Source organism: Condylostylus longicornis, unplaced genomic scaffold (assembly GCF_029603195.1).
Source record: "Condylostylus longicornis isolate FDR11 unplaced genomic scaffold, ASM2960319v2 ptg000038l, whole genome shotgun sequence".
Taxonomy (NCBI): domain Eukaryota; kingdom Metazoa; phylum Arthropoda; class Insecta; order Diptera; family Dolichopodidae; genus Condylostylus; species Condylostylus longicornis.
This window is the reverse complement of record NW_026578007.1, coordinates 304,499-448,677: the sequence shown is the minus strand read 5'-3', so window position 1 is coordinate 448,677 and position 144,179 is coordinate 304,499. Positions and strand designations below refer to the sequence as shown.

The following is a 144,179-nucleotide window of genomic DNA, read 5'->3' as shown; positions in this document are numbered from 1 at the left end:
AAAAAATGGAGAAAATTGGAATTTTTCTAAAGTTCCAACCCTTATATTCCTATAAGACCTTGAATAACTCTTTCACAAACTGTTTGTTTGAAGCTCCAACTCCACAACAAAAGTTTTACCAATTTGCTCCTGTTATTGGTCTGTTAATGGTCATGTTGCATCGACTACAATTTTGCTGAATGTGCAAGTATAGAACAATCGTGAAATATAATTGTATTATGGAAAGAAATTACCATTAGTAATTAGTTTGCCAAAATTTGCAATTTGAAATTTGTTATTTTATTAAACGCATAATAAAAATTGAATCATTTTTAAAATTTTTCATAGGATGAGTATTTAGGTGGACGCCATGTTAAATTAGATTTCATGAAGATAAAATTAACACCGAAATTAGTTTAGGCGAAGTTCATGTAAGAGTGCACAAATAGACACCTTTGTAATACTAGTTTATTTAGATTTTCCTAAACTAAACTCATTTTAATATACAGAGTTTTTATGAGAAAAATTAGACATGCGAATGTTACACGCAATCCGGTCTCTAAAAATTATTTTTTTTTTTTTATATCAGGAAAATATTTAAATTTACTAAATTATATTAGTAAGCAGTACTATAAATTTAGTTTTACTAAATTTACAGTACTGCTCACATTCAATAAGAGAACTAATTCTTATCTGGAATTATGAAGTTTCCAAAAAAAACATTTAATACCTAAAAACAAATCACGGCAGAGATATTTATATTGCAGAAAATTTTGTCGAATAAAATTAGGATAAGTAAACTATATTAAGAACAACATATTCACTTCAGTAAGTAACAATAAGTAATAATAATCCTAACACTTCATTAAGTAATAACAAGCAATCATATGCCGATCATAATAAAATTTTCCTCTTAATTTTTACGCTTTTTTTTAAACTCAGGTATAAAAAATGTAGAAATAAGATGAATGGCGAATTTGCCAATTTGTCGGCAATTTTCTTAAGCTGGGGATTTCCCTATTTTTTGGTATTAACATATCGTCGGCTGAGTGCTATTTTGATCCGAGAAAATCACGTTTGAAGTTTAACAACACTTTATTTCAAAACTAAACCATGGGATTTCTTGAATTTTTGTTTGTAGTTTTATTATAGTTTTAAGAGTTTGACTATAAAATTTCGTTCAATTTCGATAAAAGGATCGAGAGTTATAGCAAATTAATTAGAGAAGGTAGAGCGCGATTTTGATCCATATCCACTTTTTCGATCAAAAATGCGTTGTGGATCAAAAATTTATGGATAAATAGATCAAAATAGCACAAACTTAAAAAAGAAATTTGCTCTGTATGTCCCATTTATTTCATACACTTGTATTATAAAAATGATTATATCGCGAAAATAAGAAGTTTAAATTTAAAACATACGTAAAATATGAACATTTAACTTAATTAGATTGAAAGAATTTGAACAATGGTTTTTACTAGACTAATAATTCGGTATGAAGTTCGTAATCACTTGAAAGAGTTTTCTGCTGTATAGACATTTAAACATAAATTCCCGCTAAGCGTAATATTCTGTGTTGATTTTGATAAGTACCTTTGTTGCTTTGCACAATTATCAAAGGAAAGAGAAAATATCACGAAACTTTCAAAAATTGTTTTCTTATTTCTGCCAGGGACTGTTGCTAATTTTAGGAAAAAAATTGAACTATGGATTCCGTTAGCTGCTATGCCACTCAAGAAGATTATTTTAAATATTTCAAAAACTAATGAAAGCAATGATGGTCATGTGTTCAATCACAGCTTAGGTATGTCTCGGAAGTTTCTAAGAAATAAATTGGCAATCTTGGATAACAGCCATACAACCCTAAGTACTAATTTTAAATATTTGAAATAAAGAAGCTCTTTAAAGTGCATGAAGTCATACAAAAAAATTTTTTTTCGACATGGGTCACTAAAGCACCCTAAAAATTTTTTGAAAAATTTATATGAAAATTTGATCCATACGCCAACGATTATGGATCAAAATGCATCCCAGATCAAATTTTAAGTGGAAGTAAATCAAAATTACATCGGCGTATCTACGAAACTAAATGAGATAGCGAAAATCTGATTACATATACTGAAAGATCATCGTCGAAAACCTATGGAAGAGGTCTTAAATCAGAAATTTCGAAAGCGGCGTACGGATCAAAATAGCACTCAGCCACGATATGTAATTTTTATATTACATTTTTAAAGTAAACTATCAAAAAAACCATATTATACATTTAAAGAGATCGTGTACTTGGCATGTAATATTTTCATACGCTAGATTTTTTTTAATTTGCAAAGATATCTTAGAATTCGCCGTACATAATAAGCCTATTAATGTCCCAATAACATAATGTCACTAACAGTTCTTGAAAGTTTTGTTATTTATATTTGTTATAACATGTATTGTTATAACATTTATGCAATGATTTATTTGTAATTACGTTACATAATATTATAATTACAAAACATTAAACGTGAACTTTTAATTTTTAACCACAGTAGATTCAATTTTTAACGATAATTCAACAGGTTGTAGCACAGCTGGTGAATTCCAACATTTTTCAATTGGTATTTTCGTTTTTGCACTGTTTGAGAATTTGAAATTTTGAAGAAGAAGGACAATACCGATTTTACTTTCCATTTTACCAAATCGCATTCCAATACAACTTCTTGGTCCATCGCCAAATGGTAAATATGCCATAGAATGCCGTTTCTTTGAATTATCTGCATTAAAACGTTCTGGATCAAAAATCTTCGGTTCTGGAAAATATTCTGGATCAGCATGAAATTCGCCGTATGGTATGAGAATTTTCGTTCCTTTTTCTATTACAAAATTTGTATTAGGAACTTTGTAGTCTTGGTTTGCCACTCGGAAAACTGCTGGTGCAGGAGTATGCAAACGTAAAGATTCTAAAAATATAATTTTATGTAAAAGTTTAAGTTTTGGAAAACAAGTTCTTGATTTTCTACGGCTTATTTCTTAAGTCTTACCGTTCATGACCTGATCCAAATATATCATTTCAGATAATGCTTCGTATGATATTTCGCCATTATATTTAGCTAATATAGAATTAATTTCATTTCGAACTTTTGTTTGTATGGATAAATTTTGTGCTAGTTCATATAATGTAAATGTCATAGTAGAAGATGACGTTTCATATCCAGCAGCGAAAAAAACAAAACATTGTGCTAAAACGTCATTAAAAGTTAATCCATTTGGTGAGTTTTTCAAATCGATTAGCAAATCCATAAAATCTTTTCGCGTTACATTATTTTCTTCACGGTACTTAATAGTTTGTTCAACTAGATTTTTAAAGAAATCTATTATATACTTTTCATTAATACGTAAATTAAGGATTTTAGATAAATTAAATAAATTTAAACGTATAAAAAACAAAGATATTTTTCCCCTTCCATTTGCAAATATATCATTTCCAATTTTATTGAATTCTGAATTGGGATCTTTCAGAGTATTACAATCAATACCAAAAGCTGTTGTTCCAATTACATCAATAGTAAACCGTGACATTAAACTTTTAATTTCAATTTCCAACGTTTGATTACCATTTTCCCTAATTGAATCATTAAGAACTTCAACTAAACGATCGCCAATAGTCCTAACCGAAGAAAACATATATTTCATTTTGCCTGATGAAAACACAGGAGTTAATTTTGATCGCAAATTTCTCCAATATTCATCTTCCAAGTTTATTAAATGACCTGTTAGGGGATCTGCTTTTGGATTACTAAAACTTCCACGATTTTGAAAATATTGAAAATCTTTAATAAGAATATTTTTTACTAAGTCTAAGTCTGTTATCATTAACATTGGTTTTATATAAAAAAAAAATCCAAAAAATGGTTTTTTGTGCTTAAAAGTTTCATATAAAATTTTTATGTCCCAGAAATGGCCCTTTCCACTAGTATTTCCATAAAATAAACTTGGACGAGGAGAGAAAATTTTTTTTCGTTCCCAGTGCTTATAATGGAATTTCAAGATCCAATATAAAAGAATTACAGCAACAATTAACGCAATGCTAAAACTTAACCACATTTCTGTACAAAAATATTTCTGTTGTCTTGTATGTATTTGATGGTTGTTAATTAAAATCTTAAACTAAATTGAAAGCATAGCTTTTGCCTTTATATTTTATACTTATGATTTTTATCTAATCTTTTCAAAAAATTTTGATATAAGTTTGGAAAGCTTACTGTTATTACAGATTATTATGTATGTAGACAGATTATTAAAGATAAATTATTATTGTTTTCACCCTAAAATAATTATATGATATGTTCAAGTATTTAATTATTCGAAATCTACATTCAATTTTTTTTCCTTAACAATCATATAAAATATCCAAGTTGATTGTGTCTATAATATGTGTTTTGAAAGTTGATATGAGTTCAATATATCAGTTCAGGAATATTGCCGTTAGGAATATCCTGTATTAAAACAAATTTTAACTAATGAGTTTCAATTGCAATAAAAAGTAATTGAAATCTGACATTTTCTTCTTGTTTTAATTCACTAATAGTGTTACAGTTTTTGTTCAATTTTTTATCTGAAGCTTTAAATTTATTAAATCTAAGAATCAACTTAACTATATTTTCCAGGTTTAAACTACAAAATGGTGTATTTGTGTAGCGATTCAAAAAATTTTAAAAAAGGAATTAATTGGATTTCATATAATAGTTGTTTTATGCTCAATTCTGATAAGAAAAATATTTTATATTGTACTGAAAACTAAACTAATGAACATTATTTTAAATCTTACGTTATATAAAATGAACATATACACATATATCAATTTTTTAAAGTTTAGACAGCGATTTCCCAAAACGGTATAATAGCAGTTATAATATTATTAGTCAATTCATTATCTTCTTTATAAAAAAATACATTTTTTACAAAAATATGTACAAAAACAATTTTTTTCATACAAGTATATATACATAAATACATAATAATTGCATAAGTTTAAATTGGTTATCATTATACCAGAATATCTAAATATACTTACATATTATATCAACAAAATAATTTGAATTGTCATCAAAATAAAAGTTTTTGTAGTAAAGTTTCACCAATGATAAACAAAAACCTATCTTCTATAATCTATATTATATTATACAAGCCAAATTCGATGGCGGAACCATCGTGTATTTTCGCTTAGATTTTTCATTTTAGGAAGAACAACAGAAAAAGATAAATTGTACACAGATTTGTTGCAGAAATTTCTTATTTTTCGTGTTACGTTTATTTCCTCAAAAGTTTAATTTATTCTTAATATTATTCTTTTATTATAATTCGTGCATGAATCATAATAACGCATATGAAATAAAGTAATACTCAAAAAAGAGCTTTTTATACCCTGTACTAAATGGCTGCACTGGTTCGGGTAGCTGCCATACAAATCCGAAAGTTAATTTTAAATATTTGGAAAAATATTAAAGTTAGATTCGTGAAGTTTCATATTCGTGAAGTTTCTATCGAGTGGTTTGACAGGTTCAAGTAATTGCCATCAGTCGAAGTTATTTTTTAATATTTCAAAAAAAATTTTTTAAACTCAGATCATCAAAGTGCAGTTTTTACTTATTTTATGCTTGGTTTTACTCATATACTTAAATTTTACTCATTCCTAGCCAAAAAATTTTTACGTTAATTAAATGCATTTGTATTATGTTATAATAAAAAAATAATAGTTGTATACATGTGAACGTGTATATATGCATATAATAATTAAGGCTCAAATCGTTTACAGCCGAGGTGACTGAAACATCCAATATAATGTAAATATAAAATAAATATAACGAAAAATACGAGACAAGTTTACATTTTGGCGCATATAAAAGAAACATTCACCTGACTTGTTTACATTCTATGCTAACACCATGAACTTATCAACTTTTTTGTATATCAGGGTTGAAATTTGATTTGTTATCATATCTATGAAACTAATTGATGAAAATTCTTGAATAGATGGAATTTGAGTTCTATTTGCTACCAAAACTAACTGAGGACCTTTTAAAGGAATTTGGTTAGCATAAAGTGAGTATTTTATTATATATTAAAACTTGTGAGGAGTATTTAAAAGGCATTTTCGCAGTCTTATGCTCAACTAGACAATACCTTGTGGTCGGTTACGTGTTGATCATATCAGGTTTTTTTTTTTATCAACATAATGTTTACAAAGAATATTATAACATAATATTATGGTAGTTGAAATGTTAAGTTTATATAGAACCTAATGTGTATGTGACATCTAAATGTTTAGCTTCATTTCAATATAAATTTGTCCTTGCAGAGCATTGCTATATTCATACTAAACATATAAAGTACCGTGACTTCAATAATGCGCTGACGAAAACGTTACAAAGTATCACATTCCAAAAAGCTTAGTAAAAGCTGTTGACATTGCACACTTTTCCAAAATGCTTTCTATACGTAGTGAATAAGTAAAATGGGTATCGAAAAAATCGAGCACGCTTTTCTTATAAAAACGTTGCCAGAAATAACCAATTAAATAAACCAGCATATATTTTCAGCAATGGAGTGCGAGTTATTAAGTTTTTTTTCTTAAATGCAGCATAGAAGTGCCATGTTTTGTACCATAATGATGTGGTAACGTTTGTTAAAATTTAACATTTGCACAGAACTTAAAATTCAAATTTTCAAACAAACGTCAAAGTATGTATTAATATTGTAAAAATTGTATTCCAAAATGTCTCAAAAGCTTTAGCAGTTTTTTTTACAATGTAAAGGTATTGAAAGCTCTGAGACGGTACTACAACCGTATTAATATCGTACTTAAACTTTTTATAAAGTATTATTGAAGTCACGGTACGCACATTGTACAGAACTAGACCTACCGAGAATGCATAGAGGTGAATTTTGTATTTTTTGTTTTCAAACCTAAATTCATGTTCATTTCAAATTATTGCTTATTGACTATAAAGAGCACTGCGCGTATAAATATTTTATATTTTGCGAGCCAACGGCTTACCTTATTTAAGTTTTAATTTTCCTTCCTTCATTAAATGAATTTTATATATGTAGCTGTAGCTCTTTTCCTTATACATATACTCAGTTTCTCTACGGTGTAGGATTACACCTGTGATAAGTCGCTCATAAGTGAGTACGGATTCCACGAAGCCTTTCAGATTTGCTCATGGGTTGCACGATAGAATTCAAAGTAACTATTTTTTATAGTCATGAAGCTCAACGTGTTAATTTTGTTTTATTGTTTTCAAAAATATTTGAAATTTGTGCGATTCGCACTAGGGGCTTCTAGTATTATAATATTATACAAGCCAAATCTGATGTATTTTCGCTTGTATTCTTCATATTCGGAAGAAAAATATAGAAAAAGGAAAACAAAAAAAATTTATTCTGAATTTTTTTAACGTTTTAGGTATGTATAAGTATCGTACTCGTGAATAGTACACAGATTTGTTGCAGATCTTTAATAATTAAGTTTAATAAGGCTTAAAACTTCGCAAATATATCTGATCTATAATTGGACACACAACTGCCAAGTTTCATGAATCTGACTTTATTATTTTTCCAAATATTTAAAATTAGTCTTTGGAGTTGTATGGCAGGCACCCGAACCTGTCAAGCAGTTGAACTAAAACTTCGCAAATATTTCTGATCTATAATTGGATACACAACTGCCAAGTTTCATGAATCTGACTTTATTATTTTTCCAAATATTTAAAATTAGCCTTTGGAGTTGTATGGCAGATACACGAAAATGTCAAGCAATTCCACTAAAACTTCAGAAATATATCTGACCTATAATTGGACACACGTCTGCCACAAGTTTCATGAATTTGACTTTATTATTTTGCCGAGAATAAAAAATTTGCTTTTGGAGTTGTATGACAGCCACCCAAACCGGTACAGCTATCCCATTATAATTTTTAGGGCATGTGTAGAATATAATTGGACACATTTATACAAAATTTTATATTTATAGCTTTATTAGTTTTTGAAATATTTAAAATAAACTCTTTGAGTTGTATGGCAGCTACCCGAACCCATTGTCCGAATTAGTCCAATTACAATAGGGTTCGTCCTTGGCGCAAAAGAAACCACTTGTGAAAGTTTGGTGTCGATTGCACTATTCCTTTTTGAGTTATAGTGCGATCGGAAGGACGGACGGACATGTCTAAATCAACGCAGAATTTTACGCTGAGCAAGAATATATGTATATATATATCAATACCGCAGATGACTCCTTCAAGTAGTTACAAACTCCATACCAAAGTTAATATACCCTTCACGAAGTGCAGGTATATTAACTAAAGGTTAACTTTATAAAAACAAAATGGCCGCTCAAATTTACCGTTATCTAAAGTCCGTTTTTTCCAAATTTTTGATGTCGTTTATTTTCTAGACCCCAACCTGTAGAAGCTTGAAATTATGGACTTTTAGACATTAACAAATAGTTCATTTCGTTGGAAGAAAACTTTTTTCCATCTCCAATATCATTACCATAGAATTTTGTACAAATTTGGAAGAAACCTTTTAGAATAATAATTTTCCAAAAATTTATCTTAATATAAAACTAAATTAATTTTATTGTTAATTAATTTGCTAATGGAACAAGGCGACCATAATTATTACATCTTTTCTTTTGTATAAATTCGATAATCTTATTATGTTAAGGAAATACCTGATAGAAAATTCACGATTTGTATAATTTTAAGTTTAACGACTTCACTTACTGTAATATACTCACCTTTTTTTACAATTACTCGAATGATAATGTTTAATATAAAGAAGGACGAACAAAACAACTACTTGGAATAAGTTACCGAATAAAAATGGAAGTTATGGAAGCATAAACTGCTTTATAGATAATAAAGATAAATCCAAATAATTTTTTTAAGCTTACATTTTATTTTAACTAAATAAATTACAATTTTTTTTTAGTTTTTCTTATTCTACTAAATTACATTTAATTTTATTAACTTTAGTTATAAAAATAAATTTAGAAAAATCAGCTCAACAGTTTTTAATCTGGTTTAACTAAAATAAATGAATTAATAGTTTAAACAGTACAAACAGGAGTTGAAAAAAATTAAATTTAATTACTTTCAAAATTATGGGTAGGTTTTACCTTGTAAGGAATAATATAAAAAATTGCTTTAAAAATTTTAAGGCTTTTCGCTATGAACAAACGACACTACTATCACTTCAACAAATTAAAATCGTTTTATACACCAAAGCGAGAAAAGTCATCACTATTTTACTATTTTGCCAGAGTTGGCAATGGTTAGAGACTTATACATAAAAATTGTTGCTTTGTTTAATTTTAAATTTGTTTTGTTTTTTTATTCAATTTTTATAGAAACAATAAATAGAGATTTTTCAGAGTCAATTTTTAAGTGTTGTGAAAACCCAATCTTAATGTATATATGGTTATTCAATTGTTATGCTAATGGATTTGAAAAATTTTAAATATTCATATTTTCTTTGAAAATGAAATTGATAACATTGTAGATTCATCGAGTTAAAAATTAGATTTCTTTTGACTCCTATTAGTGTTCCTAATATCAAGAGCTGCATTTTTTCTATGTTTTTTTTTGGTTTTTGTTTTAACCATTATATGACATTTAATTTTTTAAAATTTTGTACGTCATAAAGTGCTAGAGATCAACTTCTTAGAATTAGCCCCATTACACACTATATTTTAACATATTAATTATATATTATACATATTATTATAAATGATAATATTTTTCATATAAGTATTATACAGTCGTACTAGATCGTATAATCGCACTACACGTAATTAAAAATTGAACTTATAATTTCTTTTTTGAAAACATTTAGAAATACTTGAATTATTAGCTCCTTTCAACATATTTTATTTTTTTAAATATAAAAAATTAAATTATTTAGTTAAAAACTTTTTGATATATTTTTTACCACGAATTATGGTACTCGTAGAATTAATAAATTAAAGTGATTTAAATTTTTGTGTACACTTAATAATTATTAACCTTAAGTTCGTTTTAGCAACAAATACATATTTGATACATTTCACATTTTTTAATGCTTTCTAGCAACATTTTATATAGTATAAAGGTCTTAAAATGTATTTTCAACGTTTAGATTGAGCAGTAAATATTTTTGTATCGTATTCAAAAAATATTAGGTGTTTTCGTAAAAACATTTATATAAATAAAAATTTCTGTAAGTACCTTTCATTTTGAAACAAAAAAATTAATTACGAGTATTTGGAAAATGACAGGAGTAAAACAGTATAAAAAGCCTTGGAAAAGGAGTTACTCACTTAAAAAGTGGAAAAGCATAAAAAACGTAAAATTTAGTGAAGAGATATGTAAGTTTCTAAATGTAGAGAATTACCTTGTTTTCACGCGTACAATGAACCGTAGAGTTTTTGAAATGTTTACATACAATGTATTTGAAATATGTATGTATGTATCATATAAACCTTGTTTGCTTAAAAAACAAACTCAACCTAATTTTAAAAATGAAATTTTATCAATTCATTTTATTTTAATAATAATAATAATAACAATAATAATAATAATAATAATAATAATAATAATAATAATAATAATAATAATAATAATAATAATAATAATAATAATGTATTTTAATAATAATAATAACGTATCTTATATTACTAATTACCAATACAATGTGTAATTGTTTATTTTTTGTATAATTTATTATTAATTCTCATAAGAATAACAAATGGCAATTTCTTCACACAACTGCTGGACATATGTATCATGTAATAAAAGGAACGAGTAAAGGCAGAAAAATTAGAAAATTTTTCTCCTCCAGCGACCTATTACTTTCTAGGGGGACGCTCTTCAATTGTCGGCAATTTTTTCATACCTTTTTAGCTTAATTTGGTCTAGGTCACTGGTTTGAGTCCAGTTTGAAGATAAAAATTTTTTAATTTTTCTGCCTTTACTCGTGTCTTTGATTACATCATCCATCTGTTCTGGAGTTATATGAAGAAAGTTTCCATTATTTAAACGTATCTTATGTTTAAATTATAATACTTAAACATATTATGTAATAAAGTATTTTACTCATTTTTGAGTTTCTGTTCATTTAGATTCGAATAATTAAAATAGTTGGAATAATAAAATAAATTTAAATAGCAAATCAATTACTATCACAAAAGTGTACTTTATAGATAAAGCCTCCGTGACACATTTTCTGTAATGACATTTTAATTATTTTCTTGGGCATTAAGTCTTATTCGAGTTTACAATGGTAACTATTTTAGTTTTTACAAAATTGTACAAGATTTTTTCTTTATACTTGTTTAAAAAATACTGCTTTTTATTTTTAAATTTGGAACGCTTATATATTATGTCTCATTTTTTTTAATTTATGTGTAGATATATTAATGTATACATTCAAAATTATAAGTAGATATATTTATCAAAATTAGCGTGACATTTTTGTTAAAAAAATTTTTTAATTTCATTTAAGATAAAAAAAAAATTATAACAAATTAAACTAACTAAAATTACCATAACATGACAATACATTCATAATCTTTATTTTATCAAATAAATTGAAATTTTTATTTTAAAGTTGTATAAGTAAAAATAATAACATTTTAAGTAATTTTTTCGATATATTGCTATAGAAATTTCGTACTAAGGATGTATTCTAATGAAACGGTACTTTATTATTTCGAACGTAATTTAAAAAGTTTTTAATTTCCATTAAGATTTTCAATTAAAACTTATTTCGATATTTGCGCAACCGAACTCTTAAAAGGCTTTTAACCGATGTGACTTTTAGTGACACTGTTTGAGTTCGTGTTTTAATAGAGTTTGTAAACATAACAGTTTTCAATTTTTACGATAAATGTCACGACAGTTAATGACACACCTTGATAATTTTAGGCGATCTTTACAATTTATTTAAAAAAGAGAAATATTTAATTATTTAAATATTTCGATTAAATTTGTATGTTTTTAGTTTTGAAATGTTGTTAATAAATTTTTTTAAGTTAAACTTATTACAATGGTTTCATTTCTTTTACAAATTTGTTATATAACATCTTTCCCGCTTTAATTACACATAACTGTCAATCAATGAACCGACCTTGAAAAAACTTAAATTTTATTAATATACAAAAGATACGTCTTCTTATATATGATATTACTTAGAATTAAACTATTGATTATGTTAAATTATAGGCATAGTTCTCAATCTGGCTTGAGTACTTGGATTTATTTAAAAAAATTTATATTATATAATAAGAGTACTTAGGACTGGAAAGTGATTAGCGATCAGATATCACGTGCGATTACGTGTTATTTTAATTAAATTTATCATAAAAATTTTAAAACTTTATAATAGAAGTCTCTCATCACTGTTTTTATCATTCACTTTTATGTAAACCTATCATTAATTTTTGGTGTCATAATTAAAAAGTAATCTGTCAAAAATAATTGCAATTGTGCATTGCAAATTTATGTTGGAAAAAATTCGGTATTATCATTAAAAAAAAATAATGATACCTACAAGTGTTTATTATTCACTCATTTTTTCTTTGTTAAAAAATAGTTTTTGTCATTCACTCATTTTTCCTTTCATTGATTTTTTTGTGACACGGATGACACAAATCAATGTATTTGATATAAAAATTGCTGCGTGTTTACAATAATAATACCTACATAAGATCTTACGATATATCACTACGACTAAAAACTTTAATACAATTTTTTTTTTTAAGATATTTAAAACAAAAAAAAACAAAAAGTCTTTCGGTTTCCATTATCGTTACTCGATTATTTGGCAGCGATTGACAGTTATTATAAAAAGGAATGTTAGATTAAAATTAAAAATTTAATTGACTTATTCGTATAATTTTAACGAGCGGTTTTTAATGTATCAAAAACTAATCTAATTATTTTTTATGAGGCACGGTGTACATTTTGTTATATGGAATAAAATATCATTAAGGTACTATCATTATAGCCGTTCTAAATATTTTATGTGCCATTTTTTGTTTCATCCTTGAGTACTTCTTCTTTCTTTTTGAACATGCAATCTAATTCTTGTCCTTTTACTTTTTTTTTTGTCTTTTTTTAATGCTTTCTATAACGACGAATTTGATTTAAAAATACTTTTGATTAAAAATTTATTATTACAATAATATTTTTAGTTAATGGTTTGCTTTGTTATGTTTTAAGAATATGCTCAGCATTATAGGTAACATAATTCCATCACTTAAAAATTTACAGGATCTAAAATAAAAAAAAATATTATTATTATTTAAAATCAAAGAAAAACGAAATTATAATTTGACAATTTGAGAAAAACAAAAAAAAATTGTTTGTTGGACGAAAAAATGCAAAAATTAAAATATGTCAATAGAAATATTTAGCCTACACTCTTTACTTGAAGCTTTTGACAAAAAATACTACTGCGATTTAATAAAATTTTTTCTTGAGTTAAACCGCTTTTTGAAACTAATCACAAAACCGGTGATAGACAACAGACAAATCGATATCCCTCCGCAAAGAAACTTCTCATCTGCATCAGAGCGTGGCGCTAGCAGAGCTTAATGCTAGCAGACATCTCGCTCACACCTCGCTCCTATTCGGTCACAGAGACTTTGACGTTGCAAGTTGCCCAACTTTTAGTTTCCTTTACAAATCATCCAAGAGCGGAAGCACCGAACTATTTAACAAACCACGTACGTCTTTGATCGTGTACATTTCTTTTGAGCTAGACGTTTTTCAAAAAACCCAATATAAATAACTGTTTGAACGCCACCTACACTTTTTAACAAAAACTTAAACTTTTTTTTTTTAAATTTAAATTTAAAAAAAATTTTAAAATCACAAATAATACTGAGGTTTGTTGTTTGTCACAATAATGCGTGATGCATTTTTGAAGTTGAAACCATATTTAATAGCAATTAAATATTGTAATAATGATTAAAATAAACAAGTGTTTTCAACTGTAGACCAAAGAAGAGATATAGTTCGTTAGACGAGGGATTGAAGATAAAAGACATAACTTCAAGTAATATAAAATGAAAAATGCTTCTAGCATAAGGTACGATATTTGATATAATGGAAAATTTAAAATGTCCTTAAATTTGATCTTTTTTCATATTCTTTGGATAGTACATCTTTATCGTTTCGATAAATATTAAAACCTATTGCACACACGAGTCATATATGAGAGTTTTGGTTTATGTTTCTTATTTTTGATGATAAATTTAGGAAGGATAATTTTTGGCTAATGCAAATGGCTAAACTACTCAAAAATATTTTTTAACATTTTTATACTTACAGTTGCAATCTACGTACTAATTTACTGAGTTTTTTTAACTCTTACTGATACAATAACATTATGTCTTTTATAGCGCTTAGTGAACCAAATATTAGTGCTAAAACCCCAAATATAGTAATTACAATATTTTTCCATATGATCCAATTGTATTTACCAAACCCATCGTCCCAGTACACAACCATTTCTATGAAAACCTATAAAAAAAATACCATGATTTATTATAATATAATACACATATATATGACATTATTATTCAAATAGAAAAACAAGATTTTTACCCGACACTTACCGGCAAGAGTAAACCTAAAATCGAAAAACAAAAGGCACCAATTAATCCCATAAATGGTGCTATTGAAGGTACTGCAACAGCTAAAACAACGGCTGCAGTTACAAGCACAGTTCTTATAACATAGTTAACCATTAATGGACGTTTAGTGCATTTGTCTTTAACACCATCCCAAACAATTTGCAAGCATACATAGAATTGTAAACCGAATGTACAATATACAGCTAGTCCTATAAATACTTTAACTATTTGTGCAGGTCTAAAATAGAAAATGAATTTTAATCAGTAAATGTAGATAGTATTTTTTATGTAGGGCCATTAACTTACACTTCATTTACAGGTAAATTAAGTGTTATGCTTTCTCGTGTATCGTCACCATAACGCAAATAACCCAAAAACCCTAAGAACATATAAATTAAGGTCACCCCCGACATTCCTTGACTTAACACACCGCATATTCCAACAAAATGTTGAGGAGTTTTCATATTATTTTCAAGCGGCATAACTACACCTATTGCTTCCATAGCAAATATAGTAATTGCGAAAAAGGCTGGCAGTGTTGAGAAATTACTGTATGTTCTTGTTGTAATAGGTGGTATCTCCATCACTAAATAATAGAATGTTATTCCTAAACCAGTAGCCATGAATATATTAGCAACCATTGACACTGGAGCTAAATATTTTAGGTTTGGAATCCATGATAGTAAAATTAACGGTACAAGTAATGTAGATATTAGGAAACGTATTGATATATCAAGATCGAAAAAATATTCCAAAACCTGTAAATTAGCAAATATAAATTAGTATCGTATATTTTTGATTGTAATAGTATGTTACGCGTGTTATTTCAACATGCAAAAGCTTAAGTATTTACAGTGACTATAGTACTTACTTGTTCAAAATTTCTTGCCACAATTACTGTGTATACAGAGCATGTACCGAAATATGATAAAAATAAGCAAAGTAATATCAAAAATTTCGCGAACCATGCAAATTTTCTAGCCCATTTTGGACCTGTTTTAAATGCCACTTCAGCAGTTTCAGCAAAACTCATTTGAGTTCTTCTCGTTTTATAATACAATTTATGGGCACATTTTACTAAAATATAACTACAATGTGTGCAAATTAGTGAGGTAAAAATTGTTGCTCCTAATCCCAAAATAATGCCAGAGTACATAAAAGCTATCGGCATTGAAAGAATTCCAGTTCCCAATGATGCTTTTAGCAGATGAGTTAGAGTTTCATTATCTCTATAAATAAATTTTTTTATAAATTAATTCATGATTTTGAATTATTGTTAACTATTACGCATTTACTTACGTAGTCGGGTGAGGGTTGTCACGAAGAGCAAATGGATCGAATTCTTTAACATTTCCATTTTCAACATCCTTTCTAGGAGTCACTTTGTATCTGCGACGAAAGTAAATAATTATTAAATATTTAAATTAGCAATGCTTATAATAAATTTATCAAGTTTATTAGCAATATCAAGTATGAATCAGTATGGGACTTAAAACAGCACTGTCACCTGCGCGCGGTGGGTCCTGGTAATGGCAGAGAATAGAAAGGTAACTGAAATGTAAACAAAGTTACACTAGTGTCGTGGCCATGTCTCGCGACGAATTCCTTTCTTTGCATGTTTCAACCTGATATCTATACGTCAGCTAACGACAGGCATCCCAAGTTAAGGTGGAAGAGCGTATTCCGATGACCGCGTGGTTGAGAGGGAGCTTAATCATTAATTTTTGTCAACGACAAAAAGGAATACCGGTTTGTGTCAACGACAACAAGGAATACTAGTAGTGGAATGCGGTGCTTCTCACACCGGTGAGGCGACTCCGATGGAAACGGATGAGCAGAATCCAATGCCCACTTCTTATCCAAGAAATTGAAGAGCAACTGAAGAAGTTCGCAGAAGAAGCCCGCCACTATGAGAAGAAAAGGCTGGAAAATCTGAGAGACTGCGAAACGGTTGTTAGAGCCAACTATCACCAGAAGAGAGAAAGGTCAGAGAGCAACACTTCGAAGCAGGACCCTCAAAGAAAAGGTCAGTGGAGAGTAATGCTGAGAAAAACGTCTCTGGGAACGTTTCTCAGCAATGGCTGAAAAAGACCTCTTACCATGAGCAATAGCTCAAAGTAGCTATAACCGTAAGGCTCAGCAGGCGGGTGTGCAAACCAAACTGCAAAAACTTCAGAGGTTGACTTGCCTGGGAGTGACCGGGCAATGTGGACGGTCCCATCGCTGCGTTAGAGGTAATGATTGGGTTGCCACCATTGCACCTCTACATAATGAAGGAACCTCGGCTAATGACTTACAGAATTACCTCGGGCGAAGACGAGGCAGTATGAAAGTTGACCCACAGAACTCACAGAGAGTTTATTGAGGACAATCCGGCTACGGTAGAATTTCGACACAAGACTTCGTCTTAGAACCTTCCGCGTACCACATGCTTGAACTCGACTCAAATACCAGGCCACCTCGGTCCCACGATTACGGATTTATGGGAATCGAGTGGATAGTTTGTATGCAATTTAATAATTTAATATATTGTTACGTAGAAATACGTGTATGTGTCTATAAAACAACTTAAATTTTAAATTACGACTAGACTTGCGAATGAAGAAAATTGCATTTCCGGGGCGAACACATCTGAGAAAATATACCGTGCTTCAATAATGCTTTATAAAAAGCTTAAGTACGATATTAGTACGATTGTAGTACCGCCTCAGAGCTTTCAATACCTTTACATTGTCATAAAAACTGCTAAAGCTTTTGATACATTTTGGAATATAATTTTTTACAATATTAATACATACTTTGAAAATTTGAATTTAAAGTTCTGTACAAATGTTAATTTTCAACAAACTTTACCATATAGCATTTTTATGCTGCATTTTGGGAAACTTTATTGGTAAATATATATACTAGTTTATTTAATTGGTTATTTCTGGCAACATTTATATGACTTATGATAAAAAAAGCGTGCTCGATTTTTTCAATACCCAATTTACTTTTATTTTACGTATCCACTACGTATACTCGTAGAACGCAATTTGGAAAAGTGCATAATGTCAAAAGCTTTTACTAAACTTTTTAGAATGTGATATTTTGTAAAGTTTACGTCGTAAGCGCATTATTGATGTCACGGATACACCGTGAAGTGCTGACAATAGATCCTGAATTCCCTTTTAATAGAGAACAAATTAGAAATTAGAAAATTCACTAATCCGTCTTATAAAAAGAATAAAAAATGAAGGCAATTAATGGCGATTTTTTGAAAACTTTAAAAACGTGTATGGTGCGAAGCATTTTAGAGCGCCACTATAAGAAAACGTCCATGACACTATATTTGACAAGGATGAGATATCTGAGATTTAGTTTTAAGTTTTTGTGAATTTAATAATCAAAGTGGAATGTTATATTTGTTAATTTTAGATAAATTTTAATCAGTATATTTTATTAATCTCCATTTAGACATAAATGTATTGCAAATGTGAATTAATTAGAAGAAAAAGGTATTTTTTTTATATCTTATGTTTTGACAATTTCGTAAAGAACTATTTCTTGAAATTAAACGTCGCATCTTTAACATTGTTTATTCCATTTTTTGACTCAAAGTAGAGAATTATGTTTTTTATGTTGTGTTATGAAAGTTAAATAAAGTAGGTATGAGAGAAAATTTTGCTTTGTATATAATTTATTTGAAATAAAACAATTTGTATCTGCAAAGTAAATAAAAGTGCATGAGTTTTTTTTCCAAAAAACAAGTACAAATATAAATTCATAATATTGCTCTTTGTTTTAAAATACTAGCGATATGACACAAAACCAACCGTTTTTGTGCAGCTTTCGATTTGTTTGAATGTTTGTGATCATTATTAATGCCCTCATGTTCTATAAATTCTTCACTAAGATTTTGTTCCAAGATAGTAAAACTGTATAGAATTACACAAGCTATAGCAATAGTTTTTATATTTTTTAAACTTCTAAAATTGAGACTATCAATTATTCAGAATTTCAATTTCAACAACCGAAAAGATTGCTCAATCAGAACCCTTGTTGAGTTTGATTGTTCGTTGTAAATTTTTTGATGATGTGTTAAGCTTCCATTATCTTTAAAACGCGTCATAAGAAAGTTAGATATAAAAGGCGGCATAAGTTATGTGAAGTCACATGTACGTCAAAAGGCAATATTATTTTATTTTGGATCAAACTTGTCCCTATAAGACACTATTTTCGAATACGTATGCTTCATTGGGTCATATTGGCCAACCAATGAAAACGTTTGAAGAACTAAAATCGCTTTTCCAAATACTCTATAAAATTAAAAAATAAAACAATTTTATGTACATATCACGTTATGTGAAAAATTTGATATTATATATTGTCTATCAATATATTATTATATATCAATACCTTTAATATTATTGAATGAAACTCCTTTCTACTATAATAACTAGAAGGGTCAGAAATTGAGGCTTTTATTCTGATGTGTATGCCGTCAATACAACCTATTACGTTGGGAAAACCAATGTTCTCATTTTGTTAACCAATTTCACGAAATGAATTTCGGTTCGCCTGTAACCATATAGTCATGTATAAGGGTTCTTCTAAACAAATTTTAGGATAACCGTGTCGGGCATGATTGTAATATGGGTCCAAAGAGCGCAAGAGTTTCTAAAATCCAAATATTTATGAAAATACATAATACATAAAAAAAGTTGTTAACGGTTTGAAGAATTTCTGCTCATTCTGAAGTGAAATTTAAATGTCTCATCATAAAAACTTTAAATTAATAATAATATAATAATATTTATTAACCCTTGGTATTTGATTTGTGATGTTGGTCAATTTTTTCAATAATATTATTTTTAACATTTTTTTTTTTTGGTTCTTTCTTAATAAAGTTCGCTTCATTTTAAAATTACTTTTACCTAAATGGCATTCATTTTGTTCAGTAACATCATAAATAAGATTACAAGTTATGACACGGATGTTCATATGAATGAACAGTTTTAATATGAAGGGAATCACGGGGAAAATCTGTTATAATAATATTATATTATAATATTACATTACATACAACACGTAAAGGAAGATAATAAAATTTCATTGACCGAATTTGTTAATTAATAAAGGTATTAAATGTACAAAAAAAAACAAATGAAAATTATTACGCATATTTACACTAACTATGACTTATTGCCACTAGATATTGTTAGATAATAATTATAAATATTATCTTTCTATTCTTTGAATTGCACCGCGATCATTGTCTTTCATGATTTTTCACCCAATTTATCTTTTTTTATGACGATACTATTTAATTAAAGATAATATGTGATATTTAATTAGATTGTCAACATCAATTCAAGTCTATTTAATACTTTTTACAATATTTCTAATAAATCATTAATATGTATGTGCATAGATATGTAATGTGTACTTGAAAATAATGGTCAATTATATAAATTTACTATATTTCTCATAAAGAAAAACGTCGAAAATAAACAGAAGTTTTAGCATTAGTGCTTAATTCCATAACACAATTTTTAAATATAAGCTTACCTTAGCCCGTTAGACCCATCAGTTGGTAAAAATGTTTCCAATTCTTGCGGTGTGTTGCTACCTCCGCTATCCTAAAAAAAAATTGATATTAGTTTTAAAACTGGAATTTCGAATAGTTGCATTAATGCAATTTTTTAGCTATGTGTATTTCTATAAAGATGTTCCAAACTATTAAAACTGTTTCTAACATATGTTTATAAAACATTTTTGGAGTATACGTTTATAAAGTATTTCTGAAAGAATTTCAGAAACTTTTTATTTACCAATATTCTATTAGTCACGTCATGTTACCTAAAATATGCCTTCCTGGTTGTCGCGTAGAAGAAATAAAAATTTTTTCAAGTTGGGTAGCATTAGCAACTTGCGCGATGTTACAAAAAAATTTAAAATAGAATGCGTTGAAAAATATTTTGGTTATGTGCAATAAATAAAAATCGAAAGTTTTAAAGTCAGAAATTTTTTCGAAAGTAGTTTTTTAAAGTTTTTATGGTACCGTTATACCAGAAATATTAAATCCACTTGAACTTCCTTTTTAAATATGTAAAAAGAAACTTAAAAGCCACTTCTTAACACTTTTTTCATTATCCCAAAAAACCTTCTGAAATCTCGGAAATCCATTAATTCTATTAAAAGCTCAAATTCCTTAGTTTGTATTATTCTGTTTTGTCTTATAAAATAGAGTAAAATATAACAAACAAGAATAAAAATTTAGGATAAAATTAATAAAATAAATTTATACATTTAATCTAAAAGAATGCTCCGTGATGGCCAACCTCCATCGTTTGTTCACAAATTATATATGTTACATTGCGCATAAAATGCCTTTGAAATGTTTTATTAGGTGATCTAAGTGGTATTAAAAATAGAAACAAAAATTCGGTGGTAAATTTGATTTTCTTTTGTAGAAGGATTTCAGCAAATTTTAAATATCACCCTCAACAGTTTGCACTGTAAATTAATTGAAAATCACGTTGTTTTCACGTTGTTAAAATTTATTTCTACAAATTCCAACATTTTAGTTTACAACGAATGTTGTTGAATTTGAATGAATTAGGTAGAGATCAGCTTGAACTTCCTTAAAATTTCAATTTTGAACCGACCAATATAATTCAAGATGTTTTTGGTAATATTTAATCGAATATTGTAAATGATAATATTTTAGATTCTATTATACGTTATTAGTTTCGAAAATTGAAGATTACTTATTAATTAATTGAGATATTTTTAACTTATTGTCAGGTGAAGTTAAAGTCTATTACAGCTGTAATAAAATTATTTATTATATGATGCTATTCAAAACAACGATTTCCTTATTGAGATTTTAAATTAATAGAGTGGCATTACATAAATTGAAATAAAAGATGTCTTACTATAACATTATAATGACCCTTAATGAATATACTACGCGTTAATAAAACATTATCAAATAATAAGAGAATGAGAATCAAACAGGTACATGGAAATTCATTGGGCTGCTTTTAGACAGGAGTTACACGTAGAAGAAGAATTTTGATTTCTTGCTTTCATTTGTCGCACTTCTGTACGCTTTAGTCTTATAATTTGAAAAAGTTTTTATCCCCAGTCATTCCTGCATTTTGTTTTAAACACTAGCAAATTACGACACAAATATTTCAAAAGGTCGACATATAGTTGTGGAATTTAGTTTTTTCATATGGTCAGTTGTATCTAGTATGTTGTCACCAGTTGAGGTTATTCTTGTGATGATTTAAATTTTGTATTTTAAAATTCAGATCTCCTCAACGTGATCATTTGTCTGTTGAAAATAGATTATTCATTAATAATAATATTGTTTTTTATTGAGTTTTTAATATTGTTTTTAAATTTTTAATTTAGTTTTTCCTTTTAAATTTTTTCTGGATGGTTACAACATTTTAGAAAAAAAAACAAAAATAAAAAAAAATTAACATATTCGTCTGTTACGTAAGACATTATTACGAATGAAGTTTGTAATAAACAATAAAATTAGATATGTACATATCTTATAATTTCACAATTAAAAAATGTAGGAAAATAGATACAATTTGTTTCATTACGAAAAATCTAGTTTAGGAATCTAGATGAGCTTAATTGCACAATACATACTACAATTTCAATTAAAAAATTCAATTTACTGTTGAAATTATTTTTTAATTTCAAATGGTAATTAGTTTTCTATTTTGCTACTTACCACTATGTTCACCATGGTTGTATTTTACAAAAATCTGAAAAAAAAAAAAACAATTATTAAAATGTGCTTTGTTTTAAAAAAAAAATAATAATTTCCGCAGGTATAAAATTCTGAAAATTTATTTGTGATTGCATATGCAACTAATTTGATATTGATTATTTTATGGATTTTATTAGGTTATTCTATCCCTCAATTTTTAAAAAAATTTTCAGCTCAAGTTACATTGCAGTTTGTCAGTTGACAAATGGTAATAAGTTTATCTATACTAAACTTAACTTTATTTTTAATAACCTTTTCTTCCAGATTGTAAATAAGACAGTTTTTAAATCGCCCTCAATCTTTGTAATTTTTGCTTTGCTGCTGCGTAAAAACTTTACTGAGTATTGTGCTTAAATTATGAAACATATTTGAAATCTATAAATATTCGATGAAGTTTCGACTTTTCGAACAAGTAACAACTAAAAAAATATAGAAAATTGTATAAAATTGAAAATTTTAAATATAAAAAAGAGTTTGTGCTAGTTTTGATTTAGACCTTAGGAACGTTCATCAAATGTGCATTAAAACACATATAGGGCTTAAAGTATTTTATTCAAATCTAGTTTTAATATAAATGTACCCCTATATGTATATAGTATATATAAAACGTTTATTAGTTATGAAAACATTTACTATAGTTATTATGCAATTGTAATGAAATAACTACTTTATCAATTTTTTCTAATAATTTTTTGCTTGATAATGATTGTTTACTTGAACTTTTATCAGTTAAAAAAAATAAAATTGATTATGAACTACAAATGATGACATCTTTGATCTTCCATAGGTAGTAAGAAGAATATTGACATGAAGAATATTTCTGCACAGTGAATTTTGTTTAGTTCAAAAAATGGGAAGTTTATTTTCAACAATTCTTGTGGAATTATTATAATATATCTAAGTAAGGTTTCATAATCGTGTTACATTCTGCAATGAAGCGCCATGTTATAAAATGGTTTTGTCCATCTAATATTACTATCACTTTCAAAAATAAAATTACAATATAAATTGTAAAAAGTTTAAAGAATCTTATAATCAAAAAAACTCATTCCGGTTTAGTTTTCTTTAGTTTTTATCATAACAATTTTAATTTTTTACCTCATTATGTTTCGAAATAATTAGTGATGCTTGTGAAATTTATGAAATTGTTAACATTTAAAATGGGGTTTTAAAATAAATTTTTATTTCGCTAAGTGATGGTTACGGTACCAAACTTAACGAAGCAAATTTACAATTTTCATTTAAAAAACAAAACAAAAATAAAATTGTTGTACACATCAATACAAAGCGTTAGAAGTGTTTCGTTCATTTTCCATATTCATTTTAATTAAGCTTATTACGTACATAATGTACATTAAATGTGAGTTATATGTAAGTAAAATATCAAAAATAAAAAACCTATTAGAAAAACTTTATTAAAATATAATTTTCAAAATTCATAGAATTCAGCTGATCAAATGTTTATAAAAAATTTTGATTTTCTGAATAGAGTATGACGTTGATTGAATATACAGTTTGTAACAATATATAATTGTGTAAATTAAATATTCGAAAAGCCTCAGTTGTGCAAATAAAAAATATTTTATTATTTTACATAAGCGTATACATATCTGAATTAAATTATATTGTTGCAAATCGTTCTTCAAGAACATGAAAAGAAATACGTAATGTACTTACGTTTGTATAAGTAACTATATAAAATTAATTAATATTAAATTCTCAAACTAAAATAACCCAACAGCATATCTCAAAAAATATGAATTAAATTTTCAGGATTCACTAAAAATATTTCTTAATTTTAACTATGTTTAATAATTTTACTAAACACAACTGTTTGTTTTATACAAAAATAAACAACATTTAAAGAACTTCATAATTGTGAAATGTCATTGAAGCATAGTAGAAATTAAGTTTTTACCTTTTAATATTTTTAAAAGCATCAATTTTTTGGGTTGAAGTTATTCGTTCCCACTTTTAAAATAACGTATTTTGCAAATATAATTAAAATAAAACGCAATTAACCTTCAATGAATTCAGTGAATATTAAAATGCGCTTAATTTACTTATGGTAGAGCAGTTAGCAATTTAATCAATTATTAAAATCTATAAAATTAATCAATAGAAATGAACGCAAATTATAAGTCAAATTTCATTTGTTGACTATATATGTATCTGATGTCAAAAATATGGATGTAATCGATAATGTAAAATGTGCGGCGAATTCTTTTGCATCTTAATCGATATTGCAAAAGCATTGCAACTTTTATTGTCGTCAATAAATGTTTACATTTGTGATGTAACTGGTTTTGCAAAAAACAATAATGTCTCTTAATTAATAATGTCAATTGCCTGCCATATTGTTAAAATTTTTTCGCATTTTTAGCACTTTTCCAAAAAATTTTTTGAAAAAAGTGCTTATTAGTTTCACTCTGTCCGTCCGTCCGTCCGTCCGTCCGTCCGTCCGTCCGTCCGTCCGTCCGTCCGTCCGTCCGTCCGTCCGTCCGTCCGTCCGTCCGTCCGTCCGTCCGTCCGTCCGTCTGTCCGTGTGTCTGTTTACAAAACTTCTACACCCTTGAAGATAGAAAGCTGAAATTTTATATATACATAGATCTTTACTACAAACTTATTTTCGTAGAACAAAATTTTTACCTATCTCCCCCCCTCTAGAAGTTATACCCCCCCAAAACCCTAAAAATGGCCTTTTTTAAATATTTGTTGCAATGAAACCATAAGCATTTTTGAAATTTTGCAAACGCACAAAGGCAGCGGCTTGCTTCCCCTAGCGCGGTATACTATAGTTAAACTTTAGAAAAACAAAATGGCCGTTGAAATTTACCGTTATCTAAAGTCCTTTTTTTCCAAATTTTTGATGTCGTTTTTCTTCTAGATCCTATATTCTAGAACTTTGAAATTTTAGGGGCTTTTAGACATTAACAAATAGTTCATTTCGTTAGAAGAAATTTTTTTTCCATCTCCACCCCCTCTCAAGTTATCACCTCTTGAAAATCGTAAAATTTGAATTTTTGACACCTTATATTTCCGAAACTGAAGCTTTTTCAAATTTCTATAAACACAAAAAGCTAACGGTAAATTCCATGACATTAAAAAATATAATTATTTTTCTTAACTCATACAATTAACCTTTAAAATCGAGCATTATGTTAACCTCACTTTATATTAATTTTTGCTTTATTTCAAAGACTGCATGTATGCATCATCCTAAATATATACAATCCTAGAAATAGTTTTGTATATGAATGAAAATAATTTTTATAGTGTGATAGGTATACATAGACTGTATTTAAAAGCAGAATTTTCACTTGTTGAAGGGAAAAGTGCTACAATACAAACCATTGGTTTGACCCAACTTTATTATAAAAGAATTTTAACTACTGATTTTATTTTTTGTGCAAAATGGGAAAGTGTGAAGAAGAAAATAATGAAATTTAACAAAAATAGGTATGCAAAAGTTCTATACGAAAGCTAATACACAAAAGTCTTTTTACATAAATTATGGATTGTCGGTTGGTTACCGCGATTGTTGTCGACCGGCATTAAACATTATCTATTACACCAGACACCTTATCATTTCAAAACATCTTTTCATACATCAAAACTAGTAAACATCTTCGTATGTAGGTGCATAATTTAATTTCTTAAAATTTAACCATGTTATGGTCGTGTTATGATTTTTTATCAAATTTTTTTTCACTCAATGATGTATGTACGTACTTTACTTACGTATTTCATTTAACATTCACATAACAGTGTAAAAGTTTATAAAACAAGAAATTCGATTTTATTGTTATAAGTTTATATTACATGTATCTGATAAAATGAATATGTAAAACAACAAAAACATTGCAGTCAAAACCTCAGAATAGAGTTATACCTACAACTCATTTTATATTTACAAAATTTATAAATTGTACATATGTATGTATATATTTTTTTCTATGAAGAAATCGAAATTGTAAATAATTTTTGAAAAGCATTCATACAGCGAAATTTTCACAGTTGCCTTATCTAAGTTCAACTGTATGTGAACAGTAAGCTACATAATAAACATGTTAATATATATTATGTAGTTTGAAAAAAATAGTCAATATCAAACGAAATTCACCACAAATTCTCAAAAGCTTCAATTTCAATTATGTTTCTCTTCAAACTTTGTCAATTTCAATTGTTTCTCTTTAATTTTTTAAAAATATTTTACCGAAAACATTCTATACATACAAATGTAGTACATGTATTGTCAATAAAATAAAATCACGTGTAGTGAAACTGTTATAATCATTAAAATTATTTATATCACAAAAAATTATATAGTACAACATAATATAATATTTGGAATCTTCTGCGCATCGATGTTGTTTTTATACAAACAAATTTATTTTTATGAATTTTAAATAGTAAATTAGAGAGCAAAAATAAGAAAAAAACAAGGTGAACAAACTTTTTCTTAAGAAATAAATTAACGCATGTGCAAAAATATTATAAGTGCAAACATTTGTAAATGTAATCTATACCAATTATTTACATTCCAATACATTATATACAAAAAATAGTCTCTTTCAAATCTAATATATAGTATGTATTTCAAATACTTTAAAATTCTTAAGTGAGGTAGGTTTTCTTTCGGTATACGTATGTATTTGGTCTAAAAGTCACATAGAATTGAAATATAACGAATTTATTTCATCAGATTTTTTTGAATTCGCTATACCGCTCTTTGCTTAAGGAAACTACTTCTTATTATTTTGACATGACATAATATAAAGCTGTTTAAAGAGTAAAAGTGTATACGTTACACGTTCCCTTATGTACCTATGCAAGTACATACATATATATGTATGTGCTTACTCATTGTAATATTTGTATAAATGTACGTATGTATGTATGTACATCATATTGATTTACAAGTTCATTGTATGCATGCCTTTTTGCAAAGGTGTTATTTCTTTTTTTTATGTGTTTATGCTGTGTATATATGCAGTATTTATAGTTTGTTTTACATTTTTCAAAATTCTAAAGAACATTATTATGTCAGAGAAAGTTGAATTTTTTTATGATTCGTTGTTGGATTATAAATTATTATATTGTCATTGCTTGGCAAAATTACGTCATATTTTTAACAATAAGTAAATACATAATAGCAAACTTTAGAAGAGTGAACCTATTTAGTATACGAGTACAAGGTAAAAAAGAATTTCTTAAACATTTTGTTCAATCAATTTAAACATTTTTTAGCTAAAATCAAAAATGGAAAACTAGGTATGTACGTATATATTTTCCAGTTAAATAAATTTAGTCCTAAATAAATTTATACTTAACTTGTTTATACATACATATGTTAATATGTACATACATATAAGTATGTACATATGTAATAAAACGCAGTCGATTATAGTCGTGGTTTGTAAAATGATAATTTCCCTTTTACAATAAGTTCTGAGCTTGAAATTGTAGATTAAGAAATTGCAGATAATTCATATCCACTACTTTTTAAATTAAGTAAAATCATAATTTGTTTTTATCAAGAGAATTTCTAATAAGTACATAAGTATGTACACATGTATGTTTTAGTATGAACATAATATGTAGATTATCTACTTGACAAATATATTTAATTAAGAAAAAATTAATAATAATTATATATTTCATTAATATGTGTCTCATGATCTTTTGAAACTTGCCGTTCTCCTTTCATTGTCAAAAAGTTGGTCAGTCTCGTAATATTTAAGATATAGGTTAATATATACATATTATGTATAGACTTACATACGTAGAACAACGTATTTGCCCCATTTTTTTATTTATAGCTAAACATTTTCTCGTGTGCTATTAAAATGAATGAGTAACAGTAGGCAAAAATAAACCAAAAAAAAAGAGAATTATAAAAATTTGTTCAACATTTTTCGTTATAATCTGTCATATTCAAGCTATTAACTACATAGATACTTCAACGACGATATGCGAATTTCTTAACACTGAGAAAAATTTTTTTAATTTGAGAAAATTAAAAAATTTTCCATATCTCAGAAATAAGTTTTTACTAAAGATCTATGTATGTACATATAAAATTTCAGCTTTCTATCTTCAAGGGTGTAGAAGTTTTGAACAGACTCACGGACAGACGGACGGACGCACAGGTTCAAACTAATAAACACTTTTTTTCAAAAATTTTTTGGAAAAGTGCTAAAAAGGGAATTCCGTTTAGCTTTGTTTTCCGTTTAGCTATGTTTTTTGAAACATGCCCGAGTATGAAGTGTAATTGAATTACAAAGTTTTGAATGTAATACGCAATATTAGTTGGAAGTTTTGAATGTAAAACGCATTACGCAAATCGATGTGTAGTCGTTTTTGACATTTACAAATTTTTGATTATCGCATTATGACATGAAAATGTGTAAGATATGAATTGTTTTACCATTTTGTTAGTAAGAAAAAAAAATCTGATGTGATCAGCACAAAACTGACCGCAATGTATATTGTCTAGTTTAGTGAGTGTTACCGAAGATTATGAAAATGCATTTTGAGCACTTCCTTTTAATTTTAATTCCCATTCCTGATCATTCCAAAAAATGTATAGATTCATTGGTTTAACACCCCAAATTTAAATATTAAATTTCAAAGAAATTGGTTCAGTATATCTCCTTATATACGCAAAAAGGTCCAATTCCTCAAGGATGATATACCCTAAAAATTAATCAATCCGTCCCATAGTCACAATAAACTCACATATAAAAATTCATCAAAATCGGTTTAGCCGGACTTGAGATAGGACATACATATCGATAGATCAACATCTATCTAAAAGTAGTTTATTAACGCTTCCCTACTATGGATGTGTGCTCCGAACGAAAATTCGACATTCGAAACTTGATGCTATCATATAATCTACCTTATTGTATACAATACGGTCAGTAAAAATATCACATGACTGCTCAAAATTTGAAAAATATTTTAATTCTGCAAAAATGTACGAAATTTAAGAAATATATTTTTTTTTATTTTTCAATAACCATATTCAACAATTATAAATTGAAAGTAAAAAGAAATTTGAATCCAGTAAGCAGTTAACACTCATATTACTGACGACAAAGAACTTTTTTTCAAATAAAGAAACAATTTTCAAAAAGCAGTAAAAGCATTTTATTTTAAAGTCGTTTTGATTTTATAAAATCAAACAAGATTTTTTATCGGACGCCATTTATATTATTTTTTTTTATTTAATTAAAAATTCTTGGCATATTTACTAGTTAGTGCTAAAATAATTGTAATTTCACGAATTTTCAAAAACGAAATTAATTGTAAATATTTTCATGCAATAAATGTTAATGCAAACAGTTTAAATCAATATCCAATAAAATATTTATATGTACAAATAAAACTTCCAAAAAATTTGGATATACTTTACTTAAAGCTCTCTAATAGCTCTTTTTAAAAACTACTTAGTTGAAGCTTGTCTTTTTTGGAAATTACAATTCGAAACAAAAATTTTAATTATTTTCGACCGTCTGCTCGATGGTATTTTTTTTTTCCTTTTCCAGTCCTAGGTAGGTAACTTGTTGTAGTTCTTTATATTATATTATATATATTATTGCCGTAGTTCCTTATATATATTATATTTGAAGGTTATTAATATTTATTATTTATTTTTCTTTTTTTTTTGAAGTTATGAATATATGAAAATTCCTTGTATACTTAACTTACTATATTTATAAGTATTGTATATTGAGTTATAATAATATTGAGTATAACTTTTATAGTGACCTGACCGGGTTTTGAGCCCGAGACCCTTCGGTTAAAAGGTCGGTGCAAAACACCTGCACTAATGGTCAGGTCGGTGGCAGTCAGGCGCAATGGTATATAGCACTTAATTTGTTACTGAATCACCCTGTATGCGTACTGTAATAAAACAGTTAAGACTAAAGCTGTTTGACCCTCATGACAATTCTAAAATTTTTAATTTACGCATATCATACAAATCCTAATGTTCCTTTACTTCGTTTAAAAACCCTACATTGAAATATTCCTCATCTTAAACCTAAAATCAATCCCCACCTTAAAACTAAAAAATGTTAGGAAATATTAAAATAAAATGTACATGCCACAATTTACTTTAATATTTGGAAAAGTTTTGAAAACATTTTTAATTGGTTGATTCAGCAAAATTTTTAAATTCATAACTGCGCTATATTTATTTTGTTATATGTATTTGCAAATAATATAAAAAGAATGCCATTTTTTATGTATTCTTTTATTAAAAACTGACTTTAATTTGAAATAGAATTATTTAGCAATCGTTTATTAAGATTTTTGTTATTAATTTAGTTTCTCAGGTTTTTAAATTTATCTTTTCTACATACCTATTAATCTACTTTTACATACCTCTAATATACGATTTATATTCCACACGCGGTAGTTAATCTTGTAATAAAAAAATTTTTTAATTTAGTACTCCATATTTGCAATAGCCACTTGTACAATAAATGTAACTAAAATAATCACTTTTTTTAAACATTAATAATCATTATTTTATTTTAGAATACATATACAATTATAATAACATTAAACTAGCAGAGAAGATTATGTGCGCTCTTAAAATTTTAATTATTTTAGTCATTTGTCTTTATAATAATCATAATAATAAAAGTATTGTTTATGACACTTAATATAACAATTATTATAAAATATTCAGTATTCAATCATATTCTTATATTCGCAATACTGACGTAAACAAAACAATCTATAATGTCACGTCACCTCAAATATGCCTTTCTGGTAGATGCAAATGTGTATAGGCAAAATAACTTCTTCAATTATTCCAGTTTATTTACAAGTGAATTTAAACTAAAAGAAATTGGGCGTATCAAATCTAAATTTTGAGGTGATCAGAAATTGGTACCGAAAAATTGATATGAAAAGTCTTTGCAGAAACAGAACACGCAATTTTTAACTCAAGTTAAAAGTAAGTTCGCTCTGTTCTTACGTATACGCTTAAGCGAATTGCCATCAAATCAAAGTTAGTACGATTACGTTTAATACTGGTGTCCTATACGACTGTTAGAATATATTTTTTAAATTCAATCACTAAAAGTTTTTTATATGTATTTAGTTTTCTATCATTTTGCGGAAAATAGGTGGTTCAGGATAATGATTCATACTTTGTGACTTTATAGCCTTTGGACATGACAGAAAACTTTTACTTATACCACAAATAAAATTTTTAAAGCTTATATTTCTTAAAATAAAGAAGATATCGAACAATAGTCGAGTTAAAGACTGGAAAGTCATTTTTCACGTTTCAAGACCTCATATAAGTAATCTATTATATCTTTTCTTTATATATTTCAAGGATATTTTGATTAAAAGTGGTAGAACAAAACGACAAGAACACTTGTTCTATTATATATAGGCCGTGACATCTTAAAGTACATAACTATCATCTGAAACCACCTTTTCGCTACAATTCCCGTCTATAAAAAAAATACAAAGACAAAAATATAACTAAAATATTTTATAGCATAGTATAGAGTAATATATACGACATGCATAGTACATTGAATAAAAATAATGTGTACCTCAAATATTCCGTTCTATTATTAGAAATATAAAAGGAACACGCTATGTTCATATATTTACATATGCATATGTGTACAGTGTACGTATCTATGTGTATATAATAAAAAAAATAAATCTGTACAAGCAGTAAAATGCGATTTTTGTACTTTAGTGCGCTTATATTTTAGCATGTTGTAGTGGAATTCGTTATAAGAATTGTAAGTGCGGGTGTTATTGCTTGCGATCCTTTTTTATTTCACGTTAATACGAATGTTATATTATTAAATAGTTTTTTTAGCAATATTATACATTTCAATTTCTTAGATTGCAATTTAATATAATTTATTCTATTTGCATTCTTATCTTAAATGATGTACAAATCCATTATACAAACATTGTTGACCTCTACTGAAAAATGACTGCTGAAATATTTGGACTTCTTTAAGTTGCAAGAGAAAGACATCTTTAATTTAGAAAAAAAAACGAAATTTTTGTGATTCAAACTATTTTAACAGAAAATTTAAAGATTTAATCAGTGAAATAACATGTAATGATATTCTGATTAAAAATTTTGGAACATATTTTGACTCATTTATTAATAAAAAATTATTAAAAAAAAGATCACTCTGAGAAATGGTTGCCAAAAATCTTCAAATACCACACATTTAAGTTGTATGAATTATATTTTATACCACATTCTTAAAACAACATAGATACTACAAACTTTTGTACAAATTATTATACATAATAGTAAATTTGATTCGCTAGTAACCCAAAAAAGATTTTCTATGTACAAGATCTCTTCTATAAGTAAATTTATACATAATGTACATAAAATAATTTAAGTATACCTTAAAACTATATACACATAACAAAAAAAATTAATTCATGTGGCATATGGTCTATATGTGCAATTTCAAGTATGTACTTATAAACAAACAAACCTTTTTGGCATTTTTTCAAAAATGAAAATAAATTGCCAATTTACCAGTCCGTTTATCCGTCCGTTTGCTTGTTCGTTTGTGTACAAAAGTTTTACATCTTTCAAGATAAAGAGATGAGATTTCTTTTCTGATAATTGCTGCACCAATAACTTGTTAAAAGTATTACTTAAATAAAGTTGGGTCAAACCAATGGTTTGTATTGTAGCACTTTTCCCTTCAACAAGTTAAAATCCTGCTTTTAAAAACACTCTATGTATATCTACCACACTATTAAAATTATTTTCATTCATAAACGATACTATTTCTAGGATTGCATATATTTAGGATGAACGATTTATGCAGTCTTTGAAATAAAGCAAAAATTAATATAAAAAGGGGTTAACATAATGCTCGATTTTAAGGGTTAATTGTGTGAGTTAAGAAAAATAATTATATTTTTTAATTTCATGGAATTTACCAGTAGCTTTCTGCGTTTATAAAAATTTGGAAAAGCTTGCGGTTTCGGAAATATAAGGTGTCAAAAATTCAAATTTTACGAATTTCAAGAGGCCATAACTTGAGAGGGGGTGGAGATGGAAAAAAATTTTCTTCTAACGAAATGAATTCTTTGTTAATGTCTAAAAGCTCCTAAAATTTCAAAGTTCTTCAGGCTGGGGTCTTGAAAAAAAATGACATCAAAAATTTGGAAAAAAAACGACTTAAGATAACGGTAAATTTGAACGGCCATTTTGTTTTTCTAAAGTTTAACTATAGTATATCGCGCTAGGGGAAGCAAGCCACTGTCTTTCTGCGTTTGCAAAATTTCAAAAATGCTTATGGTTATATTGCAACAAATAGTTAAAATAGGCCATTTTTAGTGTTTTGGGGGGGTATAACTTCTAAAGGGAGGGAGATAGGTAAAAATTTTGTTCTACAGAAATAAGTTTCTAGTAAAGATCTATATACGTATTAAATTTCGGCTTTCTATCTTTAAGAATGTAGAAGTTTTGTAAACAGACACACGGACAGACGGACGGACGGACGGACGGACCGACGGACGGAGTGAAACTAATAAGCACTTTTTTTCAAAATTTTTTTGGAAAAGTGCTAAAAAGAAATAAAACCACCATTCTGACATCAAGAATGTCCTCTCCTAACATAGAAGTGTATGATAAATTTAATGTCGAGTCGTGGAATTGACACTTCAAATTCACCGCCTTCAATATTAGGTTTTTTACTAATTTTAGTTAGCAGTTTTTCTTCTACATAGCAACTCAGCAAATTGGATGGAAATTGATGCGATTTTTTATGAAAAAATGTAAAAGTAACCGTCATATTATCCCAAAGTATACCTTTATGTGTTAATTAAATCTATTATCTAAAATACAAAGTTTTACATATAATGATGGACAGAAAAACTAATAAACGCTTCAAAATATAAAATAATACAATATGAAACAAAAATAAATTTTTAAAGCCTACAAATTTATTATTTCTTAAAATCAACATTAAGTAAATTAATCGATAAAATACCCATTGAATTTTTAGTTATTCTGATTCAATTTTGTAACACAATAGAAAATTGAAACTGTCCTTGTTACAGAAATAGAAAAAATCGATTTTAATTTAAAATAAAATGCAATCTTATTCTCGTATACTTTTATTCATTCTGCTTGTATACTAAATAGGCAAAGACCTATTGTACTCGAAAAGTCAAAAGCAATACGATTCAAAAATGTACACATTAAAAGGTTGGCGTAAGTGTAAATAAATAAAATTTACTTATATCAAGTGACATAAGAACCAACTAAACGGAGCATAGAACAAAAATGGATTGATTTATTTGTAACTATGATTTGAATAAGCAACAATTCAATGTTGAATAAAGAAATCCTAAAGTAATATTAATTTTATTTTTGAAAATTTTTATGCCAAAAGTTTCGCTAACACTAGAACTACAGCAAGGATTGGACACATACATATGCATCCTTAACTGTTTGATATTTTGGCGTCAATAATGGCTAATAATGGAGAAATATTGCTTTTATTTTATTTAATTTATTCATTTTGATTAATAAATCTTTAAAATAAGGATAAAAGTGCGTTCCTATGAATGAATGTAGAAAATCAAAACATGTGACAACTATTATATTTAAATTTCCAGATTTTGTCAAAATTTGCGGATATTATAGCAGTTTTAGTTCGACCATTTCGATTAAAAATTTTATGGTAATTATTTAAAATTTACTGACTTTGAAATTTATGGTGTGCACGTGTCCGAAATTAAAAAAATTTTTGAAATAAATTCAAAAATTCACAAAGCATCTGTAATTCTTATCATTAGTATGACAATTTTGCTCACTTTCAAATAAAATATACTTTTATAGTCAAATGACGCATAGTACATAAATTTACGTACATCTTAATACGTATGTACTACTTGTGTAGTATATGCATATTTTATTATGCATAGAAATTAAATAAATATATTTTTAGAATTAAAAATTACAAAATTTTTAGCGAATCATTGAATTAAATTTATTTTTAATTTTTCTTTCAATATACTTAAACAGTATATTTTTAAAAATAGAATCTGAATCGTATTCAATTCGGTATTGCTATACTGAAATAAGTTAATAATTTTAAAAGCATCATTAATTTATAAAGAAAAAAAATGATTATTGGATTAATCGATTTTTATAATCACATATTCAGCTCAGACAAAGTTTAAAACGTAAAATCCAAATAAATGAAAAATCACTTTGAAAAAATAAAGAAGCCGCCCGGAGTGTTTGAAGTCCAAAGAGGCTTCAAGAGCTGTTGAAATCTTCAATAGCACCTGTACATTCTGTGGAGAAGAAGAAGAGACCTCGATGCACCTTCCACTTGATTGTGGAGCTGTGGCCGGCAGCAGAAGAAGTTTCAAGGTGGCACTGTTTTTGCGGCGCAGGGGTAGCGAGAACTTGACCCTTTAAGTGTCATGTCTGTATTTAGTCTAGATCACAATAGATTTTAAGAACAAGAAGTTTGAAACATAATTTTATATTAGAATTAACAGAATAAAAAATAAGAATATATGTATTGCAAAGGGGTGGAACAAAGTATATTTATTTTTAAAATTATAAATTAACCAGTATACATATTTTTTACCTTCTTTAGCTTTGGAATTATATTCAAAACAAATCTTTAATGTCCACGCATTTAAAACTTCATATTGAAAAACACAACCGCAAGTTTTCAGTAACATGAAATTTCAACGTTAACGTTTCTTTTCAGTGTGTTTATTTTTTTTTTATTTTTTTTATTGTACAAATGCCTCTTGCAGTAGCAATACAAATAACGTTTTCATAAACCAATGCAAACAATGGCATTTTCTAGTACAAATGCATAAAAGTAGTAAAAATGGCATTCCGGTAGTATGCTAGGATAGAATGCCAAAATGTAGTAAAAAACTACAGTTGTAGTAAATTTAACAACACTGGTGGATCTTCACCCTGTTTTTGCAATCTTTTCATGATAAATAGATATCTATAGTATAATGAAAGATATATGATGATAATGAACTGCTAATAAAAGTTATTTTAAAAACGATAAGTTAAAGTTAAACTATCCAAAACAATTCAACTATAAAGTCAAGTATAAAGTCAAAACTTACGTAAAACAAAAACTGAGCAGCAATGCTTAAATACACACTTCTGAAGAGTGATAACTTGTCGAATAATTGTACTATAATCCATCAATAACTTCCATCTAACTTGTCTATCAATTTACCATTTACACGAAATTGATCAACTTGAACATCATAACGACATTAGAATCATACCATTAACAATCCATTAATTATTTTCCATACACAATAAAAGATAAGATAGTGGACAACTACGACTAGAAAATTCAAAATATAAGTAATATTTATGTACTAAAAATATAACTTATATAACCGATATCGGTTCATCTAATATATAACATGTTTTAAATAATTTGCGCTTGAAAAAGTGCAATAATTAATTCTAAATATGGGATAGTGTAAACTGAATGTTATGGTTTCGATGCTAAATATGGATTTTGGGAAAATATTTTAGCAAAAAGGTGCATTTTTTCACATTTAATATCAAAATGCTTTATATTAAACACTGACGATTTTTTTAAAAAATTCATATCCTTTAGAAAATTCTATTCTATTAGTAACAAAGATAAAATTGAGATAAGTTAGAAATTTAGCAACTGGATTAAATCTCGATAATTAAATTTTATAATTTGAAAGTAGAATAACTGTAATTCTTATTAACTATTACCGACGTTAATGAATGGAGGTGTTAAGTTTTCGATTTTTAAGAAAGCAGTAAACATGTGTGGTTTAGATTATATTTCAGCTTTATGTGAGATAGATTTGGAGAAAAGTAATGTTTTACACATCCGGAAAGTATAATTTTAATTTCATTAAAAAGCTTTGTTGATACATACGAAATTTTAAATTTTTTAATTAAGCGCAACCTCTTAAATTCATATTAGAATACAATATAACATGTGTTGCCACGTATAAGGTAGATACAAATTTGCACAAAAATTACGAAACAAAAAGAAAAGTGTAAATAAGGACTTTACACCAAATACGGGCTTCCATATTTAAATTTCGATCACAACGTTATTTTTAAACTAGTTGAATATTAACCGCACAAATGCTTCAATAGTGAAATTTTGAATAGTTTAAATGAATAAATTAAATTGTTTATCAAAACAATCATAATATATCAGAAATTTTAATCGAAGAGTTATACTAACACGGAAATGGATTCTATGCATTCACCTAAAGAACAAAACCTAAAAAAAAACTAAGTTACTCACTTAATGATTATTGTAAGTTTACTAAAACTGCAAATCATTGATTCTAACAGGAATGGAGCCGGCCTCGGAATCAGAAAATTTTGGACAACGTGTGGTCGTTTTTACGAGTACTTAACGATGACGAATTTGGAGTAAACAAATATGATTTTTTGAAGTCGAACTTATTGATTTCAATTATTCATAACTTGCCAAAATGTTTTAAAGCACAAAAATGCAGTACATAACAACATAAATAATCATAGAATTCAAGTCATTTTTTTCGCTAATATAATACTCGTAACAAATAAATTGTTTTCAAAGTTTTTAATAAAATCAATTATTGCAGGCGATAAATCAACGATGAAATAAATTTTCGAATCGTGATCTGGGCCCTTTTGCACCAACAACTTATCATTCATCACTTATGATACTTATCATACTTACAAAATAAGTTTTTTTTTAAGTTTGTTGTAAGAAGTTTTACAAATTTCACTTGCTACTCAACTTTCCAACTTACTATTTTTTGATTAGTAAAAATGATAACTGTTGCACCAAAAAAAATTGCAAACTTATCGAACATGACGTAATTACAAATCAGTAAATAAAATTCCTTACAGTTTTATTTCTCATTTAATTTAGTTGTATTAAAAGTATCATAATTTAAAATTAATTTTGTGTCAAAAAAAAAAAAATGAAACGAACCAATTCAAAAGAAAAAAACTTGCCGTTTTGGAAATGATTAAAAAAGATAAAGTAAGTGCCTACCTAAAATCAATCTTGCAAAGAATATAACGTATAATAGTACAAAATATTTTTGGGATATATTATTTGGATTATTCCAAAACAACAACACCATCAAAGTAAAAAAACAATAAAGTTGGGTCAAACCAACGGTTTGTATTGTAGCACTTTTCCCTTCAACAAATGAAAATTCTGCTTTTAAATACAGTGTATGTATACCTATCACACTATTAAAATTATTTTCATTCATATACAAAGCTATTTCTAGGATTACATATATTTAGGATGATGCATGAAGTCTTTGAAATAAAGCAAAAATGAATATAAAGACGGATTAACATAATGCTCGATTTTAAGGGTTAATTGTGTGAGTTAAGAAAAATAATTATATTTTTTAATGTCACGGAATTTACCGTTAGCCTTTTGTGTTTATAGCAATTTGAAAAAGCTTGTGGTTTCGGAAATGTAAGGTGTCAAAAATTCAAATTTTACAAATTTCAAGAGGCGATAACTTGAGAGGGGGTGGAGATGGAAAAAAATTTTCTTCTAAGGAAATGAACTATTTGTCTAAAAGCCCCTAAAATTTCAAGCTTCTACAGGCTGGGGTCTAAAGGAAAAACGAAATCAAAAATTTGGAAAAAAAAGACTTTAGATAACGGTAAATTTGAACGGCCATTTTGTTTTTCTAAAGTTTAACTATAGTATACCGCGCTAGGGGAAACAAGTCGCTGCCTTTCTGCGTTTGCAAAATTTCAAAAATGCTTATGGTTTCATTGCAACAAATAGTTAAAAAAGGACATTTTTAGGGTTTTGGTGGAGTATAACTTCTAGAGGGGCGGAGATAGGTAAAAATTTTGTTCTACAGAAATAAGTTTCTAGTAGTGATCTATGTACATACAAAATTTCAGCTTTCTATCTTCAAGGGTGTAGAAGTTTTGTAAACAGACACACGGACAGACGGACGGACGAACGGACGGACGGACGGACGGACGGACGGACGGACGGACGGACGGACGGACGGACGGTCGGACGGACGGACGGACAGAGTGAAACTAATAAGCACTTTTTTTCAAAAATTTTGTGGAAAAGTGCTAAAAACGAAATGAGAATAAAACTCAGCTTAATGCAGGGCAAGCATAGGCATTGAAACAGAATTAATTAAATTATATTGAAGTTTGTACTTAACTTGCGTTATTTATGCTTCTTCTAAACATTTTATAAATTGTTACTTGCGTGGTAGCATATAGTTCCGTCAACGTTTTATGTACATATGTACATATATATTTCAACAACTATAATTGCACGTATACAATGTAAAAATATATTATATACATAATTAAGATTGCGTTTACATGTCTAAAAAACAAATTTTTCTTATAAAAATCTTGTTGAAATTTAGGTTTATTAATTAACAATTTCAGATTGAACATTAACAGAAGGTACCTTAAAAAGGATTTCACTCCGTCTAATCTTGTAAATAAATGTACAAATTCGTGGAATAGTAAGATGTGATAAAATTAAAATTATAACACTTTACACTTTTAAATTTATTAACTCTACAAAATGAGCAAATAATAACACTTTTTTTTTAAATTTTAATAACATGTATTATTGTGTTCGTAAATAAGCTTTGATATACAAAATAAAGTAAGTCGATTTGTCTCTAAATGAAATCAATAACAGTTTCATAATTTATTGTAGTCAAACATGTTTCTTTTTTTTTCTTTTTGAATCATTTTTTTTCAATAAAAATAAAAATATGATTTAATTCTAAATAATTTAAATTAAAAACTAATTTTTTAAAAAAGTCATATATCGGGCGTTTGATAATTTCCATTGTATAACTTCATAGGTTTCACTAAATTTTGTTATTGTGGTTTCATATACATACATAAATTTTTTTTATCAAACTCAAGAAAAATTAAAAATACTTATAGAAATAGAATGCGTTTTTTAATTTTCTTTAACTACTTCTATTTTTGTTTTTTGAATGTCAAACAACGTGACTTTAAAATACATTTAAATTTTATAAACTTTCGGGCTACAGTAGTTGAAAGAATAAGGTATTTTATGCGCATGTTGTAATGGGCTGTAATATATTTATTAAAATAAAAAATGACAGAAAATATATAAGAATGACAGAAAATTTTAATTCATATAATAATTTAACTTATTTATAACTTAAATTTTATATTTTCCCAATTATTTTCGATACATTTTTTAAGAATTATATTTGCAGTAGATTGTAGTTTGTACAGATGTAATAACAATGCATTACGGGCTAGTTTGTTGCGCCCTTTCCCACGCACTTAATGCGGATTTCCAACACAAAAAAGTTAAAACATTGAGAAATTTTGGAACAGGTTCTGCTATTCTTTTATTGCAAAACATTTTGAACATGTATATTCATTTAATTTATTTTTTCCTACCACAAATGTAATATTAATAAAGAACATACATATATTTCATATACGTATATTTAAAATTATTTTAGAATAACGTTTCCGTAAATTAACAAAAAATTTAAAGCAAGTTTTTTAAATTCTCTCAAAACGTTATACTTAAGTGGTACTAGTTTATCAGTTATTAAACCATCAATTGAGTCAAATAAGAAGTTATTATGAAAATTTAAAGAAGACATTAGTCGTGTGATTGGTAATTTACTTGTACATCGACGTGTTTTGAATATTGATGATAAACTTAAATACGAAAAATGAGGTAAAACAAATTTGTATACGAAAAATTTATTCTTTTTTGTTTCATTTTGTAAAGAGAAAAACGAAATTTTAAATTTAAATAAAACAAATACAAAAAATATAATATTATGAATGTATGTACATATGTCTGTTAAGCATATTGTATGTGTGTACAAAGAATTATACATATCTCGTTTTTAAAATAATTTTTCTAATGAAATTATAACTCTATCAATTTACATATTGCCCAACAAAAGTTTTGTAAGCAGAGCTATACAAATTACAATATATTCAACTAAATTCAAGCTTTCAAATAAATATAAATAGGGAGTTATATTTAAAGAAATTAAGTTTCCCTTAAAGAAATTGTACCCGAAAAGTGTTTAAGTGTGAAAAAAGTTTAATAAGAATTAAATTCAAATTTTAAATTAGAAATAGGTTTATAAAATAAATGTACAAAGCTTAACTTTAAATATTACATTTTAATAAATATCTAAAATATTTAAGTAAATAAATTCAGCAAAAATGAATAAATTTTTAACGATCTTTTCCTTAGATGGTAGCACTATTTATATACATAAATGTATCCCATGTATTACTAAGAAATAACATTGTTTAATACGACTGGTGTTCGTACATAAAATATTGTACATGAAACATGAAAATAAATATGAAACCACGTGGCTAATCTCTGATTGTGTGCAACTTTTAAAATATCGATTTAATATACTATTATTTTCAGTGAAAAAAAAATTATATACTGTTATACTATTTATGTACTCATTTCTGAAATAGTATGTGTAACAAGGACATTCTTTTAAAATAATATTATGTATGCATGTACGTAGTTTTTTTAATTAGAAATATTTTTATTTATAAAAATTTTTTATTTGAAAGAATATTTAATTCATAAACTAAATAAATATAATTATTATAAAATATAATCACTTATAGATTTTTTTTAAATAAGTTACATTTTAATTACCTTTAAAATTTATAAAAAAATAAAAAAAAAACTCGTCAGGAGTAAAAAGCCTTGACAATATTCTTGTAAAAAGAATCAAAAAATTTTTATTATTTATAAGAAATTGAAATTTATAAATTTTTTTTTTATGTTATATTAAATTTATACTACTGCACTAAAAAATAACTTTTAAAAACATTATTAATTTTGATTGTTTCTACTTTTATTCATTTGTATATTTTTCAAAAAATATATACACATGTATGTATTTATATTATAGTATAATTTCGATTTAACACGTTTTTTTTTAATAGCTGAATCAAAAAAAAATTTTATATTTCAATAGAAAAATTTCCAAAAAAAAAAAAATCAGTTGTACAATTTTTTTTACTTTGAATGTTATAAGCACTAAATCATTACTGAACTGTAATAGAAAAGAGCTGGTAGTATATATACATCATTCACAGAGGCAGAGAACTCATAGCACAAATATCGTAATCAAAACACATACATATATGTTTTTAAGGTAAAAAACTTATTGAAGGAAATTAAAAGGAGAAATTTTATATGAATGTGTGTGTTTATTTTGAACACATTTTTGGTATTTCTTTAAGAATTTTATATACCCTCTTCGTACACCATTTATATACATCACGGCTGACAGAAATACTGATTTTTTGTAATGTCAAGATAAGCATATGCATAATGATTATAAGAATGTAAACATCTATAGCCACATATAAGAACATAAAGTTAACGTGTAAACCAAATAATATAACTCGTAATAACGTACGAGTATAACACTATTTGCATTTTTCAATTCATAAATCATTATGCACATTCAGTGTTGCCACTTTGGCATAGATGGGCCAAACATGACCAATATTTTTGCCTCACGGGCAAAAATTATTTTAAACAAAAAAAAAATTAAAATTAAATTACTTTAAATTATTTTATTTTGCGTAGTAATTCGTATTTGGCCTGTTTTCTAAGTCTGGAAGAAAACTTTAATTTTTCTCTTTATATAAAATTTCATTTTAAAAATCTAACAAATGAAGTTATGAAATCGTGTATCGGAGTTATCAACGTTATGTTATAATTTTTGTGTATATGCATGTTTTGTTAAAGGTAAAATTTTATATATATTCTGAAAATTTTTTAGACTTCACACAACAGACCAAAAACGCAACCTAATTTTAAATATGAAAGAAAAAAGTTGAAAGGGGAATTAAATTTAAAAATAGACTTCAAAAAAATGTTTTATTTCTAAAATTAAGCATATCAAATAAATAATTTGCCTTTTTTCAAAAATTTGGCTCATTAATTTTATCAGGAGTGGCAACGCTGTTCCCAATATACCTTTGTATGTTACTCATAGTATGGTAAGTATTGCAAAAAGCTTTCAACACATTTTCAATGTAAATTTTAATTTTTTTAAGAGAAAATATAACACTTTTAAATTTCTCTTCATTATATAGTCTTTTCACTACTCATTACATTACTTAAAAAATTTCACTCAGATGATAAAGTTTTTTTCTCAGAATGAAATTACTCAGTGTTACCAAAAGGTATTAGTTCCAGAAATATTCTGGAACTAATATTAAAGAAAAACGAAAAAATTAAATTTTACAGAATATTATTGTTTTAACAAAAATAAATTTTTTAAAAATGTCATAAGTAATAGTATTAAATTAATATTAAAACATTTAAGGTGAATTCATTAATGCGTCGCATTAAGACACATCTACTTACTTACTACTTTTCAAGACGCTCTCAGTTCTCTCATGAAGATTCATCATTTCACCTGAAGGTGCTGAACTTATTCCTTTTTTTGGTATAAAACTATATATAGGAGATTATTATGACAACCAAAATATATCTATTTAAGAACTTGTTCGCCTGGCATTCTAATGTAATCATTCACCAATACTTGTATACAAAAAATTGCATACCCTACACCTAGTCCGCGTGCGGCTCAAGCAAAATGTACAATTCCCATTGAAAAAACACCACTCACTGCACTAACGCGCACCTTTCAAGACTAACAAACTCTTTCAAAAATGAGGCTATTTTCATACAAAAAATAAAGCAACAGTCATGCGTCAGGTCCATTTAAAAAATAAGTCCTTAAAATATTCTTTTCTATATTCTTTCCAACTCCTCTCATTTTTTCCCCTTTCTTGTTATTAAATTAGAAAATAGTAGTAGAATAAAAAAAAAATCTTGAAAAAAGTAGTACCGAGAGCTTAACGTAGCAGTTTAGGCTTATCATCAACAACAAACAGAAAGCAAGGTATCTGCCTAAATAGATTATTTATTTAAAATTGATTTCAAACAAAATTTCGTGTAAAAACAATTATATTTTGTCGCAAGTTTTTTATTGTAAAGAACAAGGAGTTTGGAACATAAGTTTGTATTCGAAATAACAGAACAAAAAGTATAATAAATAAAGTTGGGTCAAACCAATGGTTTGTATTGTAGCACTTTTCCCTTCAACAAGTGAAAATTCTGCTTTTAAAAACACTCTATGTATACCTATCACACTATTAAAATTATTTTCATTCATATACAAAGCTATTTCTAGGATTACATATATTTAGGATGATGCATGAAGTCTTTGAAATAAAGCAAAAATGAATATAAAGACGGATTAACATAATGCTCGATTTTAAGGGTTAATTGTGTGAGTTAAGAAAAATAATTATATTTTTTAATGTCACGGAATTTACCGTTAGCCTTTTGTGTTTATAGCAATTTGAAAAAGCTTGTGGTTTCGGAAATGTAAGGTGTCAAAAATTCAAATTTTACAAATTTCAAGAGGCGATAACTTGAGAGGGGGTGGAGATGGAAAAAAATTTTCTTCTAAGGAAATGAACTATTTGTCTAAAAGCCCCTAAAATTTCAAGCTTTTACAGGCTGGGGTCTAGAAGAAAAACGACATCAAAAAATTTGGAAGAAAAGGACTTTAGATAACGGTAAATTTGAACGGCCATTTTGTTTTTCTAAAGTTTAACTATAGTATACCGCGCTAGGGGAAGCAAGCCGCTGTCTTTCTGTGTTTGCAAAATTTAAAAAATGCTAATAGTGTCATTGCAACAAATAGTTAAAAAAGGGCATTTTTAGGGTTTTGGGTGGGTATAATTTTTAGGGGAGATAAGTAAAAATTTTGTTCTACGGAAATAAGTTTCTAGTAAACATCTATGTCCGTATTAAATTTCAGCTTTCTATCTTCAAGGGTGTAGAAGTTTTGTAAACAAAAAGGGGTGTCCACGGACGGACAGACCGACGGACGGACAGAGTGAAACTAATAAGCACTTTTTTTCAAAAAATTTTTGGAAAAGTGCTAAAAATAAGAATATATGTATTACAAAGGGGTGGAACGAAGTATACTCGTATTTATTTTTAATAATATATATTATTAATTTGTATTCATTTTTAAAATTATAAATTAACTAGTGTACATAGTTTTTACTTTCTTTAAAATATATTCAAAACAAATTTCAATAAACTTAAATATATCTTTAATGCACCCGATTTTAAAACTTCCATTTATAGTTCACATTGAATATGACAACTGCAAGCTTTCAGTAATATGAAATTTCAACGTTAATGCTTCTTTTTAGTGTTTTTAATTTTTTTACTTTTTTCGAGCGCATTGTGTATACGTTACAATAGGTAGGTTATGTGATGGCAACAAATTTTGCATATCGTTTTCGGTGGGAACGCACTTCTCGCACGGTAGGGATGTGAAAATAAACTATTTTTAGCAACCTGCCGGTCTGACGGTCTGTGTGTGCACGCGTGTTTCTCAAGTTCGGCTGAACCGATTTTGATGAAATTTTATATGTAAGTTCATTTCGACTATTGATTCCATCAACTACGAATATATTCGAATACAGATTGATCAATAATATAAGCTTCACTAGACCGTAAACCTCCTAACTTTTGTAAGAAATCAGGCATCAGCAACTGGACTTTTACTATGGGCCACATTTTTGCGTATATACAGAGAAATAATTCACCTTGAAATTTAATATTTAAATTCCTCATTGTATTAAAACAATGAACATTTAAATTTTTTGAAAAGATCAGGGCTCGGAAACTGATCTGAGGAATTTCTTGAAATTTCATATTTAAGTTCTGGTTGTTACCGAAACTAACTGGCGAGCATTTCAGGGGATTCGTGTAGCACAAAGGAATGTTATCTATGAGCTTGCTAAAGCCCTAAAAATTGGAAACAAGTATTTAACAGGCATTTCTACAATATTTTGTAACACTTTCACTTAACTAGACAATACACATTGTGGCTAAAATACAAATGACATTTTACTAAACGAATGCAAATAATGACACTTTCTAGTATAATTACATTTTTTCTTAGCATGTTTACAGGTAATAGTAAGTATGTTAACCGTAGAAGTTTTATTGAGCAAAGAAGTAAGTTTGTATATACTTATAAATATTAGTTGGTTTACTTTTTGTATAAAAGTAGGCTTATTTTGAAAAGATGTCATTAGTCTTGGAAGCTCCGCGTTTTGGCAGTGAGAGGTGTTTTTCCGATTGAAATCGTACATTTTGTTTGAGCTGCGGGCGGATCAACGATAGGATATTCAAAAACATATCAATGATTTCCGAAATACAGGGATTTTAAGAATTTTTGATGTAAGTTTCATTTGCTTACAATCTTTTCCTTATAGCTTCTGTTTGAAGGCAGATAGAAGTTTGAATTTCAAAGTTCTAGAAAGTATTTTTTAATGAATTCAGGGCAATGTTATCATTGGTTTAGTTTTCTATCTGGAGTACTTTCGGAATGGTAATTAATTTCAAAAAAATTGAATTTTTTAAATTTAATTTTTCTATTTTTTTATCCCAACAAAATTACCCAAAATTTTATAAAACTTCAAAAATTTTTTCCCCAAATTTTGCAATTTGCGCTTCAAAATTCTTACAAATTTTCTTCAAAAATATGAATTCAAAAATTTATTATTTTTTTGTTTTTTTTTTAGTTTTTTTTTATAATTATTTAAAAGTAAAATTAATTTCCCATAACAATTTGACAAAATTGCGGCACTGAAATGATTTAAAAAAAATTAATTTTTCTGCAGGTATTGGTAGGTTTACTGCCTAAAATTAAATTGCATATATCAAATTTTCAAATTGATCAACATCTAGTGCTTTTTAAAATTTTCTTATAAATATTTGCTTGAACTTATTGGAAAAATTTCTTTCGATCAATCTTAAATTTTAGCAGCATTCATTTATTCTATTCCATTATTCTTCTCGAGTCTGTATTGTTTTGCTGTAAACGAAGCTCTTTAGATAACACCATAAAATAAATCCATCAGCTTTAAGTCTGGGAATCTTGCAAGCCTGGAATGTGACCTTGTCGTTGAGTCTCTACCTCTAAAAGCTTCATTTAAATAATCTTTAACATCTCGTGCAAAATGGGCCATCATACATATATTTTCTCCTAACTGGAAGGGATAATCGTCAAGCATTTCTTTATGATAGGTTTGTCACACATATAAAAAAAATCTGATGTGATCAGCACATAACCGACCGCAATGTGTATTGTCTAGTTAAGTGAAAGTGTTACATAATATAATAAAAATGTCTGTTAAATACTTCTTTCCAATTTTTAGGACATTAGTAAGCTTATAGTTAACATACCTAGAAAAATGTAAATTTGGCTCTTAGTAGAGTTTCGCTTTGTGCTACCCGAATTCCCTGAAATGCTCGCCCTGAAACAACCAGAACTCAAATATCAAATTTCAAGAAATTCCATCAATTCGTTCCGTAGATATGGTGAAAAATGTAAAATCGACCCGCAGATCAGTTTTCGAGCCCTGATCTTTCCAAAAAATCTATATGTTCATTGTTTTAATACGAGGAATTTAAATATTAAATTTCAAAGAAATCGGTTGATTATTTCTCTTTACATACGCAAAAATGTATATTTGGCCCGTAGTAAACGCGGACGGTCGAGCAAAGCTTATATATGAATTTATAAGAAAATCGGTTAAAATTTTCTTTAAAATGTTCATAAATGTAAAACAGGCCCGCTAAAAAGTGCAGTTCTCGAGGCCTGATATATCAAAAAAGTTGATCAACCCGTGCCATGGTGGAAATAAACTTACATATAAAATTTCATCAAAATCGGTTCAGCAGAACTTGAGATACACGCGTGCACACACAGACCGTCAGACCGACAGGTTGCTAAAAATAGTTTATTTACACTTCCCTACTATGGAGAGGTGCATTCCCACCGAAAACTCGATATGCAAAATTTGTTGCCATCACATAACCTACCTATTGTATACACAATACGGTCGGTAAAAGTTGTGCATATGCGAAAAGTACACAACCGTATGTAAATGTAGCTGTAATCGAATTTTTACGTTAGTTCGTTTCGAGAAGTGGAAAGCGAATGTTCAATGTGTCTATTAATCAAATATGTATATGTTTCAACCAGTTTAATTTTCTTTTTGTACAGAGTGAGCCAGTTAAGTAAATTGATAATTTTTCGAATATTCTAATCAGAATAAATTTTTAAAAGCTGAATTAGAAAGAAAATTTTTAGATTTTAATAGATGTCGAATTTTTTTCTTTTCCTTTTTTTGTTTCTATTGAAACAGGTGGTGCAAATATACAATTGAAAACAGGATGCTGTGCGATCCTGTATTAAAACAAAATTTTGGAGAAGTGGAAATTACTTAATTTTAAAATTAGTTACCTATAAATCTGTTTCCCAATATTTTACTATTTGTGTAATATGTGCTAAGAGTGTGTTAGCCATATTCGGAAGCACATTTTTGTGTGAACAGTTGTTTTCGAAATTAAAAAATTTATGTTACTTAAGTTTTATAATTACTTTTTATGTTGATAATAAAAATCAAAATTTGTGTATAATTTAATAGTTTGAATTTTTTTTATTGTGCGGTCCGGAGCAATGTCCAGAAACACTAAAATGCCCTGTGATGATAATGAGTTTGACATGTCTGATATATAATATTGTACTCTGTATATACTTATATAATTGTTTAAAAAGTTTCAATAACCATTTTAATTAAAATTGCTTAGTGACTTCATATATTTGAAATGAACTTTTTCTACTTGACATGAAACTCGAAAGCATGGTAATAGGACAAATCGGAAAAGCCTCAAATTTCAAAAAATTATTGAGATAGTTAAATATTTTATTTATTAGGGAGGAAACTTCTTCGCACCACCCCTCTCTACACTAAAAACTGTCAAAATTTCATTTTTCGGTTCTTCACTTTTTCAGCACTATAAGCTCCATCAACTTTTACCCGAAAGTATGTCTTAATATCTTTATTCTTATTAATTTAAGCAATGCTAAAGGTATTGGAAAATAACAATAAAGATAGATAATTGGTAAATAATAAAATTAATAAGCATTTACTTTATATTGCATCTTTATGTATTCCAATGTAAGGGAATATTTTTTAATAATTTTTAATGCTCTTGTTCCCGCACGTTCGCACTTATAGTATCCGTGTCCCAAATATAAAGCTCCGAATGCTTAGTACCCCAATACTTGGCAAAAATAAATAAATACAATCAAAATTTCTTTGTAAACTCTAAGCTTCTTGTAATTTTATTTATCGACTCTTTGAAAAAATTGTTATTAATTTATTCTCAAGTTCAGGTATTCATTTAATATTATTATATAAAATATATACATTACAATAATTTTTGCATCTTTATTACTACTTATTATTCTACGTATCCAAGCGCATACTACTATCTTTTATTCCAATAAAATGCGATTTGTTTTGTAAATTGCATATATCTTCCGAATAGCTGTCAGAAATACTATCATCATCTGATTTTTCTACAGGAATAACTTGCTTAATTTTTTGTTTATAACATCGTCGGTACTTTCCTCTTATCGGAAGTCGGGTACCGCTAAAAAGAAAAACAGTGGTTTTGCAAGTAATAAAATTTAGCTAATCAGCAAACTAACCTTTTGCGACGTATGAGAAAATTTTTATTGAATTCTTCGTCATCAGTCCAATCATCTTGTGTTAAATTATTTGAGCTGCTTACAGTAGACATTTTATTAATAGGTGAACTGCGATCAGTACAAGTATGAAGGTTTTTGTACAAAGGTAATTTAATTTTAGAGAAACTACAACGATTTAAATCAGTACAATTTTGTTTGGCATAATTGTCATTATGGCCTTGTTCAGATGAGTGCAAATTTTCATTCAAGTTGCAACTTTTTGCATCTGAGTGAAGCTTTTCATTATTGTTATTGACATTATTCTGGTAAAAATTTTCGCAATCACATTGATCAAAAATATTGTCATCGTCAATAGTATTTGCTTTGTCATCTGATGAATTTGTATCACTAGTAATATCATTGTTCTGATTAATATCATTTATATTAGGGACAGTTTCTGGTTTTCGAGAGTGTTTTGTCCATTTCTTATGTGCATTTTCTAATTGCATAGGAAAAGTTTTGCAAATATTTGAATTTCCATTGGGACTCTGTAACAAAATATGTTCTATATCTAATGACTGCGATTGTTTCTTTAATAAATTTAAATGTTGTGGACGAAAGCAAGTAGTTTCTTCTTCATATTTGTCTTCTTTTTGTTCTGATGAGATTCCTGGCAATTTTTTTTCTGCATTCATGGTTAAAATATCATCAGGCGATAGCCCATTGTTTGTCTGATCACACACCATATTTAAATTTTCACTATGTGTAAGATCCAATATATTAGTTTGAGTTTCAGAATTCATTAATTGTGGTTTATCGGGTAATATAATATCATTTAGGCACTGTTCTGTTCTATTTCTATTCATTTTTGTTATCAAAGCATAACAACCCAAATTTTTTCGATGGTATCTACTTTTACGGTACTTTGTTTGTGATGTAACAGCAACTGATCTCGGTTGTTCAAGATCCGTAAAGTGTGAATACAAAGTTGCTTTCACAGGACTCTAAAATTATGATCATATCAAAAGAGTGGTACATTCAAAAAAATTTATTTAATAACTGTAAGTAATATTATGTAGTATCGCATGAATTGTATCGAATAAAATTAATATTAATTTTAATATTTAATTAATGCAATATTAACATCTACTACAAGTTTCCTCCTATTTTATCACAACATAAACCTTAAGGATTAATCATACAGATCGAATCCCAGCTTCATATTTGGAACGGGGATACTATAGCCGCGAGCGTGGAGGCCTTGAAATCTCCCAATTTGTCTTACCCAAAATAGTAGTCAGCAGTCTAAATTGAAAATCTATAAATTCCTTGATCGAAATTTATTGTGAACTTTTTCGGTTTTTCGATTAAAGTGATCGTAACATTCTTGTTATAAGAATAGTTTAAAAAAATAAAATTTGATTAAAAACGAGAAAAAAAATAGAGTTGACCTTGTCAACTCTGTGATACCCGTACGAATTTGTTATCCTATGTGCGAATAAAGATGCCATAACTGACTATGGGACAGACTATGTCCCATACCTTAAGTTGCCGTATTACCATATTAATTTATACAAAATTTCAGTGCTATGTGTTTTTCAAAATACTGTGGGTGCCAAACTACTATTGAAGTTTAACGGCAGCTACTAGAAAGAGCCAAAAAATTTTAACGAATTTTATGAAGCACATCGGCCCTACTAATATATTTGCTTGTGTGAAATTTCAATATCACAGCTTTTATAGTTTCTGAGATATAGCCAAATAACTTTTGAAGTTGTACGACAGCTATCAGAAGGAGCCAAGCAATTTCAACGAGTTTTATGAGGCACATTGGCCCTACTAATATATTCGTTGGTGTGAAATTTCAACACCATAGCTTTTATAGATCCTAAAATGTAGTCAAATAACTTTTGAAGTTGTATGGCAGGTACCATAAGGAGCCAAGCAATTTCAACGACTTTTATGAGACACATTGGCCCTACTAATATATTCGTTGGTGTGAAGTTTCAATACCACAACTTCTATAGTTTCTGAGATATAGCCACATAAATTTTGAACTTGTTGAATAGGGGTCTGTTCCAATTTGAATAGGGTTCTGGCACTTACTACAATAAATCGTTTGTGAAAATTTGGTGAACTTCGCTTAATTAGTTTTTTAGTTAATCAAAATCATCGCTGATCAAAAACATACACTTGAATCTATACCTAGCACCGTTATTTCTTAGCGTTACAAACGGTAAGGCAAATTTAGTGTACCCTTCGAACATACGTTCGTACGGGTATAATTATCATAAAGAAACTTTTTGATAAGACGAAGGAAATTTCCTTTCATATTTGACTGCTATTTCATGAAGAATTATTTGAGAAAAATTTTAAATAAACTACTTTAGACATTAATTTTGTAATTGGTTTCTGATCACTATTACTAGCTCCTAAAGGTTTTGTCATTTTATTAATGTAATCCAACAATTATGAATGGAATGGAATAAAAAAAGAATGAGTGATCGCCCGTTCTTCTTCCATTGATGAAGTTAAAATAAGTTAGGGAAATCAATTTCTAGGTAGCACTTTAAAAACTAAAAATGTTATTGGTTGTAAAAAATACTAAATTTTTATAAAAATCAGTCACAGCGAAAATGAGTACTTACAATAGCTTAAATCTTAATTCACGTACACTAACTTACCTCTGGAGTTGTATTAGGACTAGGTGTGGTCGACTGATCACATGAATTTAATGATGAAGAATTACTCATTTTTCCCCTATAATATTGAAATTTACGAAACGTATTTCCGATTCTTCGTGAAGGTTTATAACTGCAAAGTTTTTTTTCCAACCTGAAAGTAAAATTAAAATTTATAACAGTATAGGGTCATAAACATCCTCATATTTAAAACCGTTTAAGGAATTATATTTTACTTAATATGATTTTATAGGAACGCAGTAAATGTTTAGTTAAATCTTTACGTATTTCATAAATAACATACATATATTTATTATTTACTCTATCTCAGCGAACTGAATATAAATATATATGTACTGGCGAAATTAATAATCCAGTCTAATTAAAACATGCACTAGTTTAAAAAACATTTTTACGTTCAGATATAGTAAGATGAAAGTGTTATATTTTAAATATAAAAACGAATTCTTTGTTTTAACATCGAATTTAAGTTAATCCAAACAATTTTAATTCATTTCATTTAGCGAAAATTTGGGAATTAGCGTAAACAGCACTCGCTCTTGACATTTATCACCCAAACGTTGCATAACCAACTTAGAAAAGATTAACTTTTATTGTTAAATCAAATTTCGCATAACCCAATTATTTTCATTGTTGCCTTTACAAGTTAAAATTGTAAAACAAATATAATATATTTTGCATCAAGTACATTAACGCTTTTCTATTTTTAATAGTGAATGCCGATTTTACTTTTCATTAAAAGTGAAAAAATTTAACTTAGTCTTTATACAAAGGAAAAAGGAGAGCAATATAAATTAAGAGTGTTTTCTTACTCAGTAATTTCTTTTCTTTTTTCCTGCAGCTGTGTCAAACACTCACTCAACTCGAGAAATAGCTTATTTGTTTTCTCCAATCTATCTTCGTAAACTCTACGAATATCTTGAGCATGTTGCCATTCTGCTGTTCTACGTTTAATTAAATCTTCTTCATATTTGTGTATGTTCGTACCATTTTGCGTAATTTTTTTCATATGATTACGAATCTCCTCCTTCCAACAACTTTGTTTTTTAATAAAGTCTATATCGCAATCTTTTAATAATTCCGACCCTGCAATTTCTATATGTGATAAGATTTGCCTAAATGATGGTCGATTCCTAGGTTTTGTATTCCAACAAAGTTGAACCAACAATTTAAATCCTTCCGGACAACTTGATGGTATATGTAGCTGTAGAGAATTATTTCCAACACCCCATATTATTGCAGAAGAATCTACATCTTTGTAAGGGATTTCACATGTTAACATTTCCCACAAAACAACACCAAATGACCAAACATCAACTAAAAAAATATAAAGTGAAAATAAGCAATTGCTTCATTTTATTTAATACCTTTTTCAGAGCATGGTTCATTGCGAATAACTTCTGGTGCCATCCATGCTACTGTTCCGGCAAAACTCATTTTCGTACTGACCTCGTTCCATTCACGACTAGTTCCAAAATCACTGATCTTGACAACTTGGTTTTGCCCTATCAATATGCTGTTGGAAAAGAAATTAAAGTGATTCAAATTTAAGTATTTTTACAGCATTTATAAAATAAAGATTTTACTTAATAGATTTATTCAGATTTAATGGAAAATATTTAAGTATTGCGTACCTTGCTGGTTTTAGCAAGGTATTTTTAGTGACAACTGTTAGGTTATAACAAATAGAATAGATTAACAGAATCAAATGGGTTATAATAGATAGGTAGACTCTATCAATATCTACACAATCAATAAAGATATTAATTTGGAAATTCCGTAATCAAAAAGTTACCTATTATTTGTTCAAAAATGGTTACTAGTTTTTAAATATTCTGCTTTGCTTCTTACTATGTCAAATTTCCTACAGAGAATGGATACTAACATCACTTTCACTTACTTTGGACTTTTTAAATCGCGATGTATAATTTTATGTTGGTGTAGATACTGCATTCCTCGTGCTATTTGCTTAGCCCATGAAAGTAATCGTGCCGGAAGTAAAGAACTCTCACTTTTTATTATATTCTGCAGAGGTCCGTTTGGACAATATTCCATTACAATGCAGTACACTGGCGACTGTGAGCAAACACCCCTTAAAAACAAAAATATAAAGTATAATTTAGTCCATCTACTTATATAATTAAAATAAAAATTAGGTATATTGAAGCCAGCACTCAAACCTGCTAGGTTATTTGAGAGCTGAGGTAGAGATTTAGACTTAATTAAATTTAACATTGGTATAAGCTATGAAGTATTGTCAACCTAGTTAAGGCTTTTGTTTCGAAAAGATTTATCTTGCAAATTTATTGATATCTTGTTGTATCTAGCCAAGGATGTATTGGGAAAAGAACTTTGATTTTTTAAGAGTAAAATATCTTCAAAGACAAAATTTTTAGCCAGAGTTAGAAAAGAAATATTCTCAAATTATTGAAGTTTTCGAGGTCTCTTTTAGACGAGATACACATCAGTGTACTTATGAAAATATTCTTAATGGAAGGGGCATCTGTGTTATTTCTCTTATTTATAGTATTGCAATTGTTTTCTTATTGATTTTTTGTTAAATAAATTTTAATATAAAATAGCAAAAGCTTAACGAAATTTTTCAGTGCTATGATTTTAATCATAATAAATTAATTTAATAAAAATAATATATCAATCGATTGCGAAAAACTTTAACAGTTTAAATACGTGAGTTCATATTGCGAATTAAATACGGAAACTTTTACAGAACTCTTTTTTTCGAACTTAAATAAACATTTTTTCTATTTGAAGAGTTACCTTTAAGAAAACCTGAAACTTCGTTGTAGCTTATAATATGTATGTGTAATGGTTTTATGTGTGCATGGCACGGATTGATCAACTTTTGGGATATATCAGATCTCGAGAAGTGAACTTTTTAACGGGCCGATTTCATATTTTTGCATATATAAAGAGAAATTATTATCCAATTTCATATGGGTCATTTTACATTTTTTATTCAACACATCTACTTGATGAATTGATGGAATTTCTTGAAATTTGATATTTGAATTCTGCTTCTTACCGAAACTAATTTTCTAAGGAATGCGGGTGGCACAAAGTGAAATTATATAAAGGTGTTTATTAGAATATCAATAAAATTGAGGCAATAATATAAGTACCTATTTTTATGTAAAATTGATTTGGCACCACATCAGAAAAGTCTTTCTAATTCTAAACTTTAATATATTTTATTTTTAAAATGTTATGTAAACATTTGCTCAACATATTATGTATACGTTAGTCAAGATATGTTAGCAATTACTGCGTCAATTTTTAGAATATCATTGACATTATGTGGAAAATTTAGAGAAAAATAAAAGAATACTTACTTAAATTTAATAATATTTTGATGATCTAACTTTCTTAAATGTTTAATATCCGTTTCTTTGATGTCTCGCACTTTTTTAACGGCAACACATTCATTTTTATATTTTCCACGAAATACAGCACCCTGTGCTCCACTTCCAAGCCATTCAAGTTCACTTATAGCTTCAAATGGTATTTCCCAATCTTCAGAAAAATTTCCCTTTATTTCTATTACACCCGATTTACCAATAAGTGATAATATTGGTTTCATACATCCAAATAGACCATACATCCAACCAATTGGTTTCTCTGAATTTCCAAATGTTCCATCAACAACATTTTCAGTAGTTTTTGTTGTTTCAATATTTGATTTATGATGTTGATTATGGACTTTTAATGGCTTTGTTGAATCTTTTACGGAATTATTAAGTGAATTTGATTTAACATCTGAATTTGACAATAATCGTATTTGTTTAACTTCTTCACTTAAACATTTAATTCTGAAATTATTAATATACGAAGTAATTGTAGTTAATTAACTATATTATTGATTAAACTTATTTAAAATGGAACTGAAATTTATGAATAAGATTTTAATAAATATTAGGATTTTATAATTTTTTTGATTATTTATTGTAAATATTAATTTATTTTAAAGTTAATTATAATTTTAATATTTATAAATAATTATTGTGGTCATTATAATAAAGCTTTAAATTTTAATATAAAATTTATTGTATAAGTATTAACAATTATTTTATTTCCAGAGTAAAATAAAAAAATTGTATCAATTATATTCAAAAATATTTCTTTGATTTAACTTTAATATATTCGAAAATTTTCAAAACAAAATATTATAGAATGAGCTTTAAGTAGGAATAACAAACGAAATTCAAAATAAATTGAAATTTTAAAAAACATTAATTTTTTTCGTTCTTTATCAGTTTAAAAAAAGCATAAATATATAAAAATATATTTCTCATATAATTTGATATTCTTTCACAAAACTGAAATAAAAAATTACGAAATATATGCGAGATATGAACAAACAGGAAGTTCTTAAATCGAAATTATTACAAATGAATTACACTTTTGCAAAAACATTTTATTTTTTTTTAAACAAACAATTACCTTTGCTGATTGTCAGACATTGCTTAAAAAAAAATTCTATATGTAGTATTACCGAAAACCTTTATTGTATAGATTTTTATATTTTATATATGTATTTTATGTATATAAATATTTATACAATATAGACACATAAGTGAACATTATATAGTAATGTATAGTAACATTTACATAAAAAAAACCTTTTAATTTCTTTTTTTATACCATTTTTTCGCAAAAAAAAAAAACTTTTTTCTAAATTTCACTATTTTTATTAAAAAATATTAATTTTATTAATTTCTCTTAATATAAAAATTAAATTAGCAAGCAATTTAAATTATTTTTAAATTTAGGCTGGAGAGATTCGAATGGAAAAAAAAATTTCTATCCCATACACTTTATTTTTTAATATTTCATCTCGAAATTATAAACAATTTCTAAGGTATCCAGTATATGTGTATGGGATTTTCGAATAAATATCAGAATACCCTGCGTGCGCATTTTTAACAAATACACGTACATTTATTTAATATGATATTTAAAAAAAATCTATATTAAAAAGTAGTTATTTTTCAGGTTTTTATTTGAATAATTTATGTTCACATATTACGGAAGAGAGTCTATAAAATATTTAAGAATAGTAGTAGACTAATATAACTAATAAACATGTAATTGTGTTTTTGAATACATATTTAAAATCATAACGCATACATATATAACAATTCATATTCACATACATATTTATATTTAAATAAAAATGTAACTACGTTTCAATACATTAAAACAATTTTTTACTAGGTACGTAAAATATGTAAAAAAAGAATAAGTGTTCCTGGTCATTGGCTTTTTGTGCTTATTTCTTTTGCTTTTTAGATGAATTTTGAAAACAACAAGATTTTTTAAGTTCTGCATATGGCTCTCCCAAAACTATAAACTCTTTGAATATAATGGTATCATAATAATATTATTCAGTTCAACCCGTTGAATTAGATAAGGGCTCTCTCAAATCCCGCTCATTTGATATAACTTTATAATACATACTCGTAATATCAAGGTAAACTTATTCAACATATTTAAAATAATTCAAATATTAAAAAAATTTGCTTTAAACTGAAAACAATGTCCTGACCTGTATGGTTCGCAATGTTACTTAAAATACAAATAAAATTTTTGATAACACAAAAGGTACACACATTAATTTTCAAATGTGTGTATATACGAGTATAACTTAATTTAACAGTAATAAAACCTTAGTTTAGATTATTTATATTAATTACGTATGTGTAATTTTAAAACGTGGTGTGTATAAATGTCAAAATAAATCCAAAAACAAAAAATCAGCTTTTTTTAATTTTTGATGAAACTTAAACCTTTTTTAATTTATGCAGAATGTTCTTTCAAATCACCTAGTAAAAACAATTATTTTGAGCGAGAACAAAATTGTGCAAAGAAAATTTTCTCATAAAATTTTCCTTTCTTCATTTTAAATTTTTTTGTAAAATTTTTCTCAATTGTTTTATTTTTGGATATGGTTAACTTTTATTACATTAAAATCTTCTTTCTGCAAACGTCTTGTCAAAGCTATTGAATCGTGTGTAAATATGAAGTGAAAGAAAATGAAAACGGCCACTCTTTTTTTTTTCAACAAAATTTTTTAAAATAATTTGCGAGAAATATCTATCCAATCAATTGCATTTGTAAAAAACAAAAGTATATACATAAATATACGCATTTGCATAATACGTACACAAAAAGTACGTATATAAAATAAATTTGGATTATAAAAGTGTGAAACTTAGAAAAAACTATTTGTGAACCCATTTCGGTTATTTTATTTTATTTTTAATTAAAAAAAATATTATTACGCTTCTGACATAATCAAGAAAAACATATGTTTCGACAGCTGTAAATTTTAAAAGTTTTTAAAACACTAAATTTTACTTTCCAAAACTTAAAAAAACTTTAAACAGTGAGAAAATGAGAACGTCATCATTTTCTTTCATTTTTCTTCGAAAAGTAGTATCACTTCGAATGCCAAAACTTTTTAAAATTTTTAAAAGTTTTTAAAAACTTTCATTCCAGACAGACCTAATATACAGTCAGCGTCATAATTAATCGTACGGTTGCAAAAAGCTTATAAAAAGAGAAAAAATTATAAAACAAATTCAATTTTTAGATAGAAACTAATCAAAAACAAAAATTATTTATTATTCAGCCTTCATTTTTTCCAATATTATAAAAACAAACAAAATATAAACAAAAAACTTAAAAATTCAATTCAAAAACGCGACATATTTAATCGTACGCATAACTAACAGCACTTTATTTTCTATCACAGCATTTTTTTAGTACTTTGTATTTCCACCCCGAAATTTGTTCACCTCCTGAATTCTATTTGGCATTGATTCAATTAATTTTTGTAGGAATTTTAGCGGAATATTTTCCCATTCTTGTTTGATAGCAGTTTTAAGGCTTTCTTTCGAAGTTATATGGTGTTTCCCAAGTTGACTTTCCAAAAAAGCCAAAATGTGCTCTATGGGATTGAGGTCCGGTGATTTTGGAGGCGAATGAAGTTGTTTTGGCACATTATATAGGAGCCACTCCTTAACAATACCAGAAGTATGTTTAGGATCATTATCCTGTTGGAAGATCCATTCGTTTTCATACCCCATTTTTTGAGCTGATGATTTTAAATTAGCCTTGAGAATATTTAAATAGTGAAATTTATCCATTTTACAATCGATAAATTCCAGATGGCCCGTCCCGTGCCAAGAAAAACATCCCCAGACCATGACGTTGCCACCACCATGTTTCACAGTGGATACTAAATTTTTTGGATTGAGGGCTTCTTCGGTTTTTCTCCAAACTTTGGATGGCCCGTCATGTCCAAAAATATTAAATTTACTCTCGTCAGAGAAAATCACCCTTTTTCAATAAGCCAAGTCAGAATTATTATGGCTTTTGGCAAATTCTAATCTTTTTTTCTTATTGTTATCAGATATAAGAGGTTTTTTTCTTGGTGTATAGGCATGAAAACCATTTCTGTTTAGCAATCTTTGAATGGTACGATTTGAAACATCTTTTTTGTAGGTTTGGGAAACTCTTTTTGCTATTGTGGTACCACTCATTTTAGGATTTTTTTTAATTTCATGTAAAATATGTCTCTCTTCTCGTTCGTTTAACTTTCTAGGCCCGCCTGACTTTTTATTATAATTGACTGAACCAGTTTTTTTAAAATTCTGAACTATGTATTGAACCGTGGATTTACTTCTTTTAATAATTTTAGCTATTTCGTTTAAAGAAAAACCTTCTAAATGATATTTTATAATAAGTTCTCTGAACTCGATACTAGTTTCTTTATTATTTACCATATTGCTTTGATAACTAAAATTTAATATCAAAATTTTTACAGAAATGAATGCATCGCATTTAAAAGTTGCTTTAAGAATGATTATAAGTTAATACTTTTCAAAAACTCTAAATATTTCATCAGAAAAATAGCGGTAAATTTATCGTACGATTAAATACGTCGCGAAAATAAAGAGAAAAAAAACACAAAGTGCCAATGTAAGTGTGAATCATTTGTATTTCTAATCATTATATATAGATGAAAGCGATTATATGATCAATTAAATCAAATGAAAAAAATATTTTTTTGTGAGCCCTGTAGAAACCCAAAATTCAGTAATTTCAGCACTCGTACGATTAATTATGACGCTGACTGTATGTACATACATATTATGTATGTATGTTTTCTAGCAATGAAATTATTAACAATATTTTTGACAGTGTTTAACACCCTGAATCCACACTATTTTTTAAAAAGCTCTATGCACAGAGCGTCTTTCGCTGAGAAGCGGCACTAAAAAAAAATAATTAAAAGAAAATTTAAAAAAATTAATAAATTCTCCAATTTTATTAATAAATTTCATAGATTCCTGAAAAATCACTTTGAACATTATAAGAATAATGTTTTATCAAGCCAATGATTTGAAAAAGTGAAAATACTGCTTTTGAAAACAATCTATTAGATGTCATTTATAACATAAAGTCTCCAGTGGAAAAAGATCAATTGGGGAAATTAATGATACCGTTTCGCTCAAGGCCTATAGAAGAAGCTAGAAGGAAAACCATAGACGGTTATAAATAGAGAAAAAGTCTGAAGATAATAAAATTAAAACCTCTGAAGGTAATGTAAAAAACCCGTTACATTGGGAAAGATGACCAATGATCGACTCGCGTCCAATCGATTTGGAAAACCTGTGTAATCTATCTATGTATCCTGGATATATACCCATATTCAATGAAATTACATGAACTCAAAAAATAAAAATCTTAACAGTCATTGATTTGCAATTAATGCTCAATGAATGATGAATAACTCAAAGCATAAATTACAAATTGTACTAAATACCCGAGCTTGTGGAGACGAAAAAACTGAGAAATATACAACAATGTTAGTAAATGAACAAAATAAAAAAAATGTGGTCAGCACTTAACCGACCGCAATGTGCATTGTCTAGTCAAGTGAAAGTGTTACAGAATATTATAAGAATGCCTGTTAAATACTTCTTTCCAATTTTTAGGGCATTAGTAAGCTTATAGTTAACATACCTAGAAAAATGTAAATTTGGCTCTTAATAGAGTTTCGCTTTGTGCTACCCGAATTCCCTTAAATGCTCGCCAATTAGTTTTGGTAACAACCAGAACTCAAATATCAAATTTCAAGAAATTCCATCAATTCGTTCCGATAATATGGTGAAAAATGTAAAATCAGCCCGCGAATCAGTTTTCGAGCCCTGATCTTTCCAAGAAATTTATATGTTTATTGTTTTAATAAGAAGAATTTATATATTAAATTTCAAAGAAATCGGTTGATTATTTCTCTTTATATACGCAAAAATGTATATCTGGTCCATAGCAAACGTCTAGTTGCTGACACCTGATTTCTTCCAAAAGTTATGAGGTTTCGCGACCGGTAAAGCAAAACTTATATGTGAAATTTCAAGTAAATCGGTTGAATATGTTCTTTAAAATGGTCAAAAATATAAAACAGGCCCGCTAAAAAGTGCAGTTCCCGAGGCCTGATATATCCCAAAAGTTGATCAATCCGTGCCATGGTGGAAATAAACTTACACATAAAATTTCATCAAAATTAATTCAGCTGAACTTGAGATACACGCGTGCACACACAGACCGACAGACCGACAGAGATGGAGAAGTGTATTCCCACCGAAAACTCGATATGCAAAATTTTTTGCCATCACATAACCTACCTATTGTATACACAATACGGTCGGTAAAAATCTACAAAATTAAATGAAACCCTATCCAATGAAAATTAATTTCACTGACTAGTAATACCTAGATTTGTAATAAAGTCCCTCCATCACAAAAATTAAAACCAAAAAGCCATAATCCTACACTTCTTAAAAATTCTGGAAAAATTCCCATATTCTTGATATTTTCAGACGATTTATTGAATACAACAGGAGCAATTATTTTATGACAAAGACAATAATGATGTGTTCTGAATCGTACTAAATGTGTTAAATGTGCTGAATAATCATATGACCGCAAAGTGTCATAAAAAATATAGTTACACATTCTACTAGTTACGAAGTCTGTTTAGTGGTTAAAGAATTACAAAAAAATAAAATTAAAAAGAATCGGCCTGAATGGGTTGTTGGTCATCATGAAGGGACCCCAAGAACGGTTACCGCTTTTACATCAAATAAGGTAAAAAATGATGCTACGTACTCACAAGGAGCTTTCAAAATTGCTGAAGATAGTTAAAAGACCAAGAAAGGCATGAAAACTAAAGAAATTGACAATAGTATAATACAAATGATGCAAGACAGGCTATAAGGAATTGAGGAAATCTCAGTAAGATTAACTACTGTGGAGAATAGAAATTCTAACGCATATCCAGCAACCATGAATGATTTCTAAAAAATGTCAGTAAATAAAGTACGAAGTGGTACGTGGAACGCTTATGGCAGATTTTTCTTAGAGCTAAAAATATCAACGTATGTCTGTTATGAAAACATGTTTTGGGACGTGCTGTGTTATAAATGCTACAAGGCAACTCACCCTGCTAACCGTTCAAAAGAGTCCTATTTTAATTAAAGAAATCATAAAACATAATAAAAAATTCAAAATAGAGACGAAGGTAACTCAACTTGTTATGGTGAAAATTAAATCTACCAAGCAGAACTTCAATGTTGGTTCAGTATATTGTCTACCAAGATGCAACATAGATAAGGATATTTTTAAGGATGTCTTATGCACGGATTGAAATAGATTCTTAATGGCAGGTGACTATAATATTAAACATGTTCGGAGTTCTAGATTGACCTTAGCTAGAGGTAGAGAAATAAGAAAAGCTATTTAGGAGTAGGAATGTTCCTATCATTCTACTAGCCTGCCAACTTATTGGCCTGCCATCAAAGTCCCGCATCTTATTAACTTTTTTATATCTAAAAGGATTTCGCCAATTTTTTTGAATTTGGAAGATGATTTTAATTTGAATTCTGATCACTCTGCTCTCATATTAACCCTTAGTGGGAAAATGGCAAACAAACGGATTCAGAATCAACTAGATTCTAAAGTGGAGGGTTTTATTGAATTGATATAGAAAGCCGGCTGGAAAAATACAAGATTCTCTGAATTTAAACCTGTATCAAGTAATTACCCTAAGGATTTAATAATACAATAAAGAACAAAGAGTCGCGTCATCCAGACGATAAAACGACAGTCAATAAACTTTCTCAAATACTCAAAAGAAAAATTTAAAATTTGAAAGCAGTATCAGTATCATACGAGGTTTTATAAAGATATTCGCAACTAAAGAAGCAGATTATTCGTTGTGGAAAGCAACGAAAAGTATTAAGAAACCGATAAAGCCAAACCCTCTACTAAAAAAAGGAATAGATCATAGGCAATAAGCTGAACTATTGCCCACCACTTAGAAGGAATTTTTGAATCAAATGAACACTAGATGTTTGTTTAGTAGATTTTTCAATGAATTAAAGCACTATGACTCTATTTACACAAAAAGAAATTTGAAAACCAATAGAGTTGCTTAAATCGAATAATGGCCTAGGTGTCTATTTTATTACTGCTGAGATAAAAAGAGAATTGCCTAGGAAGACCTTGACCTTTTTAAAAAAAAAGTGATAAAAGCAGCAGTGAACCTGAAATATGTTCTTAGTGCTTGAAAAGTTATTATAATAGGAAAACCGGGGAAACCCTTGAATGAGGCTAAGTTATATAAACCGGTTGCGCAAAACTTAGCGAAATACCTGGGTATGAATTTAGATGTCACAGCCAGATGAAAAGAACATGTAAAAGAAGAATAGAATTAGAAAAAAAATATAGAGAAAACTGTTGGTTCGTAGGTCGTAGATCTAGATTGGCAACATGCAGTAAGATGTTGATGTATAACCAAATGATGAATCCTATATGGACGTATGGATTGTAGGTACGGCGTTGTGCCAAGTAAACACACGTCAAAGAAACACAAACTTTCCAGAACAAGGTCTTTCATAATACGATGAGTGCTCTCTGGTATGTGCACAATAGTGACATTCATAGGAATCTGGGTGTCCGTGAAACAGAGCGCATAATGGAAGAGTTTTGACAAATTAGTTTTGGAGTTCAGTTTGACTAGTTTTGGGAGATTATGACCCTTCACACCTGTAGGTGCACCTGTATTAAAAAAATTTTTATAAAATGAATTTATTCAAAGAAAAAAAAAATGAATGAGTTTTGTTTAAATTTGATTTTTTTTTTGAAAATTTCAAACGAAAAAATATTTTAAAAATATTGTAAAATATTAGAGGACTAACTAATTTTACAATAGAGGACAAATAAAAAAAAACAAAATATATACGACCCTGTTTCGACTTTGACAATGTTAGGAACAAACAACGAGACAACTAAAAATAATTTGGCTTTATAGTTTTCTCAAGATGCTCATTCCTTTAGTATTTCTAATTCGTTGAATGAAGTAATCAGCAAAGTTCATTGAGCGCTAACGGATTAGCATTTTCTTGTAACCTTATTGATGTGGTTTAACTCTTTATTAAGGATTTTTGGTTAATAAAGATTATATCCAATTTAATTTACTTTAAGTACTAAGTTTTTCAAGTTTGTATATTTTATAATAAACTACAGACTACGTCTGTGCGACTGTCCTAATGCTGTGACTATCAGGAGGTAGAGATTCTTTGGGCGAGGTTTTCTCAGTGTTAAAAAGCTCGCGTTCAACTGCCTGAGGGTTATCTTTTAGAAATGTTCTGTAACCCGGGTAGTTAAGTTGGGATATTGGAGGGTCTGCTCATATCTCTCACCAGCAAAAAAAAATAATAATGCGATATACTAGTAAAAAACGCAGCACAAAAAGAGTTACTGATTTTTTTAGTTCTGCACAATTATTTCCTTAATATTTGTACATACATATCCTCGTATTTTGTAATTTTTTTTTAATGATGCATACTAGTCACAAATACTCGTAATGAAACCTTTGATGAATTTTGTTTAAGTTTATAGTATGTTTTTGTTTTACTTGTTGTTTAATTTTTTGTTTTACATATTTGGTTTTTTTACACATACATTTAATTTTTATTAAAAACTAATCAAATAAATAATAAAAAAAACATTATAATCACATCTTTACTTCAACATTTTGAATAATGTGTTAAATATTATTGAAAATTCGCTTAGTTGCTTTTATTTGCGCAGTTGAACGAATTCGGTTAACATTCTACTCGAATAAGTGCTTACAAAAATTGGATTTTTTTTACACGTACTTAAGCGGATTTTACTGTTTTATTGCTATTACAATGACATTTGAAATTTTCTGCAAACTAAAAATAAAATCAGTAAAGAAATATTATTCGTGATTCGTGAATATGAATATAGAACATATGAGATAAAGTCACACTCGAAGATGATAACTAAGTGAATCTTTTTTACTTTTTTTATTTTCGCTTTTGTTCAAGAATTTAAATAGCCAAAAAGTTTTGCCTAAACTTTCTTTAAAAAACATCATTTACAAAGAAAAAGAAAACATGCATCGTATGCGTAATATATTCTATGCGTTATTTGTCCGCTAATTAACATTCAAGTCGTTTACGGTTGAAATTGGGTGCTGTTGAAGCTACAGCAAAGTTGTGTTCGGAAATTTTTTTTTTTCAACTTTTCGATTCAAAATTTTGTATTTGAGCAGCTACTACTTGAAAGTGTAAGTCTTTTACATATCATCGGTATACTGTTATGTAGGTACATACAATTTTTTTGTGGTTTTAATATTTTGTGATGTAAAATTCAAGATCATTTCAAACCAACCACATACTACTATCGTTGGGTTGGTATTATGAATAATAATTTTTATATTTTGCGAGATTTGATTTCAAATTTTGCTTCCCATATTATCTGTAGTGTGATATGTACATTCATGTTTCAATTTTGTTTCAATATTTTCGAATATATTTACTTTTAGTGCTACCCGCAACAAGGGCTTCTAGTTTTTGTATAATATGGTTAGTTTTTAAATAAATTAAATCCTCTTATCAAAGTTCAATCGATCATTAAAAAAAAAAAATCTGATGTGGTCAGCACATAACCGACTGAATTGTGTATTGTCTGGTTAAATGAAAGTGTTACAGAATATTATAAAAATGTCTGTCAAATACTTCTTTCCAATTTTTAGGACATTAGTAAGTTTATAGTTAACATACCTACAAAAATGTAAATTTGGCTCTTAGTAGAGTTTCGCTTTGTGCTACCGGAATTCTCTGAAATGCTCGCCAGTTAGTTTCGATAATAACTAGAACTCAAATATTAAATTTCAAGAAATTCCATCAATTCGTTCCGTAGATATGGTGAAAAATGTAAAATCGGCCCGTAGATCAGTTTTCGAGCCCTGATCTTGCCAAAAAATTTTCATGTTCATTGTTTTAATACGAGGAATTCAAATATTAAATTCCAATGAAATCGGTTGATTATTTATCTTTATATACACAAAAATGTATATTTGGCCCTTAGTAAACGTCCAGTTTCTGATGCCTGATTTGTTCCAAAAGTTAGGGATTTTCGCGGGCGGTCGAGCAAAGCTCAAGTATGTAATTTCAAGTAAATCGGTTGAATATTTTCTTCAAAATGTTCAAAAATGTAAAACAGGCTCGCTAAAAAGTGCAGTTCCCGAGGCCTGATATATACCAAAAGTTGATCAATCCGTGCCATGGTGGAAATAAACTTGCATATAAAATTTCATCAAAATCGGTTCAGCCGAACTTGAGATACACGCGTGCACACACAGACCGACAGACCGGCAGACCGACAGGTTGGTAAAAATAGTTTATTTACACTTCCCTACTATGGAGAAGTACGTTTCCACCGAAAACTCGATATGCAAATTTTTGTTGACATCACATAACCTACCTATTGTTTACACAATACGGTCGGTAAAAATGTGTATAAAGTGTGTTATGTGTTTGTCAAAAAAACGTGTTTAATAAGGCGGGGCTATTTTTGCAGTTTTTTTTAAATCTACAGCTGTTAAATGTTAAGATTTTTAAGTGTAATACTCTCAAAAACTCAGTTTTTATTTTTAGTGCAGTAGAAATTATTTTGTACTTGTCGAATTTACAGGATTTATTAGAATAAGTTTCTTTTAAAATGTTTTATTACTTTAATAAAAAATTTAAATTTATATTTCAGGGAATAATGAAATATTTAATTTTGTGGTTTTATCTTTGAAAATTTAAAAAACATATGACAATCTTAGAACTTTAATAACTGAAAAAAACTTTTTTTATGCTAATCTCAAATTTGTAGTTTTCACAGCCGCGTCTTTCTGTTGTGTAAGTTCTAAGTTTCCTACCCTTTATATGCGTGTACACGAACAAATAAATATATTCATACACTAAAGTAATAAATTTTACTTTTTTTTATACCTTCATAGCTTTTGATTTCGAAATAAACAATCTAGTATTCTAGTACATATTAGCTATTTATGTTTAGTAAATACATTTTTACAGAAATAAGCTCAATAAGAAACTAAAAGTTATAAAAATTTTAAGTTTTGGTAGCTAATCAAACCGAATTAATTATTTTCAAATGTTATCATGAAATATTTTGACGCCAGCAGTTGTAACTAATAAACCGAATGGCTTATAACTGTTTATTCATGTAGTTACTAGAATAAACAGTTATATACCAAGGACTTGTAGGGGAGGTCATTCAACGAAAATGTTTCATACATTTTAATAACCGCATGAAAAAAATAGCTCTAAAATTAAATTTCGATATTTGCAAATTGACCATAATATAACCTATGAATATTACAAATGTAAGATACAGTAATGCATAGCCATGGAAGGCAAATTTTATATGCACAAATTATTGATCTTTTCGTCTTTTTGGATTACGCATGTCCGAATATACTGAAATACAAACTTGTTTGCTTTAACTACCCGCTTTAGAGGCTCTTAGTACAATAATAATATGTAATGGCTTTTGCAGCGTGCAGACTTATTCAATTTGTGAGCAAAATCTGTATGTACTTTATACGATACGATTTTACGATGAGAAAACCCTTTTTTTTCGTTTCCGTTTTTGTCATGTTATTTTTTTCTTTGTATATTTTTCCTTTATAATTAAATCTGGCGACAATTTGTGTATTATGTATAAGATAAGATACATTAAAATTAAAACATAAAAAAAATATTGAAATGAAATAATAATCAAATAATTTTAAAATTGGTCATGTACGCCTAAACGAAAATTTCCATTTGCAAAATGCTCAAGATCATTCTGAATCCATAGTAAGTTCGGAATGTTTGAAATATTCTTAATAATCATCATCATCGCTATATGGTACTACAGCCCAGGGTGAGCCATGACCTATTGTACAATCATCCTATAAAAGATTTCTGTCAGCTGTAGAGCTTCTCCAGTTAGTATCGCCAAATTTTCTCAAGTTTTGTTCTGTATTATCGTTCCATCTGAGCCTAGAACGATAATGCAGAACAAGAGGTCTCCTCTGCTCCGCGTGTTCATTTTTGTAGCACACATTATTGGTTTTACCAGTCCTTCTTCCGGCGTTCTATGCACAAGCCCGGCCCACTTAATTCTTTAACTTTTGACGAAGCATGCAATATCTTCACCCCTAATTAGATTAAGTAGCTCTAAGTTTGACATACCCACATAAATTTGTAGTTTGCAAGTTCTGGTAAGTAGCTTGGATTTAAACAATTTTTTATAAGCGTAGTAACATTTATTTCCTGCTAATATTCTGCTTTGTGTGTTTCTGTTTGTATCATTCATAATATTTATTTGAGCACCCAGATACGAAAACTCGCTTCTATCTTCAAAACTGCCAGTGCTTTTTATCATCTCTGGAGTTTAACACTTCTTCAATAGAAGGCTCACCGATACTTTCTTCCTAATCCTCCGCAGCCACCCATTGTGTTGTTTCCTCTCTTGATTCTGTATTCAAAACCTCTTGAAAATATTGCTTCTATCTGTCAAGTATTTGCTTTTTTTCAATTAATATATTACCCTTTTTGCCGTTAACTTTTATTAATTTTGGTTAGAAGCCGCCTTTTTCTTTTACATATTTTTCCCTTATTTTTGCAGTTTCCTTGTTTGTTCTCGTCATTCTTTGCAGCATGATTTTCCTAGCCATATTTTTTTCTTTAATGGCATATTCTTAATGATATCGTGGAAATAATGTGACTTCATTTGCAAACTACACACATAAATACTTTTTTACTTCTAATAATTTTAATTATAAACGTCTACTTTATTCACTAATTTTTTTTTATCAAATAACTAATTTTTTTTGTGGTAAATTACATTCATATGTATGTACGTACATAATATACTAAATGTATACGTAAATAATGTGCTGAAGACAGAACATTTATATCTATAAAATGTAACAGTTAATCTAACTTATAAATACAAACATAATATTGTTAAAAATTTGCTCTTACAAAAAAAGAATCCATTTCAGAGGTGGGGCACCTGCGATTCCGAGGCCAAATTTAAAGGTCCATAATTTTGTGAAGCATTCGATTGAATGGAAATCCCAACTATACATAACATTTGTCGACTTTGAGAGAGCATTCGACACAGTAAAGCGAGAGGCCATATGGAGAGTATTAACTAGTAGAGAAATACCACAAAAAATAACGAACCTCATACGAGCTCTACACAAAGGTGCCGAAGATAGAGTCCTCCATAATGGTAAATTGGGTGAGCCACTACGCATCGAAGCAGGTGTAAGACAGAGGTGTCCACTCTCTACTATTCAACATAGCTCTAGACGAAATAATGCGGAAGTCAACAATAACTCCAAGGGGCATACAATGGACTTATCGAGCCGCCTGGAGGATTTGGAATACGCAGATGACATCGCTCTGCTGTCTCATACACATTCAGATATTGCAAGCAAAATTGAACGAGCTGCATATAAAGGCAGCAGCGATTAGTCTGAAAATAAATACGAGAAAAACCAAATCACAACGAATTAACGCAGCAAACACTATCCCCTTCGTGATAAATACAGCCGCTATACAAGATGTTGAACAATTCAACTACCTCGGCAGTATAATATCGACAACTGGAGGGGTTAAATAAGACGTTCAAAATAGACTAAAACTTGCTAAAGCGGCATTCGGCAGATTATGGACCATATGTAAATCCTCACACTTATCCAGGAATACAAAACTAAGAATATTCAGCACATGTGTGAAGCTGGTCCTGTTGTTTGGTTCCGAAACATGGGTAGTGAAAAATGAATACACAAATAAAATGCAGGTATTCATAAATAGGAGCCTAAAGATCATCTGCCGTGTATTCTGGCCCAGACGAATCAACAACACAGACCTCTGGGCTTTAGCCCACCAAGAATCATTCGTAAGGGTTATAAAGAAGCAAAAATGGTGATGGATAGGCCATACATTGCGACGCCTGAAACCATCGCAAGACAGGTATTGGAGTGGAATCCAAAGAGTAGAAGAAGTGTGGGACAGGCCAAAGAAATACGTGGCAAAGAAAAATAAAGAAAGAAATCGCCACGGCTAACATGACATGGGCAGAAGTAAAAATAATGGCCCCTAACAGAGTTCTTTGGAGAAGCTTTGTTTAAGCCCTATGCTACCAAAGGGAGTAAAGCAGGAAAAAAAAATTTACATTTAGGGTGGTTTTATTTTTTATATCTTCTTGATGTTTGTATATTATGTACATACATACACAATATACAAATAAATATATTTCTTAAATTTAAAATGCAAATTCCTTAAAATAAAAATACTGCAAGAATTAGCATCCATATTCACATACATACATATGTATCCTTAACTGTGTAATATCTTTTTTCTTCCTTTTTTTGTTTGTATCTTTATTGCTTGTTCACTTTGTTCTCATCTTCTATTACTATCGGTCAGATGTGAAATCATACATAATTGTTTCGTTCTTTTCCCTATATTTTATTGAAATAAAGAAAACTCTATTTAAAATTAAAAAAAAATTTAATTTCAAAGCAATTAACTTACATTTATTGGTGTTCAAAAATATGCGGTCTCCTTTGTTACTGTTATTGTAAATATCGCACATTAAGAAGAATAACGACACAACTGAAAAAATTAACTTCGACTTCCGGAATTCAAAGTATTTATATCCGAGTGTAATTTTTTTTCGAAGGCTAAAAAACGTTGGTATAGAAGTATTCCACAAGTATATGAACAACATTCTATTCAATGAACAACATTCAATTCTGCATTATTTTGTTACAGAAAAGTTTTATATATTAAAATATAATAGTAATAAAAGCAAGTTTGTGACACTGAATTTTGACTTATGCCATTGTTCTCGCAAATATTTTATATGGCCTCCAATGGTAAAAAGGTTTCCCTCCTCTGATATATGTATGTAAATTAATACATATGTATGTATTATAAATAAAATAAAAAAATATGCACTCATTTCACATAATTTTAAAGCAACTTCATTCAATTCACCTATCACTAGCACCAATTTTATTTTAATCATTTTTAATGATGCAAACGTCATTTGAAAATTATCAAAATTTATGGTGCATGTTGTATAATAAAGAAATTAGTAACTTCATGAGGTAAACATACAAAATTTTGATAAAATATTGTCTAATTAACATTAAGTTTTTCTTAAATACTATAACAAAAATAATGATCCTATGTGCTTTAAGTTTATACATGTTAGTTCATGTGGCACACTACCACATTCTTTTGCATGTATATGTTGACATTTTACAATATACGCAAAATAATCTTCAAATAACGGAAAAGATAGCTCTTGATACATAAGTAACAAAATACGCCCTCTCCGCTGCGGATATGAAATTATAAAAGGAAGGCTGCCAATAAAAAAATTAACACTGTTATTTAATTTTTTTTGTGAATAGAACGGTACGCGTGGTGCTCTTTTACAACTTTGAATTATTTAATCTTATAATATTAAAGAATTTGTGGGCGTAATTTTTATATTTATAATTTAATTTTTCATTATAAATTAAGTAAATAATGTTATATTGCATATAATATAACATTATTATAATATAAGAGTTTTTTATTATGTTCTTATAAATTAAAAACAAAATAATAAAATAACAGAAAATAATATGAAGTTTTCAAAATTATTAAAAATTTTAATTTTTTTGGTTTTTGTGTCAAGTTCTTATGAACTATATGACGGGCAGTAAGTTTGATAATTTTTGTTTTTTTTTTTTATTTAAAAAAATAATTTTTAATTTGAAATTGGATAAAATTTTGATATAAAAATAAATTTAAAGGCCCAAAATCATCTCAAGAAATGGTAACCTTATACTTGAATCAGCGAGGGATAAAAATATTACATTACGAGTGGTTGGGAACGGACGTATTTTAATAAATAATGTTGATATTTCAACAAATAAAATCGTAAAACCACCGGTAAATACATTAGATTTTAACAATAATCAACAAAATTCTTGGAATTTTAATGATGAAGATGAAATAAAAAAAGTTTTAAACACTTTTGCTTTAAATATCACTAAATTAAGCAACATGTGAGTACAAAAATATTTTAATTTTATATTAAGTGTATGTATGTAATGCTTAATAGCGTTTAAATTGTCAATAATTTTAATGTATGTATATGTAAATACTAAAATTATTTAGAAGTTTAAGAAGAAATTTCTTATAAATATTAAGGTCCTGTAGTATTGGAATACCAATTACTATACATATGTAATTAGTAACATTGTTGTAGTATTTTAAATGAAATAGTATTTGCATTTGGTTTCATTTCCCATTTTAAAATTAAATATACTCAGATTTGCTCTAAAACATTATATCAAATATACGTATACATATATGTAATATGGTAATTCATTTATTATTAGCGTTTTAACTCCTTTCAATTTTAGTGAATGTTTTTTAAAACTAATGGCCGAATCGAGTTATCATATTACGTGTATGTATCAATATTCTATGGAAATTTTCTTATTTGATAAAGATAACATGAGAGTTGTAGGTAATTTTTTTCATATTGCAGACATCAGTACTCCGAATGCTATTAAAATAAAGTTGGGTTAAACCAATGGTTTGTAATGTAGCACTTCTCTCTTCAAAAAGTAAAAAAACTGCTATTAAAAACAAACTATTTCATTACTTTCACTCATATACGAATATATTTCAAGGATTGCATATTTTTAGAACTATTTATTAGTCTCTAAAAGCTATTTCAGACTCCTACAACCAGAGGTCTACAAGAAGAATGATATCAAAAATTTGAAAAGAAAACGGATTTTATATAAATATAAATTTTTACTGCCATTTTGTTTTTTAAAGTCCAAATATAGTATTTTGCGGTAGAAAAAGGCAGCTACTGGTTTTTTGAGTTTGGAGAATTTAAAATATGCTTATGGTTTCACCGCAATAAATACTTAAAAAATTGTATTTTTAGGGCTTTAAAGGACTATAATTTGTAGATGGAGGATATAGGTAAAAATTTTCTTCTACGGAAATAAGGTTTTAATAAAGATCTATTTTCATATCAAATTTCAGATTTCTATCTTCAAAGGTATAAGAGTTTTGTAAACATGTCCACGGACGGACGGACAAACGGACAGAATGAAACTTAAAAGCACTTTTTTTTAAATTTTTTGGAAAAGTGCTAAAAAGTAATGTTCAACTTCGATAGGTGAATTTTTTCATTAATTTCATCTAATTTTTTTAAACTTGAACAATTTATTTCTGGTAATGTTCCTTTGTATATGTCTTTTATGCTTTTTACAAAAATGTATAGAGTTTATATAAAGGGAAAAAATGTTCAACGTTCTTTCATGTTATAAGTCATTTACATCTAACAATACCTATAAATTTTGGAATTTGATTTTGATATTTGAAAAACTAATAAATTTTCTTAAAAATATGTTCCATAAATTTTATAGAAGTTCAATCGAAACAAACCCATATAATTGAAATTCAACAACATAAAATTTAAATTAAAAAATTTCAATAGGGTAAATTCACCAAACTCCTTTATATATTTTTCTTTTATTGACAAGCTCTACTCCCTACTTTATATTGAAGAAAATATTAGCTATTTTCAATAATTCAGTGCTAACTTCAAATTAATAGTTTATAATTTTTTTTTGTTCCCTTACGGCCTTTGGAAGCATTAAGAGCTTCTGCTTGACTTTAGAATCAAGCGGTTAGCTCTCAGTTTGATAGGTCATTGAGTTAACTAAGCGGTGACCAGCCCGCCGTAATTTTTTTTCTTTATGCTAACTGTTGAAGGTTATTGACATTTATTCTTTATATTTTTTTGGTACATATGCAACATCAAATATTATGGATACATGGGCAATTATTTTTATAAGAACATTTTATCAGATATTAGTTTATTTAGGTAATAATAAGTATAATTATTTTACTGACCTGACCAGGATTTCAATCTGAGGCCCTTTGGTTAAAGGGCTGGCAGCATAATCACTGTACTATGGATTAGACAGTTTACAGTTACAAGTTTGATAACAAAAGTATGTCAAAAAAATTTTTTAAATAATGCTACAAAATTTTGAAAAAAAATCATAGCATAAAAAAATAACTGGTAACATATTGATTAATATACGTACAACGATGTAACCAATAGATTTGCAAAAGTAACATTTTTAGTTATTGATGATTTACAACTATGTAAAATAAATATTTTTAAAATTTCAGTTGGAAAAACCCAAAAAGGAGCAATTAAATGGTTTCTTTTTTTAAATACCTAGCTTTAATTGTTGTTCACCAAGTACTTGAACTCTCTATAGCTCTATAGCAAACCACTCTATAGAAACTACGTGGATATGTCTGATCCATAATTGGACACACAACTGCCAATTTTCATAAACCTAAATTTATTACTTTTTCGAATATTTTAAATTTGCTTGTAAGCTATGTGGCAGCTACCAAAACCTGCCAAGCCATTCAACAAAACTTTAGGGATTAATGTGACCAGAAATTGGACACACGACGACCAAGTTTAATGAATCTAACTTAATTATTTTCTCAAATAATTAAAATTTGCTTTTGAAATTGTATGACAGCAACCCGAACCTGTCAAGCCATTCAACCAAAACTTCAGAAATATATGTGGCACATGACTGCCAAGTCTCATGAATCCAGCTTTATTATTTTTCCGAATAATTAAAATTTGCTTTTGGAGTTGTTTGGCAGCTATTCGAACCTGTCAAATCATTTCACCAAAACTCCAACAATATTTATGACCTATAATTGGACACATGACTGCCAAGTTATATGAATCTAACTTTATTATTTTTCCAAACTTTTAAAATTAGCTTCTGGAGTTATATATCGGCTATACCCGAACCTGTCAACTCATTTCACCAAAACTTCAGAAAAATATGCAACCTATAATTGGACACATGATTGCCATAAATCTGACTTTATTATTTTTCCAATTATTTAAAATTAGCTTTTGGAGTTGTATGACAGCTACCCGAAACCGTGCAACCATTCCATTAAAATTTTCAGAACATATGTAGAGTGTAATTGGACACGTCTTTGCAATTAAATTGATATTAATATCTTTAATAGTTTTTAAAATTTTTAAAAATCCTTTTTTCGTTGTATGGCAGCTACCGGAACTTTTTGTCCGAATTGGTCTAATTACAACAGCAGTCGTCGTTATCAGAAAAGAAACTCCATACCAAAGTGAAAGTGGTATAAAAAATATTAAGTAAATAAAAAGGACCTACTTTTTCAATAGCGTTTTTCTAAAGAAAAAAAAAAGCATTGTGCGTCGCGGTCGTGTAACTAGTAACCCAGGGGCCAAGTCAGTGGTTATTCAATCAATCATTTTTACCGACCGTATTGTGTATACAATAGGTAGGTTATGTGATGGCAATAAATTTTGCATATCGAGTTTTCGGTGGGAATGCAACTCTCTATAGTAGGGAAGTGTAAGTAAACTATTTTTAGCAACCTGTCGGTCTGTGTGTGCACACGTGTATTTCAAGTTCGGCTGAATCGATTTGGATGAAATTTTATATGTAAGTTTATCTCGACCATGGCACGGATTGATCAACTTTTGGGATATATCAGGCCTCGGGAACTGCACTTTTTAGCGGACCTGTTTTACATTTATGAAAATTTTGAAGAAAATATTCAACCGATTTACTTGAAATTTCATATATAAGCTTCGCTCGACCTGCCGCAAAAATTCCTAATTCTTGGAAGAAATCAGGTATCAGCAACTGGGCGTTTACTACGGGCAAAATATACATTTTTTTGTATATATAAAGAAATAATCAACCAATTTCACTGAAATTTAATATTTGAATTCCTCGTAATAAAACAATGAAAATATAAATTTTTTGGAAAGTTCAGGGCTCGAAAACTGATTTGCGGGCCGATATCTACGGAACGAATTTATGGAATTTCTTGAAATTTGATATTTGAGTTCTGGTTGTTACCGAAAATAACTGGCGAGCATTTCAGGAAATTCGGATAGCACAAAGCAAACTCTACTAAGAGCCAAATTTACATTTTTCTAGGTATGTTAACTATAAGTTTGCTAATGTCCTAAAAATTGAAAAGAACAGACATTTTTATAATATTCCGTAACACTTTCACTTAACTAGACAATACACAATGCGGTCGGTTATGTCGGCTGACCCCTCAGATTTTTATTTTGTAAACACCAAGAAAAAAAATATGTATATTTCGTTGAACATATTTCGTTTTCGTGTGCAACTTACGCAGCCCAAAAAATTGCATCAAATAATTAGCGTAGCACAATTAGTCAGCATGTTATTAAAAAAATTTTTTTTTTCTACATCTTTACTAACATACATTTTAATTCTGTTATTGTACATTCTTCTTTATACACATGTATATTCTTATTAAAGTTTTTTTGTGTTGTATACATTACGAAAGGACTCCGACAATCTCCTTTTTTCCTACCACTTGTGAGTTTTTTCGGTTTCCTTTCAACTGTTTTAAATTATAAAAACTTATTCAACATTTTATACCTGTTCAATTTACAAACAGTAATGTATTAAAAAGATGCTTTCCAAGAAAAAAAATTTTTTAGCCCTAATTCGAAAAGCAAACCGAAAAAAGAAAAATCTGCGTTCTTACTTTTCAGATAATTTTTCGCTGCAAATTGATCAAAGAATCATTCCTAAAATTATTTGCCACCTTATGCGAAACACCGTATACATATATAAATAACCAATAATAGAAACAAAAACAAATCTTTTATTTTGCAGAACTACACAACAGAAACTTCAATTACGACGTTTACAAACTCGAGTATCTCGAATAAATAGGGATTTTTTGAATTTAATTAACAATTTGAAAGCCAATAAATGCGTTGATGGACCCTGCAAAAATGGTGGAACTTGTATACCAATTTACAATAGCTTCTTATGTCAATGTAGTGCAGCTTGGCAGGTAAGGAACTTTATTAGCATATTAGTTTAGCAAGGAATACATCTAATATTATTTACGAAAAATTAGAAATTTAAAAAAAACTTTCAATTTCATTCCAATCAAAGATGAAGGCTTGAACGCCTTTTTCACCAAATATATAAAAAAAAAGTTTACTGAAAAAATCTTTTTATTATTTAAAAATTTTGAATGTTTATTTTATATGATACTATAAATAAAAAATTCAAAAAAGATTTAATCTTGTTGGGTACCACAACTTTTGTTCGGGACTTTTGTTTTATATTATTTCCTTCATTTTAAAATAATGAAAACAATGTACTAATTTTTCGGTTTAATAACTGCAAAAAATATTGCAGGGTTAAATAGGATTTAAACTAAATTTTTTAAACGTCATAAAATTTTAGGCCCCTCAAACAAAAATATTATTTTGTTATAACATTTTCTTTTGTTTTATTTTTTGTGTTGAAATAAAATAAAATAAGAAAAATATATTTACCAGTTTACAATATAAAATGTGCGTTAAATGCTTTTGCACCTGCAATATCAATTAAAAAAAACTCTGTGATTCTTCATGATATATATTTATAATGTAACCGATAATGCAAAAAACAAATGTCACATAATTTATATTGTCAATAATTGCTGGTCATAATTCAAAAATTTTTTGGCGTTTTTGTAAAAAAATTTCCGATTTTGTCTTTTGTGCAAAATGGAGAATTATTAAGAGGATAAGTAATTTTATTAATTTAAATTTAATTCTCGAAAATAAAAATAACTTGTTGTTAAAGCAGTTTGTCAACCGCTTGTATGCAAAAAATGTATATCAAATTTGAAATGCAAGTTTTTTAGCATAAATGATTGATTGCAGATTAGTGACCGCCGGATGCAATTGTTATGGATCGGCAATTCACATTGTCAATTACACCATAGCAATCGTACATTTGTTACTTTTTATTAAAAAAAATCTAGGTTCTATTTCTTAAAGAATAATAGTCTAAATTTTCATTTTAGCAGTTACGACTGCTTAATTATATATTATACATACACATATAGGTTATTATGTTTTTAATGATACGATTAGTGAACATAAAACTTTAAGTCAACTAGATAAATTACTGAAAAAAACTTGCTATTAAGCTGTAAATAAAACAGCTTATATAGCCCAAATTCAAATCCCAAGATAGGGGATAAATCCTTTTCAAGAAACGGCAAAACTTAAGCTCATTATGTATTTAATAATATGTTTGAGGGCGCCAGAGGCACCTGTCTTCGGTTATTACGGCATCGAAGGACGAATTTTTCTAATTTTTTTTTTTCTAATTATTTAATCGGTTTTCTTGTATTATTATACATATATACTTCAAAAAATTAAATAATTTAAAACACAATAATACATTGTATGTTGCATTAGCTTAAAAAATTAGCAAATAAAAAAACTTACCACAAGACCCTGTACCACTGGTGAAATCCTTAAATGTAAAGAAACTCAATAACAACAAAAGCTTTTGAAATATTAGGTATTTTTTTTTACGAAAGAAATTTAACTTATCTTTCTAGTTATTCAACCTGAAAAACAAAATTATGTTTTAAAAATGTTCACATTGGAATAAAGTTATTTTTGTGACAATCGTTGAGCATGTACTGATTTATTCGCGACAGTAATTTCTCGGTTAATTTAACTTAGTTTGCAGAAAACTTCTATGTAAAGTATAAGTATAACTATACATTACAACAATCAGTAACAATATTAAGAATAATTATACCACATACTCATGTAATCGTTTACACTGCGTATTAAACTAAAGCTTATTCAACTTATGATAACCCTTATACCTTACGAACATCCTAATAGTAGCTTACGAAAGAAAAGAGATATAAATGTCTGTAATCTATTTTATATCGACTATTATATATCGAAAATTTTCAGAAGTTTTGAAAAACATCGCTTCACTTATTTTAATGTTGTTAATACGTAATTTTGGTATTTTAACTGTTGTCTATGTTATTTTTCAGTGAGAAAATAAGGATCTTTAATAAAATAAAAATAAAATAAGAGGGAATAATAATAAAGCTCAACAAACATTATCAAACCACCGGCGACATGATGATAATTATTACCTTGGTTTTGGAAAAGATTGAAAAAGTATTTTGGGATATTAAAAATAAAGATTATCATTTAAAAAAAAACAAACACTTATTTAAGTTTTTGCACAGCATAACATAGGGAATAAAGCCAATATTTTAAAAGCTCGTCAAAACAAGAGTGAATTTTTAATTTTAGGAAGTGATACATAAATTTACCCTTTAAAAATCTCCCTATTGACATTTATTTGTACGATTATTGTGACTAGCTTTTCCAATAATTAATAACAAACTATATATCTTTATATCTAACAAGTCCCAATGATAAGCGAGAAACTTGAAAGCAAGACCTTACTTTATATGGGTTTTTTAAGTCGAAATAGCTATTTTTTGAGAAGAAGTATTAAAATAAATTCACACTTATTATAAAGCAGGTAAAATTCCAAAAATATATTCAAAAAATCAATTAAATATAATTATATTTTCATTCACAATTATTTTAAAATTCTTAAAATACATATGCGGAAAAACAACAAGCACAACCTTCGCCTTTAAAATTTTATATGGTACTGAAAACACTTCATTATTTTTAAGTGAACAGTTTTTTTTTCTCGTAGGGTAAGTTAACTCAAGATATGGGAAGTAACTGTAGTGTCAAGTTGAAAATATAATTAATGAAAGATAATTATTAAATATTGATATGAATAGATAGTAAACAAATTGAATTTGAAAAACAATTTGAAGAGGGAATTAAAAAATAATATCTAAAATACATTCAAATATTATTTTTCCAATACAAATTTTATATACACTTCAAAATTTTAATTCTATTTTTATTTAAGAAAATTTTTTAAAATTTAATATATTACCTGAGCAAAAAAATATTAGGTTTTGGAAAAGACAATCATATATTTTTATAACCGGATTCAGAAATTCCGAATGTATAATGATTTTTGTCCATTTGCGTTTACTATTAAGTTTCATACACAACCAGGAACACTTTATAAATAGATTACTATTGTTTACCTGCTATTAAATATAAAACAAGAGCAAAAATTAATTATTAAGTACTCGATATAACATGTTTGAACTAGTTTTAAAATAATTATGTACAAAAAAATTGATTGGAAGTAGGTACATATATATTATTTTAATAACTTAAAAACAAATTGAAATTATTTGAAACAATTCTATAAGTATAAATAAACGAAATGAGATAACTCAAATTGTTGAAATGTGTCAACCTAGATTACTTTTATTTACATTTTTGTTAGCAGACACTACTCAACTTACCTTATTGGGAAATACAAAATGTACATGAAAAATCATACACCCTTCCCCATTAACATTTGAAACCATACTGAATATGAATTTTTTCCTCCTACCTTCCTTTCTTTTTCGTACAATAGAATTTAAATGGGAAGCTTTTTAAAAAATGTGTATATATCCTGAGATTTTTTAAAATATTAAACTCTTTTTTGCGACACGATCAATGGCATTTCGTAAAAAAAAATGAGTTGGGACTTGTTAGATATAAAGACAATAGTTTATACTTTTCGGAATTTTTTTATAAAATCATTATGAAGCACATCAAAGCTTCTCTCGAAGCCTGTGTAATAAAATTTCGATTTATATTTACGTAAATTTAATTGAACTTAGTTTCAAAATTAATATGTATAAGCAAAAAATTTAACACGGATTGTTATACTAATTAAAAACAATTTAGGGTGTTACATGTGAAACTGATGTCGATGAATGTTCACAGTTTTTGAAAACTCCTAATTTGGGTTGCCAAAATGATGCGTGGTGCGAAAACACTCCTGGCGGATACAAGTAATAGCAATTATTAAAATAAAAAGAAATTTTTACAAAACATTTTTACTAATTTACCATTTTAGTTGTCGATGCAAATCAGGCTACTTTGGAGTACATTGTACAGAAAAGGAAAGAGATTGTTTAAAAGGATCTACTCACGAGCTATGTGGAAATGGAGTTTGTCTTAATACCAAAAATGGAATTGAATGTTTATGTGATCAAGGGTGGAAAAAACACGAAGTCACTGGAGCATGTACCGTAGATATAAATGAATGTGAAGCTGATATTAATCCATGCCACTCAACATGCATTAATGTGCCAGGGAAATTTTATTGCGGACCATGTCCCAATGGTTTTAGTGGAAATGGCTTTGTTTGCAGTGATATAAATGAATGTGATATAAACAATGGTGGTTGCAGTCAACTTGCGAAATGTGTTAATACGTTTGGGTCATTTCATTGCGGTATGTGTCCTCCTGGTTATTATGGAGATGGGCGAACTTGCGAACTATCTGAAACTAATTCATGTGATTCACTGGGCTATTGTTCGCCTCATGCCAATTGCCGCATCATATCTGGTGTCCCAATTTGTACTTGTAAGATAGGCTACGAAGGAAATGGGCAAATATGTATAGCAACCATACCGGAGTCAAATCCTTGTGCTTCAAATCCATGTGCTGTAAGAGTGAATTTATAACAAAATAAATTGTCATCACATACTTTATTTTCAGCCGAATGAACGTTGTGAACGACTATTAAATTCAGGATATAAATGCGTTTCGTATTCTTTATGTTTAAATAATCCATGTAAAAATGGAGGAACTTGTATAGAAAAAGGGCAAACATTTGAATGTGCATGTGCTCAAGGCTTCAAGGGACGCACATGTTTGACGATTGACAATGGTATGTGTAATAAAGTTATAGTCGACGATACTGGGACTTTGGATTTGATGAACTATCCCCCCGATTCAAACTGCTACTATATTCTACAAACAACGCTGGACAAAATTTTGAATGTTACTTTTAATAAATTTAACTTGAATAACAGCACAGACTGTTCGAGAAATTTTCTACAGTTGCATAATGGTAAAAATTCTGCTGCACCAGGCTTTGGACGATATTGTGGAACGCTATTTCCAATGAATGGTCAATTTTATACATCACACAATTTTCTTTATATATGGTTTAAAACAGATTCTTCACCATCAAATCCTACACTTGGCTTTCAATTATCATGGGAGTCCGTCAACCCAGTTTGTGGTGGCCAATTTACCTTTGAAAATAATTTAAAATTGGCCGGTACCATATCTTCACCAGGTTGGCCAAGTATGTCTCCACCGAATCGTGATTGTTCTTGGAATTTTTTGGCTCCAAATGGAAAAAAATTAGCCTTTCGAATTATAGAAATCAAATTAAGTGGAACAGAAACTAATTGCGGTGATTATATAGAGGTACTCTTGTGGATTACAGGGTAAAAGATGTGCATGCTTGCTATTATTCGACTTATAGATTGTGTACCTTTTTATTCACATATTTTCTTGTTATAAAATCTCTATAAAAGAGAAAAATTTAAAAATATAAGAGGCACTTATAAGATTTCACACAATTCAAGAGGTTCATTTTTTTAAGACAATCAAGCTTCAATCAAATAGAAGATCAAATAGAAGATCTAAATTTTGTCATTCAAAAAACTGCGTTGCAATGAGTTTTACAATTTTGAATTTTGTCTTTGAATTGCATATTTTCCAAAAATATTTCATAGACTAAACTTTGCAAATCTTTAATATAAGACTCTGTTATCTGATTTGATAACACAAATTCAATATGATAATAAACCCATTAGAACAGTATTTTACTATGGATTTTTTTCTCTTCAGTTGACCTTTAAATCACGGTTTAGGTTTTAAAATTACATAAAATTTTACGTTTATCACGCCAAATTTTATGTCGTCATTTAAGAATCGTAATTGCCAAAACACTTCGAACAACTGTCGAAGAACTGTCGAAGAGTTTTGGAAATGAGAATTCTAAACTCGTCTGAAAATAAACTACTGTTTCTACTCGATAATAAAAGTCGATAAGCGTGCAAAACTTTTATGCTATAAAATACGTGTTCTTTTATCGTTACTTTTAATAAAAAATTTCATTAACAATAAAAATTTAAAATAAATATTAGATTCGAAATGGAGACGATAGTACAAAGTTATGTTCGTCCAGCATTACGCCTTCAGTTTATGAAACCACTTCAAATAGTGCAGAAATAAATTTTCATTCTGACCAGTATTCCAGTGACAGCGCATTTCAAATTCATTACGAAATAACAGAAGGGATTCCCAATTGTGGAGGTATTTTTGATAAAACTCATGGATCCTTACAATCACCGAAAACAGAAGATCCAACGTTGAAAGCTATTTCATGTCAATATTTAATAAGACAACCAGTTGGAACAAGAGTATTACTTGAATTTGAAACATTTGAAATTCCAGGATTGTACAATTGCTCAATAGCTTCTCTAGAGGTAAATAAAAATTCTTTAGCGTTAAGAAAAATTTAAATAATTTTAATTTAAAATAGATTTATGATGGGAGCAACGAAAATGCACCATTATTAATGAGAAGGTGTTACTCAGACACATTTGAGCCTATAAAATCTAGTGGAAACAATTTAATGTTAAGATATAAATATATCGATGGATTCCCTCATTCAGTTTACAACGGATTTAAAGCGAACTACAAACTATTGTGTGACAAGCAATTAAAAAATTCAAGTGAAGCATTTACATCACCGGGTTTTCCCAATCCTTATCCTAGTGGTATCACATGCACTTATGAAATCCAAGCTCCAGTAAATCATATCATTGCTCTTTCAACAGAAGAATTTTCTTTAAGTGCTGGTAAATTTCAAAGTTGTGCTGTATGGGATAATGTAGAGGTATCATATGAAAAATATAAAAAACAATATTTAACTCATTCATAAACTTTATTTTGTATTCCAGATTTTTACAAGTACTTCAAATTCTTCTCGATTTTGCGATGGGCCAACAGAAATTCTCTTATCCAAAAATAACTATATGAAAATTATATTTAATTCCCTTAATAATTTTAATAAGGCTAAAGGATTTAAATTTCGTTATCAATTCGAAAATACAGGTTGTGGCGGCGTGTTGACCGAACTTAATGGGACTATTTCAACAATTAACTCAAGAATGTCAGATTACTTCTGCGAATGGATAATAAAAGCACCACCTGACTACAGCATTAGTTTAAAATATAAAAGAATTAATTATAATAACTTGAATTATTCAAATTGCGATAAACAACTCTTTCAATTTCAAAATTTTTCCAGCGGTGAAACACTTAAAACCGAGTAAATATGCCGAAATTTTTAAAAATAAAACATATCCATAGTGTAGAATTATCATCTATGTACATCAAAATTTTACATATCGTCATTCGTTACCCTAATATTTTACTGTCGTATATTTTTTCATTTTTGGCAATTCAAATTTAAAGCTGAAAATGCAAATTATAGATTTAAAAATCCAATTTTTTGAAAAGTATGCGTATAAGAAGCATACTCGTATATGACGAACACACAATAAATTAGCGTGTTAAAAAGTAATATGTTCATTTTTCCATATACGTCAAAATAACAGTTTGAAAATAGTAAAAAAACACTGTAGGTACTTATTATACAATTTTTTTATTCTTTTTATATGTTTATTACACATGAAATTTAAACAAAACTTTCTTTATTAACAATAACATTTATTTTAGAAGAAATCAAACAAAACAAAGAATTCATTCTCAAAGTAAAAACGAAAATAGATGTAGTTGACCGTGTCAACTCTGCCATATCTCTGCTTGTGATAGCCTATTTACATAGGTACACATTAAAGTATTAATTATTTTAATTTAAATTGTTTCTTCTTAGCGTATTTCGACTGCAGTTATTGTCTGTCAGCAACCAAATATATGACACTAAAATATTGAGGTGACGATATGTATTCATTAAATTTATTTATTTATGTTTAGCTTAAACATTTTACATAACTTAAAATTAAAGAATGCATATACATACATACAAATTTTACAAAACATAAATAAATTTCTCTAGTCAATTTTCTTATCTGTTATTCTATTTTTGAAATATTTTTCATAACTACTAAATAATTTAATAAATTAAAATATTAATGGATGCAAGTAATTAATTTATTTTAACACATTTTAAATCACATTTTACTAACTGAGTAACCGAATCTTTATGTTTAAGTTATATCTTCTAAATTTAAATAACACAATCAAAAACTAAAATACGTCAATATTCAACATCGAATTTCTTAATATTCCTCTAACACACACAATTTTAATAAAAATTTAAAATTTTGGTTCCTAAATTAACTGAAAAACTGAAATTGAATTACAAAAAATTTTATTGTTTTGGAAAATTTTAATAAAAAGGTGTTAAGAACAAATTCATTTGAGCTTTCTTCTTCTTCCACTGCATTACAGTCCTCTGTGGACCAAAGCTTCCTTCACTATCCTCTTCCAATTGTCTCGATCTTGTGCAGATGTTGTGTAGTTATTTATGTTCAATATTTTTAAATCTTCGACTACTGAATCTAACCACCTCAATCTAGGCCTGCCTCTAGCTCTAGTTCCGTGATCTTTTCTCTGCAATATTGTTTTGACCTTACTGCTTTCATTCATACGGATTACATGGCCCAGCCATCTTATCCTTTGCGATTTTACATATCTTGTAATTGTTTCAAATTTCATCATTTCTTCCAGCTCATGGTTGTATCTTATTCTGAAAGTTCCGTCCTCATTTCTCGTTGGTCCAAAAATCTTTCTCAATATTTTTCTTTCGAAAGTAGCTAACAGGTTCCAATCAGACATTTTAACGGTCCAACATTCGCATCCATAAGCAAGTACAGGTCTAATTAAAGTCTTGTATATTTGTAATTTACTATTTCTCGAGAGTAACCTAGATTTCATCAGCTTCAGGTTCATGTAATAACATTTGTTAGCTGCATTTATTCTCTCTTTGATAGCATTTGTAAAATCGTTTGTACTTGAAAAAACAACACCTAAGTACTTGAAATCTTGTACATTTTCAAACTCATAGCTTCCGATTTCTAAATTTCGAGAATTTCTTGAAGATCTGGTTTTGATGAAGTACTTTGTTTTTTCTTCATTTATGTTGAGGCCGATTTCTTTGGTATTTTTAACTAGTCTTGTGAAGATCTCCTTTATTTGCCTTTCATTTCTGGCGACAATAGCTATATCATCTGCGTAAGCACAAATTTGAAACGATTTTGTAAAAATACTTCCTCCATGATCGATTTCCCGGATGGCATAATGAAGCATCAGATTGAATATTAGGGAAGAGAGCGCATCCCCCTGTTTCACACCACATTCTATATTGAAAGGGGCCGTTAACTTTCCTTGGATTAAAACTTTTGCACTATTATTTTTCAAAGTCATGCATGTCAGTCTTATTAATTTTTCGGGGATACCTAATCTCTGCATCACTCCAAAAATCCTTTCTCTATGAATGCTATCGAACGCCCGTTGGAAATCAACAAAAAGACAGTGAACCTCTTTCGAATATTCGTTGAACTTTTCAAATATTTGGCTTAAAATGAAGCATTGATTTGTGGTTGATTTATTCTTTCGAAAACCACATTGGTATTCTGTTAAAATTTCTTCGGCTACATCGTTAATACGAACATACAGAATATTCGTAAAAATTTTATATGCTGTATTCAGTAGAGTAATTCCTCGATAATTTTTACAGTCTTTCTTGTCGCCATTTTTATGTACAGGAAATATTATGCTATTATTCCATGTGTTTGGAAGATTTTCGTGTCTCTTTCTAATATTTGAGCTTTCTAATAATTTTAATATTTTTATATGATGTATGCATAAATTAAATAACTTTAAATAGCCTGCATTACGATATCCAGCATGCTTGCAATGCCTATTACACACATATCACTTACTTAGAAGAATAAAGTTCTACATCGACTAACTATACTGGTTTAAATAATTAGGCTTGCTAAATTTGGCACTTCAGACTTTTTAATGTATCAATTGGTAATTTAGTAATTTAAATATAAATAAACATTTTGTACGCTCTGGAATTTTCTATTATTTAATACATAAAACCGTAGAAGGTTTACAATAAAAAAATTAAAACTTATATATTATATAATTTTTTTTATTTTTTTGACTTTGCAATTAGTATTTATAAAACAATATTTATTGAATATACGGGTTTTATGGCATGGTATCAAATAGTTTTATGTTACACACATAGAAGGTTTAAATTTTAAAATTTGAATTGAAATTTTAAAATTTGAAATTTTCAGTTTCTTTTGTTTTAATAACAATTATTTTGAAATAAAACTATTTAATTTTTCTTTTATTAGTTAAATTACAAGACTTTCAAATTACATTTTCTTTAACAGTTTTTTTTAGTTTCATATAAAACTCTTTAATATTGACACTCTAATTTTTAAATTTTGGTTGATAGAATCTTATTCTAAATAAGCGATATTTGTATTAAATTTTGTTGATTGATACTTTTACAATTTTAAGAAATTTGCCATTTCATATATTGTTAAAATTATAGTTAAAAGCTCCACACCGCTCTTTTAGTTTCATCATTGCATTTTGGAATTCAGTGTTATAATCTACAATTACAACAAACTGAAAAATAGAGTTTTCATCTGAATTCAGAGGATTGTATTTCTACAAGTTAGAGCACATGTCATCTATTTTTTAAAATTATTATTTTAATCAAAAATTAGCAATTGACTTTTTTATACTTGTTATTACGGACCGTATTGTGTAAACAATAGGTAGGTTATGTGATGGCAACAAATTTTGCATATCGAGTTTTCGGTGGGAACGTACTTCTCCATAGTACGGAAGTGTAAATAAACTATTTTTAGCAACCTGTCGGTCTGTCGGTCTGTCCGTCGGTCCGTCTGTCGGTCTGTGTGTGCACGCATGTATCTCAAGTTCGGCTGAACCAATTTTGATGAAATTTTATATGTAAGTTTGTTTCCACCATGGCACGGATCGATCAACTTTTGGTATATATCAGGCCTCGGGAACTGCACTTTTTAGCGGGCCTGTTTTACATTTTTGAACATTTTGAAGAAAATATTCAACCGATTTACTTGAAATTTTATATATAAGCTCAGCTCGACCGTCCGCAAAAATTCGTATGTTTTGGAAGAAATCAGGCATCGGCAACTAGGCGTTTACTACGGGCCAAATATACATTTTTGTGTATATAAAGAGAAATAATCAACCGATTTCATTGAAATTTAATATATACTCCTCGTATTAAAACAATGAACATATAAATTTTTTGGAAAGATCAGGGCTCGAAAACTGATTTGCGGGCCGATTTTACATTTTTCACCATATCTGCGGAAGGAATTGATGGGATTTCATGAAATTTGATATTTGAGTTCTGGCCATTACCAAAACTAATTGGTTTGCATTTCAGGAAATTCGGATAGCACAAAGCGAAACTGTACTAAGAGCCAAATTTACATTTTTCTAGATATGTTAACTATACGCTTACAAATGTCCTTAAAATTGGAAAGAAGTACTTAACAGACATTTTTTTAATATTCCGTATCACTTTCACTCAACTAGACAATACACAATGCGGTCGGTTATGTGCTGACCACATCAGATTTTTTTTATTTTTAAATATGATTTATGCTTTTGATCGTTAAACTGAAAAAATGTATAACAACCAATAATACCAAATTTTTCAATAAAATAAAGTCTCCCAAACCGTGACTTGATATACAGCCTTTAAACCATTACCGATAGTTTTGCAAATTTAGCGGTTGGTATAATATTTTTGCTATTTAAAGCCTGTTATGGTTTTTTCTACACTTTAATTGCCGCTTCGTTATAATATAGCATTTATTAGTCTCATCGCAAAATATTACGTCGTCCCAGTAACCTTCTGGTTGATCCTTATAAGTTTCGGTAAACGAATATCTTTAAACCCGTACAAACGTATATTAACGCTTTCCCATTTACAATTTAAGAAACAATAGTCTGAGATATAGACTTAAGTATATGTTTTTGATTAGCGTCGAATTCTGAGTCGCCCGTACGTCCCAACGATAACCCAAAAAATATTTGAAGTTCTTCTTTTAAGTTAAAACTTTTCTACACAAATAGCTCTAAGTTCAAAAAATAGTAAGAAAAATAAAAATATAACATTGAATATTACAATTTTCTTAACAGGATTTGCAAATTATCTCAAGCAAAAGACTTCACATCTTTTGCCAACACAGTAACTTTAATTCAAATAATTTCAAAGGATCTTTCATATGACGAAGGCTTTGAAGTGGATTATGTAATTTCTGATACAGGTAAGTGTTCAATTTGCTTTAAAACTACACATATACATATGTTTATAAATCTTAAACTTTTATTTACTCGAAATATGTTTTCTCAATTGAAATATTTTTTCATCAAAATTGTTAAAAATTAAACCACTGCCCTGATAAGTAGTAAGTAAACAAGGAAAGCCGAACTGGTTTCCGAACTGTTTCAATCGGGCCAACTTCGATATAATTCGTATGTTTTTTCTCAACTTATGTTCTTATGAAATTATTTTTTAGTGTGAAAAGAAACTATTGAAGAACTAGGAAATTTGATTTGCTTAATATTTTTTTACTTTTATTTTCGTATATTTTAAGAGAAATGAGCAATTAAAGGTATTTAATTGCCCCTTTTTAAGTTCTAAACTGAAGCTTCTAATTTAAATCTTAAAAATATTTAATTTCGCACAATTATATAGATCTTTAAAATTAAAATTAATTTTCGCAGATTTACTGGTTAAATTATATAAGTTATATGTATATATATACACAAACGCAACCAATAACAATAAATTATTATTTCTAGGATAATTATGCTATGATTTTTTTCAAACTTGAAATATTTTTGTTGCATATAAAAAAAATTTTAACAATGTTTTAAAAAATTAGACATACTACAATTTTGGAACGTGCTTTTTTTTTTTTAAAAAAACATCCTACTTGGCAGATTTTGAAGCTTTGCTTTGTCGAATGTTTCTTATATTAATTCTAAGTTGGAAGTGAATTTTTAAAAATAATATTTTCTTCAACATAAAGATGTTTCAAGTAAAGTTTTACAATAAGAGGAAAACATGCTCAGAGTTTGCAGAATTTAGTCCATGAAAAATTTTCAATTTAAATTTTATTTTGAATTTTATCTTGCAATTTAATTTAGTACCCTTTTAAATTACAATGAGGAACGTCTGTATTGATTGAATTTCCATATATTTTAGGAAATATATTTTGAATTAAAACTTACCTATTTTGATAATAGATTTTTGCAAATATCAAAATCAAACTCCATAATTTATTTATATAAAAAGTTTTTGGGTATTTTAAGATGCAAATGACTTAAAACACAAAAGGAGGGTGAAAATTTTTTTGCTAGAAATAAACTCTATATACACTTTTTTAAAAAAAAACAAAAGGAAAATGAGGATTGCTCTCTCTACGGGGTGGCCCTATACTTATCAGGGCAAAGGTTACACCAGAGTATATAACTTAATCTCGTTTTCTATATTAGTAATATAAAATGTCAAAAATTGTAATTTTAGAATGCGGGGGTACGATTGTGGGGGCGTATGGAGAAATCAAATCACCAGCATATCCCAAAGAGTGTAAGTTGTGCGCAAATGTTAGTTATATCATTTTACTAAACATTTTATTCGTATTCATCTTACTGCATATTTAGATCCAAATAGCATGGATTGCACATGGTTAATAGTAGCACCCGACGGCCATCAAATAGAAATTAAGCCGCTCAACTTTTCTTTAGAAATGCTTTCAGAGACTTGTGGGGAAGACTATTTAGAAATAAGGTAAGTAAATACATTTATATTATTATTGCGTAAATGCAGTCATTCTGTTTGCCTTAAAAAGTTTTTTAATGAATTTACGCTCTAAATTCCTAGAGAGGGTGTCTTTTCTTCTTTCGCAAAAGTCGTCGTTCTATAAGCTTAGTTTCTTTAGGTGTTCCTTGAATCGCCTTTCAGAAAGCCGATAACTTTTCTCAAATGTTTTCCGACATCTTTATAATCGCTTTGAAAAATTCCAATCAAAATGTGCTAGGTAGAGTCTCGGGCGCGTTCTTCATGCTGGCTTAGCCAAATAAGAAACTTGGTCCAATGTTAGGCGCACCACCATCATAAGACTACCTTTGTACATAGAACTTTTAATTAACAAAAGGCTACTAAAGATTTTTCAAAATCCACCCGCGGATCTCTGGACACCGCCTCTGTGTTGAAAAGAGTCTCCTCTGTATGATGTCACAGAGAATCTCCATGTTTGTGTGGAGGCCATCGGCGCTGGCCTGATACTCAATGCCCTGACTAATGAAGCGTAAATCTATCTGGCCACCAAACTGAAGTTATATTTCTAAATATTCAAATTAAAAACGTTAGAGAAACAATTCTGAATGTTCTTTTTTATAAAATTTTGAGTATTCTTTGTGGCTCTCATTTTATTTAGTATAGTTTTAAAAGTCATATAGGTTATGACAATTTTTTGTTGCTATTTATGATATTTTTTTTCAATTTTTTTTTAAACTCAATTTATTATTCAAAAATTTCACTCTTCAATTCAGTGTCATTCCATTTGGAAAGCGGAAGTTACCAACAAATTTCTTTTTAATTTAAATTTTAAATTAAATAAAATATGTAGAATCAGTAGAGGTAAAAATATTAATCAATTTCCTTTACATAAATAATTTCCTTTTAAACTCCATATGAATTTGGAATTTATTTTTAATTTCCTCTCTGAGCTTGGTGACTTGATAAATATAGTATCCGTGTTACCCTAACAAAAAAACCAAGTAGCCCGTTCACAACTGGATTTTAAACCAAGTAGCTCGTTCACAATTGGAGTATTAAGGATGACAATATACCATCCTTGCGGACGCTCTCTGACTAGGATGACACTTATGCTGCAATATTTCGCCCAACAGCAGCTAAAAAAAAATTAAAATCGCTAAAAACAAATTTCAAAAATAAATACATATGTAATTTAATACTGATTATAATAAAATCTCTTGAAGGCGAAAAAATCGTCAGTTAAAGTGCCTACAAAATATTCAGTACTAAAAAGTGATATTAAGTTCTGGCAGATCTGGAAATTTCCAAATTTAATTAACATGGCAATGACCGAATTTTTTATTGGTAATATTGTCAGTATTCTTTGATTTATTAATTCACAAAGAAATGTAAATTTCTTTGGGTTGTTTAGGCATACACACCTGACTCATCTGATGGAGAGCCCGGTCAATTCACATAAGATTTTTATAGATATAAAACTATTGGAATAAGATAGTTTCTTACTTAAAAAGCCTACATATATAATTCGGCCATAAAATAAGATAAAACAAGTAAAAATGTTTCAGTCAGTATAAACCGACCGAATTATACCCTGCACCTAGACAATCTGAGTCTAAAAATTTTAAAATATCTAGAATTAGTTTTCATTGTTGTATACCAATTACTCGAACCTGTCCAAACACTCTATAGAAACTTCACGGATATGTCTGACCAATTTTGGACACAAACTGCCAAGTTTCATGAATCTAACTTTATTATTTTTGTGAATTTTTTAAATTAGAACTTGGAGTTCCATGGCAACTATCCTAACGTGTCAAGCCATCCAACCAAAATTTCAGGAATATATCTAACCTGAAATTGGACACACGACCCCTAAGTTTTGTGAATCTGACTTTCTTATTTTTCCAAATATTTAAAATTAGGTTTTGGAGTTGTATGGCAGCTACTCGAATCATCGCAGCCATTCCGTCAAAATTTTTGTAACATATGTAAAGTGTAATTGTAAATTGCCTTTGTAAATTTGGATATTAATATCTTTATTTGTTTTTCAAATAATTAAAAAAAATCTCTTTAAGTTGTATAGCAGCTACCTGAACCCGTTGTCAGAATTGGACCAATTGCAATAGCAACCGTTCTTTGCAGAAAAGAAACAACGTGTGAGAGTCTTCGGTGTCCATTGCATTATTCGTTTCTGAGTTATCGTGCGATCGTTCTGACGAACTGGCAGGCGGACAGACATGGCCAAATCATTGCACAACTTTACGCTGAGCAAGATTATATATACTTGTTCATGCTGGAGACGATTCCTTCAAGTGGTTACAAACTCCATGTCATGGTGAATACAGGTTTCCCTTGATGTACATGCTCCCGATATAAATAATTTCGATATACCATATAAAAAAATTTAAATACCATTTTTCTTTTATATAAATTTTTCCGTTGTTTTATTATTAACTGCTTTTAAGCACTTTTTCAAAAATTTTTCACTCTCTGATCTTCCGTGGACATGTTTACAAAACTTCTACACCTTTGAAGATAGAAAGCTAAAATTTTATATGTGCATACATCTTTACTAGAAACTTATTTCCGTAGAAGAAAATTTTTACCTCTCTCCGCCCCTCTGAAAGTAGCCCCTTTTAAATATTTCTTGCAATCAAACCATAAGCATTTTTCAAATTTTGCAAACGCAGAAAGGCAGTGGCTTGCTTCTCCTATCGCTTCTCCTACTATAGTTAAACTTTAAAAAAACAAAATGACCGTTCAAATTTGCCGTTATCTAAAATCCGTTTTTAGATACTAATAAATAGTTTATTTCATTAGAAGAAAATTTTCCTCCACCCCATCTCCACCCCATCTGAAATTATCGCCTTGATATTTGTAATATTTGAATTTTTGACGTTTTTTAAACGCAGAAAGCTAACGGTAAATTCTATGACGTTAAAAAATATAATTATTTTTCTTAACTCATACAATTAACCCTTAAAATTGAGTATTATGTTAAGCCCTCTTTAAATTAATTTTTGCTTTTTTTGAAAGACTGCATATATGCATCATCCGAAATATATGCAATCCTAGAAATAATTTCGTGCATGAATGAAAATATTTTTAATAGTGTGATATGTATACATACACTGTATTTAAAAACAGCGTTTTCACTTATTGAAGGGAAAAGTGCTACAATACAAACCATTGGTTTGATCCAACTTTATTCTTTTTTATACCCTGCACTTCGTGAAGGGCCATACAACTCAAAGAGTTTATTTTAAATATTTCAAAAACTAATAAAGCTATAAATATAAAATTTTGTATACATGTGTCCAATTATATTCTACACATGCCCTAAAAATTATAATGGGATAGCTGCACCGGTTCGGGTGGCTGCAATACAACTCCAACAGCAAATTTTTTATATTCGGCAAAATAATAAAGTCAGATTCATGAAATTTGGCAGTTGTGTGTCCGATTATAGATCAGATATATTTGTGAAGTTTTGATGAAATTGCTTTACAGGTTCAGGTACGTGCCATACAACTCCAAAAGCTGATTTTAAATATAAGGAAAAATTATAAAGTCAGATTCATGAAATTTGGCAGTCGGATGTCCAATAATAGGTCAGACATATCCGTGAATTACTCGAACCTATGAAACAGTCTATAGACTGATTTCATAGGTTCAAGTAATTGCTATACAATAACGAAAGGTGCAGGGTATAATTCAATCGGTTTATACCGACTAAAACGTTTTTACTTGTTTTAAATTAAGATTGCATAGTTCATTTTCCTTTTAGAAATTGTATCTGCATATTTTTAATATGTACTTATATTTCTTAACCTAAAAATTTGTGTGCCTCGTAATTGTATATACATAAATTCACTTACGAGTGACGTAAGAAAAATTCGATCCCGAAAATTATACATATACGTATTTATCGAGGCATACCTGTATACCATTCACGAAGGTGCAGACTATAGTAAAAATATTGACAAAAAGAAACAACAAGCCCACAACGTGGGTTTTTTTTTTATAATATACAAAACATTTATGAAGATAAATTTTTGAAAAATATTTCTTTTAAGAAACGGAAAAAGTGATGATTCTCCTTTAATTGGAAAGTTTTGTGGAAAAAAAATACCATCAAGAATACCGTCACAAGCAAACTTTTTACTTTTACGATTTCATTCAGATTATAGTATTCGTCATCAGGGATTCTTTTTAACTTATGCACAAACTGCTACTGGTTGTGGCGGAAATATAGATTCGTTTGAAGGATCAATACACTCTCCACATTATCCAGATATCACACAAAACGGAGCGTTATGTAATTGGTTAATAACAGTTTCGGCGGGATCTAAAATAACTGCCGAAATTGTTATGGACATTAATGATCCTGACGATTGCGATAAAAATAAACTTATAATATATGATGGAGGCTCTGTCAAATATAATAAAATTGCAATAGGTTGTAAAAACGACACATTAGAAAACAAATCATTGACACAAACAATATATTCTACAAGTAATAAATTATTTATACGTTTCGAAACATCTTCTGACGAACCAGCCAGATTTTTATTAACTTATAAAACAAATTGTACTTCAATTTTAACCGATTTGCAAGGACAAGTTGAATCACCGAATTTTCCTAATAACTATCCGAGAAATTCAATGTGCATATGGACAATAGTTTCCAAGAAAAGTAAATCTATAACAATGGTGGTTTCTCATTTACAATTGGAAGGTACGCTCGCCGATTGTTATTATGATCGTTTAATAATAACGGAGCTAAAAAATAACGAAACATTAAAAACGTATGAATTGTGTAAAGAAAAAAGTAAAACTATAGTTAGTGATGGTGATTCCATAAGAATCAAGTTTTTTTCCGATTATTCTAATAGTGCAAAAGGTTTTCGAATAGAATACAATATTGAAACATGTGGAGGTTATCTCAAGTCACAGAGGGGTTTAATTCAGTCTTTTAATAGCCCATATTCAAATAACATTTATTGTATGTGGACAATAGAAGCTGATTATGGGAATGTAGTGCAATTAAATGTTAGTGCAAATTATGGGCTTGAGAATTGTGATTGGATAAACGAAGGGTTACTGGTAAGTTCCTTGAATTTCCCCCTCTCTTTTTTTTTACTTTAAATGAATTATTTTTATAGATTTCAAATGACAAAACGGGATCTGATATTATTACAAAAACTTGTGGAGCTAAAAATTTTAAAGTTGTATCTCATGGAAGATTAATGTACATTTATTTTATGACGAATGAATTTCATAAACAAAAATATTTTCGAGCATCTTATAACATTCACAAACAAAGTAAGTTTTGATTTATATGCTATACTTTAAAATTTCATAATTTACCAATTACACAGATTAGTTGGTTGCTTCCAATATTTTTTCATAAGTTTTACGAGAAAATATTTTTCCTTCCAATATTTTTTATCGTATAAATCTATTGCATTCGTAAAAGTTTTTAATAAATCATAAATTCTTTTGGAATGAAAAAAGTGACTATGAATAGAAACAATATACTTCATATGCATATTTTAAATCCTTAGGTAATTTTAGTTCATATTTTTTATTTAGATACTTATTTTTTCAAATACAGCTTAAAATTTTAAATACAAAAAACTTTGAACGATGTACACACATAAAATTTTCAAGTTAAATATATACATACATATATATGTACAGATTCAGTTTTTAGTGTAATTTCTGACATAATATGTGAATAAATTTTCACTTAATAGAAAAAAACTATTGCGAATTCGATTTAGAAAGTACATACATATATTGCTATATTTCATGAGTTGGAAAAAAAGTGTAAAATAATGTTCATTGATATTTTTTGTTCGTCTGTCTGTAATTCTACCACACTGATTCAAGAGTATCGCTAAGTTGTGCATACACACATCGGACATGTGATCATACGAATGACTGTGCTAAAAGATTTTTGGTTTTTTAAAGTTTACATTACTTTTTATACAAATTTAAAGAAATTACAAACGTAAACATTTCGGTATATCTAGCTAAAAATTATTTCATCATCAGTATTATATTGATTAGCTTTCTTACATTATTCTTATATGTATTATCATTTCTTAAAAGTACAAAAATTCGAATAACATACCCATATTTTAAAATTTTATTTTATTTTCAATGCTAATTAAAAAAATTTTCTACATTAAAACAGCTTGCGGTGGAAATGTACTGGTAGAGACTGATGTAATACATTTGCGCTCTCCAAATTTTCCTTTAAAATATGATCCAAACACTGATTGCGAATGGTCAGTGACTAGCACTTTCAACAAAAGATTTCAAATTAATGTGCTATTTACCGATATTGAAGAAAGCATTTTATGTGCTAAAGATTACTTAGAACTTTTTAATTCTAATGACCAAAACGAAAATACTTTAATTTGGAAATATTGTGGAAATAATATTCCTATTCTATCACAATTTAACTCTACTACACATAAAATGGTTATAAAATTTCATTCAGATAATTCAACTGAAAAAGCTGGGTTCAATATCGCTATCAAAAGAGTGAGTATTGCACGTAAAGTATTTTCACAAATATAACAGTTAATTTATAATTTCAGCTTTGTGGAGCTAATATAGAAGGAGCAACACGTGGTTTATTGACTAAAAAACTAGACGAAGACAATTGTGAATGGAAACTAAAAACTTCTAATAATGGTAAGAAGATTAACAGATATATAATGTATGCAAATAAAACAAACCTCTGCAAGCTCCCAAAGTTATGATCTTACCAAAAATTTTTATGAGTATTTAATAAGGTCTTTCTTCATACTTCCAGTCTGAAAGTTTCTCAAAAGTTCTACAACTTTTAAACATATAGACCGTATTGAAAACTAAATTAGAGTATTTTATTAAAATGGAAATGTTATGTAACGAAAATTGTTAAAGTAACTTGTCTTACTGTACTATTACTTAAAGTGTCTTGTCTATAAAAAATTCGTAGGCAACAGAATAAGTTTTATAAAATTATAGTCAATAATAATAAGTTTTATAAAATAATATGAACAACTAAGGTATGTGTATATTTTCAGAGATTATTCTTCAAAGTTACTCTGAGAATAGATACATTGTGCCCGGGACTCAATGGTGTTCCCGAAGCAGGGTAATAGAATGCATTCAGACGAATGTACTCATTAAAATGAATATACAATGTTGTTGATTACCTATCATATTTCCCGAGTTATAAATAAAGATCTGACCATTGGTGCAGTGGTTATGGCACCGGTCCTTTAACCAAAGGGTCTCGGGTTCAAACCCCGGTCAGGTCACTATAAAAATTATATTCAATATTATTATAACTTAATTACAATACTAATAAAAATATTGTACAAGTAATTTTCAAAAAATATTCCTAATATTCGATATTAAAAAAAAAACTGAGAAAAATAAATACGTAGTAAATATTAATAACCTCAAATAATTAATATATAAATAAAAACTACGGCAGGCTAGTCACCTACCTAGTTAAACCCTATGACGCTATGAAACTAGTGCATGAGAAATCATGCACTAGCCCTATGCTCCTTCTAGGAGTGAACAAAGGAAAAAAAAAAAATAAAATAAAGATGTGAAAATTAGAAAGTGTTTGTATGTTCCAACTTTGAGGCATCATAACTCGAGAACAAGGGCCCAAAAAGAAAATGTTACTAGGTGTTTTTTGTTCGTCTGCATGCATTCTATCACCCTGCTTCGGGAATATCATTGAGTGCGGCATACCCTGTATATTCTCAGAAATGTAACTTTGAAAATATGACAAAATTTAACTTTTTTTCTATTTTGATAGTTTTAAGGTTAGATTTGTGTTAGATTGATATAAGTTATTCTCGTTAAATTTCTCAGCAAACTGCTTATGTAGGGTTTTCTTGTTTTTCTTTTCCTTATTTATATTTTATCTCGATAATTTTCTTATACCAACTTTAAAGTATTAAGTCAAGACTGAAAATGAAAATGTTGCTGACGAAAAAAAATATAAATTACTATGAATTCAATACTAAAATGAAAATAAAAATTAAGCTCGATTTTGCAAAATACAGCTTGAGTTTATGTTGGCCGAAGCCGAACAAGCCGAAGAAAACAGCTCTACTTTTAGAAACACTAGTGTCACTGAATAAATGATAATTAAATTTTGAAACTAAATAGTGCCTTTAAAATTTATTTAAAAGAATTAAAATATTTACTTACACATATTGATTCCTCCATCTTCACTTTATAATTAAAACTGTCACATAAGTTCTTAGAGTAGTTAAATCTTTCAAAATTCTTTACACTTTTCTACCATTCTAAAACGATAAACTTTTTGCAATGTTGTCACAAAAACGAACTACATTTTCAAATCTTAGTACGGTCTCCCAACATGAACTCAAACACACACTAAAAACTTTTTGACAAATATTTCTAATTTGTATTTCAACAACATAATTCGATACAGAACATGCATAAGTTCTTTTAGAAATTTTTCTTTACATAGCTATAGATCATTATTTTGTTAATTGATTTCTACCAGCAAAAACTTATTCAAAATATGGGTAAAGTATATCAGCAAAACTTCTTCTATTCAATGTTTTTTTTATATACATATTTATGAAACATACATATTTTATATCTTTTTCAGAAAATTTAAATCTTAGATTTTCAAAAATAATATGTATTTGTGGTGATTCAGACGAAACTAGTTGTGAACGCACTAAAGGAATGCAGGTAGGTTACATATTATGTAAATAGATAACACATTTAGGTATACGCCTGTCAAATTTGTTAAATACATACATACATACATAGATTGATTTTTTTCACAATCCCACATCAAATTATAGACGATTTTTCTTCCAAAATGAAATATTGACGAAATTCAATTTTTTGCATTATATTTCATGTCAACTCTGTGATACGCATACGTAGTTTCCTTTAGTGCCCGCTAACATTTTACTAGATTGTCTAGATCTTGTTACTAAACTTGTTTTAGCCTTTAAAATTTTAAAAATATAAGCAAATTGTTTTAAGAGTTTTTTAACAACTGTAGTAAATACTTGTGCAACTGCAACATATTACTAGAATCGTTTATTAATAATTTAAATATTGTAACCTTTATAGTTTACAATATAATGACCAATTTTATTTTATTTGAATGAATTATATTAAAAGTTACCAAATTAACACATATCATTTTATATTAGTTGATAGTTCGGTTTCTAAGTTTCAAGTAAAAATAAAACGAAAGAGACAATTCCGTTTTTCTATAATGAAATAAAAAAAATAAATTAGAAGTAATGGGAGAATTTATAAACTTGGAGCATAAATTCTTGTTCAATAATTTAACAATTAACAAATAAAAAATGCAAGTGAAAAATTTACAAACCAAAAAAAGTGTTCAAACATTAAAAACCGAACCACGACCAAATTTTGTCAGAATAGTAGCTCCTTTATGTTGACTTTACTTCAATTCTTTATGTTGAATTTAAATACTTCACGATTTAACTTCCAAGATATGATTAATTTTTCTAGGAATTGTATGCTTTTTCGTAATCTTCTGTAACATCAGATTTTTTATTTTGATGTGAACATTTCTTTTCAGTAAAAATTACTTCTATATTTTTCTCCCTAAATGCACACAATATAATTATGTGGTAATTCTATCGGAAAAATTATAAATCGAGGAAAAGTTAAAAAAATTAATGAATTAAAAACCTCATTATTGTCGCGAAAGAATTTAAAATATGTTATATGTACGTAATTAAGTCATAAGTTGGTTAGCATATATTAGTTTTTAAATTGCAAATTTAAATAAGAAAACAAAAGCAGTAACGTTGCTGAGTTGAGCTGAAGTGTCTTTTAATGCCTTAAAAAATACTTACAGATATATGAAGACCAACTTTTGCGGGCAAGCTTCTGCAAGCATCCACCTCATATGATCACAAGTTTTGGTGACTCGTTTAGAATTTACGCTGGAACCGGCGTAAAGTCAATTTTCGCTATATATAACACGTTTGAAAAAATGTGTCATGCTAAATTAGTTTCTTTTAAGGGACAATTTGCAAGTCCACAATATCCTTATCCTTACAAACCAGGATTCGAATGTGAAACTACTATCAAGGTAAACATAAAAATTATAAGAAAGATTAAGTATACCCATGTATCATAAATATCATTTGCACTACTTCCAGGTATCAAAAGGGAATATAATTCAAATCGTATTTTCAAAGTTTGATTTAGTTAGCTCTGACCATTGTAACGAGGACTACGTTGAAATCAGGGAAGGTGCGGTCAATGGTAAATTTGTGGCTGTATTATGTGGAAATGATATTGTTAATAAAACTTATGAGTTGTATGAATTGGCTTGGTTGAAATTTAAAAGTTCCTCAACTTCTGTGGGGGGAGCAGGATTTTTAGCACACTATGAGTACAGTAAATATTCAAAATCAATCTAATTTTAAAAAAATAAAATATTTTAGCTAAGACTCGTTGCAAAATTATTTTGTAAACTTCACATATTTTCAGAAAGGGATGTTGAAATATTTACAGAACAAGTTGGTTCAAAGGGAACTATAATTAATCCGCCACTTGAGAATGTTAATGAAGAAGTTGATCCGTTTAGCTGGCGCATAATAACTGATTTGGGAAAAGTATTAGTTTTTGATTTCAAAGAATACTCTCAAGGATTACAGGTAGATATTGTACATATACTTATTTTGTGATTTTTTTTCAAATACATATACACAGGATGTTTCGCATAAGGTGGTAAATAATTTTGGCGATGATTCTTTGATCGATTTCCAGCAAAAAATTGTATGGGTTTTTTTGCATTTCTTACAAATTCCAAATTATACATACTAAACTTAAATATATTTGCGAATGTTGTTTCCATAAAAAATGTATGAAAAATGCATTTTCCATGTTTTTAAATATGTTGATCTCACTTAGCACATCGAGAAAAAAAAAATTAACAAATATTTTCGAGAAATTTCGACTTTGTCAGTTTGTTTGAGCTGTATCGCGAAAATTATGGCTCAAATCATTTTAATTGTCAGACAAAAAATAAAGAACAATCAGTCGCCTGTAAAAGAAGCTCCTAATGACAACTCCATGTTGTATAGCTCCGAAGTTATAAACATTAATTATAAGCAGGAAAAGTCCGGTAACTTTTTTTAAACCAATTAATCCAACATTGACAAACTTTCTGTTGCACGAAAAATAAAAAATAAAAAGTGCTTCAGATTCTTTCCCGTGGTTCTAGCTATTGCTTCATGAACACGTTCATTTTCTTTTCACTTAAATTTTTTTATATTAAGAATTTAAAAATATGTTGCTAAGTTGATTAAATTAATGACACTTAATATAATACACACGATACTAATTTAAATGATATCTGATTGCTTTAAAATTCCAATATTTTAGTGAATTAAGTGAAAATTTGAAATACTAGAACAGTGACTGCTAGAACAGATGCTTAAAAGCATACATATTATAATACGATTTTTTGTAATAACTGATTTTTTTAGGGAAGTTTTAAAAACAAAACGAAATTTGAAACCGAATACAAACATATGAAATTAAATATTAATTGATTAGATTTGTCTATTAGTTGATTAGATTAGTTGATCAGATTGTCCGAATCTTTTTTTCTACACAATCCGTGAGGGAAAGAAAAATCGATTTATTTTGAATTATTACTACAATAGCTCGTGCAAAATTCATTCAAATTTTAGTCGTTTTGATCATCTTACAATATTTGAGGATTGCATCCATATGGTTGAATAAGAAAAAAATTATTAAGATACCAAATAAGATAAAACCTATAACAATAAAATTTTTATACATACATTTAACATTACATATACATAATATGCGTTATCTTTAAAATTCTTTAGTTTGTTTATTAGTTTGCTACATTTTCGATAGATTCAATGCGGTTTTTTAAACACTTCTATTCAAAATAAAAAACTTAAACGCTAAATTTTGCTGATATGTAAATATTTTTCTATATTGTTAAGCTATTTTCCCATAAGCTATTAATGTTTTGAATCGACTTTTTCTTTAAAACCAAGTCACTTAAAAACCTGCCCGTCATTTCAACCTGCTGAAAATTACAAGTATACCTTTAGTTCATATTTATACCTTTAGTTTTTAAAATATTAAATAATAAATCACATTTTCAAAGCAAAGACTCAAACAAAAAACATATCCCTTTCAATTTTTCTTAATACTATTTTAAATATTTTAATAGTAAGTAAATATTTATTTTTTTACAATATGTATATAAAAACCCAGTTTTAATTAAAGTCCATTATGCTTTTAGTTTTACGATGGGTTTGATGGAACCGCGGGTGAAAAGAAAATTTCTCATTCGCCTCTTACTTTAATATCTACATCTAATTTTGCCTATATAGTCGCTGAAAATTCAAAGCTGCATCAATTTTTAATTGAATGGAGATCTGTCGAGAAAGACGAAATAGCTGAGAATAAAACAAAATGTGGTGACATCATTGAAATTCCTCAAAATGTTGAAAAAAATTTTTCCTCTCCAAACTATCCCAACCCTTACGAATCTAATCAAAATTGTGAATGGATATTTAAACCAAAAATGCACACTGATCATGTAGCTTTAGCATTACATGCAGCTGATTTAGAAGTTACTCCAGATTGTTATGCTGACTATTTAAAAATTTTTAGTGGAGAAGATTTATCGATATGGATTGAAGAAAAAGTAGCTTGTAACTTGACTTTCAAATCAACACCTTATTTTGTAGTACATGGAAAACCTTTTCTAAAATTAGTTCTGCGTTCAGATGTATACAGTGGTAAGTTAATTTTATAAAAAGAAAAGAAAAACTTACATATATTTTGGGTTTTATTTACTTGATCAAAACAGATTTTTTAAAAAATAAATTAAGTTGGGCCAAACCAATGGTTTGTGTTGTAGCATTTTTCCCTTAACAAGTGAAAATACTGTTATTAAAAACAATCTATGTATTTGACTGCAAGCTTTTAGGAAATTAAAGCTAACAATAAATACCAGCAAAAAATATAATTATTTTCCTTAACTGACGCAATTAATCCTTGAATTCGAGCAAAATGTTATGTGGTCTCCAGTTTTTTTAAAGCAGTATTCTCACTTGGAAAATTGTTACTTTACAAACAGTAAAGAAACCATTTTAATTAGTTTGAAACAACTTCCTTAATTTTGTTAACTACTTTTAATAAAAAATCCTTTCGATTTGTAATTAATTTATTTTGTTCATAAAAAAACAAATATCTATGTGTATCAGATATCAAGTGTCTACGCATACTATAGTAATATGTGTACACATTAAAACAGTGTCAGTACTTTTAATAAAAGCAAAAACAGTTCTCTTTTGAAAAAAATGTTGAAAATCAAATTATATGAACTAAATAATATGATTTCAAGAATTTAAAAATTTTTGAATTTTTGCAAAATTTTTGAATTATGTATTTGTTATAAGTATGTTATGTGATGATGTGTATTTCTAACAAAAATATTTGTATCTGCGTTTTATTCTTTTATTAAATTGTTTGTATTTTTCATAAATATACGCACACATAAAAACGCTTTTCATAAAATTGTTTAAGTGAAATTTTTTTCAATTTTTATACCCGTACGAACGTATGTTCGAAGGGTTTACTAAATTTGCCTTACCGTTTGTAACACTAAGAAATAACGGTCTTAGATATAGACTCAAGTGTATGTTTTTGATCAGCGTCAAATTCTGAGTTGATTTAGCTTTGTCTATCCGTCCGTACGTCCGTCCGTCCCAACGATAACTCCAAAACTAATTGAGCTAAGTTTATCAAATTTTCACAAATGATTTATTGTAATAAGTGCCAGAACCCTATTTAAATTGGGCATGATCGGGGTACCGGTTCGGGCTATATCTCAGAAACTATAAAAGCTAAGGTATTAAAATTTCCCACAAACGAATATGTTAGTAGGGCCAATATGTCTCATAAAAGTCGTTGAAATTTCTTGGCGCTTTCTGGTACCTGCCATACAACTTCAAAAGTTATTTAACTATATTTCAGAAACTATTAAATCTATGATATTAAAATTTCACACAAACGAATATATTAGTAGGGCCAAAGTGTCTCATAAAAGTCGTTGAAATTACTTGGCTCCTTCTGGTGCCTGCCATACAACTTCAAAAGTTATTTGGCTATATCTCAGAAACTATAGAAGATGTTGTATTGAAATTTCACACAAACGAATATATAAGTAGAGCTAATGCATCTGATAAAAGTCGTTCAAATTACTTGACTCCTTCTGGTACTTGCCATACAACTTCAATAGTGGTTTGGCCGTATCTTAGAAAATATTGAAAATACAGTACTGAAATTTTGCATAAATTATTATGGTAACACGGCAACTTAAAGTCATGGTCTGTCCCATAGTCAGTCATGGCATATTTATTTGCACATAAGATAGCAAATTCGTACGGGTATCACAGAGTTGACAAGGTCAACTCTATTTTTTCTCGTTTAAAAAGAATATTGGTTCAAGTCAGAAATTATAATTTTACTATTTGGTTTTTATTCCTACTTGAATATTTTCACTTTTTTTGTAATTTTCAGTATATTATTCTTAAAAACTGAAAAGTAAAAATTTCTCATCCAAAAAACTGAAAAGTAGAATTTACAAAGTTGAAAAGTAAAAAAATAAAATATTCACGTTTTCTTTATGAATTTCTAAGTCTATATTTTTTTTTGGCTCAGTTTTTATACATTTTTAACACTTTTTCAAAAAAAATTTTGAAAAAAAGGTGCTTATTAGTTTCATTCAGTCCGTCCGTCTGTCCGTGTGTCTGTTTACAAAACTCCTACACCTTTGAAGATAGAAAGCTGAAATTTTATATGTAAATAGATCTTTACTAAAAACATATTTCCGTAGAAGAAAACTTTTAACTATCTCTCCCCCTTTAGAAGTTATACACCCCTAAAACTCTAAAAATTCCATTTTTTAACCATTTGTTGCAGTGAAACCATAAGCATTTTTCAAATTTTGCAAATGCAGAAAGGCAGTGGCTTACTTCTCCTATCGTGACATATAGCTCAACTTTAAAAAAACAAAATGGCTGTTCAAATTTGCCGTTATTTAAAATCCTTTTTTTCTAAATTTTTGATGTCGTTTTTCTTCTAGACCCCAGGTTGGCTCCCACAACCCTAACTTTTAGACACTAACAAATAGTTCATTTCGTTTTTGAAAAGAAAATTGTTTTCCATTTCCGCCCCCTCTCACATTATTCCCTCTTTGAAGTTGTAAAATTTGAATTTTTTACACCTTATATTTCCGAAACCGCAAGCTTTTGCAAATTTCTATAAACGCAAAATGCTAATGGTGAATACCATGACATTAAAAAATATAATTATTTTTCTTAACTAACACAATTAACCCTTAAAATCGAGCATTATGTTAACCCCCTTTAAATTAATTTTTGCTTTATTTCAAAGACTGCACAAAGCGCTCATCCTAAATAAATGCAATCCTAGAAATAGTTTCGTTTTGAAAATAATTTTAATAGTGTGGTAGGTAGATAGACTTAAAAGTAATATTTTCAATTGTTGAAGGGAAAAGTGCTACAATACAAACCATTGGTTTGGTCGAACTCTATTATACCTTCATTATATACCTTCGTGAAGGGTATATTAACTTAGGTACAGAGTTTGTAACTACCTGGAAGAGATAACTGCGGCATGGACATGTATAAATAATCTTGCTCAACGTAAAATACTGCGTTGATTTCGACATGTTTCGATCGATCCCATGATAACTTAAAAACGAATAAAGCAAATTTTACTTTCATAAGTTTCTTAAAACTTATAAAAATTTCATAAATTAAACTTTCACAAGTTGTTTCTTTTATCTCAAGGACGGATCCTATTGTAGTTGGACCAATTCGAGAAACGGGTTCGATTCGCTGCTATACTACTCAAAAAGATTATTTTAAGTATTTCGCATACTAATAAAGGTATAAATATGAAATTATACGTGTGTCGAATTACATCCTAAATATGGTCTAAAAATGTTAATAGAATAGCTGTACTGGTTCTATGGTAGCTTTCATAGAACTCCAAAGATCAATTTTATATGTTCGGAAACGCAGTAAAACCAGATTCAAGAAACTTGTTGGTTATGTGTTTAATTATAGAGCAGAGATATCCTCAAAGTTTTTATAGAATAACTTGACAGGTTCGAGTTATAGAATAACTTGACAGCTGCCTTACAACCTAAAAAGCCAATATTAAGTGTTAGAATAAGTAAGGTATCTTCAAAATTGCATCTACGACGCATCAGACACTTTTTGTTTTTATTCGATATTGACTTAATCAGAATTTATTTGATGTTGTGTCTGTGAGGTTGTTAATATTGAAATATTTGTCAAATTGTGTATGCAAAAATTTTTCTCTGCACAATAATGTATTATATCAGTGGAAAATAGAAATTTTTACATTAAAATCAATTAAAACAAAAAATTTTCTAATTAAAGTAAGCAATGGAATAATACGATACATCAATATTTTTAAGTTTTTAAATGTAAAATAGTACAACATGTACAAATCATACAACTTTTATTTGGTGATTCCGAAGAAGCCCGTAACAAAACTAGCTGCATGAAATTTGGCAGTCGCCTATCCAATTTTACCCCAAATATATACTCGAAGTTTTTTTGGTAAAGTTTGACAGGTGCTCCCATACAACTGCAAAAGCTTATTTTAAATAAAAAATAATTAAGTTAATTTAATAAGACTCGACAGTCATGGGCCCAATTATCGGCCTGACATAACCGTTTTTATGGGATGGTTTGACAGGTTCAAGTAATTGTCATATAACCATCAGAGCTAGTTCAAAATGTTTGAAAAGGAAGTTTTTACTTAGGTTGTCAAGGTAAAGGGTATAATTCGGCCATTTTAGACAGACTAAAACGTTTTTACTTGTTTTAATACCAAATAATGGCAAAATTCTTAGGATTAACAAAATAACAAAACAAAGGCAAATACTAAAACGCCATTTGAATAGCTCTAACTCATAATTTGACAAAGTTTATTTAACTTATCATATTTTTCGAGTTTTAGTGACAAAGTAAAAGTTTGACGATTTTCACAAAGATCAACTCGGGAAGGGGGGAAAAATCAAACGCCATTTATTAATATTTTTTTCTATTCATCTGAATGTATTCTATCACTCTGCTTTCAAGTTACTAAGTCTCGTATACCTTATATACGATATGAATAAGTATAGATACATATGCTTTCATTGTGTGCTACTTTTCAAAATAAAAAATAGTGAAGAGTAATTTAAAGATTTAGACCAAGTTTTATGTTACACAATATATTTTTTTTAAGAACATGCTTTAGATTTGTTTTTTGTTCTATACAGAGTATAGTTTTTGTTAGTAATCAACGTAATTTATTTTATAAAATCCAGAGGGACCAGGTTTCACATCTATTGTTACATCAAAATGTGGTGGTATTTTGACTGAATCTGCTGGTTTTCTTGATTGGAATGCAATGCTGGGTGATGTAACTTGTGCTTGGAAAATAAAAGTACAAAGAGGTCGGAAAATCGAATTTAAATTTGATTTTAGTTTTGAAACATTGTTCTACAATTCGGGAAACGATAAATGCGAAGATGCCTATGCAGTGATACGTAATGGAATAGATGAAGACGGTCCTATAATGCAACCGGGAAGAATTTGTTCTAATGCAAATTTGGAGTTTGCAAATTTAACTACAATTTCAAACACAGCTTATGTGAAATTCCAAAGAAAACCCAATTTAAAAATACCTTGGAAATTATCATACCGAGAGCATAATGAGTGTGGGGATGAAATTCACTTGAACCTAGAAGTCAATTCAACAACTATAGAATCACCAAACTATCCTCAAATGCCACATCCATACGCTGAATGTACTTGGACTTTTACTTCACCACCTGCAACAACAATTAACGTCCAGTTTACGGAATTTGTCACACACGGAAATCGAATTAATTGTATAGACGAATATATTCAAATTCGAGATGGCTCCACAAACTTAGCTCCGCAAATAGGTCGTTATTGCAGAAAACCTACGAAAAGTATAGTTGCTCAGTCATCAAGTAACAAATTATTGATAAAGTATTTTGCAAACACTTCAGAACCTCTTGATATATTTATTGCTTCAGTTTCAATTGCTAAATGTTTTACTTTAGTCGAAGGTTTCTATTTTGGAGAAATAAAATCATTAAATTACCCAGCAAAAGGAGGTTATATTCCTAATTCTGAATGCATTTATACAATACAAACAGGAAACTTTTTCAGGGTTAATATTACTATTGTTGATTTAGATTTACCTTTTAATTCTTCAAATCTAAATAAAAGTGACCATTTGGAAATATCAGCTGACGACAACGTTTCAAAACAAGTTGTTTTATTGTACGGTAACGATACAAGAAAATTTTTGGAACTGTTTGGAAACATTCGAATAACATTTTTTACTTACAACGCACAAACACAATATCGTGGTTTCAAGCTAACATACAAACGGCAAAGTGCCTGCTTCCAAAATATACACGCAGAAGAAGGTGATTTAACAGCCCGTAAGAGTTTTAGAAAATTCTTTAATTGCCGCTGGCAAATAACTGTGCCAAAAGGTCGAATAGTAAGAGCGAAAATAACTGAACTTCAATTAACATCGCAAACAAGGTATGTACGTATGTTAAATCTCGATTATTAAATAAAAAGTGGCTACTACAATAATAATTATCATTATCATTTTTCACATTTATCATTGTTCATAAAGTATAAATCAAAAGTAAAATTTAATGTTTTTTATGAAAATCATGCAATTTGCTTTGATTACACCGCTTACACAATAGCGTAATATATAATAGTTTTATACAATAGAACAATAATTTTATACACGAGGACAGCAATACAGGCTTGAACCCTGAAAGAGAGTAACAATTCCAAAATGATGAATTTAAACGTATTCTTACGGAAGCTTATGGAGGGACTTCTTTAACATCATTAATATCCCAAGATATTGCCTTAAAATTAAATATTTTTCTATTTTATTATAAGTGCTAACACTTTTGTATTTTTCTGTTGTAGCAACTTTATGAAAAACTTTCAAAAAAACCTTCTGGACTCGAATTTCAACAAATACTTCCTCTCCAAAAAAATTTAAAAACTGATACAAGTTTCTTTACTTTGATTATGCTCGTTTTTATAATTTGGGACTACTGGAAGCAGCTCAATTTCTAACCAGAATTATGTGAATTATGAAAACCACAACATAATTATAGTGCAATTTCGTTGAAAATGTATTCGCAATTTTAACACATACATTAAAGAAATAATAAAAGACTAAAATTTAATTAACACTAACTAACACGTAATTTCGTCACGAAATTAACTAAATTAAACAGGTAAACTCATAATCGCCAACACCCCACATTATTTAACTTACATGAATTCCAAATACAATCCCTAATTTTTTCACCCGAAATAACCGAAATTAATACGACTTATAAAATTCTATAAAAAATTTAAAAAATTTGCAAAACTCTTTAGCAGTTATTTTTTTCATTTTATTTCACTACACAATATTTTTTCAAAAACTTTTTACTTACTCTTAACTTCAAATTAACTTCTTTTTCAGATATAGCAATCATAAAATTAGATTTTTCAACGATTTCAGTGGTAAATCAAAAATTATCGAAATGACAAATGCAACTGCAGATTTCGTAAATTCTACGGATAATCGAATGTTAATCCGACTTGATGGTGGTTATCCAAGCATAGTTTCATCAATTAAAATTAGTTTTGATTCTTATGGAATGTCAAACTGCATACCTGATTTTAATTTATCCGCAAACGTATTACAAACCCATTATGTATCTGTTTCGAATCTGCCAACTAAATACTTTTGTTTATCGAATATTATGTTAAAAGATGGTGAAACTATTGGATTTCGTTTAAATAACCTACTACTGTTGGAATCTAATGGAACCGGAGCACCGATTTCTATTAAAACAGCATTTACTAATTACAAAACTTTTATGGAAAATATAACTAACTATGACATAGCCCTATCTAGAAAAAGTGCAACATTGGAATTTCATAATTCTGGAGAGTACAAGATATTTAATTTCGAAATTTCTGTAATGAAACATCAGTGTGGCGCTGAATATGTAAATTATGGACAAACTTATTTGTTCACATTACCTATTAATGTAAGCTCAAACTATGGTCGTATTGACTGTGCTTGGACTTTTAATTTCAAATATTATTTCACAAATAAAAATTTAACTTTTGTATCTAACTTTGAATTTACCGATTGCACCAAAGAATATCTCGCTATATATAATGGAGAACTGCCATCCGATATACTAATCACAAAACTTTGCGGTAACAACAGTTTTAATTTCGTACCAGATGGAAATTACCTACTTGCACATTACCATTCAGAAAATTTTACAGGAAAGTCAAAATTAAATGTGTCACAAAGTTGGAAAAAAGAGTGTGGTCGCGATATTATTCCAACCCTACGAGGTGCATTAATTTCGTTTGAAGCGAAAGATTATGAAAATAATTTAGAATGCATTTGGACCTACCGTGCAAAAGATGGCTTTAGTGTAGCTTTACAGTTTTTCGGCAGGTAAAACAGATACTTTTATACATATTTAAATTTGACAATAATGCTTCAATAAAATGTTCATCAAATAAAATATACATATAAAAGCAAGTTCCATTTTAATGTAAAGAGTGCAGAAAATAATCAGGTTGGGATACAGATTCTGATTTGAATTTGTAAATCTGAAGAATTCGAAACATGAAATTAAAATACCTGAAAATGAAAATACCTGAAAAAAATTTCAAAACCCTTTTTTCAAATTTAAATAAAATTGAGCCAAACCAACGGTTTGTAAAGAAGATCTTTACAAGTGAAAATATTGCTTCTAAAACCAATCTACTAGCACATTATTTAAATTAAGTTTAATTAATACTCAAAATTATATAAAGCTATTGCAAACTTTTTGAATGCGCAAAAAAAATCATTTTTTCTCTCTTAACCAATTCCAGAATTGTTATAAATATACCTACATACAAAGATAAATTACAATAACTTATTTCTGAAAGTATCTATCCTACATTTTATATTTACATTACAAGCACTTTCAGTTTGGATTATTCTTGCTTTCAACATACAGTTTTTGTCGAAAGTATAAGATATTGTAAATATAATTGTAATATACAAATTTGAAATATGTTTTTAATTTTACGTAAAATAAAGTTTCAAATGTCTATTAATATTTTGTGTACAGATTTTTCATCCCATCAAATCCGAACTGCACGGATGATTATTTAGAAATTAAAAGGTTATCAATAGATAATAAATGGATTCAATATCCGAAATTTTGTGGACGGGAATCTCCTGTAACAATAAATTCCACAAGTTCGGTGTATGAAATAAAGTTTCGTAGCGACGACAAAATTGTTGGCGATGGATTTAACATTAAATTCATTGATTTTTGTGGGGGAGTCTATAATGTAACTGAAAATATACAAACAATTAAAAGTCCTGTTGATTGGTACACATCAAGATATCAAATCAAATGCAATTACACTTTAGTTACCGACAGCAATAACATTATAGTAGCAAAATTTAGTAAATTCAAAGTTGGTTCCGATGCATCAGGACGAGACTGTTATTATTCAAAACTTTCGGTTTACTATGAAAAAGATTATTCCCAGAAAAAAATTGGAGTATATTGTCAAACTAATCCTTTGAAAAACGAAATTAGAACTAAGAAATATATCACATTAATATATGAAGGACAGCTATATACCGATGATTTTTCTTTTGATTTCTACATCGAAAGTTGTGGAGGAAATGTAACTAAACCAACAAGGATTCACAGCCCTATGGATGAAAATGGTAAGAGCATGTTTCCATAGATTTACAAGAATATAGTGACACTCAAAGAGGGTTGTTTAAAGTTAAACGATTTTGAAAGTTTGAAATCATTGTATATGATACACAGATACAATGATTTCAAACTTTGCATTCAAATTATACAAAATACATACATCACATTTATATGTTATTGCAAATACAAAAAACTGATGTGACCATCACATAACCGACCGCAATATGCTAACGAAAGTGTTACAAAAGATTATGAAAATTTAAATACCTCTTCCCAATTTTAAGAGCGTTACTAAGCTTTTAGTTTACATACCTAGAAAAATGTAAATTTGGCTCTGTAAAGTTTCACTTTTTGTTATCTGAATTCTTTGAAAAGTTCGTCTGTTAATTTCGGTAACAAACAAATTTAAATACTAAATTTCAAGAAATTTCGCAAGTTAGTTGCGTTGATGTGGTAAAAAACGTAAAGTAGCCCATAGTTCGGTTTCCGAGCTCCGATATTTCAAAAATCTTATAAGTTCATTGTTTTAATATTCTGAACTTTATTAAATTTCGAAGAAATTAGTTGATTATTTCTCTGTACATATATTTATGTAAATTATGCATATATGCATGTATTCATCAATGCTATGATTAGAATGAACGTGAATTTAAAATGTAAAGAACTAAAAGAAAATTAGGTAGTTATTCCATAGAATAATAGTATTTTCGGAATTTATTTTCAATAATTTTATTTCCAATTATTTGATTCATTAGTCATCAGTAGTAGTAGTTCTCATCAGTAGTAGGTTACTCTTACTGGGTAGCTCATGGATAATTTTTTAGATTTATATCGTTCTCCAAACAAACACTTAGCAAAAACGGCTACATTTAGCAATACCAGACTGGTTTTTGTGATAAATTTATTGAACGATTTATAAACAGTTATTATTTTCACTTCTATCTATGGCCATATCAATAGTTTGAAATGCAGATAGTATTAACATTTCATTGAACTTCCTAACAAAAACAATGAGCGACTTTTTCATTTGAACCTGATAATTTTTTGTTTTGCAGGAATAGGATATCCTGCTCAAATGGATTGCATATGGTTAGTTACGGCTCCACCAAATAAAGATATACAGATTCAATTCAGCTATATATATTACGAAAACAATTACAAATGTATGGATGACTACATTGCAATTTATAATTCAACAGAAGCTATTGATTCATTTAGAAAATTATTACTGTGTGGAAATCACACTGGTTCTTCAATCCCTATAACAAAAACTTCCGGTAATGCATTGATTGTAACTAAATCAGACTCATATATGTCATTTAAAGGATTTGCTGCAGATATATCTTTTATTCCTAAATGTGATAAATTTCTAAATTTAACAGTAGAGAAAAGTTCTCACATTGAATTTGACTACTATTTCATGAATGGAAACTACGAAAGTAATCTTTTTTGCCAGATATATTTTACGACAAGCCCCGATTTCCAAATACTAATCGAATTCATGGACTTTGACGTGAAGGACTGTGCACAAACACAAAATTCCAATCTAACTTTAGATATTGAAAGATGCAAATGTGATTATTTAGAAGTATTTGATGGCCCCAACACGTACCAAAAATCTTTAGGGAAATTTTGCGGAAATAGTTCACCAAAAATAATTCAATCTTCAAAACAATATTTAACACTTAAATTTATCACTGATAATTCAATTGCCGGTACTGGGTTCAAATATGAAGTTAAAAGGAAAGCAAACATATGCAGTACGCGAAATATCGATTTATACGACAAAAAAGTATATATGAGGTCTTTCTTAATACTTAATGGGTAATTATATATTGTCTTTGGCAGGAGTATATTGTAACATCACCAAATTATCCGGAGTATCCACCAAATACTTACTGTGAGTGGCGCATTAACACCAATTCAAGTTTTCAAATTAAATTCGACAAATTTGATTTAGAAGATGTGTCTCCCTTAACTGGTATTTGTAATGATTATCTGGAAATAATAAGACCGTACACAGTCGTAAGTATAGGTATTTTTACGAATCACTTTGCATTTAGATCTGTCTTCCGACTTGTCTTCTTCTTCGTTGATCTGCCGACTTGTTGTATTCAACCTGTATTTTAATTTTAGCTGAAGAAGGAATAAATAATTTTCCGTAATATATCAAACATCAAATAACCACAATTTTTTTTTATTTTCTACATAAAAAAAAAAATATAAAACATATGTATGTACACATCTACTTATATAAAAATGAATTTAGATTTTTAGAATCAGAAATTCAAAATGAGCCAAAAATATTTCAAACAACGGTAACTCCACAATTACTAAAAGCGAATTGGAAAATTGCGAAACATACTAACTTTTTTCGGACCTGTATAGAAAATTTAAAAAACAATTTACAGCTCGTTATACAAATTAGATTTTTGTCTCTATTTCTCATTTTAGGTTGTATTGGAACCTAAAATGAGAATGGAAACTAAAATAGTGGGAGAGACTATGACTTTAAAATGCCGTATTACCATATTAATTTATGCAAAATTTCAGTATTGAGTTTGCAATATTTCTTAAGATGTGGCCAAACTACTATTGAATAACTTAATAGAAACCCAATTTTAGTATTTTAGCTTTGCACTGAGTTTTTAAAGATTATGGCAAGCGCATTTTTGGCATAATAGCGTTTTTTAATCCTTGAAAAAAACCTTCTGTTGGTTTAATTTTTATGATCAGCTTTCATTGTGTCATTTAATGAATCACATATGTTATTCAACAATTGCCACTGATTCAAATTTATTGTTCCTCATTTTGAATATTAATTAAAATGATTTTTTTTCTTCCGTTTTCTATTCCATTTGGAAGCATAAGAAATCTACAAAGTTTCTCCATCTGATTCTATTCTGCGCTATTGCTTTTTTTTTGGGACCTTTTTTTTTATTTTGATCTGCGCCATGTTTCTTTGGGTCTGCCTTCTCTCGTTTTTGCCTGCAGATTCCATTCAAGGGAATATTATTTACTGGCCTTCAGAGAGTGTGGCCGATTCAGTCCCATTTCTTCTTTCTGTTCTGGATGTATGCTGGCTCCTGTCTTATTAATTCCCAAAGACCTTTATTGCTTATTCTTAACCAGAATATTCCGAAAATTATTCATATGCATTGTTTACGAAGGTCTACACCCTTGCCTTATAGCTCTTCTTTATTAGCCACATTTCACTGCCAGATAGAAGCACCGATTTGACGCACGCGTCGAAGATTCTTATTTTAGTGTCCTTGCCAGGTGATGCTGCTTGAATTTCGGCGCCTTAAATTTTTTAAATTTTGAATTTCGGCGTAATCAAGAAATATAATTATTTTTCTTAATTCACTTAATTAACCGTACATATATCAATAATAGTAATCGAAATAATTGTTTTTAAAACAGTATTTTTACTAGTTTAACCATTGGTTTCATCAAAATGTATTCAATCTAATTTAACTTCCGCGAAGTTAAAATTGAAAAAAGAAGTTAAAAGTGAAAAAGAAAAATTTAAGATTTGTTCAAAAAATATTTTTGATTTGTTTACCAACGATACGTTTTAACGATATGTTTTAAGGCTATTCAAATTGGAAAATGTGCAATTAATATTCTTAAAACTTCAAAATTGTAATTGAATTCCAAACAATCTTTGTTTATTTTATATGCTTTATATTTGTTTTATTTACTTTTATTTACTATTTCCAGAGCCAAGGAAATATTGAACAGGATATAGTATATTGCTCAAACAAAATTCCAGCAAATGTTAATGTATATGCCTCAGAATATACTATGGAGAAAACAAAACTTATTTTTAAGTCGAACAGCGAAATACAAAAAAGTGGATTTAAATTAATTATAAAGGAAAAGGGAGGTAAGTTACTTATAACAATTTTTTATATATATTATTGTGTATTGAAAGCTGCGTTAAACTTTTAAAATATTTCAATTGTTACACATAATCAGTATCAAAGCAACGCAATTGGGAACGGTTAGAAGATTATTCGATTTTTTTGGTATATTAAAAAACAACCATTTTTTTTTCGAAACTATAAATTCCTTTGCCGGTATATGGCTTATTACCGACCGTATTGTGTAAATAATAGGTATAGGTTATGTGATGGCAACAAATTTTGCATATCGAATTTTCGGCGGGAATGCACTTCTCCATAGTAGGGAAGTGTAAGTAAACTATTTTTAGCAACCTGTCGGTCCGTCGGTGTGTCGGTCTGTTGGTCTGTGTGTGCACGCGATACAAGTTCTGCTGAACCTATTTTGATGAAATTTTATATGTTAGTTTATTTCAACCATGGCACGGATTGATCAACTTTTGGGATATATCAGGCCTCGCGAACTGCACTTTTTAGCGGGCCTGTTTTACATTCTTGAACATTTTGAAGAAAGTATTCAACCGATTTACTTGAAATTTCATATATAAGCTTTTCTGGACCGTCCGGGCCAAATATACATTTTTGCGTATATAAAGAGAAATTATTGACCGATTTCATTGAAATTTAGTATTTGAATTCCTCGTATTAAAACAATAAACACATAAATTTTTTGGAAAGATCAGGGCTCGAAAACTGAATTGCAGGCCGACTTTACATTTTTCACCATATCTACGGAACGAATTGATCGAATTTCTTGAAATTTAATATTTGAGTTCTGGTTAACTGGCGATCATTTCAGGGAATTCGGGTAGCACAAAGCGAAACTCTACTAAGAGCCAAATTTACATTTTTCTAGGTGTGTTAACTATAAGCTTACTAATGTCTTAAAAATTGGAAAGAAGTATTTAAAAGACATTTTTATAATATTCTGTAACCTTTTCACTTAACTAGACAATATACAATGCGGTCGGTTATGTGCTGAGCACATCAGATTCTTTTTTCATGTATTTCTTTTGAAATAACTTTTAGAAATAGCACAACTGAAGCTTCAAAACCAATTTTGTAAAAGAAAATTTTTGAGCAAACAATTTCCTCTTTGCAATTCTCGAATATCACTAAGCCATTATATGATCCGCTGAAATTTTCATCATCTTCTCAAAACTTTTGTGAACTTGGAATTTTAATTCTAATTAAATATTTTCAGGCGATTCTGAAAAATCTTTCTTTTTAGTGTATATTTCTCATAACTTTTTTTTATCCAACTTATTCCCATTGACTGTGTCCAAAAAAGGCTCAGGGGAGCTATTTCGGATCATAAACGTTCCAACTCCAAAGTGTAAAGTTATTAAAACTCTTAGTTATTTAAAACTCTTATTACCATGTTGAATGGTATTTGCACGAAATCTATAGCTTATTTAGAAATACCTAAATTCTTTTTGGGACATTCATAAATAATAATTGCAAAAAAATGAGCAACGGAAGACAAAAGGAACATATTTCACCAGAAAGTGTGGATAAATTTTATTGTAGTATTTTAAAGAGCACTTTTTTAGAATTTTGCACTAAAAATAAATTTAGAATATTTTCGATAAAGTGAAAATAAAAACTTGTTTCAATATCCCTCTTTCCAAAATGTTTTCAGAAAGAAATATGTGTATGTTTGAAGAAAACTTGGGCATTTTCAACAATTCAATGCTAACTTAGATCTAATATAAATCTGCAAAAATACGATGTTTTACGATAAAAATTATTTAAAAATACAATTAAAAAAAGGTAACTTAAAAATCGTAGCAAGACTAAAGGTCTAAAGCAGTGATCGCAATAAGATTTTATGTATCGTGCCAAAAAAGATGTGTTTTTTCAAACCAATATTTCGGCGTGCCGAATCTATTCCATAAAATTAAGTAGTATTGAAAATCAGAATACTTATATTCGTTTTTATATTAATTTTTATTTATTTCATTTATTATTTCATTTTTATTTACATTTAAACATAAATTTATATAAAAAAAACTTAAATATATTCAATCAACAAAAATAAAAACAAAAATATCAGATATATTCTTCAATATCAACTAATCACGCGTGCCAGCAAAGTTTCGAAGCGTGCCAATCATGGCACGCATGCCACATAATTGCGATCATTGGTCTAAAGCATTTTTATTTAAATGCTACATAAATATTTCAGACGTACTAGTTTTCGAGCTATATCCTGTTGAAAAAAATCGTTCCAAAATTTTTTCTGCATGTAAATAATGCTAATAACTTCAAACATAAAGTAAATAATCATTAAATACTTATATCTGATCTTTAGTTTCCGACCTGCCAAAGTGAGAATTTGAAAAATTATAAAAACGACTTTTCTGGGAAAATTTCATTATTTATTAATCAAAATCAGAAATAACGAAATACAAAGATCTATGCGTGACTGCCAAATTTCGAATTTTTTGACGTTAAGCTTACATTCTACTTTTTACTAAGCATTTCATCAAACAAAATTATTGTCAGAATCTACTTCTGTTTTGTATTTTGGTAAGAAACAAAACAGAGTCCCTACAAAAGTCAACATTAATAAAGTTGGGTCAAACCAATGGTGTTTGTATTGTAGCACTTTTCCCTTCAATAAGTGAATATATTGCTTTTAAAAGCAATCTATGTATACCTACTATACTGTTTAGTAAAATTATTTTCATTCATATACGAAACTATTTCTACGATTGTATATATTTGGGATGAACGATTTATGTAGTTTTTGAAATAAAGCAAAAAAAATTTAGAGAAGCGTTAAAAAAATGCTCGATTTAAAGGGTTAATTGCATGAGTTAAGAAAAATAATTATTTATTATTCTTTTTCAAATATATTTTTTTTTTCAAATTTCTATAAAAGCTTACAGCATTTACAGAAATTTGAAAAAGCCTGCAGTTTTGGAAATATAAGGTGACAAAAATTCAAATTTTACAAATTTCGAGAGGCGATAACTTGAGAGGGGGTGGAGGTGGGAAGAGTCTTCTTCTGATGAAATGAAGTGTTTATTAGTGTCCAAAAGTTGTTAAAATTTTACGCTTTCACAACCTAGGGTCTAGGAGTAAAATGACATCAAAAATTTGGAAAAACAGATTTAGATAACGGTAAATTTTAACGTCCATTTTATTTTTTTAAAGTTTAGCTGTAGTATGCCGCGATAGAAAAAGCAAGCAACTGCCTTTCTGTTTTTGCAAAATTTGAAAAATGCTTATGGTTTCGCTGCAATAACTAGTTAAAAAATGGAATTTTTAGGGTTTTGGGGGGGCATAACTTCTAGAGGGGGGGAGATAGGTAAAAATTTTCTTCTACGGAAATAAGTTTCTAGTAAAGATCTATGTACATAAAACATTTCAGCTTTCTATCTTCAAGGCTGTAGAAGTTTTGTAAACATGTCCACGGGCGGACGGACGGGCAAAATGCAACTAACAAACACTTTTTTCAAAAATTTTTTGGAAAAGTGCTAAAAAAAATAAAACAAAATTGCACAAATCTTATATATTAAAAATCAAAGTCTTATAAATTAGTTTAATATTTCTCTTTTTAATTTTAGTTTGTAATATGACACTCATTGAAGCTTCTGGATATGTGGAATACGCCGTTAAAGGCAAGTGCCGGTTTAACGTCGAAATTGAAGATTCTAAAACTATGGCACTTTATTTTGATATTAGAAGTTTAAATACTGTAACAAAAAACTGTTCTCAAACTATTAAGGTAAATTTAAAATTATATACAAAAATATGTAATGATGTAGTATTAATTCTCCCCAATATTTCAATGAAAGTTATTTTTTTTGTTCATACCTGCTATTTTAATTTCAGATGTTTGATACGAAATCCAACGAGCTTTTACATCAAATTTGTGTGAAAGAAACATATTACAGCTCATATCAAGTGTTTTTGAAATCAAGTAAAGTAACTATTGAAGCTGAACGTCTGAATGCTGATGGAGACTTTGATGTAGATTTTTTTTACATGGGTAATAGTAATGGTTTAGGCTGTGGTGGAGAATTTCATGGAATTAAAGGCGTACTTTCTAGTCCAATGTATCCTAGTAATTTTAGAAATTATAGTGAATGTCGTTGGGTTATAACTGGTCCGACCAACACTGTTATTGGAATCTATTTCAAAGGTATCTATACTCATATGTAGTTCAAAAATTATAAATATACCAAAAATATTTGCTGCGCAGATTTTGATATGGGATCCAAAAAAAATTGTCCGTACGACAATCTACAAATTATTGAGGCATCTCCAATTCGTTCAAAAGTTGCACTAGAGCTTTGTGGAGGCGTAAAAAAATTTTAGTAATATTTTCCCATAAATTTTTAATGAAATTAAAATTTTTTACAGGATGACCCAGGTTATTTCGATAGCAAAACAAACGAAATTATAATTTTGTACAAGCGAACAGTCAATTTTGATGGTAGAGGTTGGCTCTTAGGATTTGAAGCTAAAGCTGAATACAAGTCTGGAACTATCATTACGTGATCTGCCTCATAACTAAAAATTATATATATATCTTCCAAAGTACACAAGTTAAAAATAAATAACCTAATGACTTAATAACTTAATAGGTTATATATTTTTAAACAATATAATCAACAATTATTTCCACTTGTCAAAATTATAACTTGATTTTAAGCTCATTATTTATAACTTTGAAATGAAATACGAACATGTTAAATAAAGTAATTCCATTACGAACATAACAGGTGACGTAACACACTTATTATTAATTGTTACTGTATATAAGCAATAATAATTTTTATTGGTGTTACAAAATACTAGCATAAAATGTTTCAAGAGTTTTTTTTATAAAAATTATGATTTAAAAAAATAAGCTTATTTGCCCACCTATCCTTGGCTTCCAAAATGCAGTGAAAGTGTAAAATTTACAATGTATCATATTCTAAAATGTATTTAAAAGCTCTTGACATTGTATAGACATTCTAAAATGTGTCGAATACGCAGCCGAAACGTAAACTTTAGAAATTTAGAGTTTTTAAAATCTGTCAGGTTAATCTTTTCTTTTTTTGTTAATTTTTTGTTTTTTATTTAGTATATTTTTTAATATTATTAATTTGTTTTTCAAACTCTAAAACTGAAATCGAAGCTTACATACAATGCAACGGCTTAAAGAGTTGTTTTAAAACTGTTATTTAAACAGAAAACTTAAACTTTTCGTTGTTTTAAAACTGTATTTAGACAGTATTTGACCCGTACTAAAACTAATATGCCTCATTTTATTGCACAAAAAACTTAAATTGCGCACAGAAAAATACCAAAAGTGAAAAACTTTAAAACAATTTATTGAGTAATATTCGGGAAAAAAGGATCTGGTACCATTAGTTTGATTTATATACAAACAGCAGCGAACTTTTTACGGTTACTCTTTCTGCTTTACTTTCTACATTTTATCTGCAGAATGTGTATAATTGTATAATTTTTGTGTAGGGTATTCTGGATCAGCAGTAGGTTGTAGTTATACTGTACTTTAGAAGTCTTCTGCCGTTATCTACTATGCATCTTAGAAATCTTCTACCATTTCTGAGCAATCTGCACATAATTTCAGTGCATTTTGGCTTGAGTAACAATGATTTGTGGCATTACATTTTATATAGGTTCGAAAAAATCGCATAAAGGTGTAAATCTTTTTAAAAAATTTTAAGAATAAAAAATTACTTTTTGTCACATTATTTATGCTAAAGGAAATAAAATGTTCCACATAATAATTGTTCCATACAATTTTTTTATAATTAAGAGTTTCTTAGTTGTTTTTTCTATCCACTCATGTTTTTTTAAAGAGTCAAGTAAACCATGGGAAAAAATCTAGCCTAAGTTTAAAACCTATAACCTTTTCGAAAAATTTTCGTTGTTTCGCTGAAATTATTGTCAATTAATAATTAAATATTATTAACTATTACAATCTGGTATTTGCAAGTAAATTAACGGTTTTTAGTAACATTGACATGAAAGCCTCTTAAACCATATTAACAGCATGGTTTTTTTTAGGTATTTATACTTTTTATGATTCGATTCTTAAAAATATACATATTAATTTATGTTATCTTTGTTACATTGATTGATTATTTTTAATAATATTTATTGATATTTTCAATAATATTCAATTCGTTTCGCAATTGCATGAGGAAATTTTCCTAAACATTCCTTAATCACGTTTAATCACATTTGGCAAAATTTAGTTCTGCAAACTGTAACAACAGTTGCAAAAACCCTCCGAATATTTTCCTTTATGTCAAGATCGAGGGCAAAAATCTCCGAGTGGAAAATTGTCGAAGTAGCTGCCACAATTGGTGAATAAAATTTATTTAATAATATCACTCGATATCGATTTCAGCCTTTCCTGCGTCCACCTTGTTTTGACAGAAAAGATAACGTTAAATAGCTTTTCGAAGAGTCATCTAAAAAACTAGCAACGCCAAGATATTTGATAGATCACAGAACTAAGAGAAGTTTTAGTAAGTTTCACATTTTTCTTTTTACCCCGTTTTAAAATGAAATTGTTGGTCTGTTTGCCAATAATGTAAGCGTTGAATTTTTTAACTCATTAATCCTATTTGGATTTGAGAATTGTAAATTCAAATATTAAAATTAATCTTATTTACATTGTCTAACTACCAAATTCAATACTGGATCAAGTGGCGGATTGGAGCCAATTTTTGTAAATTATATTTTCTTTAACTGAACAGTAACCTCATTATGATCATTCGATTTAAGTGTACTCAAAGCTTTTGATTTATAGCAAATCTTCAAATGAATTTAGTTTTTTGTTTTTTTTAGTTTACAATACAAGTATATTAGTATACTTGTATTCTTTCGTATTACCTCAAAGAAGGTTTAACAAAAACTTTTAAAACAATCATTTCATTACTCTTCAAGTTATAGTTTATGTGTATACACCTGCTTATAAACTGTTCAAAGTAGTTTTAATTTTTTTTATCAAAGTTTTTCTTTATTAAACAAGAAGGCTTCCTTTTTTTTTGTAATTGAGTTGTTGACGTTATAAACGTTCATGTTGGATAAAAATTTTCCCCGTAGGTATGTACGTTATGAAAACGTGTATATCTTTAGACTTGATTTATTCCGTGGACATTTATGAATTTTTCCCTCATACTTTTCTTTCTATTTACAGATATTCTTTTTGGTATAAGTTTGGGTTTAATACTCAAATTTATGTTTTATTTGTAGCTTTATAAACGAATTTGTGTTTTTCTGAGTTTTTATTAAACGGCGAAGTAGTAAATCCAACGTTAAAGAAAACTGATTAAGAATGATAAAAAGGAAGAAATTTCTATATAAAATTTTAGTTGGACTCAAATATAATGAAAAGTAAATCTCGTTATGAATTGATTTCAAAAACGTGCAAACAAATATTTCTTTTTATATTTACACGCATTGTACAAAGCCGAGCGCCGCATTGGTTATTTATTTTATTGTATTTAAAATGAACTTAAAAATTTCTTCCATACGTGACAGCTCGGAAGTTATATTAATTAGCTTTAAAATCAAAAGGCTAATATAGTATATAATAATGAAATTTAAATTCATTTACATAATTGAATAAAGAATCACCCAAAAATTATTTGCTCTTACATATGGGAGTTACTCATACATATAATCAATTGTAGTTTAAGAAAACTTTTAACTTTGAATAAACTACTTAAGTTTAAAATTAGTATTTAAAGTAATAATTTTTTTTAATTATATTTTCTATTCATTGAAACCTAATAATCAAAAGTTATTTATAATTAAAAAGGAGCCTTATTAAAATATCAGTATGTTATTCGTTGGCTAATTTTAGCAGACTTGAAGTGCGTTCTTCGGTTTAGAAAGCAATTTCGCAAATAGAAATTATATTATAAAAACAAAAATGATTTATGATGTACCGATGATGACCATCAATTTGTGGTTTTATAGGCAATGGGCACTACATAAGAATATTTGGCGTACATATGTAGCACTTCTTTTAGTAACATCGAACAACTTTTTTCAAATTTCTGACTTATTTTTGGAAAAAGGAACAGTTGAAACAAAAATTCGTAATGCATTCATCGTCACCTTATGGTTTAATGCTGTTGTAAGAGCTTGGATATTTTATTTTAGAAAACAAAGCTTTCTTGATTTTTTTCAAATAATTGAAGACTATTCTAATGACATTAATTTTGTGAGTATATAAATTGTTTAATTGTTGATTTTCCTAATGAATATTTAGTAAAGTTGGTTTAGCGTTATAGAGATCCTGGAATGATTAAAATTTTGACTAACACTACAGGATTTGCAAAGAAATGGAATTACTTTAACTTAGCTTTTGGTATTTTTACATGTATAGCATTCAGCTCAGCGCCTATTTTTTCTGATGTTAAGGGTAATTATTGTAATATTTTATATACATACATACATATGTACATAAAATACAAAGCAGTTTAGATTTATAATTATAAATATAATTATAAATATTTTTACAAAGTTAACATAATAAAAAAATCAAGCAGAAAAAGTACAGATAACAGTTAAAGTTCAATATAAAATATAATATTGATATTTTTCTCTTGTCTTGTTTTCTTGATAATGTAGAACTCCCCTATGGTTTTTATTGCCCCGGTATAAATAAATTGGAGTCTCCTTATTTTCAAATTATATATGCTTTACAAATGGTCATTACCCCAGTTGGTTGTCATTTGTATATACCATTGTCTAATTTATTTGTAATATCTATGATGTTTGGAACTACAATGTGCCGTATCTTGCAATTTGGACTACAATCACTTTATCTAAAAGAGGATTCTGAAAAAGTTTTAATAAATCAAATTGTTTGGTGTATATCATATCAAAGAAAATTGATAAGGTGAGTAATACTCTCTTTCGTTTGCTTAATATTTTATATTTAATTTTATAGGTATATCAAGGAATTCAACATTTTAATTTCTATTTTGTTTTTAATCGAATTTGCGATGTATGGAATAATTTTATGCGCTTTACTGTTTTTAATGGCAACTGTAATCCTTTTTTTGGTTCTGATTAACATGTATATATTTTTATAAATTTGATTTTAGATAAGCGATTTTGCTAATGTTGTAATCGTTTCTGTTTATATCATTACAATGTTATCACAAATTTCAGCATTTGCTTGGTTTGCTAATGAGTTGTATGACGAGGTAAGATTGGACTATTTTAAATATTTTTGCATGTCAATTTTATTTTTATTTGACTTTGTAATTTTCTTAATGTTTTACTTCTGTGAGATAAAAGATAAAGAAATTAATATCGATTTTTTCCTTAAACTTTTATATCTAACACTAATATCTGTTTAAAAAAATTTCGTGACATCAAAATTTTAGCAAAACTATACGGAATTTAGCTATTAGAACTTTTAAATTAAATTTTGTTTTCATATCTTTGGAATCAGTAATTTACTGAAAAATTTTTTTAATAATTTGAAAGTTCGCTCATCAGCTTAAATAAATATAAATGCCATTTTATTAATTTTTTATATAATTAAATTTTAAATTGCTTCAATCTTAGCACATAACCTTTTGTTTAATGCATTTAATGTATTTCTATTTTTACGTTTTGAGAGTCTTGCAGTGGGTGATGCAGCATATAATTGTTATTGGTATAATTATACTACTAGGGTCAAAATGACGTTGAGTATGTTAATCTTGCGATCACAAAGACCTCTAGCGGTAAGTTTTTTTTTCTATATTTTGCTAGAATGCCACAGTTTCACATGATGTTTGTGTTTTTAGATTCGCATGGGTGATATATATGATATGAACTTGCAGTCGCTACAATCACTCTTAAATGTTACCTACACAACATTTACGCTATTAAAGCGTGTTTATCGAAATCGTTAAATTTACATTATACTAGGTCTGTCTGGCATAAGAAAGTTTTTAAAAACTTTGTTTTTAACTTAAGGTTAAGGAGAAAAAAATGAGCAAATCATCATTAAAACACAAAAACTTTAACCATTGAAAAAACAACATCGTTTTTTCAATGGTTAAAGTTTTTCCAAGTTTTTAAAGTAAAATTTAGTGTTTCAAAAACTTCAAAATATAAAACTGTCAAAAGATATGTTCTTTTTTTATGTGTTTACTGTTTGTGTTTGATAAATATTTTGAAATATTTGAAAGTTTTTTCAGTCTGGCTTTTTTGATATCAGATTTTTTTTTCTTTGCGAAAATAGACGACACTTTTTTCAAGTTTTATACCAGACATACCTACTGTCAGTCTTTGCAATTTGCTAACGCTTTGAAATGCATACACATTCATGTGTATTATATTATATATTAAAAACACTCTGATTACAATTGATAGCAACCCGCTTATGAAAAAACAAATATATTTAGTAGTGAGCAGTAATACTTTGCATTATTTTAATCGATTAAATGTACACATTCATGTTTCAAAATAAAAAAATTTTTGAATATACATACATACATTGATATACATTTTTATTTTCAGCTTGCAAAAGTCAAAAGGAATTTGATGTAATTAACACATTTTTGCTTTTTACATATTGTACACATATAAGATATAATAATGATATAGTTGCCGTGTTGGACGACGTTGAAACCGTTAGCAATAAATAGCTTATATTTTTTATTCGTTGTAGTTATTTCAAAAATTTTCCAATGAACGCCAAAAAGTTCGAAACTATTTAATAGGAAGTCGTATAAATAACGTTGATTAACATAATGTTCATTGACATAAAACATTGTTATTATTTGTTATTCCAGTTACTAAACAAGTTTTAGTCTATTTTAGTGCTTCTGTTGCCAGTGCTATTTTAAGTCTTTATATAAATTTTTTCTATTTTAGTAAAAACGCCTAAATAACGTAAAAACTGAATTTATGGTATTTATTAACGATTAAAACTGTGTCAAGTTAACATAAAAAACGTTTCCAAATTTCATATACAAAACATTACAAATACAAAAATTTAAAAAGTGAATTTCTAGCAAGTCATGTGAAAAACACTGTTGTTAACTTCAACATGTTTTTAAGTAGCATTTTGTCTTAAAAAAAGTAGTATGGAAAGCTTTAGTGTAGTAATTTGGGATTATCATTAACACCAAACAAATAGTAAGGCATCTGACTAAATAGATGCATAGCAGGAAGTACTTGCGTAAAAATGTTTTTGCATGAGTACATGTAAAATCAAGTGAAATACTCGCCTATACGTTGCGTACGATATTTTCGACTTTGCCAACGGTAGGTAATTTTTTTTCTGTTTTTTGATTGTTTTTTTTTAATGTCAAATTGATCTGGTTACTGTGAATTAACATATTGCGTAACGCGCGAATTTAAACATTAGCAAACTTTTTTTGGAAAATAATTTTTAATTTTAGAAAAACAAAAATTTTTTATAACAAAAAATATTTTTAAGGTCTCCTTATTTTTGTGCAAGTGGTTTTTTTAGCAGTACAATAATGACATTTTCAAAAACCAATGTAAATAATGACATTTCAGTATAAAGGCAAAAAAGTAGTAAAAATTACTTTACAGTAGTATGGTAGTATAGAATGCCAAAATGTAGTTAAATACTACAATTGTAGTAAAATTAACAGCACTGGTGAAAAATTCAAACTCTTGCGAGATCTACAGACCATCTAATAATACTTTAACAATAGATAAAATATTTAAAAAAATTTTTTAAAATCACATATGAATTGGCTTGATATGTAATTTGTTCTCTGCAAACAAATAGTTTTTAGCACTTTTCCAAAAAATTTTTGAAAAAAAAAGTCCTTATTAGTTTCACTCTGTCCGTCCGTCCGTCCGTCTGTCCGTGTGTCTGTTTACAAACTTCTACACCCTTGAAGATAGAAAGCTGAAATTTTGTACGTACATAGATCTTTACTAGAAACTTATTTGCGTAGAACAAAATTTTTAGCTATCTCCTCCCCTCTAGAAGTTATACCCTACCAAAACCCTAAAAATGGCCTTTTTTATATTTGTTGCAATGAAACCATAAGCATTTTTGAAATTTTGCAAACGCAGAAAGGCAGCGACTTGTTTCCCCTAGCGCGGTATACTATAGTTAAACTTTAGAAAAACAAAATGGCCGTTCAAATTTACCATTATCTAAAGTCTTTTTTTTCAAATTTTTGATTTCGTTTTTCTAGACCCCACCTTGTATAACCTTGAAATTTTAGGGGCTTTTAGACATTAACAAAGAGTTAATTTATTAGAAGAAAATTTTTTCCCTCTCCACCCCCTCTCAAGTTATCGCCTCTTGAAATTTGTAAAATTTGAATATTTGACACCTTATATTTCCGAAACCACAACCTTTTTCAAATTTCTATAAACACAAAAAGCTAACGGTAAATTCCATGATATTAAAAAATATAATTATTTTTCTTAACTCACACAATTAACCGTTAAAATCGAGCATTATGTTAACCCCTCTTTATATTAATTTTTGCTTTATTTCAAAGACTGCATGTATGCATCATCCTAAATATATGCAATCCTAGAAATACCTTTGTATATGAATGAAAATAATTTTAATAGTGTGATAGGTATACATAGACTGTATTTAAAAGCAGAATTTTCACTTGTTAAAGGGAAAAGTGCTACAATACAAACCAGTGGTTTGACCCAACTTTATTAAACATTTGTTTAAAAATCCCCTCATATAATTCATTAGCAAACCATGAAAATGATATTTCTATTACTCATATTTGTCCAAATATCATTTAAATATAGGTAGCAATAATTAATGTTTATGGTATATTATTAACCTAAAAATTATTGTGTAATTAAATTTCCTAAGCATCGTATTTTTGTTTTGGTTTCTTCTCAGTTAAATATATAATACAATCTCAATTAGTATATTTAGTTTATTATTTTAATTATTCAATTATTTTGATTATATAAATAGAGTTTAAAATAGTAAGCAAAAACAATTCCTATAGAAAAAAAATTTCACTTTCATTTACATTTTGAAGCAAAAATTTCTATTTAAAATTTTTTTCTTATCTGAATAAAAAAAAAATAATCGCAATCAAGAATACAAATAACAAGGCGCACAGAATGGCTCCGAAAATGATGAACTCAACCAAATATAAGTTTATTAAAGTACTGAATATAACTGAAACGAGAAGTAAAGTAAAATTGAATTGTAATATTTTAAAAGAAAAATATAAAGTTTCTGCACTTTATGAAAGATAAATCATAAAAACCTGAAAATAATGTGGGTAATCAATGTTAAGTGCTATTTAATGCTTTGTTAAGTGCAAAAATAGTTAAAAGTTTTGAGCTGTTAGGATAAGGTGTAATTGTTTACTTTCTTCTGGCAAAATGTTAAAAAGATAATAAGTTGAAATTTAAGAAATAACGTAAAGCAATAATTATACACATGTTTTCTTTTCAAACATAATTTCTAAGGAAATTTTAGAAAGACATATATTTTTATCTAAAAATATAAATACTTTTTACAGCAGCAGAATATTCATATATACGCACATACACATTTTTTGCATTACCACTTAACCATATATTTTTTACTTAAACGGTTAAGATATAGGAGATAGTTATAGATACATACGTGGTCAAAAATTTAGAAAAAAAAACGATGCATTTGCGAGTTGCTAACGACGAAAATGTATGTTATTGCGATCATGTAGGTAGAGAAGAAGATAATGAAATTTCGCTGAACGACAAAAGATTTCATTAATTTCAATTAAACCAAAAACTATTAATAAAAGGAAGTATGGAAAAAGTTACAGTTATTTATATTATGAATTTTACAACATCATAGTTGCGAAATTAATAAGAATCTGCTTATTACACTAATAATTTAACTTAATGAAAATTTCTTCATGCAACTGCAGAACAGATTGATGACGTAATCAAAGGAACGAGTTAAAGGCAGAAAAATTCATTAAAAAATTTTTCTCCTTAAAATTTCTTTTCTTTCAAATAAAAATTTTGTTGACAATTTAATAACTCTTCATTAACACATGATAATGTATTTCTTTTTAATATTAGCTTAATAACTTTTTATCAATAGGTACATACATCGCTTTTAATGCGGTTCGCCATATTCATTGTGCGTTTCTATATGTAATTTTATTTCATTAACAAGAAAGAATTCTTTGTATTCTTTCCTTATTTTCTTTCTATTGAACGGGAAAAATAAAAAATAATTTTTGTTATAAATTTGTTGGGATATCTTAAATCTGTGTGCAGATTTCACCAATATCCGCCGGACTTACAAATTTACTTCACTTTTCATAATTGCAGCCATTTTATCTCTAAGTAATAAATAAAATCATTGACCAAATAAATCATGTGACGGAATAAGAGCCGTTGAGATATTAGACTGTGAGTCAGGAAAGCGAGCACAAATTAATAATGATTCATTTACGGAAAACAGTTAATTTCTTGTAAGAATAACTTATACAGTTCATATACATATGTTAAGAATAATTCTAAACTTAATTAAGACAAGCTGTCCTGAACTTTGCAAGCGGAATAATAATGCCTTATTAACACCATTTTATTTAACCTATTTTCAAAGCTTTACAAAATATTTTACTGAATTTAATTTTTAAAATGTAGTAATTTCGAAAATAAAAAGGAATGAAATATTTTGTAAAACAAAATTATGAGATTTTAATCTATTTTATAAATTGCATACATATGATGTATTTTCATCTTTAAAATGATTTAACTCACTCATTTCGAGTATGGCACATGAGTCCAAACTAGTTGTGGCTCAATGTCTTTAAATTTTGTTGTTTCAAAATAAAAAATTTGAAATGTCTCCTCAGATAATTTTTTGAACTGAATGTATGCACGTTATTTAAATATAATACAATTTAAACTGCAAACACATGTTAAAATTACTTAATCAATCAATTTCAATTGGTAATACACACACCAAACTACTTTTTAGCCACCATGTAAATTTAACAGTCTATGCTGTACGAAAGACACTAACGATTAAAGTTGAATATGGTATGTAAGTCATACATCCCACAAGAGTATTAAGTGTCATGTACACGTTAATAATTTCATAGTATGGTCCAACTGTTTTGTTAAAATATGGTAAATAAATGAATACTACAGCTTATAAAATAAGTTAATATAATTGTAAAATAAATTTAAATGTAAGTATGTAATTACCTCTCTCATCTAATAAAAATAGATACAAATTAATACCGTCAACTGCAATACCTCCCATCATTAAGTTAATAATTGAAAGTTTTCTACTAAAATTAAAAGTACCATGCAGAAGTTTTGTAATATTTTGTAATATTATCTTTACATTAATTACATTATCATAGTAGTATACTTGATTATAACTGTATGAATGTATGAATAATGATTGATATTTTATTTTCATGAATATATGAAGTTGCAGCACGAAAAAAAAAATCTGATGTGGTCAGCACATAACCGACCGCAATGTGTATTGCCTAGTTAAGTGAAAATGTTACAGAATATTATAAAAATGTCTGTTAAATACTTCTTTCCAATTTTTAGGACATTAGTAAGCTTATAGTTAGCATACCAAGAAAAATGTAAATTTGGCTCTTAGTAGAGTTTCGCTTTGTGCTACCCGATTTCCCTAAAATGCTCGCCAGTTAATTTCGGTAACAACCAGAACTCAAATATCAAATTTCAAACAATTCCATCGATTCGTTCCGTAAATATGGTGAAAAATGTAAAATCGGCCCACAGATCAGTTTTCGAGCCCTGATCTTTCCAAAAAATTTATATGTTAATTGTTTTTGTACGAAGAATTTAAATATTAAATTTCAATTAAATTGGTTGATTATTTCTCTTTATATACGCAAAAATGTATATTTGGCCCGTAGTAAACGTCTAGTTGCTACCGCCTGATTTCTTCCAAAAGTTGGAAGGTTTCGCGGATGGTCGAGCTGAGCTTATATGTGAAATTTGAAGTAAATCGGTTGAATATTTTCTTTAAAATAGTCAAAAATGTAAAACAGGCCGGCTAAAAAGTGCAGCTTCGAGGCCTGATATATCCCAAAAGCTGATCAATCCCTGCCATGGTCGAAATAAACTTACATATAAAATTTCACCAAAATCGGTTCAGCCAAACTTGAGATACACGCGTGCACACACATACCGACAGACCGACAGACCGACAGACCGACAGACCGACAGACCGACAGACCGACGGATCGACAGGTTGCTAAAAATAGTTTACTTACACTTCCCTACTATGGAGAAGTGCACTGCCACCGAAAACACGATATGCAAAATTTGTTGCCATCACATCACCTACCTATTGTATACACAATACGGTCGGTAAAAATTAATAGTGGTGCATATCAGCATTGAGTAAGGAATAAATTTTTGCAGATCCGAATCTTATTGAAGAATAAGTATTAGATAACGAGTTAATACCACATACATCTATCAGATCACCAAACTGAGAGAGTAAATAAAAAATAACATCCAAATTATGAAATTTCATTAGTTTTTATTAGTTTTGAAAATTAGTTATTTGAACGAAACTGAGTAATAGTTTTAGGTCTGATGATGTGCGAATATACTATAGTTAGTGATGTGTGAATGTACTAACCACTCGTTATTTCAATACTCTTCAACAAAATCCTCGTAATAGACTTTGATATTGCCCCATCATGTATTTAGCTTTAACTAGTGTTATTTTGTTATACAGTTAATGAGATAATCGGAATGTGACGTATTACAATTGATTTATGTGTTGTTATTGTTGTATGGGTGCGGTTATTACATTATGATGTTTATTACATTAAAATATTGTACTTATTTATAAGTGGATTCCCGGCGGATTGTACCGCGAAATATCCGAAGTAAAATGCTTGTGGTAAGAGTCCACTAAAATTCAATAGAAATCCAGACGCGACATCCTCACAATGAGCGGCTTTCTAGATTATTCCCAAAGGCTAGGAGAAAAAAAGAAAACAAAATAAAACAAAACAAATGCAATGAACAAAACACAAGGATTGTATACCCCAGGTTTTAATCCAGTAATGCTGGAAAATTCACACTCTTCGGAGGCTGGTGTCATGCATTCTGAGGGAAACCACTTATTGCATAGCAGATCGGCGTTGATTGACCCATTTAGAAGGAGATCGGGGGTCATGCGATCACACCCATTGGTGGTTGCCGACAAAAATGCCAGAGCTAAGGATGATAACTCTGAGAAAAAGTCTAATAAGTCCGCGGAAGACAAAAAAATGAAAACCCAAGATGGTAATATGAGAAGGCATCTTAAACAGGAGAGTAAATTGGATACTCACGACACAAGAATAACACAAGACTCAGGACACAAGTTAGTGAGTCTTTGTAAGGTGCTATAAAACGAAATCTGCAAATTACAGGCAGAAAATGTAAATTTAAAAAATCAAATAAAATCTGCATCAACGGAAAAGAAGAACAAAGATGCGAAATTTATTATATACGAAAACGACGAGGAAGAACTGACTGGACCTAAAACAGAATAATGAAAAGAAATAAATTCAGAGAAGACAGTTAAAAAAAATAATGAAGCCAGCCCTAAAATGAAGGCTGAAAATCCAAAGAAGCGCAAGCCTCCTCCGGTTATATTGAGCAACATCAAAAACCACTTCCGCATAGTTAAGATATTAAAAGAAGGGAGAATAAACGTTAGGATCAATATGATGCATAATGACCAATTAAAAATGAATGTGGAGAATGAAAATGAGTATAGATTACTAACAAAAGCTATAAATAAAGCTACACTGGAGTGGCACACGTATCAGAATAAACTGCCAAGGCCAGTTAAAGATATGGCTAGAAATCTCCATCTATTGTGTGAGCCCGAGGATATAAACTACATCTTGCAAATAAAATCAAAAAGAAAATGGAAAATATATTTCAGTAAAACTTCCGCTCTTTCTATAATATTTTGACCATTCGGAAGAGATAACCAAAATCTATAAAATAGAATACTTACAGTATATGAGAGTAGAAATTGAAGCTCTTATGCAAAATTATAATTATCTCTCTCTGGCATCTTTTGTATTATGCAATGCAAAAGATGCCAGAAATTTGGACTTACACCAAAAGAGAGGGTAGATGTGTAAAATGTGCTGGTAATCATGTGACAGCAAGCTGCAACGAGGCACATAGCTATTGAGGTTGTTTGGTTGCAAAAGATTGCAAAAAGGAGATTAAAAAAGAATAAAATCAAACAAAATTAAGTTAAATTTAGTGAGCAAAGAGCTCCGAAAATAGTCAGAGTAACACCTCCTAGCAAAGTGTTAAAGGGAATATCATATTCACAGGCGCTTCAGAACAGAATATAAGAATAATAAGGAACCTGAGAACAAAACCCCACAAATGAAAAGAACTGACGCAGACATTATGCAAATGACGTATGTTGATTAGAATTGACGAGATCTCTAAAAGATTATTAAAAATAGAAAATAGATACCCTGAGGTATCTATATGAGGTACGTAAATGAACGTATAGTAACTTGCAATGCTAATGGTGTTTTTAATAAGAAACAAGAATTAGATTTTTCTCAAGACGAGAAATATAGATATTTATTTGCTGCCGGAGACTCATTTGACATGCTATACGGGCCTTAAAATAAAAGGTTATGATTGCTATTAAGCTCTAAATCCCAGCAGTCAGCCAAGAGGAGGTAGTGCAATACCAATAAAACAAAGTATAGAACATAATAAAGAATTCAAGATAGAAACAGCTGAAATTCAGCTTATCTCCTTAAAAATTAAATCTACTAAACAGAACTTTAATGTTGGTGCTGTATACTATCCACCAAATTGCAGCATTAAGAAAAATGCTTTTAAAGATCTCCTACACAAGCATGAACATAGATATCTAATAGGGGGTGACTATAATACCGAACATACAGATTGGGGTTCTTGAACCACCTCAACTAGAGGAAGAGAGCTAGGTTGTTGCTATCACTCCACTGGCCCTCCTACTTATTGGCGTACTGACACTAACAAGATTCCTAATGTTATTGAGTTTTTTATAACAAAAAAAATGTCAGAAAACTTTCTAAGCCTTGAAGATAATTTTGATTTTAATTCAGATCACTTTGCTGTCATATTAAAACTAAGTGAAAAAATAACTAAAATATTATTTAAACCCACTTTGACAAATAGCACTGTAGATTGGGGGAGCTTTAAATGCGAAATAATAAACAATATTGACGTAAATATTAATATACAATCAAGAGAATAATTAGATCTTGATTTACAAGGATTAATTGAAACCATACAAAAAGCTGCATGGAATAATACAAAAATGTCAAAGACATAACTGATATAATACGTGAAAAGAGAAGAGCCATACGTAGATGGCAACGTTCGAAAAACTCTCCTCAAATCCCTGTATCACACGCGAACTCCTTAAATGTAAAGAAACTCAATAATATAAAAAGCTTCAAAATATTAGGTATTTTCTTCTACGAAAAAGTTGATGTTTTAAAAATATTCACATTGGAATAAAGTTATTTTTGTGCTCACTCTTGAGCATGATTTATTGGGATTCATTATCTTAAAATTTTGTGCGTAAATATACAATTTAATAAAGAAAGAAATATTAAAAATTAGATAAGTTAATAAGTTGTTGAGTTGCAAAATATAAAAAATTGCATCCATATGCCAACAGAAATAAATCAATTAATAATTTGATATGAACACGGACTTAAATTTTACAAAGTTCTTGCAATTCTGTATGTCATGTCGTTTTACTCTAACATCTGTATAATATATTTTGTAAGAATATATTAACGCTTTGTAAAAATAAATTCTTATTGAATAAAATACTCGTCATATGTATTATATTCTAAATATCTAAGTGTAAAAACAAAACCGAAGCTATAAACGACAGCGGCGGACGGTTTCCGTTGTTAGCCCATAAATACAACGGACCAGCAAAATCAAGGTCAGTATTTTGCATATAAAACCGCATACTTATTGAAACAGATGATGTTAAAAGAAACGGATAGCAGTGAAACGGGATTTTAGGCTATTTCAACGCCAACTGTAAACTCCGCGGCGGTAATTTCGCTTCATTCTAGGTAGTGCCCCTTATATATTATGCATATTATTATATATGAATTTTGAAATTTCGCCGCGGAAAATCGCTCTTGTTCTGTTTTCAACTTAAATATTCCAACCAAAGTATATCTTTTAATAAGTAGTTCGACTCGTTCCATTCCGTTAGTTTTCGTTTGCATTTTGCTTCCAGATTCTTAAAATATTCCATTAGAATTTAGAAATAGATGGTAATAAGAGTTGTGTAGTCAAGAAAGAAACAACATACTGTAAACAAACGAGTGTATCAAAAGCATTGAGCTGAAATAAAATTAAATTATTTTTATTTTGATAACAAAATTTTTTTTTCATATTTTATTTTTCATTTCACAAAAGTTAGGTAAAAACATTCAATTATATGAAAGTAATTATAAATTTAAAATTTCATACTTTGTTATAAGTACATACCTACTCAAGGTACATACACAATATGATGTAGCAATGTGTATGTACCCCGTATATACGGCTGCTTCAAGCTTATTATTGTCTACATAAATGTTACTTAATCTGAAGCCGGCTTCACTCAAGTCGCTTACTCGATTTGAAATGTTAATAATGATTTGAAATTTAATAGCTAACATAGTAAAAACGCAGCTTGAGTTTCGAGCTGATTTTTCGTCAAGCCGCAATGTAGACGAGGCATAGAAATTAAGCAATTTGTAAAAAAAAATACCTATTACTGATATGCGTGTATGTATGTATATTCATAGGAAATATTTGTTTTAAATTTAACAAAATAATTTATAATAAATTTAACAAAATTAAAATAAAAATAAAAAATTCATTTTTTATATTACAATAAATGTGATGAAAATTACTAATTGCAATTTTTTTTCAATATTATTTGTCTTTTTCAATTCATATACATATAATATGTACATAAATTATAATTTTTTTTTGTTTTAATAGTCAAATTTTGATTTTAAATCGCTTCGTTTTTATAATATGGATACACAATTTCTATCACCTTGTATTGGAATAAGCTACAGAAATAAAACTCCCGCTTTTAAAATTCTTAATATTTTTTCCTATACTTTACATACGAAAAAATAAATAACTCGCGCTTTTAAAAATACATCATAAAAAACATGTAGACATCTATTGCGTACTTTTTCCCTCTCCCAAAAATTCTTGTGTGCATAAAAATGAAAATAAGAAGATATACTGGTTAACTTTTTTACCTAAGGGAATTTTTTATATACAAATATTGGGGAGTGACTGCATTAGTGTGATGTAAACGGAGAGTCGAACTACTTATTAATAGATATACTTTGGTTTCCAGTTTCTCTCTTAGCATTGGACCTTATTAGATATAAAAGCATTACCTAAATATTAATATGAAGAATTTTTTAATTTTTCTTTGTTCCTACCTTTTTTATACCCTGCACTTCGTGAAGGGTATATTAACTTTGGTATGGAGTTTGTAACTACTTGAAGGATCATCTGCGGTATGGACATATATATATATTCTTGCTCAGCGTAAAATTCTGCGTTGATTTAGACATGTCCGTCCGTCCGTCCGTCCGTCCGATCGCACGATAACTCAAAAACGAATAATGCAATAGACACCAAACTTTCACAAGTTGTTTCTTTTGTGCCAAGGACGAACCCTATTGTTATTGGACTAAGTCGGACAACGGGTTCGGGTAGCTGCCATACAACTCAAAGAGTTTATTTTCATTATTTCAAAAACTAATAAAGCTATAAATATAAAATTTTGTATACATGTGTCCAATTATATTCTACATATGCTCTAAAAATTTTAATGAGATAGCTGCACCGGTTCGGGTGGCTGCCATACAACTCCAAAAGTAAATTTTTTATATTCGGCAAAATAATAAAGTCAGATTCATGAAACTTGGCAGTCGTGTGTCCAATTATAGGTCAAAGATATTTCTGAAGTTTTGGTGGAATTGCTTGACAGGTTCGAGCAGCTCCCATACAAGTCCAAAAGCTTATTTTAAATATTCGGCAAAATAATAAAGTCAGATTAATGAAATTTGGCAGTTGTGTGTCCAATTATAGATCAGATATATTAGCGAAGTTTTAGTGGAATTGCTTGACAGGTTCGGGTACCTGCCATACAACTCCAAAAGCTAATTTTAAATATTTGGAAAAATAATAAAGTCAAATTCCTGAAACTTGGCAGTTGTGTGTCCAATTATAGATCAGATATATTTGCGAAGTTTTAGTGGAATTGCTTGACAGGTTCGAGTGGCTCCCATACAACTCCAAAAGCTAATTTTAAATATTTGGAAAAATAATAAAGTCAAATTCCTGAAACTTGGCAGTTGTGTGTCCAATTATAGATCAGATATATTTGCGAAGTTTTAGTGGAATTGCTTGACAGGTTCGAGTGGCTCCCATACAAGTCCAAAAGCTTATTTTAAATATTTGGAAAAGTAATAAAGTTAGATTCATGAAACTTGGCAGTCGTGTGTCCAATTATAGGTCAAAGATATTTCTGAAGTTTTGGTGGAATTGCTTAACAGGTTCGAGTAGCTCCCATACAAGTCTAAAAGCTTATTTTAAATATTCGGCAAAATAATAAAGTCAGATTAATGAAATTTGGCAGTTGTGTGTCCAATTATAGATCAGATATATTAGCGAAGTTTTAGTGGAATTGCTTGACAGGTTCGGGTACCTGCCATACAACTCCAAAAGCTAATTTTAAATATTTGGAAAAATAATAAAGTCAAATTCCTGAAACTTGGCAGTTGTGTGTCCAATTATAGATCAGATATATTTGCGAAGTTTTAGTGGAATTGCTTGGCAGGTTCGAGTGGCTCCCATACAAGTCCAAAAACTTATTTTAAATATTTGGAAAAGTAATAAAGTTAGATTCATGAAACTTGGCAGTTGTGTCCAATTATAGGTCAAAGATATTTCTGAAGTTTTGGTGGAATTGCTTAACAGGTTCGAGTAGCTCCCATACAAGTCTAAAAGCTTATTTTAAATATTCGGCAAAATAATAAAGTCAGATTAATGAAACTTGGCAGTTGTGTGTCCAATTATAGATCAGATATATTAGCGAAGTTTTAGTGGAATTGCTTGGCAGGTTCGGGTACATGCCATACAACTCCAAAAACTAATTTTAAATATTTGGAAAAATAATAAAGTCAGATTCACGAAACTTGTGTGTTCAGTTATAGATCAGACATATCCGTGAAGTTTCTATAGAATGGTTTCACAGGTTTGAGTAATTGCTATACAACAATGAAAGGTGCAGGGTATAATTCAATCGGTTCATACCGACTGAAACGTTTTTACTTGTTTTCTTTTTCGTTAAACAGAATTTAAGTACGAAGCTTTTATTGTCAGATTTTTTAAAATATAAACTCTTCTTTATTAAATAAAAAGAAAAAAATAATAAAAAATATAACACGATCAATAGAATTTTAAGAAAAACCAGAGGTAAAGGTAACAAATCGCATTACTTTGAGGAATTCATTTCTTCGAAAAATTATAGTTTGTCTCCATATTTTAACAAAATATTGGAGGATTCTGTACAAAGACGCAAAATGTTTACCAGCTTTCGTTTCTTCAAGATTTAATAATATAATTTTATTGAAGTTGTCAGTTTTTGGGAATTCGAATTGGTTTGCTATAAATAGTTTCAGTTTTTCATATTTTTTTCATAGTTCCAAGCATTGCTGCTGTCGCTTGTATGGATTCGTCCATGAAAGTTATTTTGAAGGCTCTAACAGCCCCATCAGACTTGCTTCGTCCCTTTTCCCGCCAGCTGCAATACGTTTTATTAAGGGGCCAGGGTTTCTTCGGAATTACATTAAGGACATATCAGACGCATTGTGAAATCTTCTGAAATATCAACAAAAAGATTTTACGATGTGTTATGTTCAGAATTTATTTGAGGTTGAATGAAATTTCCGTCAAAACTTGTTTCCAAATATTTTTCGATGCATATCGACCGTTCCGGATAACTATTGTATCTCAACAACATAGATTTTTCCCTTTTTGTTATAAATAAAGATATTGCAATGAAATGAAAGGTAAAATATTGGAAATAATTTTCTTAATAAGTCCTGTTAAAACTTTTCTCTTTTTAATAACCAAAGAAATGGCAATTTACACTGTAAGTCGACTTATAACCGCGAAGTGAATAACATTTTAATTGTATTTATACTTCAATAAAAAATTCCACAAACTGTGTTCATATTTTGGTTCACGTTGATTTGCAAAATTTATTGTAAAATATATGGTAAATTCTTAAACGTCAAATTTTACAAAATCTGAGTTGTCTGAGTTTACGAATACTCCACTGCATTTTTACTTTCATTCAAAGTTTAAATTCTTAAACGTTTATAAAAAGTCAATTAAGCGTCAAAATTGTAGATTTTTTTTTTACATGCAGACAGTCTGACGTAGTAATTCAGTAAATAAATTTGATGTATTGAGTGACTATCATTACGTTAAAAATAATATAAAAAATATTTTTTTTTGTTAATTTTTAATATGTAATTATAAAATTATTTTAAATCTAAAAATAATTTTTTTTTGTTTTGACGTTTACGGATGATCAAAATTCAAAGTCAATTACGGTTAAAAAGTTTACTACATTTCTGTCCGTAAAAGTTTTATACGTCAGACAGTTTGCGGACTGAAAATTAAATTTTGACGTTAAAGAATTTGCGGATAGTATGCTTATTATTTACAATACAATATTATGAAAAGCAATGGTTTCAAATTTAGGAAGAGCTAGAGCAAATGGATTTTTTTGAAAATATTGCAACTTTCTTTTACAAAAACTTAATATTTTCAGATAATTAGTGCTACTTTAGTTAAAACTTATATTTTTACAACCAATATAAATGTAAGTCAGCAAATAATAGTTTTACGTCTTATTAACGTAAATCACTTTAGAATAATGTTCCAGGAACTTCCGTAAGTGCAAATACAATATTTGTAACAACAGAGAACAACTTATAACAAAGTTTTTTTACATTTGTGGAAATTCTATTAAAGGTAGTAAAAAACTTTGTAGGTACATGCGCATGGTTATAGAGCAGTCACAGAAGCAGGGAAAACTTTTATTGTAAGTGTACTCAGAATAGTTTATTTGGAGCCGTAGATACATATGTATATTAAATTAAAATAAATTGAAACAAAAGACTCTCTAATTGTAGAAAGCAATGGAATTAAAAAACATAATGTATCAAAATATTAAGTTCTCAAATGTAAAATAATACAATATGTTTACAAAAAAATATACATTGTATTAAAACATAAATAGACATGTCTTTTTTTGCAACTTTGACAAAATTACACAACTTTTATTTGGTGATTTCGAAGAAACCCGTCATATCCCATGTAGACCATGGAGGCCATCCGATTTTCTAAGGTGGTATTTTTGGCACATTTACTTAGTACTGAAATTTTAAGGTGCCAGTTACACATCAGACTACGATTCTAATCGATCTACGATTTAATCGATAGTAAAGCCTGATGAGAATTTGCACATCAGATTCTATTTACATTTTTAAGTCAACTTTTTGATGGCAATGTTAAAATATTTATAATCCAAATGTAAAAGCCAAAATCAGTTGATCGTGGCAAAAACTTTTTTAGAAGTTTATTTCCCGCCATGTTTTATCAAAAATCTGACGATAATCGGACGTGTCTCAATTGACAAAAAAAAAACTGCTTACAGACCCAATTCTTCTTAATATTGAAAATAACACTTTTTTAGTAAGGACTCTTAAATTAGTTTCCAATGTCAGATTCCGTTTGAATAGCCCTGCAACTAAAAATCATTTTCCAAATTATTCAAAACAAATCATATTATACGGATAACCTTGATTTAAGAACTATATTAAAAGAGAAATGAGATACCTCATCCATCATGTGTAATTATATCATGTATCCATTATGTCATTTCTTATTATATGTATATATAATAAGAGATGACACCGATTTCTACACGCCATGTCTTAAAAATAATTTGCTTTACTGTTATAAAAGAATGATATAAGCTATTTTCCAGGTCCATTAACTAATGGCTTACTTAATTCCTTAAAGTTTAAAAGATTAGTTCAACGAGATTTTCATAATTATGTGAAACACGTTCATCAAACAAAAATACACTTTGCAATCGGTTCTGAACACATCAAAATTTATTAATTTTAT

The 144,179-nt window shown here is 28.4% G+C and overlaps 6 protein-coding genes across 7 annotated transcripts; 2 read left to right on the top strand and 4 right to left on the bottom strand.

Annotated features, from left to right (window-relative positions):
- Nucleotides 1-2,419: 2,419 nt before the first annotated feature.
- On the bottom strand, nt 2,420-4,115 carry LOC129609211 (probable cytochrome P450 6a14). Its single transcript, XM_055521136.1, has 2 exons — nt 3,003-4,115; nt 2,420-2,921 (listed from the first exon to the last, which is right to left on the bottom strand). Exons 1-2 carry the CDS (start codon nt 4,063-4,065, stop codon nt 2,494-2,496), a joined length of 1,491 nt encoding a protein of 496 aa, XP_055377111.1. The 5' UTR covers nt 4,066-4,115; the 3' UTR covers nt 2,420-2,493.
- Nucleotides 4,116-10,576: 6,461 nt separating this feature from the next.
- On the bottom strand, nt 10,577-42,744 carry LOC129609212 (proton-coupled amino acid transporter-like protein pathetic). 2 transcript variants are annotated; one of them, XM_055521137.1, is made up of 9 exons: nt 42,152-42,744; nt 22,377-22,410; nt 20,189-20,259; nt 15,938-16,027; nt 15,510-15,867; nt 14,945-15,396; nt 14,621-14,876; nt 14,332-14,525; nt 10,577-13,274 (listed from the first exon to the last, which is right to left on the bottom strand). In XM_055521137.1, the coding sequence occupies exons 2-8, from the start codon at nt 22,389-22,391 to the stop codon at nt 14,373-14,375; spliced, it is 1,395 nt and encodes a 464-aa protein (XP_055377112.1). In that variant the 5' UTR covers nt 22,392-22,410; nt 42,152-42,744; the 3' UTR covers nt 10,577-13,274; nt 14,332-14,372. The 2 variants fall into 2 exon arrangements, with proteins under 2 accessions (XP_055377112.1, XP_055377113.1); XM_055521138.1 differs by lacking the exon at nt 42,152-42,744 and adding an exon at nt 30,810-30,826.
- A 6,982-nt stretch (nt 42,745-49,726) lies between these two features.
- LOC129608990 (mitogen-activated protein kinase kinase kinase 13) lies at nt 49,727-57,725 on the bottom strand. Its single transcript, XM_055520804.1, has 8 exons — nt 57,257-57,725; nt 56,149-56,625; nt 54,699-54,890; nt 54,166-54,314; nt 53,611-54,115; nt 52,781-52,931; nt 50,118-51,100; nt 49,727-50,059 (listed from the first exon to the last, which is right to left on the bottom strand). The coding sequence occupies exons 1-8, from the start codon at nt 57,274-57,276 to the stop codon at nt 49,873-49,875; spliced, it is 2,664 nt and encodes an 887-aa protein (XP_055376779.1). The 5' UTR covers nt 57,277-57,725; the 3' UTR covers nt 49,727-49,872.
- Nucleotides 57,726-60,162: 2,437 nt separating this feature from the next.
- Nucleotides 60,163-60,603, bottom strand: LOC129609224 (uncharacterized). The gene has a single exon (XM_055521155.1). The coding sequence runs from the start codon at nt 60,601-60,603 to the stop codon at nt 60,163-60,165; it is 441 nt and encodes a 146-aa protein (XP_055377130.1).
- Nucleotides 60,604-63,187: 2,584 nt separating this feature from the next.
- Nucleotides 63,188-122,633, top strand: LOC129609223 (cubilin homolog). The gene is made up of 30 exons (XM_055521154.1): nt 63,188-63,261; nt 73,074-73,328; nt 78,045-78,228; nt 82,034-82,140; nt 82,206-82,800; nt 82,853-83,572; nt 84,298-84,639; nt 84,696-85,052; nt 85,117-85,487; nt 90,407-90,534; nt 91,800-91,862; nt 91,937-92,063; nt 96,131-97,160; nt 97,220-97,379; nt 98,257-98,609; nt 98,666-98,762; nt 102,116-102,195; nt 102,266-102,506; nt 102,600-102,766; nt 104,398-104,899; nt 109,537-110,794; nt 111,753-112,751; nt 113,419-114,032; nt 115,080-115,816; nt 115,873-116,049; nt 117,748-117,913; nt 121,505-121,665; nt 121,773-122,082; nt 122,143-122,243; nt 122,304-122,633. The coding sequence occupies exons 1-30, from the start codon at nt 63,188-63,190 to the stop codon at nt 122,439-122,441; spliced, it is 10,614 nt and encodes a 3,537-aa protein (XP_055377129.1). The 3' UTR covers nt 122,442-122,633.
- A 3,585-nt stretch (nt 122,634-126,218) lies between these two features.
- Nucleotides 126,219-127,828, top strand: LOC129609222 (odorant receptor 49b-like). The gene is made up of 6 exons (XM_055521153.1): nt 126,219-126,339; nt 126,549-126,819; nt 126,871-126,970; nt 127,028-127,157; nt 127,497-127,657; nt 127,721-127,828. The coding sequence occupies exons 1-6, from the start codon at nt 126,219-126,221 to the stop codon at nt 127,826-127,828; spliced, it is 891 nt and encodes a 296-aa protein (XP_055377128.1).
- The last annotated feature ends 16,351 nt before the right edge of the window (nt 127,829-144,179 follow it).

Excerpts from the sequence above, each read along its gene's own strand:
- LOC129609211 (XM_055521136.1), bottom strand. The coding sequence starts at position 4,065 with ATGTGGTTAAGTTTTAGCATTGCGTTAATTGTTGCTGTAATTCTTTTA. Across the intron at positions 2,922-3,002 it reads TTTGGATCAGGTCATGAACG|AATCTTTACGTTTGCATACT; the intron begins GTAAGACTTAAG and ends TTATATTTTTAG.
- LOC129609212 (XM_055521137.1), bottom strand. Across the intron at positions 16,028-20,188 it reads GATGGGTCTAACGGGCTAAG|ATACAAAGTGACTCCTAGAA; the intron begins GTAAGCTTATAT and ends CTTTCGTCGCAG. Across the intron at positions 15,397-15,509 it reads TGGCAAGAAATTTTGAACAA|GTTTTGGAATATTTTTTCGA; the intron begins GTAAGTACTATA and ends GCTAATTTACAG.
- LOC129608990 (XM_055520804.1), bottom strand. The coding sequence starts at position 57,276 with ATGTCTGACAATCAGCAAAG. Across the intron at positions 56,626-57,256 it reads ATGTCTGACAATCAGCAAAG|AATTAAATGTTTAAGTGAAG; the intron begins GTAATTGTTTGT and ends TAATAATTTCAG. Across the intron at positions 54,891-56,148 it reads CAAAATATTATTAAATTTAA|GGGTGTTTGCTCACAGTCGC; the intron begins GTAAGTATTCTT and ends TTTGTTTTTAAG.
- LOC129609224 (XM_055521155.1), bottom strand. The coding sequence starts at position 60,603 with ATGGTAAATAATAAAGAAACTAGTATCGAGTTCAGAGAACTTATTATA.
- LOC129609223 (XM_055521154.1), top strand. The coding sequence starts at position 63,188 with ATGTCAGTAAATAAAGTACGAAGTGGTACGTGGAACGCTTATGGCAGA. Across the intron at positions 78,229-82,033 it reads AATGTAGTGCAGCTTGGCAG|GGTGTTACATGTGAAACTGA; the intron begins GTAAGGAACTTT and ends AAAACAATTTAG. Across the intron at positions 82,801-82,852 it reads GTGCTTCAAATCCATGTGCT|CCGAATGAACGTTGTGAACG; the intron begins GTAAGAGTGAAT and ends CTTTATTTTCAG.
- LOC129609222 (XM_055521153.1), top strand. The coding sequence starts at position 126,219 with ATGATTAAAATTTTGACTAACACTACAGGATTTGCAAAGAAATGGAAT. Across the intron at positions 126,340-126,548 it reads TATTTTTTCTGATGTTAAGG|AACTCCCCTATGGTTTTTAT; the intron begins GTAATTATTGTA and ends TTGATAATGTAG. Across the intron at positions 126,971-127,027 it reads TACTGTTTTTAATGGCAACT|ATAAGCGATTTTGCTAATGT; the intron begins GTAATCCTTTTT and ends ATTTGATTTTAG.